The sequence below is a fragment of the Sinohyriopsis cumingii genome, unplaced genomic scaffold (genome assembly GCF_028554795.1).
Source record: "Sinohyriopsis cumingii isolate HCF-2022 unplaced genomic scaffold, ASM2855479v2 utg002183l, whole genome shotgun sequence".
In the NCBI taxonomy this organism is placed as follows: domain Eukaryota; kingdom Metazoa; phylum Mollusca; class Bivalvia; order Unionida; family Unionidae; genus Sinohyriopsis; species Sinohyriopsis cumingii.
Genome location: NW_028316148.1, coordinates 180,916 through 325,094, shown reverse-complemented (window position 1 = coordinate 325,094; position 144,179 = coordinate 180,916). Strand labels below are relative to the sequence as shown.

Genomic DNA, 144,179 nt, shown 5'->3' with positions numbered 1-144,179 from the left:
GAGGGGCTGGTGTCAATGCTGGTATGGTAAATATAACAAAACTCTCACTGTGGATGCCGGTATTAACTCCGTCGGTCACGGAAGAACCGCGATTACTCTCTTTTATGAATCAAGGTGGTAAATCATTGCTATCGTGGTTAACAGTAACCACAGACACTGTTCCAAGTTCCGTCAAAGATGCATTTACTTGGCATATAGCATCACAGCAGGACGTTTCTGCTCCACGACATATTTTTATTGCGCTGCAAGATAGTCGTCGATTGAGTAGTCAGGAACGTTCACATATAGTATTTGACAAATTCGACGTTACTGAGGTTTCGTGGAGAATAAACGGACAACAAGAACCGTCTGAGGATATATCATCATTAAGTTTTACACATAATCATGTGGCGCGCGCATACAATCGCTGGCTGAAGTTTCTGGCGCGTAATATAAATATAGATACTGGGACGCAAATATCACAGCTTGATTTTACAAATCTGTACCCCATTTATTACTTTCCGCTGAAGCATCTTGATTTATCCAAGCAGTGTGTCGTTGATATACACTTCCGAGCTCGTGTTGATACCCTACCATTTCTCGCGACTGGTCCGCCAGTTGTTTATGGTTCTTACAGAGCAATTGCGGTTATCCTCAGTGACAAAGCAATGTTACTTGAAGGCATTAGTGGCCGAATGAGAGTCGTTGATGTACCAGTGGAAAACATGTAGACAATTAGATCAATCGCGTTAAATGTCATACAATCACGTTAATGTCACTCTATCTCCCAGTCAGGTAAAAAAAGTACAATCGAAAAACGCGAGCGCGTGTGGGACAAAGATAACACTAAAGCGGGATTAAATTGCTAGTGGCGGCCCAAACAAATTATCGTTGACTAAAACCCAACTAAATCACCTCAACAAAGCAAAGAAAGCAAAAACTGCAGTTCAACTTAATTTTACTCCAAAAGCCATCAGCGACATGATTAAAACAGGTGGTATATTTCCACTTCTCGCAAAGTTACCAGCGATAATAACTGCTGCTGCCCCAGCTGTCGCAAAAGCAGCCGCGTTAGGTGCTCTTGGAACCGCTGCTGGAATGGCATTAAGAAAAGCAACCGGAAAATGATACAAAAAAAAGAAGCGGGGTTCAGACTTTCTGGAATTTATCTGGCAAAATACGCAAACGGATCCGGTTTCAGACTACCGGGGACTTATCTACGAAAACGCCAATGTCAAATTTTGATTTACTCGATGCCGCTAAACAATTAAAAATAAAAAATTTCAGAGGCGTCTTCATGCGAGATCAATTCCCGCAACAAGCAAATAATCCAGAAACAGGAATTATTAATCTCGATAACAGCGATGGTCCTGGAACTCACTGGGTTGTTTACGCGATCAATCCACGTAAAATTATCTATTTCGATTCGTACGGGTTAGCTCCGCCAGTTGAATTTCTAAAATACGTGCAACGAGTACAAATTCCAGTCTGGTATTCAACGCTACCAACACAAACACTAACTGATCCACCAATATGTGGTCGTGAGGCAATTAACGTGCTTGCAGCGATATCAGCGTCAACTAAATCGCCTCATAAGGCCGTGCACGAGTACACAACACGACAACATGAAATTAAAAGTAAACAAAAAGAATAATGGTTGATATTTTTGGAAGATCTCTCAGTGATATAAAAAATAAAAAAACGCGACGACGTGGATTTATCAAAATACGCAACTAAAGATGCCGTCGACAATCTTTTATCGTTGTCCGGGATAGACCCAGATGAGGTTGTTATTTTTCAAGACCGATACGGAAAACTAAAAACCAGCGATATCAAATGGCATGAAATAATTCGTCGGCTTATTGGAGCTACTACAAATAACATCCCTGTGTTCACTGACAGCTGAAAAATCAGAGACTCAAGTATGTCACTTGCCGGCATCAACGATCAAATCTCAGCAAGTGTTGCTAATCGCGTGAAAAATACCGGTGTTACAATGACAGACGAACACAGCATGAACGGAAACAAGATAACGGTGCTACGAAATCCAACATCAGACGAAGATGCCGCGACGAAAAAGTAAGTTGACCCTAACTATGGCACCGTTGACGGTTAATTATCCACGTTGCGGTCCGAGTATGACTTTCACGTAAACGCGTTTACAAACCTCCGTAGAAACTTTAGAAAAATTAATGAAACCGCAGAAGAATTCTTTGGTACTCCGCTCACCGTTGACGCAAAACTTTCTAATATCAAAACTAACATTGACACAATCAAGAAAACACAAGAAGATGTCGTAAATGGAATTTCTGAGATCGTTGACAAAATGGTGTTTTTAATATAATCGCGAAAAAGATATCAACGTGCACGAGCACAAAACTACAGGACGCTGTCACGCGGCTAAACACAGCAACAACAGCTTACTCAAAATTATCGTCGCTGATATCATCAAGCCTCAACTGCGAAACAATATCAGATTCCGAATTCAAGAACATGGCAAAGATATACGAAGACTACAAACAAGTCCGCCTTTTGAAAACAACGGAAATGAATAATGACAGAATTACTTCAGCAGATAGCCGCAAATACAGCTCCCGTAAAAATCACAATGATAACAGTAAGCTCAACCAAACATGAATTCAGTATTAATTTTCCAACTGCGATTTCGGTAAGTGAAATCGCACTGGCACAGTTGCGAGTATACTACAGTTGGCCTAATATCAGATCAAAATCATTCGGCGGTTTACCAGCAATAATTCGCTGGAATTCGCGTACAAAAATAAACGAGATGTTACACCCGACTGGACCCCCGTTGGGTTACCAACCGGGTCTTATCAAATCGAAGAAATTAATGATGAATTACATCGTCAAATAAAAAAATTCACCGGGAAAGAATCCAAAATAGTAATAACAGCCCATAAACCAACGCTGACATCTGCAATTGGGATAAACTCTCCTAACTACGCCGTGAATATATACCAATCTTCAAATAGAACAGTGTTAGGATGGCCTGAAATTCCACCCGAGGCGCCTCCATCGTTATCAGAACCGAAAAAGTCTCATTTTACCTCCGACGAAAGATCGTATCATGGTTATATTCCAAAATATGAAAATAATCCGTTATGGAAAGGTGTAAATATTAAACCGGATAATAGCAAATTTACTATCACATCGGGTAGCATTAAACCTTGGATGCGGTAGTATGGATCACCGCTGAGACCGTATATCGAGGAAGATATCAAAATTACTCTCGAATATATTAGTCGCGAGCATGAGACGCAACAAAAAAAATGCGTTAATTATTAACCGAGTATCTCCTTGACACGTCGTCGGCAAAAAATGAAATTATTAAGCAAATAGAAATATTAAATCAAATACAATTTGATATTGAATTTATTCATCAAAGACTTATAACAACAGCAATTCAATCAAACAAACCAAGCGTTCTCAATTATCACAAAATAACAGAAGCAGATCTACCAAATTTTAAATTTCCCGGGTATAAAGCAGACGAATTAAAAAAATCCACCAAGAAAATTATTGATGAGTTCTTCTATGACATACTTACACGGTATAAAAAACCACTGCCACCGGCAAATATCCTCCGACTCAATAATGACCCAGAAGGGCACGGACGACATGTCTCCGGACATCGTAAATATATCCTCGGTGATCGCGGTCAATCTCTTGCGTGATGTAATCGATGGCAGCTACAGCACGGACACAACATTATCAAATCAGGCACAACAGGGTATGTTTTATACTCATTCACTCCGCAAGTTCCACCTGGGGCTTTAATCACGCAAGAACCGATTAATCCGGTTTTTCTGCGGTGTCATAATAAATTTTGTCAATATTGTCAATATTGTCAAGAATAAATTTCAAACTAACGGATCAATCCGGGCATTTGTTAGATTTGCGAGGTGAAATCGCAAATATAAATTTACTTGTGCGATCCTAAGGATCTCAATCGTGAAACTGTTAACAGATTCAAGAAAACAGTAAAAAAAAAATAATTCTCCTAACAGTTAAGGTGGATATTTTCTTTACTGTCGTTCAGAATTATAAGAAATTTATTTTTTACTGAAAATCTGTCGACGCTCTCAATTCGGAAAGTATTTAGGTAGTCAAAATCGTGTAAATGGACAAATTTGTTAATTCTGAATGGTATTTAGCTGGTAAAAAACATGGAAATCGTCCGATTTGTTATTTCGGAAAGTATTTAGTTAGTAAAAGTCGTGTAAATCGTCGGATTTCACAAGCAATAATAATAATTTATCTTTTGTGCACGGGCAACAGTAAAATATTTTATTTATATATATTTTGTGTGCATCAACTGATTTGCGAATTTGGAAAGTATTTAGCTAGTCAAAATCGTGTGCATCGACTGATTTGCTAATTTGGAAAGGAAAACCCGCTGTGTTAAGTAAAGATTCCAAACCAGGAATGTTAACTGGGATTAACAGACCATATTACGCTCGATCGTATCCTGTGACCGCGCTTGTTTATGGAATTTATCAGTTAAATGATAAACCTAACATTAATGATCTTGCCCCGATCAGATTTTCGAAAACTGAATTGTGTAGCCGAGCGAGTAATGTAATATTTTACAAATGCGAAGCGTGGAAATGGTTTAACTGATCTGCGACGTGAAAAAATAGCGAAGTGGGCTGAATCGGTTAAGGATACAGGAGCGTCAATAAACGATGTCGCTGAGTTATCAAGTAAATTAAAATTTCCAATGGTAGCAAAAACATTAACGGGAGAGGTCTTATATGAATCAGCCAGTAAGTCAAAGGAAGCACCAAATGAAATTATTGATCATAATGCTCATGCTTGGACTAACGCAGTAACAATATTTCTACGAGATCGTTTTGTGAGATATTGCTCGTCAGAGAACCCTGGGAAAAATAACGGGAAAACATATTTGATGCTATCAACCGGATAAGTAAAAACGACCCCCTGTCAGTGTGGTTGTTTAAGAGCGTTGAAGATGGCGAGTATGACCAATTTGTAAGACCTAACGGTGAATTGTATCTTAAAGAATCTCTTCACGAAACGATGAGAAAACTTGCACAGAGATATTCAGAAAATACTGAGCAATTATTAACTAATTGTTTTACAGTTCCGTCAGTTGCTGCCCACGCCGCGAGAGAGAGAAATTCATGGAGACCAACACGCGCTGAGTTTCTCGAAGATGTCCAGGCGAGTTGTGTCGAGTATGGTCACGGAGGTTTATGGAACATTGAGTATGATATCAACGAGATGATTTCCGTGGAAATGACCGCGTGTTATCCAGGAATTTTTCTCGGGATGGACATCCTACAAACGAGATGACACGAGTGTCGATTAATGGATCGTTACCTGATTTCCGCCTGACAGGATTTACTCGTGTAGTGTCGTTTGAATTTGCTAAGAATCTTCATCCTTGCTGTTATGTTTGGTTTGGTAGACACTTCTCGAAGCGTCGCTGGGCAACAATAGTGTTATTGACATATATGATCGACAACCGCGTATTAATGTCGTTGACGGTCAGTGAAGCAATTATATCATATCGGAAGCAGACTTCGGTTTGGTTACCAACAACGGAGCGTATCAGTCTCGATGAAGTCATCGAAGAATATTCACGGGAATGCCCAAACGTTTCTGCTGATGTCATTGTTGTTGATGTTCCTAGTATTCTCAGGATTAAACTCAGCAACAGTGAAAAAACCACAAAGGATCTCGGTAGAAAAATAATCAGTAAATTTACTCAGGGTGGTGCATATGATCATAAACGGCATCACTCACGATTGATTATGGATGATGTTGAATTAGATTTTATAATTGCTGATGCCGCTGCGAGAAATATATTTTGTAATCGGGAAGATGCTTACTTGTCTGACGGAACACGGTTGGGCACAATTGTTAGTTACATTAATGGAGAATCTTCTCAGTATACACATTTAAGATCTTCGATGCTAGCTTATGTTTCTATAAATCTGCTATGGATGATAAATAGATTTCCTGACACTGCAGTTAGAGTTGCTACGGATTCATTTTATATCGATAAAAGATATTCAAAATTATTAGCTCGTTTCACAAGCGCTGATGAATCATGGAGTTCGTGGAGAATAAAAAAGGAAATGCTACATTGTTATTGTGAATCGGCAGATGTTGCGGTTAAAGATAGTTATCGCAAATCAGAATTATCAGAATTATCGTCAGAGCCATCCGTGTATGATCCAGTATCCAGACACAAAATGGTTTATTTGAACGGGCCGGGAGGTTCTGGTAAGACAACTCGGGTAATCGAATTATTTCGACGGATACGCGATGATATGATTGTGCTAACACCAACACACAGACTTGTCAGGGAGATGAAACAACGAGGAGTCAATTCTTGTACTTATCATAGTTTTTTCAAATACAGCGGCGGCACATGGACTCCAGATCGAATGGGAGAGAAATATATTCCAAAGATCATCATTTGGGATAAAGTGTGTACAGTGTCGTTGGAAATATTAAAAACATTTCTCGATTGGTTGTTATTGAAAAATACAGCTGTGATAATGTGTGGCGATCACGGTCAACCACCTCCGTTTGTTGGGCCATCTCCACACGATTGGTTGAAGAATTTTGTTGATTATTACTCGGAGATAACTGATGATCACAGATATATCGATGCAGAATTAAAGGAGTTTAAAAAATTAATCAGACTGCAACCGAACAAAATTCAATGTGAAATAGCGCGTAAAATAATTTCAGAAACTTCTATGAACGAATTTCTACAAACGTGGAGACCAAACGATTTAATAGTGGCAAGTAGAAAGATAGTCAGAGACACACTTCAACAGCGGTTGTTTCAGTTACAACGAGAGAAGTTTCCAACGCTGCCAGTGCCGCTGTGTGATCCGCGACGGCAGAATATTGACGTTGATATACCAGGACCGTGAAGGAGAAAGCAGAATCGCGTATTAAATGATATTGTCGCAGCTGATGTGAATGTTGTTGAAGATGCGCTGCGTGCTGATAATTTTCCGTGGACGCTATGATACGCGATGACAATTCACTCATCTCAAGGACTGACTATCGCTGACACAGTTGTTTGGATCGTTGATGATCGCATCGAATGGTCAAACTTAGTTTATCTTGCAGTGTCTCGAGTTAGAAAACATATCTCAACTGCGGAGAATCGTCATGGACTCGTCAGAAACCATTAATGATGATATTGACAACGATATAATAAGAAAACAATTCGCTGGTTATAAACAAAGTGACAAAAAAATAATCGCGACTTTGATCTTGACGCTGAATTTATTAACGCGCTGAAACAACAGCAGAATAATCACTGTGTACGTTGCAATTGTATAATGATGTGGCAGTACTAGAGTAATAATCCAAGACAATTCACCGTAGACAGAAAAGATAACAGTCGCGGTCATACACGAGAAAATGTGATGCTGACCTGTCTTGAATGTAATCGACGTACGGGCGCTAGTTAAGTGATTTGGGCGGTAATTGTGTGCCCTTGGGAATTACTTGTAATTGTTCACGTGTGAATCCGCGCTGAGGAGCAGTTGAATCCAGTCTGCAGATTGCGGGTCTACCAGTAGATCTAGCTATACTAGACATCTTGTGTGTAGTGATGCTCCAGATAGGATCAGTCGCTCTTTTTTTACCACCTTCAAGTTCACCGGGTTCATATAAATATCTCACAGTGTCATTGTCTAACATCGGTTGTGTTGAAAAATCACGTCGTTGTACGGGTATATTCTTTCTGGTAATTGCGTTAATGGGTTTCATGTTGGTTGTTCGAGTAATTGCAGTTATCACGCTTGGTAATCTTGCAACCCATTCACGAGATCTCTTGTCCTGAATGAATTCCTTCGCGTATTGATATCCAAATAACCGCTCAGCAAGTGTTCGATTAAATCGATCAACAATTGCCTGATCACGGTGAATTTCAGTATGTCCTCGTCTGATGGTGACGTTATGTTGTTTCATCCTCGATGATACTGCACCCTGAAATTCTTTCCCAGGATTAACTTGTTACGGCTGTGGCCATTGTAGAGGTCCTCGTTGATAAATTCGTTTAAACGCATCGGCTACTTCAGCAGCTGTCTTTGTTGAGAACGGTTCTGCTTCTTTATATCTACTTGCAACGTCAACTACAGTTAGAACATTCTTGTATGTTATTTGACGCCTTTTGATTTTAACGGTATCATGTTTTAAAAATAAAATATCAGCTTGATAAACTTCATTAGGAACACTAACAACAAAATGTGCAAAGTGAATTAGCTTAGGCTGTGGCAAATAAATTTGCCATATTGCCTGTTTGGATAACCACTTTTTAGCAGTAACACGCGTAACTTTTGCTGCTTCAGCGAGTTTACTAATCGCTGCGGTACCCTTCCAGTATCCTCTTGGGGAATAATAAATCGATTCCATTTATAAATTACCAGCACCTAGCGTTAATTTACCTTTCATTGCGGGTTTTATTAACCAACTAGCTAATTTTTCTTTGAGAGATTTATCAGTGATGAAATCTAGCGCATGAATTAATTTCACATCTGCGATATGTCTATCTTGTAGATCTTTACTTTATAAGCTACATCATGAGCATGACACGCTTTATCAATAGCGTTTATCGGATACTCACCTGGTTTTGGTTGGTCTTGGTTGTCAAGTCTGATATCAAGTCGGGTTCCAGGACCACAGTAATTATATCCTGGAAGATGTTTTTCTCCTGGGCATTTAGCCCACGGAATCCCTGGTAACTTTGTTAATTTTGCTGCAATATCACTTCCTTGTTTTTTTTAAAAACCCGACTGCACTGACTTGTCAGCGGGAATAAATTTAAATTTCTTTGTACCGCATCGTTCACACTTACCCGTAACCGCTGATCTGTTATTTTTTGTTGCAATGGTTATTAGATCACCTGCTGGGGTACGCGCCCTGCATTTCACACAATATAAATCCATATTCTTTATATATATATCATGAATGCAATTGATTTTTCTGCAACACGAAAACAAGAACCAGCCAAGCATCATGCAGCGCTACCAAATTCTGTCCGTATGATTATTATAGGACCATCTGGAAGTGGTAAAACACAACTGCTACTTAATTTGATAATGAGATGGCTCAGGTGGGATAAGTTGTATTTGTTAGCTCCGTCTGTAGATGACCAGCGGTGCTATGATGTACTAAAGGATTTTAATGAAAATGCAAAATCTTTAAATGAGAACGGAGACGATGTTGTTGAATTTATCACTGATATCGATGGAGCGCCAAGTATTAATGATATTGATGGGTTTATTAACAATTTAGTCGTGTATGATGATGTAATGCTGGATAGACATTCAAATCCTGCTAGAATATTTTCCACAGACAGACACAAAAACACATGTGATTTATGTAACCCAGCGGTATATACAGATACCAAAAGTGATCAGAGATAATTGTAATATTCTTGTTGTGTTTAATGGAGTTGATACTCACACGTTACGAAATATTCATCAGACCTGGTGTAGCCGTGATATGGACATAATTAAGTTTAGAAATTTATTTAGTCAGGCTCAGTCAACCCCGCATGGATTTATAACAATAAATTGACACTATCCTCGAGCACGATATCGAGTCGGTCTTGATACAATTTATGGATTATAGCAGCAGAGAGCGCGCGCCTCAAAATTGGCACTGACACGATCGCGATTTTTCTTCGATGTATCGCAAAAAAAAAAAAAAAAACCATCAGCGATAACCGGGTAAACCAATTTGTCATGGACGGAGTTGTTTTACGCTGGATATCGCGGTATTTGTTGTTTTGTTTGTTGCGATCTCCCAGGAAGGCGTATTTTGCTAAAATACGGGTGAAAAATTTAGAGGCTGTTCGCCCTCTCTGCTGCTGCTCCGTTCAAAGTCACTTTCGGAATTTCGGTACTTTGTTCCGTATATTATCTGAGAAGAAATTGCCCATCGTACCGCGAGTAATTGTGAACCATCACCTTGGCATGGTGATGACAATCTCCGTAATGTTCCATGTCCTCTTGGCTCCACGTCTCGTTGATATGGTCTAAGATCAATTGGGCGAAATCGGCTAGCGTGTTCGGTCCCCGAAAGATTTTTTCACGACCTCCAGGAATCTTGTTGCATTGAGGGCAATGACTAAAGATAGGCTCTTGGATCCACTTCTCGCACGCTTGGTGAGCCACACAGAAATTAGGAATGTGAATACCAGTCTCTTGCATGCATTCGAAATATTAAAAAAAACGTGAAATTGCATTTCTTCGGTTATCTTCCTCTTGATGTTTGGAATGGTACTTTTGAATGTAGCATTCGTGTTCGAAGTCCATGATTTGGTGACAAATGTGACATTATTTCTTCCCTGAACATACGTTAACATGGTATTATTGGTACGTATGCCTTGTTCACAAGTAGGGCACAATCTCAGGAGTTGACAAGCACTTTTCCGCTGTGAACCTTGCGACTTGAGATGTTGTTGGTAACAGGTATGGCTGACAAACGTGCGCTGACAAGTAGGGCAGTTCACTCGTTCTTGTTCTTTGCCAAGACGAGATTGAGAGGCCAAACATCCTGAGCATTCCGATCCACAATGCTTGTGTTGCTCTCGAATGTTATAGCCACAGGCACATTTCTCACAATAATAACCGTATCCCAGGAATGCAGTGATACTGGTAATGGCATCGAAATGTTCATTGTGATAATAAACGTGAATGTATTTGTAGCAGGGGCATATATTTTATAATTTTACATATTCATGTTTTAATTAGGCAGAAGTAGGTATTTTATCATTTTTTGTAGTTAATGTTTTTTAATGAGTGAAATAAATTCGTCAGTTGCGATTATTGTTATTCTCATTTTACACATGTATAGCCACTTAAGTAACCTTGAACCAGGATTACCTGTTGTGTTTTGTTCATTTAGCAATGCAGCTACCCTGATTTCTGTTCATGCTGGGTTGTTCTATTGTATGACGAGTGGTAAACAACTTTCTGATTGGTTAGTTTGCTACTTGTCTGTATAAACAACATAGCATGAAGAGCATATTAGTGGTGGTCAGTCCATTGGAGCTTCTGAAGCGTGCTGGTCATGGCATTGCATTAAAGTGCCTGATGATTCTTTTGCTTGCAAGAAAATGTGAATTGGCCTTTGTCCCATATGCTAAGGTAAATAGATTTATAATATAGTTAATGTAACATTTCATTTTATATGTACTCTCCATATTTCTCTGGAATGCATGCTGATGTATTTTAGTACATTTTAATAGGTTATCAACCTGCATATTATTTTATTAGCCTATCGTTCTCCATACACTTGTCTGTATGTCTGTCTGTTCTCTACTTTTGCTCTAGGTTTAGTTGATCCACTATCTCTATAGATGGATAATTAATAAATATATGGTGTTGTAAGTTATTCGTACTGAATGTACTGTAAATAGAATCAATGTAAACATGCAGAACAATAATGCACTGATGACGATATTATTTATTGTTGTAATAAATATTGTATTTGTAGAGTGTATGTAACAAAGCAGGAGAAATGTATCAATCTCCACTTATCAACCTCAGTGCACAATAAACCCAACAATGAACAAAATACTGGATTTGTATCGTCTATTCAGTGAGTTGAGGGCAAGTGCTGTAACATATTTTCCGTCTTTGAAATCTTTTGCCTCGAAACAACAGAGGTCCGTGCACTTTTTGAGGGTGTACTTTCAATGTGTAGCCTGGAACCAAGACGTCTTGCAATTTTTGCATTTCAGGAATGTCACAGGGTGTGTCTTTGCATATCCCTGCTTGCTGTAACAGGAGTTCTGCTTCTCTTTGTTGTTTGGTTCTGTCCCGTCGTTGAATCCAGGCTCTTTTCCATTCTACCGTGTCGTTCTTGTCGGCATACGTTCGTCCCACCACGATGGCACGGACCAAACACATCTGATCTTGAGGACTGTTAATTCGAACGAGGCTCTTTTTGGTGCTGCGAATGTCGTCAAGAAGAAACATCTATTTGCGTCCCGTCCCTTGGGAAAGAGAAACGTGGGCCATGAAATGTGTTGCTTTTCCATCGTTGATGTGAAACTTGTCGTTGGATTGTTGCACGTGTTGAATCTTGTCGATGACATTGGAAGGTGTTAATTCTGATGGGCTGCTAAACTCGATCGAAACGGAGGACTTCAATCTGTCTCAAGCGATCCTCTTCTTTGGCTTCACATTGTCGTTTCAGTGTGGTTAACAAAGAATCCCACACCTCGGTGATGATCTCTTCTGCTTTTTCCAACGGTACATTAGACTTGACATCTTTAAACTTTTCCGTGTACGTGTAAGCCGTAGTTCTAAATTTTCTAGAGGAGAGCTTTTCCGCCTCTCGAATGTGGTAGTACTTTTCAGGGTTTAGTAGTGGTGGTGGTGAACTTTGCATGGGTGTATACTCTCTGGGCCTGGATTCTGGCTCACTCATGTCATCTTCAAAATCGCTGGCATAAATTTGAACCAAGACTTCAGCTACTGAGCGAGGCTATAAATCATGTTTCTGTCTCTTATTTTTTTCTCCTTTTACCACGAAATGATGCGATCGTTTCATCTTGACTATAAAATGTCAAATGACTACATTTTAAACGCCATGGGTCCCTATATCCATGTCAGACCAGTGTCTTCCCTATATAGAGGGTCAGTGTCTTCCCTCTCAGTAATCATTTCACTCTCAATCCGACCAGAACGATGGAAGAGCCTACACAGATCGAACTTCTGATCAGTGCTTTGCGATGTGTCATAAGAAATTTTTCTTCAGACAAGCCGACGGACTATACCCCTTCCTTTCGAGATAAAAGTCGAGATACTTGCTATATCTGTAAGAAGAAAGGACATTAGACTACAGAGTGTCCAGACCGTCAAAAAAGCAAGACAGGTATCACAAGAGACAAAAGTCAAGATACCTGTTATCATTGTCAAGAGAAAGTATATCGGTCTTCAGAATGCCCTAAAATACAACATGAGCAAGAGGAAGAGAGGGGTTTAGAACAGGAAAAAGTGGTACCCTCTGAAAAGGAAGAACCCAGACACGAACAGAAGTGTTGTGTTGTGAACTGAATTGTAGAATTTGTACCAGAATAGACCAGACAGAAAACGTGTCTCCTGGTTTTGATTTTTAAGAATATGGACCCACACTCACGTACTCAATCACACACTTACATCATGGGCAAAAAAGGAATTTTGAGATTTAATTGATTTTGGCAAAATGAATGCTGTCTCTTTTCGAGAGAGGTGACTGGCCCTGAAAAGGATAGTTTGGTGTTTGTTTTAATAAAAGAACAAACTCAGGAACGGAAAGAAATCAGCTTTAACTGCCTTAAGTCTTTGCCGCAGCCAAGGCCTACTTCTGGACTTGCTCCTGTCAATGATTTGGTAGATATCACTAGGGCTGGTATCTCAGGTGTAGTAACAGGGTTGGGTTATTTTGGCTCGGTAAGGTCTTTTTCTCTTGGGTCGTATTAAAGAAGTCTGATTCATTTGTTTCAGACTCCTGAACTCTGCCATAATGTCTAAGAGTACCATCACTGTTTGACTTTGACTGTCCTCCTTCTCTCCTAGACCTTGTTTCTTCTCTGCTGCTGCTTTTCTTCTTGTCGTTTCCTTCTTCTTGCCTCTTGTTCTTGCTGTTGTTGTTGATGGAGAAAAGCTTGTTCTGCTTCTTCCTGTTGCTGTAAAATATTCTCCTATTCTTCTTTCTGTCTCTTTTTGAAACCCTTGATGTGTGGTAAAGAAGGAGAAGGTGGCGAAGGTGCTGATACATTAACCAATTCTTGCAAAGATGAGAGAAAATCCACTGAGTCCCAATTAAAATCACTCTCTTCTGGAAGTAGACCCGTGTTAACTTGGGTAGCCGCTGCTATGCCATCGCTTCTCGTCTCTATGGCCGGTGCACCCCAATTCATCGCCTTCTTAGTTTCCGTCATGTTTGAAAACTTTCTTCCATTCATTAACTATGCACAGACGCTAGAGCATCTATATAGGGAATGTGACAAGACAGGCAGCTCTCTTCGGATTGGAAGATAGACTCCGTACTGTGACTGAATTTTGTAACGCGTATTGCGATTGGTGAAAAAAAAGAAAACTCAATCCGTTTCGATCCGCTCTTCCACTATAAATAGCAACGGTTCACTTCATTCCCTTCATCTCTTCTCGTCACAAGATGTGGACTAACGTTGAATCATCTACCCTCGTATCGTCAATGCTGTTCCGTACCCTACCCATGTATTTCAGATCATCGTAAACAAACATCCGGATCACCAATACGAGGGTTTGGAAAATAATAATCTATGTGGAGAGACAAACCTGTATGAAGAGTCCTCACCTACGGTCCAGAAGTCAGAAGAAGTTTGAGGAAGAGAAGAAGAACTATGCGATAACGGAATGGTGTTAACACAAGACCAAAGGCCCTTTTTACGGCTCCACCATTGCCTCGAAAAGATTTTCTCTCATGCCGAAACTTTTTTAGTCCATTTTATAGTTTAGGTGTGATATATTAATGTTCATCAAGCTATGTATGTATGTAGTAATGTCTATTTCTCACCCATGCGACAGAGAAATCGAGCTGTTTTGCTAACCTTACTTTTCTTATCTCAGTCTAGTCATCTCAGACCAATTGGCTCAGTCAAGGTGTCCACGCACTCAGAACTACTTTTAAAAAAGAAACCCCGGTTGAATAAAAAATATACTACATTATTTAATGACAAATAATGCACTTACCAGCCAGAAGTAATCATTTATTCGTCAACACATTAATCCATAAGCAAATTTCTGCCTAATGTTGAGGGCAGCCAAAGCATGTCATAAGTGTGACACGGAAAGAGTGGTTACATGTCCATGGAAGAATATAAATCATTCCAAATAATGAATATTTAAGCTTTTAGATACTTGTCGTGCAGACTAATCATTGTCACAAAACCATTCTTTACTAGCCATATCAACTTCTCTTGATCTGAGTAATTTAACGCTCTAAGAAATTCAAATTCATCAACTTTCGTTTTTGACAGAAGAGTCAGCTTGCTCGGCAGGCCCTGCACCAGAACACTAAGAACAAGAACCGTGTGATCACTATGAATTGCAAGAGTTTGTTGACTGAAAAGACGACCACGGCCTTACATGACCTGATAGAAACACACTAACATACTGTTGAAGTGGGCAATGAACTGCATCTGACAGTAGCAACACCAGCATTCCCTGAGAACTTAACATTCAATATTCAGAAAGGATGAAAAGCTTAGGGAAGGCGGCGTATTTCCATATAGTATGTAGCTAATCCCTTTTAATAGGATGTCTCTACAGGCAGCCATCTAGTAATGAAATAACTAGAGACGTCTTTATACGCTACAGCAAACAATAACAATCTATACCATAATACAATATTTAGTGGAGATTTTAATTGGCCAGAAATAGATTAGAACATCAAAATGGCTAGACCTTATTCACAATATGGAATGCAATTGAATGAAAGACTCATATTGTGTTAACAGAAAGGATCTAAAACAAATAATATGCAAACTAACTATAGAAGTCAACTTGCAAGATTTTGTATTCACCACCAACCTAGATCTAGTTGAACAACATGAGGTACCCCCAGAAATGAGTGACAATGAAATAGTAATTACTGATATTAAGCTAATACCTAAACTTACTAATAAACAACCTATGAAGAACATGAAAGCAAATGTGAAAACAATAAAACAAATATGAAGAAAACGAATTTACTAACTTCCTCAACAACTGCTCCGACAAATGCTCAGTTGAAGACAACTTGGGATTTTTCAAAATTAAAATAAAAACTAAAATTGAAGAATATGTTTCCAAGTAGACTACTGAGAAAATCAATATACCCCGTGGAGTTCCAATGGTATTTAAAGATTAATTGGACGCAGACAAAGACGATGCAATAAGGCAAACAAATCCGACAAAAAGAGATGCAGACAACTACGGTATCTTGTCAGAATCATCATGACATAAGTCCAGAATACCTACATCTAGGACCCTGTGAATGACACAGCGTACACTGCAGAGACAAGCAAACCATCCTAAGAAGTTCTGGATTACATCAAATCTAGGATGTATGATATAAAATGTGCCTCACGGTTGAAGTCACATGAGAGGAGAATATATGACAGCAATGGTAAAGCAGAATAGTATTGTTGTCTTTACCAGTGAAGTCCTCATAGTAGCGTTGTCATTATCAATGAAGTCCTAATAGTAGCGTTGTCATTATCAATAAAGTCTTCATAGTAGCGTTGTCTTTACCAATGAAGTCCTCAGTACAGTGCCAGAATTAAGAGAAACCACTGCGACCCCATATATGAATTTTACAGTTCCTAAGCTACGGAGTTAGACAACTTTTGAAGAAACTTAATGCATCAAAGTAATAAGAGCAACACCTAGGTCACCTATGGAACAACATCGCAAGTGGCGCCCACTTTGTCTTTCAACATTGATTGCTAACATTAGTACCAGAAGTTTAGAGGCAGGCAAATATCACAACTTTTAAGATGCCTGCGACAAAACAGTTATCTGTAGACTAGTATCCTTACTTGTATATGTTGCAACATTTTGGAACATATTATATTTCACAAAGGAATTCAACACCCATAAGAATATCAATGATTGGCATACCGTCGTCATGACAGACATTGATCTTGAAAAAATGCAATTGATCTGAGGAATGGACAAGAAAGAATAAGTATACATGGCCATCTTCGGTTTTGGTCTGAGACAGCCCTACATCAACACCTACTGCCAAAGCTAAGCATGGGATGGAAAGCAAATATGCACAAATGAATCAAAACCTGGTAGGTACAGCACTACCACAGATTATGTGTAAACATTACATAACAGCAGTAATACTCCTGTAAGGTTTTGACAACTAAAAGGAATCTTCTTATAACCACTGTTCTCTACCTACACATCATCTATAAAGGAACACCATTACCATCTACACTAAGACATTTATTTGACTGCTGACTTATTTTAATACAGTAAAATGAGGTCTCACTAAGAAAACAAACACCTATCATGAACATCTCCATTGTTCAATAGTAGCGTGCCTAGCAATTAACGTTCTGTCCCGCAAAGTGTTAAATCCTGCGAGTATAATTTTCTGAAGACCTTAGCTGGAAAAATCACATGAACGAACTATGATCAAAGCTAATGAAGCACGTAATGAATCAGAAACTGTAATTAAACTATCTAGTCCCTTGGATGACCAGCACTACGAACCAGACAACTTGAAGCTAGGATCATCCTTTTATACATTGCCTTACAACAAAATACAGAAATCACCATTCCTGACTGCGCATGACCTCCAGTCTGGTTCCTCTAGGCCAAGCATCAACGTATGCCTACCAACACCACTGCATTCCGAAAAACAAGCCACGACTGGAATAGCCTCACATAAAACATCGTACAAGTAGCTACCATAGAGTACTTTTCAGGCCGTGAGGTAACATTTAATTTAAGCTACTACATGACTGCTTTTAACCTGTTTTCTATATAAATTGGCTTAGAAAGTAATATTTAACTTAATAAACCTGGTTGACGCAAGTGCATCCACACATCCGGATTGTATTCACCGGTACAAATCAGATATTTACAGGTAGAAGACTTACGTGGAATCTACTTGAACAGGAAGCAGAAGAAATAATATAGTTTGTGTAATTTGTTCACAGAAACATATATATATTTTTTTCTTGCAAAAGAATACAAACAGCGCCTTCAACTATATTTATTTAATAGAATTTCGGCCATCTTCTTGATTTAAACCCTCAGTTTCACGCTTCTCGTGAATCCAGTGACGCCTCAGTACGTTTTGCAATCCTCTAATTGAACATTCCTTATATCACAGCGTCTAGACACAACAATATCAACATATTTTAAGATCGATCAGATAAGAGATACACCTATTATTTCAAGCATCGTCTCGAAACAAATAACGTGACTTTACACACATTCTCTAACTCATTATTACATCTGTTTGCAAGGACATCGCAGCTATTTCCTAAATTCGCTGGCATAACCATCATCTGCAGCGTCCATTTCTTTTCTTAATCAATAATTACATCTATTTTTAAGGCTATCTACCGCGTGGTTTAATTCACCTCTAACCTGTTGTTACATCTGGTTCTAATGTCATCTACGCTATCATTTCATTTCCGTTGCTCTTTTTTAGATCTAACTTTAAGGTTACTTTCATTTGTCACACGAATAACCTCTTACATCTCGTTTTAATGTTTTCTGCTTTGTTAAATACTTTGTCCGTTTATTTTCCATGATGTTTATGCTGAGTACAGAAGCTGATAGGATTACCGTTAAAAGTCATACTGGGATAAATCTCAACAAATCGGTTTGTAAATAACGCAGTATAAATTTTCAACCTTAATAGAAACCAACACACTATTAAAGCAAAGAGGGGAATCAGAAATTTGTAAAATTTTAACATATAATCCATTTTCATACCTATATAGAAACAGAAGAAAGACAAAACTAAAATAGTGAGAATTTCGGTTGTTTTCTTAAAGGGATTCATTATTGATTCTAATTAATTCCATTAGCTCTCTCTCTCTCTCTCTCTCTCTCTCTCATTGTTTTAACTTATTAAATCATCAGCAATGATATGGCCACTATCTTATATTGACAAGCAAGCAAATTAATAAATGAAGAAGCTATTACCTTGCTAATTAGAAATTATCTGATCTTCTCGACTCGAAATAATTAACACTAATGTATGTGATCTTGACCTTTAAAATGGCCACTCGCCATCTCAACTTAAATCCTTTACATGAAAGCAAGATATCAACACATTCTTGTGCCAGTATGTGGTCTGTGATAAAAGTGCTTGATTATATTTGCATTGTTTGTTTCACTCGTTTCTTTTCTCTATCAAGGTACGTTGTCAAGAACAAAAGTTGTCAGGTGGAACCTATTCTCTCATTTGCGTCAATGTGACCTTGACATACGATACTTAACTCCATCCCAAATCAACGTTTGTATGATTTAAGTTCAAGCTATTTGCCAAATTTCTCAAGGTATGCGTCTAAAACTGAAGCCAATGAGCAGAAACTATATTCGCTTCTTTCGAAACACGTCATCATTAATTTTGACCTTTTTATCCAAAATCAATTGGTTTATTTTATCACTCCAAGTAAAAGCCTTCCATAATGTTTTGTACACGTGCGTGGATTAGATTTAAAGTTATCGTGTGGACACAAATTTTTTTAATGCAGATCGAGCGACCGATCGACGGACAGACACAATGCAAGACAATGTTTTAACACTAAATGCTCCGTTTTGCATCAGGCACACAACACAATGGGGAAATAAATGTATCTCATGATTTTACTAATACTAACAACGTAGCTTCCCTATATCTAAGAAGATAAATGTTATCCCTACTTTATTGTCAAGTACACTTAACAAATGAGTATCGTCTTTAGTTTAAGCGCATTGCAATAAATTGTTATCCCTACATTATTGTCAAATACACGTAAAAATATATAACAGGTTTAGTTTAAACACAGTATACCTAAGCGTTATCCCTACTTTATAAGCAAGTACACTTCAAAATAAATATCAGACTTAGTATAAACACAGTGTAACAAACGTTTAATTGGTTATCCATTTCCTGAATCAGCAGTTGCTTAATGTTTGTTAATTGACAACTGAGTTTAAAGTTTTGGTATGTTATGCAGAATTATCAATTTTGACACCTTGTAACATAACTCTTCCAGTAATGTTTTGAAGCCCTGTGACACACCTCTTCTAGTAATATTTTTTACGCCCTGTGACACACTTCTTACAGTGATATTTTGACGCCTTGTGACACACCTCTTTCAGCAATGACTCGTAACTATAATTACCCACATCTTTTTCGTCTAAAAGAAGATAGATACTGTAAATGATAACATGTTTTAGCTAAAATTACGCGATGAAAATATATGCATCATATAAACGCTAGCGTCTTATCGAGACAGAGAGGTCAACAAGTTTGTGACCAGGGTTAGATGCTCTTACGCAGAATTTCATTAGCGATAATGTATACAAAAGATGTTACAAGCTAGTAAACAGGCGACACGTTATTCCACAAATGTTACAAACAAGTTAACCGACGAGAAGTTATTCCTAAGATGTTAAGAAAACGAGTCATCAGACGAAATGTTATTCAAACGATGTTATAAATGAGTCAGCAGACGACATGTTATTCAAAAGATGTTACGAACCAATAAAGCGAGGACATGTTATTCAAAAGATGTTACGAACCAATAAAGCGAGGACATGTTATTCAAAGGATGCTACACACTAGTTGGCATATCAACTTGTCGGTATTACTTTAAGAATTTATTTTATTTGAATCATCTTTTATCTTTAATTTGTTTCAACATTATAATTTTGTAGCCATTTATTTTAAGTATCGTTGATATGGTTTAGCTTCTAAAAATGCGGATAACACATACCAACAATTTGTTTTTACCCATATGTCGTTAATATATTGCAATTAAGGATACACAAAAATCTAATGTGATTAAAAGTAACGTGATTCACAATAATTAAAATTAATAGAAACTGCCGCCCATTTCATAAGTCGTGTGCAAAAGAATGGTCGATAATGCTACATTGCTATTTACCGACAGCAAATCATTGAAATCTCTCTGTCTCTTTCCAACATACATTTTATTAATAGAATCTAAAATGTATTGAAAATAAACTCGTCAGTTTCACTAATAACGCAATGTAAGAGATTATTGAACTCAGAGTTCGCTCCCCCTAACTTGTAAGCATCTTGTTACTTCTTGAAATTTAAACTAACAAAAGAAAGACGGCTATCACATTTCATGCTTCTGCTCAAAATGTTTTATTTATCATTGCTCTTGAATATTTACCTGGTTGTAAAGTAACGAACATATTGTATTTGTTTAGTCTTTCACTGAAGATGCTAGTTTTGATGGTTGTTGGAAAGTAATGTTTGCTCGAAACTTTTGTTTACTTAACTATTCATTCTACTGACATAGTTTATGAAGATATATCATTTTCTTTGCATGATATTGCTATTGTTTGTTAAGAATGTGGCCAGTTGTATGGCTTTTTGTTTATTCATTCAGCTGAGGGAACAAAAACTATTTTACTTTTACTTTAATCTGACATTAATAGTGGGCTGCATGTTCCAACATTTTCTAGCATAGTTGATGGCTGCATCTTCCAACATTTTCTAGCATAGTTGATGGCTGCATCTTCCAACATTTTCTAGCATAGTTGATGGATGCATCTTCCAACATTTTCTAGCATAGTTGATGGCTGCATCTTCCAACATTTTCTAACATAGTTGATGGCTGCACGTTTCAACATTTTCAAACTTAGTTGATGGCTGCATCTTCCAACATTTTCTAACATAGTTGATGGCCGCATGTTCCAACGTGTTCTTAGATAATAGATAACAGTTTCCATAAATCATTTTGGACATAGTGGATTTACGAGATCGGTGATTAAGAGTGCAGAAGAAATTACAAATTACCTTCTGCCGTCAGAATACTATACAACTGGCAGAGTTCAATGACATCGATGATATTTAGGTCTTATTGCTTTTGCTTTGAAATGGCCCTTGGCAATATCTGGCTCTGTGTAAATCAATCATTTCTTTTCATGATTTACTTTTTGATTGTAGCCGTATAAAAAGCAATTTGTACCACCTCTAAAAGCGAAATTGCATTATGCATTATCTTGATTCCTGTCTCATTGTGAATCAAATGGCTTATAAACTATTACAGTGCTTTATTTAGACAGTTACAGTGTAAGATTAAATTCCTATCATTCGGAAAGCTTGTCAAAATGATGTGCAAATCTGAATCCGAATGTATCTAGTGCAGAGCCAGTTACGGCATACAATAAAATCAGAATAGACTGCTTGATATATCTCAGTCCTCATTCAGTTCGGAATTAGTATTACCACACTTAGAAAGAAATGCCGAGAATATTGTTTTACAGTTTTTCCGTTGAAATTCTGTTCTGTTAAGATCAGACGTATATGGCTTTGGTCCGTGTTATATCTATGGGCGTAGATTGTTCCAACTCTTTTGAAAATCTTTATTGGACATTACTTTAACTAAATCCTGAACTGTTTGCCTTTTAGCTCGTAACATACTTGGACCCCTGTGCCATTCTCCTGGGTCTTCCACCTCTAGTCCACCGTGGACAATAACATCGCAACTATTGAGATCCTAACCTAACAACATATACACTTACTTGTCATGGAAAAATAAATTAATATATGCAACTGACATTAGCCCAGGGATCCAGCCAGTATAATAACTTGAAAAGTATTTAGATGTACATCTTTTAAAAAACATACAGTGAACTTCAGAAAATCGAGTCTTCACAAAGCCGATCTTTTCCCAGTCCTGATCATTGTGCTGGTTCATAATTTGTGGTTCTCTAGTCTCGTAAAGTGTATTCGGTGTTGTTGCGTTTATCTACATTATGTGTATTTATTTTCATGATTATAAAATAGGTGGGTCATTTAGTAAATAGTATATTAATAATATGCGTTATATTTGTTGGTTTGTAATTTAATATGAGGTCATTTTAGTAAACACATTACATTGTTTCATGATAGAAGTCAACATGTTGATGATATGTGTTGAGGTCATGGGGTTCCTTCGAAATGCTTATTCGACCCTCATTCTGCTTCTGAAATTACGTCTTAGTTCTTTATTTAAGAGATGATTTACTGAAAATTTGTTGTTCCTAGCATTAAACATCAGTCTCGGTGGAGTCAAATAGTTGTGTTCAATTCAGTTGAAATGATTTAACTAATCAATTTTAATTAGTCATGGGAGTTACAAGGTGCTCAAATTTTATTTTGCTGTTTTGGAATTACTGTTTATTCATTTTGAAAGATTTTTGATTATATCATTGTTGTACATCAAGACTATTGGCACACCAGCACAATATATTGAACTTCATTCGGAATACCAATGGAGCTCATTTGGAATACTCGGTACTTTTGGACTTGTGATAGAACTATAGGACCATTTAGGATTTCATTCACCATACTGCAGGTTATTTTTAACTTTTCACTTTGTATTTTAGGGAAATAAATTATATTTTGAATTTTACCAAACTTCTTGGTTTTCGATCTTTTCTGTTTCTTAGCTTAAGGCCATATAGTCGTAACAGCGTATAGAGATCACTTATAAATAGTCATTTTCAGATCTCAATTTGCCGCCCGTTCAGTAAAAGTTCTACTCAGGTAAGAACGTACCGCCATTTTTATTTGCTCATATATCTTATGGAAAATGCCGGCCCAGGGACCAAGATCATGTATACTAATGACCCGTAACCATAATCATCCTCAGACTGATCATTATCGAATACGAAAATGAACTTTTCTGCCAATTTCATTCGTAAATCGCATTTATTTTCATTTGTTTCTGGCACACTAAATGTCATTGTTAACATTTTATTCGTCAGTGATAACAAAGTGTTCGTTGTATGCAACTTTCTATTCGTTTCTGGTAGTTTTCAATTAATCATAACTGGAAACTTTAACAAAAAAGAAAAGAAGAAACCAAAATTAGAAGAAAAAAAAATGTGACCTGATCGTAAAGATGTGATTCTAATTGAGGTGGCCGTCACACCGTCCTATAGCGATCTATGAGTACACGTAATTCCATCCATTTATTTCTGATGACGTTAGTGTAGTGGGAAATGTGGGACACATTAGACTGAAGCTAAGCTTGCATAGGAATATCGTAAAATATATAAATATGTTGTTAGCAAATGTCTGGGTATCAGACCGTTAGGCTGACAAATGCATTGAATCGTACATTATACTTTCCGTTTTGACAGGAAATGGACTCCATTTTCACTTGGGTACGCTAATGATGACATTAACACGTTCTCCTAATGTCAAATCGACGGATGTCGGCTTCAAGAAGGGAATTTAGTAGACTAGTGCGTTCGTGATAAGCAATACGCATCGAAAGTACTGGAAAACATTTTATATTTCTTTCCGAAATGGAATTTACATTGTATGCTGCCACAATAAGACGCTTCTTAGAATAATCTATCAAAGTTATACACCGTAGTTATTCGTTTAAACATCTTCCAACAAGTCCAACTGTATACAGCAAAGATCGTGATCTGCTGTCACATAATGCACCGACAGATCATGGTATATGTTGTTTGTTATACCGATTAAACAATTGCATAGACCCAGACCTACAGATGCACTTTGTGACGGCAAACCCAGGTCTTTGCTGTTTGCAAATGACTTGTCGTATAGGCGAATAATACGGTGTCTATAAAATTGCTTATAGAAGAAAGACAATCTTCCCTGTATTACCTGAGTGCATTACTTAAGCGCCTAACTTCATTGAACAAAACTGCTGGTTGTCTTCCTTGACTATCCATTAGCTTAAATTGGCCGTACCGCGGATTAGGAAAACTGACGAAGTCAAACTTTGAAAACAAATTAATCTCTCTCTCTCCCCCCCCCCCGTAGTGATAGATTTCACTTCAACGGTCATACAGAACTCTTAAAAATACGAAATTCTATGTTTTTACCGGTTATTTCTCTTTCTTTACCACATAACAAAATGCCATGACATGTTATTCTGAATAATACGTTCAGCATTTGGAAGTCAAAGCTGAACACAAACTGGAACATGTTCCCTAACTTTTCAAATTGCAAATGCGGCGCCTGAACGTAATCCACGTAGATATCCCCGTGGACATCTAGTGGATTAACTTGTCGTTATTTTTGCAAAACAATCTATATGGCTTCTTCAAACTGGAAATGTAGCAGGCGCGTTTCTTCTTATGAGCTGTCAAAGTTGTCTGATTCCTGTGCAAGGTTTAGACAAATTTAATAAACCTTTCATCACAAGAATCTGAAACAAGAGATTTTCAAATTCCCCAATCCAAAGTCTTCAGGGTTAAGTTCGGGAAGGATTGCACATGGTTGCTATAAGGGAAACCGTGAACTTTAAGAAGCAGTATCTGGGGTATAAATAATCAACAATAACAAACCAGTCAGGTCTCATTTACTATGGTACCTAAATTTAGTTTAGAGAGGAGATTTGTGTAAGGTACATGTTAATATGTGGCTTTCCACATACATTAAACGGAAATGACGTAGTATATATACTAAGCCAATTACTACTTTTATTACAAATATAGAATTTGACCACATTTGGCCTACCAGTTTAAGAGATATCAAACTTTAATTTCTTCATTTTACCAATGCTAAACGTTCGACACTTTCTAGTTCAGTGCCTGTACTAGCGCTGTTAGGTCTCTTAAATTCAACACATGTGTGTCTGTGTCTATCTGTGTGTGTGAGAGAGACAGAGAACATGCAGGTGTGCATATATGTGTTTACTTCTGTAACTCGGCACATGATATCGTGTGTGTGTGTGTATGTGTGTGAGAGAGAGAGAGAGAGAGAGAGAGAGAGAGAGAGAGAGAGCAGGTGATAATGATAATTACAGCATATGCCAAATAAACACCTTTTGAATGCCCGTTTCCTTTGTCCCTTTATATCTACCTTTGAAACTAGTATGTTTGGTGTATACAGTGTTGCGTGAAAGCATACTCGGCTATTCATTTATGGGGGGGCGGGGGCAAAATTTACGGTTGTAATGTTTTGGAAAATTAATTATTTCTTATTACCGCCCTTTTTCTTTTTAGAATTTCTCAGCATTTCTACTTTTTGTCTTTGAAGGAACAATATCAGTCGTATTTCAACAAATTTGGTAGGACAGAATTACATATCAGTCGTATTTCTACAAGTTTGGTAGGACAGAATTACATATCAGTCGTATTTCTACAAGTTTGGTAGGACAGAATTACATATCAGTCGTATTTCTACAAGTTTGGTAGGACAGAATTACATATCAGTCGTATTTCTACAAGTTTGGTAGGACAGAATTACATATCAGTCGTATTTCTACAAGTTTGGTAATTATATGTCATTCGTATTTCAAGTATTATTTCAATATGTTTGCTATGACCGAATTGCATGTCAGTCGTATTTCTACAAGTTTGGTAGGACAGAATTACATATCAGTCGTATTTCTACAAGTTTGGTAGGACAGAATTACATATCAGTCGTATTTCTACAAGTTTGGTAATTAAATGTCATTCGTATTTCAAGTATTATTTCAATATGTTTGCTATGACCGAATTACATGTCAGTCGTATTTCTACAAGTTTGGTAGGACAGAATTACATATCAGTCGTATTTCTACAAGTTTGGTAGGACAGAATTACATATCAGTCGTATTTCTACAAGTTTGGTAGGACAGAATTACATATCAGTCGTATTTCTACAAGTTTGGTAATTATATGTCATTCGTATTTCAAGTATTATTTCAATATGTTTGCTATGACCGAATTACATGTCAGTCGTATTTCAACAAGTTTGCTATGACCGAATTACATGTCAGTCGTATTTCTACAAGTTTGGTAGGACAGAATTACATATCAGTCGTATTTCTACAAGTTTGGTAGGACAGAATTACATATCAGTCCTATTTCTACAAGTTTGGTAGGACAGAATTACATATCAGTCGTATTTCTACAAGTTTGGTAATTATATGTCATTCGTATTTCAAGTATTATTTCAATATGTTTGCTATGACCGAATTACATGTCAGTCGTATTTCAACAAGTTTGCTATGACCGAATTACATGTCAGTCGTATTTCTACAAGTTTGGTAGGACAGAATTACATGTCAGTCGTATTTCTACAAGTTTGGTAGGACCGAATTACATGTCAGTCGTATTTCTACAAGTTTGGTATGACCGAATTACATGTCAGTCGTATTTCTACAAGTTTGGTAATTATATGTCATTCGTATTTCAAGTATTATTTCAATATGTTTGCTATGACCGAATTACATGTCAGTCGTATTTCAACAAGTTTGCTATGACCGAATTGCATGTCAGTCGTATTTCTACAAGTTTGCTATGACCGAATTACATGTCAGTCGTATTTCTACAAGTTTGGTAGGACAGAATTACATATCAGTCGTATTTCTACAAGTTTGGTAGGACAGAATTACATGTCAGTCGTATTTCTACAAGTTTGGTAATTATATGTCACTCGTATTTCAAGTATTATTTCAATATGTTTGCTATGACCGAATTACATGTCAGTCGTATTTCAACAAGTTTGGTGTGACAGAATTAGATGTCAGTCGTATTTGAATAAGTTTGGTGGGACAGAATTACATGTATGAGACAATAAATGCAATTCATTTCGCTTACATTTTTTAAAAAGTAAATAGTAAATATTTGCTGTGTGCTAATGATATAATAGAGACAAGTCCACCGATCAGGAAGCTTCAACCATATATTACCCAATTTACTCGTATCATCCTACACAAAACGAATAATGACTCGTGACAATGGTTCATAATTTCTTAACCGCTGTTTCTATTTAGCTAAGTTCATTTCCTACTACGTCCATTAGCACTAATGACAGTAAATTGGACTATAAATCTGAAAACGAAATTCGATAACCATAAATCGAACTTCATTGGGATTCTTGTTCTAGTATTTATCTTTGCAACACGATCAATTTAATCCGTTTACAAACATACAGTTTTGCAGATTTAAAACGTACGAAAAGTTCATTGAGAGGACTCGTGTTCAAGTATACAAAAATTAAGGTCACAAACATTTGTAAAAACTACAAAGACATTCTAATCATACAGATTTTTGTCAGTCAATCAATCTAAATCATTTTGAATTTAATTGTCTCAAGAAAAGCAGCCTCAGATTTGAAGACAATAAGTCAGTAATAAATCATAAATGGCTCTGTTATGAAGAATCCAATGAAAACGAGAAAGACGTTCTAGGATTTGTAAGTAGTATAGAGAGTTCTGACTTAATGTTATATTTCATTTAAATGATAGAAGATTTGCATGTAACAATAATTCTGCGAATCGATTTTTTAAAAATTCATCAAAAGAAAAGAAAAACAGTTGGCTAGAAATTCCCACAGTTTATACTACACAAAATATATACTGCATAACAATGACTCACCTGAATGATCAAACACCTGTGATCGTCTCAAAAACTGATTTCTAAATAGATACAGCAAATTTTAATCAGTTTAATGGGATTTGTTGAAAAAGTGTAAATCAATACTGTACTAAAATAGCCAAATATTGTAAACAAATAGATATATATGCGCCTAATTGAAAATCACCAACTGTATTTAATATATAGAATTCACAAGACAATGTTCATTATCTCCACAAATTTGAACAGATTTTAATTGTTTCACGTGATAGCAACATCCTGCGTAATAATAATTTGCGTGGTATCTGCATGATTACAATTATTATAGATCTTCTCAAAGCATATACAACGTCGAAAATAATCTGACAAAGCAAGCAAAAGGAAAAGAGCAAAATCCAGGAGATTAGATGTTCCGGACCTATTCCACAACATATTACTGTGTGTATTTAGATAATTGTATGAGTTCAGCTACAGCGACTGGTAAAGGTAGTTTCAGAATCTCCTCAATAGACACGTTTGACGGTGGACCTAATTTGTAATTTGACACGCAGCATGCTATTAGTAACAATCCTGCTTTTACCAATTGATTTTTATGTTCTGTGGTTCGGACATGATTTCTTAGCACAAAATGTTGACAGAGATATTCTTATACTATGTGATTTGTCGATTCTTGTCTTTGTCTTAACAGATTTTGACTTTTCCCACGTTTACTGATGTTCTTTGTGCGGATTTAGTTTTGGGATCTATTGCTTTTAACATTTTAATTTCTAGTTTTATGCCCCCATCTTCTGTCAAGTTTGAACTACTTTTATTTTCAGAAACTGGATATTGTTTTGATGGTGGCATGAAGGGCTGTCTTGGAGTTTACTCCGCTGTATGAGCATCATTTGATATCCAATTTACTTAAGTTTCATGATCCCAATAATTTCGTCATCTTCCATATCCTCAGGTTACCCTGCACAATTGGGTTATTATAAGGACCTTGGACCTCTAGGTCAGTGTTATGTTACCAATACCAACAAATATTTATAGTTTTACACATCCATGAATCCAAATATCGATCGGTGCACATGAAAATTGGGATTCCGGGTAACCACTATACATATTTATGATAAATCCTGTCATCCTGGTACAGACGAAGACAATTTCCAAAAAAGTGTGTGGATTTGGATTTGGATTTTTAACGTAGCTTTTAAAGAAATTCAGTCATATCGCTTCGTTGTCTGCAGTGTGGCAGTTTATAGTGATGTCAAGCACTCGGGCATCATGCACAAACATGCAGCTTTTATGTCCCACCTAGTCACAGCGAGGCAGTTGTTAGTACCATTTTTGTAAGTCTTTGGTATGACTCAGCCGGGGATCGTGCCCATGACCTCCCGCATCCGAGGCCGACGCTCTAACCACTAGGCCACCGTGTGTGTGTGTGTGTGAATCATCATAAATTCTGCACATCAAACATATCAAATATATAATTTGTTTATCTTATCCAATCTGCGACACCTATTCTAGATGACACTAACCAATCTGCCTTGTGACTGTAGACCATAATATCGCTGTCAGCTGGATCACCTTTATGTGTTTCTCCTTTTTAAACTTAAGTTCTAATAGTATCCAATGGCATTTATGACTTCCAATGGCCTCCAATCAAATTACTATTTTAAAATCTATTGCCTCCTAAAGTCATATGTATTCACTTTAAAAATAATTTCTAAATTATCTTAAGTACCAAACTCTGATGAGCGCCTTCTGTTTTTACGTTCGTATAAGTAACGATCGTCATGTAACCGATCAACCCAGGTCGAAACGTTGATTGCAGTGTAATCACAATCACAGTGTAATCACAATGGGGTGGGGTGGGGGGGGCTGAGAAAATTTTCGACTTCAATATCCACATTTTCTCCTTTGATATGAAACGTGCCATTTCCAATATTCCGACAGTTTTCAAATCAGTTGTTTACTATGTGAACTGTCAAATTCAATTTTTATTAAGCATTTCAATACCTTTCAGGCAACTCAAACCCTTCTTGTCCAGTTTATCAAGGAAGATAATTTTAGAATCAAGCAAGAATTATATGTATGCACCAGCACACTTGTCAAAAATGGATTCAAGGCCACAATTTACATCAGAAAAGGCCACTAAGAGTTGTGGCGTGTTTGTCACGAAAATTTGATTATAACTTAGTAATCAATTTCTTCCTTGCATTTCGTTTTATGTCGTCAATCCAGGGATTCCTGCTTGTCAAACCCATTGTCTAAATCATTTCCAGATTCTTCATTGTCTAATTCCACAGTGTACATCCATGTACGAACACCACTAAAATGGTATAGAAAATGCAAATAATATGAACAGATTATTTTAGTGCTAATACAGAATATCAAGTTGCTATCTTAGTTCCCAGTGATCCCATGTATTAGTCACAGTGGTCATCCCATGTTTTAGACACATTGGTCATCCCATATTTTAGTCACAGTGGTCATCCCATGTTTTAGTCACATTGGTCATCCCGTTTTTAGTCACGGTGGTCATCCCGTTTTTTAGTCATGGTGGTCATCCCATGTTTTAGTCACATGATTTAGTCACAGCGGTCATCTCATGTTTTGTAATTAAGATTTAGCTGGCTTGATTCATTGCAGGTTGTTATTTACCTTCTTCGGTTTTCTACTTTTTAATCTTACTGTTTCACATACATGGTCTTAATATCTGTGTGTGTGTTTGTGTGTGTGTGTGTATGTGAAACAGAGAGAGAGAGAGAGAGATAGAGAGCGTAAGTACGTTTAATCTGTTTTACTGTAATATAATTTGAAGGCTGCTTTGAGTTGAAGGCCATTAAAGAGTGTAGTATCTACTGACTTGTTATCTTAAAATAAAATCTTTTTATCTTCGATGTCTCTTTATTATTATTATTATTATTATTGATGTTGTTGTTATTATTATTATTAGGTGAAACACGTGGTATTGTCAGGTTTATTGTAACTGTTTAAATTGTAAATGTATAACTCAATGCTTTAGTATAATTACATTATACTGTTTCCTTTTCTTTCATTCTCAATGTTAGATGATATTATTCTGAGTCGACATGATAATCTTGTATCGTTATAATTGTTTGATCCTTTCTCTATTTAGTTACATCTACGTCCGACTCATCTCTATCAAAGCGACCTACTTTCATATAGAGCTTACACCTCGTGTACTGCACCATCGCCTCCTAGTAAACGGCTATGCTATCCGGCAATTCATTATACAGTTTTGGATATTGTCCCTATGCCGACCAGCTAGGCGGACACATATGTACATGCATGTTCTGAATCTAGCAAAAGCGTTCCACACACTCGACATCTTTACTTTGTTTTGTTGTAATGGCTAGCTACGTCAGTCTAAAATATGTATTGAGATTAATTGGAACTAAGTAAAATTCTTCCAAATAATGTGTGTTTCTAAAATGTAAAATTGTACATGGTCATTGGTGCACTTCCATTCGCAGACTCTTCGGTTTTTGAGATTAGTTCTTGCATGCAGTAATCAATCTAATTATGCCTAATAATGCCTAAATGGAAATGATCGGTTATACCTTTACATAACTTTATAAGTTCTGGGTCATCTATACCGCTGGCTGTAGCTAGATTGCTTAAAGGTACCGTTGGATTTGTAGACTGGTTTCGGTTTCAGCTGCCCATGATGTTGAACACAACGTATTAATAAAGGAAACCAACAGTTTTACTGTAATTGTACTCATGAAAACTATTTCCGACAAGAGTGACCCCTAAGAGCTCGGTAACGTAAACTTTGGATGCTGTAAACGATGGGTATATATATATATATATATATATATATATATATATATATATATATATATATATATATACATGTGTGTGTGTCTGTCTGTCTGTGTAAATTTAAAATATGAGTTTTCAAAATGCCATCAAAAACACACCCAGCATGTCATTTATTGCATAACATTTTACTGATAAGTTAATAATGAAAATAATACTAATATTTATACTCTCTGAGTTATCTAATTATGAAAGAATACTGGAAATATATTCAGACATTGCCATTTGTTATATTTGGTAAACCCATTGCGTGTTTGTCCAGCGGATCTAATTTGATTGATTCTCCACAATATCAATTCGCTAAAAGCTCCATGCAAATCAAGTCAGATACAAAGCGGGGGAAAACTTCAGGAGTTAATAAAAAGATAAGGATAAATACCCTAAGTTAACTCGTTATGGACGCGTTGGTATTTGAAATTTCGTTCCTATGTCTCATTCTTCAGCTATAAAGGCTTTCAAATCAAAGCGCTGACCGCTGAGAACCGTCAAATTTTATGAACCGTTTTTTATGAGTTCAAGTGAAAGTTCTTCATTGAACAATGCAGGTTAGTACATGCACACACCATTAAGGTGCTGCCTACAGGTCCTAATTGCATATGTGCACGACACGAAAAAATCTGAATAACATCCGTGACATTTGCCAACACTTATCGATTTCCCTTATTACGTTATTTCCTCCGAAAGCGTTCTAACTTGCAATCCCAAACAGTTACATTGGAATACAGATAAAAGAAACAATGGCAAATTAAACTTGATGGAGCTTCACTAAACTACATTGTACAAGGGCGGCTCGAACCTTTCAAACTGTCTGTGGCAATACGTCACTGTATTGAAACGGTTTAAAAGATGGAGATACGGTTCAAAGTGTCGTTCCAACGCCATGGCAACGTGCTACCGATTATCAGATAAAACAAAAACGTTTACCGCAAATCGATGGCAGATAAGATATATTTAGGGATCATTCCGCTTGCAGTAAAAAAGACCCTCTTTTTCTCTCTTTCTCTCCCTCCCTCTCGCTCTCATAACATTTGTCTCAACATATGTATATGTAAAAATGTAATTTGTTGAACAATCTGTAAGTAGATTACACATATGAGCTGAAATATACAACAACACTAGGTTAGTGGGAAATTGAATTTAGTAACATGGAAATTCCATTCTGCTATACCCAAATATTTTGAAATTTCATCCTTATCTTTAATTCCTTCCTTATAATATATATATATATATATATATATATATATATATATATATATATATATATATATATATATATATATATATATATATATATATATATATATATATATATATATATATATATAATTGCGAATTGAATCCCAGAATTACTAACAACACAAGTCATAATGATTGAAGTTCTGAATAAAACTTAGTGGCATTCCAAAATATATCCAACTCTGGTAGTGTTGATGTGCCTGTGATAGCCTGTGACCTAGTGATGTGCAAACAGTATGTTGTTGAATCACAATCATACAATCCAAGAATACATTCTTATTTGAATTTCATTCTAAGTTCCAGTTAATATCTCTTTCCAAAAATATAATTTTAGATAATGAGCGCGTTGTATTTCCAGAGACCAAATAATTTAAACAAATAAATTATTGTCCAAATTAAACACTGGGCACAACAATAATATTGCTAAATTTGCTCAGACCTTACAGGAAGAAAGAAAATGTATTGATAAACAAGGTTATATAGCCATGTAGTTGACCACAGGTCCCCATTAACGTTTTCTATTAAAAAATATAAACCAATATTACCTAATATCAAAGGTTCCAAAGTTTTGCAAGATAAAAAATATTACTAAACTTATAAAAAGAACATGATAAACATAATGTCCTCGACTCAGGCAAGGACAATAATCCTAATTTAACCCATATCCACAGAAAATAAGTTAGCTATGTGATTGTTGTTTAATGAATTAAAAAATATCAAGTATGTTGGTCAGGTAGAAGCTAAACTTGATTTTGGACATGGTCAAGCCCAAAACACAATTATCCATATCATATAATGAATAAAAAGCTAACAAACAATGCAAATTATATATATATATATATATATATATATATATATATATATATATATATATATATATATATATATATATATATATATATATATATATATATATATATATAAACGAACTGGGACTACATTCATCAATACCTAATTGTAAACAGAAGCGAAAAAAGAAACGTTGTTTCAAAGCTGGCCGCCGTAGAACAGGAATAAGAATCCCAGTTACCTTCCTTATTTCAGCTCAACAATTTAAAAGAATTTTGACCGTTAACTTAGATAACCTAATTCAAATCCCGATTAATTCGTCAACCTTTGTGTCAACTATCCAATAAATACCTCTACGCATTGCATTATTCAATGCCCAGTCAGTAGGACCAGCGGAAAAGCGCACATAAATAGTTAATTTTATCAACGACCAAAATGTTGACATATTTTTCCTGACAGAAACATGGATAAAAACATCAGGCGATGAACCCATGTGTGCGGATCTAACACCCACTGGTTACTCCATCAAGTCGTTCCCCCGTAATTCTCGCGAAGGTGGAATTGCTGTCATCACAAAGGACTCCATGATAAAACTTCTTAACTTCACTTCAACATTCAATTTTGACCGCACAGCGTTTGAACTAGTCCAAATCACACCCACACTGGAGCAAAGGTCAGTCCATTTTTTCTGCCTATAACGCCCTCCTCCTAGTAGAAAAAACAAGCTGGCTGACTCTCTCCTTTTGGAGCAGTTTCCGAATCTCCTGGACTATGGAAATTCGATAGGTGGCAACCTGATTATTCTTGGAGATTTCAACTTTCACTTTGACTGTCCCGGAAACTCAAATGCATCAAAACTCATAGATTCCATTAATGTTTTCAACCTCAAACAGTCAGTTAACAACCCCCCCTCAAACTTGGTCACATTTTAGACTGGATTCTTCATAGACCTGATGATAACATTCTACGGTCCTCCCTGGTATCCCATGACCTCGCATCAGATCACCTCTGCATTATATGCCATCTTGACGTATCAGTCCCTAACCCTCTACCTTTATCTGCTACTAAGAGAAATCTCCGTATGATAAATAGAATCAAACTAATGCACGACATTCAAGCTAACCTAACAACTTGCTTACCTCCTACCGCATAACAACTCGATAACTGTCTGCGTTCATTGCTTGACAAACATGCCCCAGCTACCAAGTGCAGAGTATCAATTCAAAAGAGTTCTCCATGGTAAAGCAGTGTTAGGGACCAGCTTCGCACTGCTACAAGAGACCGCCGTAAAGCTGAGAGGCTCTGACTTTATACCAGACTCACTATTCCTAAGCATATTTATGAAGTCGCTAACAATAATGTCACAACTATAGTCCATGCAGCGACATCAGCCCACTACACTACTAAGATCATGAAAAGTTCCAGCTGCAAAGAGCTCTTCGAGATTACTAACAAGCTAATGTCAAGGAACAAATCAACACCACTTCCAACTACTTTCTCTCCAGTCGACCTTCCGGACATGTCTGCAAATTTCTTCCGTGACAAAGTACAAACCATTAGAGATAAGCTTGACACCACAATTTCAATTGACTCGTCGTCACCATACAGTTGGGATACAGAATTTGAGCGGCAACCATTAGCAGCATTAGAACCTGTCTCAATGGATTTCGTACGTACAATCCTAATGAAGAGTGCAACAAAATCATGTGAACCTGGTCCAATTGAAACATCACTGCTGCTTGAGTGCTTAGGTCCAGTGGTGCCTTCACTAACCGATGCTATTAATACCTCTCTCTCATCAGGTGAATTCCCATTATTTTTCAAACCTGCCATTGTAAAGCCTCTGCTGAAGTTACCAACACTAGACCATAACGATTTAAAGAACTACCGCCCAGTTTATAATCTCCCATTCATATAAAAAATCTTAGAAAAGGTTGTTCTATCCCAGCTTGTATGTCATCTGATTTCAAACAGTCGTTTTAGCAATGTACAATCTGCATATCGCCCTTGCCACAGTACTGAAACTACTCTTCTAAAAGTAGTTAATGTCATTGTCTCTGCTTTGGATAGCGGAAATATTACAGTCCTCATCCTCCTTGATTTGTCTGCAGCATTTGACACAATAGACCATGATATATTACTTCACCGTCTCCAGCATGTATTTGGCATTCATGATACAGCCTTGCTGTGGTTCAAGTCCTACTTGGTCAACGGGACACAAATTGTGTCTGCAAATGGAATACCCTCCAGCCCAGTTGATCTATGTTGTGGTGTTCCGCAGGGGTCTGTTATTGGACCTGTTCTTTTCATTCTATGCACTTAGCCGCTCTCAAGTGTCGTAGATCATTCAGTGTCTCACCAATTGTTCGCTGATGACACCCAAATATACAAATCTAGCCACAAAACTGAAGTGGATGCTACCATCCAAGGTGTAGAGACGTGCATTTCTGATGTGAAATCATGGATGACATGTAACAAGCTGCAGATGAGTGATGATAAAACTGAGGCCATTCTGATCACAACACAAAGACTTTCTCATTCACATCCTTTACCTCAATCAATAGATATCAGCAACGCCAACATTAAATTCACACAATCAGTACGAAACCTAGGTGTTACTCTGGACAGTACTCTCACATTGCACCAACATGTCATGAACATATCCAAGGCTGCATATCTTGAGCTGAGACGCATCAGCTCAATTCGCAAATATCTTTCAGTTGATGCCACTAAAACACTTGAGGGTTTATTAGTACTTTCAAGACTGGACTATTGAAACTCAATTCTGTCTGGTGCATCTCAATATCTGCTCCAGACACTTCACAAAGTTCAAAACACAGCTGCTCGGATCATACTTAGAGTACCACGATTAGAGCACACCTCCCCGCTGCTCTGTATCTTACACTGGCTATCCATTCGATCCAGAATCAAACACAAAATTTGTTCTCTGTGCTACGTTTCACGGTCGGACTCTAGTCTAGCATACCTATCCGATCTCATCCATGTGTATGCACCAGCAAGATACTTACGCTCCTCTTCTGACAATCGTATACTCATTATTCCCACTATGAAAACAAAGTCATATGGACAGCGTTCTTTTGCATACCAAGGCCCAGCAACGTGGAATGAATTGCCCACTGAACTTAGACACAAACACAGTGACCACATTCAAGAAGGCTCTCAAAACTCACTTATTTCAACTGCAAGAACAAACTGAAAGATCTAATGTTTCCTAACTGAAATATTCTCAGCATGGTTTTTTATTTATTTATTTTTTAATGTTTTTTCCCCTTCTAATTTCATGGTGTTTGTTATTCTAATATTAATATTATTATATGTTTTTTATCTTATAAATGTTGTCTAATGTTGTAAAGCGCTTCGAGCTTCTAAAGATTAACTGACAACGACAGTGCGAAACTAGTATCTAACTAGCCTGAGCGATTTCGACTCTTTAATGAGTCTTTTTCAAAGACAAATACAAAATATAGACAATACAAAGAAATTAAACAGAGAAATGGTTATGTTTGCAAAACTTTACACGGATGTTTCTACATTAATTCAACCTTTTAACTCTATTATGTGTCAACTAGTATATTTCAACTTGTTGCTGATACTGTAAAATATTTGTATTGACCTAGAAATTTATGAGCCATAACGGCATCAGTTATTTTATAAAATTTATGTAAGCGCAGATATTTCATTGATTTCATAGTCATATGCTTCTTTGCTATAAATATATTGGGCATTCGGATATCATGACCCATTTCTTCTATGCTATAATATCTATTATTACATACCCATTTAATCTTACATACTTTTCATCGATACAGCTGTCCACTTTGTATATCTGTATCTCTGACATATTCCTACGCCATATCAAATTTGTTATTTCCGCCCACTCACAATAAAACATTTATGCAGTTTGGTGTATATATTGGGCATGCGGATATCAGGGCCTATTTCTTCTGGGCTATAAAATATAATATTAGGCACTCGAATCTGAAAACACATTTCATCTATGCTAAAAGATATATTATTAGGTATTCGAATCTCGATTTTCAATATCCAAATATCTGCATATTTGACATTCTAATCTTTAATATCTCAAATCTCCGCATACTAATATTAACATGTCTCCTATCCTCAATCTCAGTATGTTTACACACTTGACATTCGAATCTCCAATATTAAAATATTTGCAAATATTACATTAGAATTAATGGAAACAATTTTCCAATATCCAAATATTTGAACACATGTACTTCGTCATTCACACCTTTCGGTTCTTACATCATAGGGGCTTAAAATTACGCAACAAGAAAAGATAAAACCCAACAAGCATTCTATAATCCAGAATATAAATTTGTTTCCCAGAAATATAAGCTCAAACAAAGTGAAAAATAAAAAATAACTTACAGTGTTGCATCAATTCATATACATTCTAAATTTCACAGTAATCCGGAAACTATCCAAAAGTATTCTGAATGAAAGTTCTAATATGCTTATGTGCTAGTTCTACAGAGAAATACTGTTCTAATATCAAAACGTTTTACTTTAAGGTAAATCCAATGAAACGTGATTCTCACTAATGTCCTTGAAAATTTCACGGTAACCCAGCAAAATTAAATAAATATCCAACTCTGAATAATTTGACAATAATCCAGTAAGGCGTCTGTTTAAAATAAATGTTTTCTGCGCTACAATTTCAACAAACAATAAATAAATAAATCTAAGTCCTCTCTCAGATCTTACAAAGCTGAAATATAATTGAAGAACGAAACGTTTCATATTTAATTCCTTTATATAACCACTATATACCCCTCAGATCAACAACTACATATCACTAGAATAAAATCCCATTTATGTAATGAGAAATATCTTTAACAACCAGAACTTAACTTATTGTTTAATATTAAGCCAATCAGCAGCAAGGGTGGTTATGACATATCTAGAGTACGGATGTTCTACTAGGATCAGGTGATGTCTTCTGGACCTCCATTAAACTATATAGTGGCCTAATTTTACCGAATTAGTTGTTGACATGAATCTGACAAATTGAACTTGATTTATGAATGAAGAAAGTACAAACACGTACTATTCCCAGAATTAAAATTCAAAAATATGTCTTTAACCCAAATGCCATAAATAAATAAAAAAAATATATATATTTATATATATTTATGTATATTTGATTTAATTATATCTGACTTAATATATATTTACTTTAATTGTTTGTCAGTTTAAAAAAATCTTTTTCATGACATGCTATTGTAATGTAAATTTATTGAATGGAGATGATACTTGTTCCAGAAAATAATTTGACCTTGACTGTTTTAGTTACCACCACGTGTTGATCTAGATCCTGACCTTGAATTAAAATTACTAGCAACCACGTAAATAATTTATTTTAAAATGATTGGTTGTAGTCGAGGTCATGATGGGAGTACGTGTTTAAGATGTAAACAATTTTATTTAAAATTTTTTATTTCTTAGAGTAAAATGATTGGTTTTCGTCAGGGCCACACTGGGTGACTGGTTGTACGTGATCTTTAACTAGTGCATCATTTCGACGAGGTCCTGGAACATGATCACCTGATCCCCTTTTAGCGTTTTGGAATACGATGTAACCTTTGTTTTGGAGAGATATTCTCAGTGTTAGTTGGGGGTCCCCAGTGGTCGAGTGGTCTAAAGCGCTCTCCGTTACGGATCACTGCCATCTCACCTCTGACTGCGTGGGTTCGAGTCTCGGGCTCGGCCAATGTGGATATGTGAGAAAGCTTGCCTGTAGCTTCTCGTGGGTCGGTGGTTCTTTCCGGGGTTTTCTCGGCCTCTTCCTCTATCATTAATACTGACCGCCATGTATAGCCTATCTTGTGCTGAAAAATGGCGTTAAACCATATAACAACAACAACAACAACTTAGTCTTAGTTGGGCTGTTACAGTGGAAGTTGCATGTTGTACTGTTTGGAGTTGTATCAGGTTACGTGGATTTAAAAGGATTTATTCAGTTTTCATGGAAAATACTTGTACTCATATGAAATTCCTGAACAAAGATAGCTCTTATACAAATTTATTCAGATTTCCAAAAACCAGAGTGATATTTCTTGTTTCTAGCTTTATTAGGACTAGTAAATTTTATTCGTGGATTATTCTTGAATTATTTTTGGATTTGATTCTATAAAACCATAACTTTATCTATTTTCATTTTTACAGAAATTTTCCAGGGAAATAAATTATTGTATTTGTCAAAGCTTGTTGTTTTCACTCTTTCTTGCGTTACTGTTTATTCGAGCCTAAGCACGTAACATAAGAATATATATATATATATATATATATATATATATATATATATATATATATATATATATATATATATATATGTACCACATTCATTAAAATAAGATGGCATTTGAAGTGTTGGTATAAAGCACATATTACATTTAAAAAGGAGAAAATAACAAGAAAATGATTTTCATGTAAAATATTTTTTTTATAGAAACTAACATTTTTATACCAAAAGAAAAACAACAAACAACCATACTCAATCCAGGAAATAAATATTATTGAGCTCCACCCTGTGTCGTCTGATGTCATCTTTGTCAACACTGCTGTCTCTCTCTCTCTCTCTCTCTCTGGCACAAATCAAACACTGCAACTCTGTGGAAGAAAGAAAACAATGACATCAGATAAGGAGCAAGATGATGAAGCAACATTTCATCTACTAAACTGTGAGTTAATTGGAGAATTTGATAGAGTGATGGCTGAGACATTTGTTAATGAAAATGATCATTCTGCGTCCAAATGTGAGCTTGTTACAGAAGACAAATTTGTACACCATGAGCCGGATGATATACTGAAATTTATAGAAAGTAAACAGAATGCAAAAAATTTAATAAAGACACTTTTTGATGTAAGGCTAGTGACAGAATTCTTGCAGTCAAAAAATGAATTCAGAAATTTACACGAGATACACCCAGCTGAACTGGATCAGCACGTGGCTGGTTTTATACTCAACGTTAGGAGAAAAGATGGATCTGAGTTTGAACCGAACAGCTTAAGAACTATCATCAGCTCCATTGATCGCCACCTTAAAATCAAGAAATATGCAGGTACAATCATGAGAGGAACAGAAAAAAATCTTACATTAGCTAGGGAAGCTCTTCGGACTAAGCAAAAATATTTAAAATCTAAAGGAAAAGGAAATAAACCCAATCAGAGTCAACCAATTACAGATGAAGAAATAAATGCCTTGTATACCAAAAAACTATTGGGGATGGAAACACCTGAAGCCATTGTTAACACACTATGGTTTAACAACTCTCTGCATTTTGGTTTGAGGGGAGTCACTGAACATTACAATCTGAAATGGGGATGTAAGAGTCTAAAGAAGATGTGAATGGCCTCAAGTATCCTGAACTCAATGAAAAGCAGACAAAAACAAGAACAGGAGACAATGTCAATGACATCAGGGATATTAATCCCAAGATTTATGAAAACAAAATCTACAGAGAGAGAGATCCACTTGCTACACTTCATGCTGAGCTAAGACCAGCAGATTTTTGTCAACGTGAAGATCCTTTCTATATTGCGCCCAACTCTATGCCAGTCTCAGCGACAAACCCAAGATGATTTAGGAAACAAGTCGTTGGAATTAACAAACTTGAATGCATCATGAAAAAATGAAAGAAAACGCAAATATTACAGAAAGAAATTAACAAACACTAGTAGCCAAAATTACCTAATTCAGAAGAGACAAAACATTCCCCCAACTGATATCATGCAAATTTGAAGCCACAAAAATGTACAGTCTATAAACAGCTACTCAGACATTAGTGAACACACAACAACAGACGTACTCCAATTACCTGAGCAACACAGGCCACCCAAGTAATAATGATGTGAATCCCCACCCCTACAACAAAGAAATTTCAAACTGCACATAATCAGATTTTATTATATCAAGTTCCCAAACGTGTAATGTTCAACAGAATCAGATTAGCAGCAACCCATTCTATGGATCAAACCTCCCCCGTACAAAATATGTTTGTTATGAACCTCCTGCATAACATGAACGAGATCCCTAACTTGATCAACTTCTTTCAACAGGTGAATTCTCGAACAGTGCCCACACAGCGGAAACGTAGGAGAATTATTGAAAGTGACACTGATAGTCAGTAGGAATAACGAAATATGGACAGAAACTATATCAGTCAAATGTAGTTAGGGTTACATTGTTTAATTACCTCTTGTTCCTTCATTATTTTGATGTTCCTAGCTCGAATCGTAGTGTTGCTATGGATGCAAATGGCCGCCATGCTACTGTTCATGACAACGAACGCTGCAAATTCACTGTTTCATGCACAATATTATTTAAAAAAATTGGATGTTAACTATCAGTCTTGTGTTTTCATTTCGTTTAACATTGCTAAAGGAAACATATAGCAATTAATATGAATGAAGTGTACAGGAAATTATGAATCACTACAGAACTTCTTGTTTGAGCGTCCATTCATGCGATGGGTTGTGAAGAGTTCACTCCCTTAAAGTGCACTGCTTATGGCCGTCAGTTTTATCTCCCATATAAAATTAAAACTTGTATGTGGTATACATTTTTCATTGAAAGAGACTCGGGCAAGCCTCGTTTTCTTTTAATTAAAAATTATATATATATATATATATATATATATATATATATATATATATATATATATATATATATATATATATATATATATATATATATGCGTGTGTGTGTGTGTGTTTGTGCGAAACTTCTGGAATGTCACGATTGTCAGAATTGTTCATTAGGCCAACACTGAATGGAAACAGTAGTGGATAAACAGGTATTTAGCCAAAGGATTTTTCTTTATAGTCGACCACACGTGAACTACTACAGATAGGTTATCACTAGTCATACAAATCAGGGATAAAAATGGATCATTTCACTGTAAATTAGTACTCAAGGGTCTAAATGGAGTATACCTGTATTAAACCTTTGTAGTGTAAGACAAGAATGTTTGGTTTGGTTCCCTTTTAACAGAAAAACAAGTGTTTGGTGTCAATTGTGACATAAATTGATATGAATTAACTGGGATATAACTTATGGTTGATACTAGCAGCCAAAGATCTCAAGTGGGAGCAGAAATTAATTCACATGTGGATGTAACTGTTAACACAAACGAATCTGTTAAATACAAGTCCATAACTAATGGAATTTTTTTTTTGGTTTCAGGCGTGATTGCATTACAGTTATTTCAATGTTCAGATATATAATGTTAGTCAAATCTAAATATTTTGCGTTGTATCTACATGCACTATTTATATGTTCCACAGCGACAGTGACATAGGCCTGCAGTATTACATTTGTCCGTCTGTTTATCACATCTTGGTTACGTTTTGCGTTTAGGTCACTTTGGAGTACAGTGGTTGGTCATCAGTGTGCCGTGAATACACTTATATTGGAATAAAGAGCAAACAAATTTAAAGATTTGGTTCTACCAAAAGTGGTGGACTTGTAGTGACTTTGATATCGACAATACTCCTTATTTTGGAATGTTTTCTTAACTTGAATTTTATTATATCATTCCCGATTAAAATATCTGTGTTTTATGTAGTTATAATGGATATTTGAAACTTAATTAGTAATTTATTTATCTCAAGAAAGGAGGGAGGCTATGAAGCTACGTTTCCCATCCAATTGTCTTCTCGGAAAAGTTCATATAAATAAGATGGATCAAGAGCAAGCTGTCTTATGTACCAATATAAAATAATACAAAATTCATCCTCCAAACAAACATGAGGTCCCCCAACCCCCCACAAAAAATTATCCATAACGGGGGTGACATGAAAAATCCAATCGACGAACTCATTTGACTACTACAGGCATAACAAAAGCCATACGTTTCATCCGTCGACAGACTTTGAAGTATTAGAGAATAAGGAACGTTTATTAAAACTCGTTACTTGTCATCAATTTGGAGTGATCAGCATTGAAAACATCTATATTATGTTCTCAAACACGCAGTATAACTATTTATCACTGAAATATTTCCTTTAAATGACTGTTCCGAAGACCGGGGAAATGAATCTGAAGTCCTCTCGTGACCATGTTCTAAGTTAGAAGATTACGTTTTGAAGCTTTGGCGCCTTATAAAGATCTTGTCGTTTGTACTGAGGTTCATGGTGTCATAACATATTGTGGTTCTGGACTTTTCCCCTCATAATTTAATTAATGGCATCAAACGTACAACCACGAGATTCCCCGTGTAAGCTATCATACATTTTCATTACGTTCTCGGTACACATAATTATGGGGATCAAATCTTTCTAAACTCTTAACTTTGCTCTGAGTAAAGAAATGCAATATTTTCATTATAAATAAAGCTCGACTCGCCAGATTATTTAGCTCCTCAACATATTAAAACCGCGAAAAACGTCAAATAAACAAGGCGTTAAGGGCAATGGTGTCTTCAGCATGTTGCATGTGCAAGTACGACCTATAATGCCAAATGAACTCTCTTTCAAAGTGTACACATATTTATGTTTATTCCTTCAATATACATTTGAAGGGAATACATTACACACACACACACACACACACACACATATATATATGAAATGTGTATCATCTATTAAGAAATATATAATTAAACATCATGGTTGATTTTTACACATGCGAATAAAAACAAGAATGGTTAGCTTTTATGCTTTAAATAAATAAGAACAGTCTTAACAATAAAATTGCTGACGAATTATTTTCTAGAGTCGTAGTAATAATGCCGTAAGTAAGAAGAGAAATGGTTCATGCAATTTAAGTTTTGCTTTTCTTAACTAAATAAAAGACTAATTTCTAGCCGAGCTTTAATGGAAACTACGTTGTTGCATCTCGTGGGTCGGTGGTTCTTTCCGGAGTTTTCTCGGGTTTTCCTCCATAATTAATACTGGCCGCCATGTATAGCCTACCGTGTGCTGAAAAATGGCGTTAATCCCTACAACAACAACAACAACAACGTCGTTGCAACAAAAGCCTTTTGGACACAAATTAGAGATATGAAGGGTATTTACAAATATCTGAATATCAGTGGGCTGTACAAAAGAATCATTTTTACTTATACTATTGTATCTCCTCCTAAATGTAGTTCACACCTTTTACACACTCTGAATGTCGGATTAAACAATATTTAGATGCCATCTTTTTATTTACTTGCTTGGTATGTTGTTTTTACACTGTAAAACTGCACTTCAACGCATTGGAAACTATAAAATAGGCTACCCCTCAGCGAATCTTTTGACGTTACATCATTGTGCGCGTGAACCTAAGTAAAAGCAGCCTGATAATGGAAGAATCATACGTAATGCTAAAGGATCAAACATAGTTTAAATTATAATGGAACTTAAATGTGAGGTCTTGTCTTCATTTTAAATTAATACTTAGCATTGATTTTCGGGCGAAATGAAAAGCAAGGAACAGCTAAACAGAGGATGATTATATATTTTAAATTTAGTAACAGACTTTCTAATAATAACGAAGATTTTGTTTGATAAGCATTAAGAACTTTCTAGAAGGTTATTTTCCATTAGGTAATGTTGTTTTAGAAAATGTTATTTGTCACCTGAGGTCATGTAAAGGGCTGTGTAATCTTGGCACTAAAAAGATTATTCGTTCGTGCTTAAGATCTAGCAGAATCAATTTGTATGATTGTTGTGACCAGTACTTTATCTGGGCTGGAACTTATTTCTTTAAATTGTTGAATTCAAGTTATTTTCTCTGGAAATACAGAGTGCTTATTAAAAATAATATTCTTGGACACAGACATTCATTTGGATTTATAGTGAATTCCAACGGTAGTTGTATTACTGTTCGTTTTCATTTTCAATTTGTATATTTGGGAAATAAATTATATGTTGAATTTTAGAAGAACTTTCACTCTTTTCTGTTTCATCTTTTAAGTTAACATAGTCGTAACGCGTTAGAGCAAATTTACCAATGTGCCCTGCGAAAGTACAATAATGATTCTAATACATCGTAAAAATAAATCCCATTCGAACGAATGAAACTATCAAAGGGAAGTAACTCTCTCAGTACGTGTGATATGTTCATTTTGCTTTTTCTATATACTTCCTTTGTAAAATGGTATACAATTGTATTGATGGGTGTCGGGTCGAAAGGGTATGACATGAACTCGGTGCCAACAATATTATAATCAGTTTACAGTGAATATGAAACTGTGGTGTACCTTATTTCAATAGACAATTTTAAGACACCGTATTCTCCGAGACAGTTCAGATAAATCCTGACTAATTAGATGTAACTAAGTTAAGGTGACTCATCCCCACCCCATACACCTTAACAAAAAGCTATTACTAGTGTCTGCGAAGGCGACCTTATGTACCAAAAGTTCCATATATGGATGAAATCAGGGACCGGCAGACCTGATAGAGCAGATGGGCTTTGATATACATTATAAGAATATGTCAACGATTAAGCGTTACGATATTTATCGCAAATATTATCATCCAAGTATAAAGCTTATGTATGACATCTAGTGTACTAATAACTTGTTTGGACTGTATTGAGTATTTTGTGCTTTAGTTTGTTTAGTGTTCTTTTCTCTGCTCCCACCTCCCAACTATCCTGTGTTTGTAAATGTCGGTCTTAACTAATGCTTATCTATACAGTGTAGATGTAGTTTTAGAATTTACGTGCAAGGTTTCCAGCGTTTTGCATGTAACTTATCGAACACATGCCAGTTTATAACTAACGATGTTAATTCCGATATAATCGTGAAACAGATCCTTGGGGAAATACATTTATAAGACATTGTCAATAGTTTTAAACAGTACTGTTGTTTGCTAGCTACTGGGTACAAGTGGCAGTAGCTATCATTGGTAGTCTGGGCAACACAAACATATTATCTTTAGATGAGGTTTTTCAATCGACTATTTGACTAATTTTACTTTATTTTAGAATGTTCGCGTTGTCAGAAACGAACAATGACTTGCTGTACATTGCAAGACTAGAAACCACTAATTTTTGGAACTAAAGATGGATGATGGATCTGTGAAGTTCATCAATAGAACTCCCTTATATATATATATATATATATATATATATATATATATATATATATATATATATATATATATATATATATATATATATATATATATATATATATATATATATATATTTATGGAGTTCTATTAACTTAGCATACCCATGAATCTATTATTACTGGATCTTATTTTCAGAGTTCATGTGTATGCGACCCTCTCTCCCTCACTCCCTCTCCCACAGAGAGAGAGAGAGAGAGAGTACATGTTTAGCATCGAGAATTATTACTTACCCGATTATCGAAAGCTACATGAAAGGACATCTTCATGTAGATATGAAGATGTATTTAACAATACCTGAATGTAACATATGTCATACTTTGTCGTAATGCTGACAATCATTCTTGACCATTTTAGCAAACGTTAAGTCGACTGTAGCTGCTCAATAAGTGTTCTCCAAAAGGTTTCTTACTAAAGGTTAATTTCTACAGTAATTTAATATAAGGGACCTCCAAAAGTAGACTGCTTAATAAATATTCATTTCTCAAGTACCATAACGTAGTGGACCGCCAAATGGCATCTAGTCAATAAATTTGGCTTTCTGTCTAAATTAATAACGTAAAAAGCCACTAAAGTAGATTGTTTAAGACAACAGTTTGTTGAATAAGGTGACCTCTAAGGCAACTTTGAATGTAAAGTCTTCCTTAATATTTTTGTTCAAATACCTTAGATATATTTCGTCCACTGATATTATATCCATATCTTTCGTAATTTGCCCTTCGTTATTGTCCTCGCTTGGAGTATTTGCATCCGTAGAACCCGTACTAGTTGTTAGATACGACGATTTTAATATTGAAATGCAAATTTGTTTTGTAAAGACAGTGATGAAAAGAAGAATGACAGGTGCGAGATGATAAAACGAGATGGATTAAAATGAATAAAATCAATCAAGGAATACCTCATTGCAAGCCTCATGTGGGATGTTATCGATGCTCATTTACTATGTCCAACAGTTGACATGAGTACCTGTGTAATATACAGATCTATTTGTCATCTGAAAGCAATATTTTCTAAGATGAAATATCTTGTTCTGAACAATTTGTTTCGTCTCAATGGTCCTTTTGCTTTCATCGTACACGGTAAGACCAGGTCATGTCGACCTCCTCAGTGTTCTGTTGGTTTAGGCAATTGGCTCCCGGTGCTAAGCCGGATGTGTACGTATGTATTGTAACCAAGCTCTGCATGGGAACCGTTGGCACAGCCTTAGGCTTCAGCTTTTTAAATTGGAACTTTGTTTCAAAGCTTTGAGTGGTCTTTCTCTTTCTATTTTCTTTCCTTCCTTGATTTTGCTTTCGTTGCTGTTTTTGATCTTTGTGTTGTTCAGTGCTGGCCCGTTTGCATTATTGTATCTTTTGTATGTTTGCATTTTTGTGTGACTTGTATGTTTGTCTTTTTGTATATCTTGTATCTGTTAGATTTGTTAATGGTCCAAATACGTAACTTATGAATGACTTCATCGCCAATGATCGCTTTGCATATCGCAGCACCGACACTGAAACAGCTACCTCTGCCTGAGATCATTATTATTATTATTCAACGAATTCGTAGTAATTGTATTTTACAATACTATCACTGTCTGTCGCTTTTGTAATAATACCTGCAATGACAGAGTAAAGCAATTATGTCCATACATTTTCTTGCTAAGCCCAATCAAGCTGCAGAAACACGTACATCATCTGACTCAGCTTACACCCATTTTAAAGCTTTGCATCTATTACACCGATTTTGTTTTTCATCTTCTGACTAGATCATTTGTAATATGGACATATCCGATTCGATCGATTACATGCCAGATAACACTTACGAATCGATCACATAACAGAGATTCGCAAGAATCGATCATATACCAGAGATTCGCAAGACGCGGATGCATTTTGTTCTGTGTCAAGTTTATCATATATCGTACCGATGTAACCAGACCAGGTAGCAGGAAGATACACCATTGGATATTTGGACACCTGACTCCAAATTCGACCGTGCTACGTATGCATGCTGCGGCATTACTGATGCATGTTCAGTTTCCTCTACCAGATTCTGAGTTGTGGTCCAGGTTGGAGGGTACAATATTGATAATGTCTACAAACCGCCCAGTGCCCACTGGGACAACAATATGCTTCCAAATCTCGAACACCCAGCCGTCTATATTGGTGACTTCAACAGTCATCACGCTGACTGAGGCTATTCACACTCCGATGAAGACAGGGAACACTTCGTAGAGTGGGAAATGAACAATGACCTCCTTCTGATGCACGACTCCGAGCAACGTGGGACCTTTCATTCTGCTAGATCGCAAAAGGACTACTCACTGGACCTCTGCTTGGTCAGCTCCTTTGGTGACTATCTCCAGCCAGTAAGCCAAACTATTCTAGTCAAATTTCCACACAGTCAGCACAGACCAACACGTATCCATATTTTACTTTTGCTGCCGGCTATACACAGCTCTTCACACCAACGTTGGAACTTCCGCAAAGCAGACTGGACGAAGTACACTGACATCATGAAGTGTAGCATAGTCACTATACCATCTCGCTGAATCCCAATCAAGGAATCCTACCACCGCTTCCAAAGAGCTATATTCAAGGCAGCCACTCAGCTTGTCTCTCGTGGTCGTGTCAAGTCCATACACTCTGTTTGATGAAGAATATCTGGCTCTTCTCAAGGAATATGAAGCGTCTGGAGGCCCAGACATAGCAGATCACGTGATCGATTCCCTGGACACTGCCAGGTGCACTCGCTGTGAGGAAACTACAGGATCACTCAACTTTACGCGCTCCACCCAGAAATACTGGAGCTTGATTCGATGACTTGGTACCGCTCAACAACCACCAGTTCAAGCTTCCCCTGTTGTCAAGCCAAATTATGTGGCTGGCCACATATTACAAGTGGCAAAAGCACCCTTAGAGAAACAGCACCGACGTCAAGTACAAGATAAGTGCCGAAAATACTGCCGTCAGAAGTCAGATGAACTAGATCAAAATACTCTAGAGGCATTTGCAACAACATAACTTAAAATGGTGCTATGCAGCATCAAATCAGGCAAAGCAACATGATATGACAACATCCTTCCTGCGTTCCTGATGCATCTTGGCCCGAAGGCAAATTAATGGCTTGCCGCTTTTTACACCCGGATTGTTAGGGAAACGTGCATGCCGACTCTGTGGCGAAAGTCAAAGATTATTACAGTTCCAAAGCCTGACAAAGATCGCCACAATGAGGCGAGTTATCGGCCGATCTGCTTGCTTTCAGTCTGTTTTAAGATACTGGAGCGCCTGATTCTCCAAAGAATTGGTCCTGACTTGGTGACAATCATAACTGTTGAGCAGGTAGTCTTCAGGCATGGCCGTAGCACTTGTGATCAAGTCCTTGCCCTGACTACATTTGCTGAAAACGGAATTCAGAGTAACCTTAAAACTAGAGTTGTTTTTTTCTGGATTTAACAGCGGCATATGACACGGTCTGGCTTGCAGGACTGCTGTTGAAAATTTAGACAGTATTGCCGTGCTAGATAGTTGAGATTATTAAATTATTCCTTTGCAACAGGCGCTTCAGAATGTACATCAGAGAGAGAGAGCTGCAGCTGGTGGATGCGTCAGACTAATGGACTCCCAAAAGGGTCTGTTCTTTCACCAAATTTGTTCAATGTCTATATCAATGACTTACCTGTAACACAGTTGCGCAAGATCATGTATGCAGATGACATTGCTCTCCGGACCCAAATTTGCTTATTTACTGAGTTTGAGGGGTTACTGAAGAAGGACCTGGATGACATGACGAGCTTCTTCAAGAAGAAGCGTCGACAGCCAAGCGCAACAAAGACAGTCTTCCACCTTAACAATGGAAATGCAAACCGTGAGCTTTGCATCCTCCTCAATGGGCAGTAAATAAAACACACCCAACATCAACATACCTTGGTGTGACTCTGGACAGATCAATGACATTCTACAACCACCTGAAGAAAATTGCATCAAAACTTTGCACTCGAAACAAACTACTGGCTCAACCTGGGGCGCTAGCTTCTCAGACACTCAAGACATCAGTACTGGCCCTCTGTTATTCGACATCCGAGTATTGCGCTCCTGTCTGGACTCGATCATCTTACACTAAGTTAATTAATGTCCAGCTCAGCACAACAATGCGCATAACCTCTGGAACACTACGTCCTACTCCTTTACATGGGCTGCTGGTAATCAGTAACATCCCTCCTCCACATCTGCGTCGCCAGGAAGCAACTCACACAAATGTTGGCTATGGTCTATGCCACTGAGAAACTTCCACTGTATATGGACACAACCTTGCATCCAGAAGTCCGCTTGATTACGAGACGCCCAATCTGGATAGGTTCGATGCCGGAGGATATGAGCGCTATTTCTGCATGGAGTCTCGAGTGGTCTTCAACAGATGTTGTAAACCACTCCTTCGTAGTTGAGCAACCTATCTGCCCTCCTGGCTTTAACCTTCCACGTCAACTGTGAACCACACTGAACCACTTTCGGACAGGACAGGGTAGTTGTGCAGTCAACCTCGTCCGATGTGGCAAAGCCACTAACTCTTCCTGTTCCTGTGGAGTTCTTTAGACGATGTCACACATTGTGAACAACTGGACACTGACAACGTTCCCCGGTGGAATGCAGGCTCAGCACCTTGCTGTTGATGATGTTGTTAAATGGTTGAGCACGCACTGCACACGATGATGATGATGATAATAATAATAACAACAACAACAACAACAACAACAATAATAATAATAATAATAATTGGACATTTGCAAATATTTTATATGAGCTGCATACAAATATACACGTATTCTTGAGGTTTAAGCTAGTGTTAGTTATAAATGTAAGTGTACGATCTCTCTCCTCTGTTTGTGTCAGTGTTCAAAGGAAAACCATTACGATCATAACACACATACCTTCTCTGAAAAACATTGAAATTATATTACTTTTTCATCTTCGTCTTTGACGATGACATTCAGTCAGTTAATTGCATACCTTCTGAACGGTCTGTGATAACCATTCACATTTACAAGCAGAATAGTTTAGAATTTGCACGGTCTTCTATGCTACCATTGATAGAATTTTTGGTTGATTTGGTCAGAGGAAATATAAATTTGGGGGTTTCAGAATTTTGTAGTCTTGATGGATCAGAATCGACAGGCACCTGTATCAATGCCTTGTAACAGAACTCTAGAAATAGATCGTAGTGGTGATATACACCTTGTTATTGTTACCCTCCGTGACATTAACATGTCTATCCCTTCCTCATAGCCCTTCTTGCCAGTTATTCCTTTTACAATCTTGTTCATGTACATACATTTATAGGTCGAACAAAATGCACAGCCAAAAAGTATATAAGTTAAGGTTTCTCTGTTTAATTTCTAACTGCATTCTGCACACGTACAGACCGATCCAACTGTCGAAAGACATACACTGACTGATACTCTTTCCATTCCTGCCTGAACCAGAACGCCAATGACATTTTCCTAGTTCAAAAATTAGCAGTAGACGTAGATAACCTTGAGATGAGAATCAATCATTCCCAATATACTTGGGATTTATGTTATTATCTGCTGATGAGTTAATTGTTTGTAGTAGTATGAAAAACATATTAAGGCCACATCCATTCTAGCCTTAACGCGTCAATTCAAATCCAGTTGTGCAAGCCATAGCGTGATTGACTGGTTCCTCGATGAAACTCACTGAACTCTTTTTTCAGACCAATCAAAGAAGTTCTTTCTAAACATCCAACCTTTCTTTAGTACCATATAATCCAGGGAGCAATAAGCCTTCGCACTATCAACATATAATCAATATAAACGGAAAACTGCTCAGTATGGCAATGGTGATCTGCTTCACATGTTATTGATATGAAATAGGTTTCTCGAAAGAATCTTAATTATGAAACCTAGACGTTTAGGCGAATATCCTTATCTTTTTGTCACCAATCAAAGAAGTTCTTTCTAAACATCCAACCTTTCTTTAGTACCATATAATCCAGGGAGCAATAAGCCTTCGCACTATCAACATATAATCAATATAAACGGAAAACTGCTCAGTATGGCAATGGTGATCTGCTTCACATGTTATTGATATGAAATAGGTTTCTCGAAAGAATCTTAATTATGAAACCTAGACGTTTAGGCGAATATCCTTATCTTTTTGTCACCTTTGCATGAAATGTTATTGTGCCCGCCTGTACCCGAGAAGAGTTGTACATGTTATTCGCGTTTATAACTGTTTCTTTCTTCCATCCATGCGTTCTTTGGATCATCGCTCTGCCCTTTGCACTTTACGCTCTGTAGCTGTAACTGAGTTCGAGATAAATTAATGAAACTTATTATTCCTTATTAACATTACTGATGGGAACACTACGTAACACAGTTTGCTTTATGGTAAAGGCTAAGATTGAACTGTTTCTGTCCTGGCTTTCTACCTTATTGCTCTTATAACTGTTCTAGGTAAAGGGATGTAGGTACGTATCACGAAGTATTGTTATAGACGATACGTTGAAAATTACAGGATAATATGTTAAAAGTCAAAGTCACAGAGATCAAAACAGTGATTATCTTTTGTTTTAGCTCGACGATTGCCAAGTAGTAAAGGAAGAGCTATAATAATGGAGACAACTCTTAACCGTCATATTGTAATTTCTACATTTCATTTTGTACGCCACAGAGCCACACTACAAACCTGATCAGGTAAGTTGTTGTTGTTGTGTGGTGTATCGCAATTTTTCAGCAGACAATATGCTATACATGGCGGCCAGTGTTAATGGTGGAGGAAGAACCGGGAAAACACCGGAAAGAACCACCGATCTACGGAACGCTACTGGCAAACTTTCTCACGTACCCACATTGGCCGAATCCGAGACTCGAACCCACGCAGACAGAGGTGAGATGGTAATGATCCGTAACGAAGACTGATCACGTAAGAGTACATGCTTAAATACACACACACACACACACACACACACACATATATATATATATATATATATATATATATATATATATATATATATATATATATATATATATATATATATATATATATATATATATATATCACATAGTCGGTACTGCAGACAACCGGTCACACATACATTACAGTAAATATGTGTATTTCTGTATTCAGTGACATTCTTTTCTTAAAAATACCGCAACAATGTAATGTTTATTTGTGAAGTTAAATATCTAAGTAAACGCTTGCAGTGCGTTGTGTAGGCCAACTCAGACTTGTGCTGTGCATCGTATCAAACAATGTGACATCTCATGCACTGGACATTTTGTGTTGAAAATTGATTTTTGGGGGTGTAAAATGTTCTGTTTATTTGATACATAAGTTTACAAAAATTTATAATCTGCCTTTACTATTTCAAATTTGATTATGACTATGTTTTACTCATGACAAACGAAAGAAGGTACCCATTACCCATTTGAGATCATATATATATATATATATACTGTGTGTGGGTGTTGGTGGGTCGAGGTGGGGTGAGGGCGTGCGACATAAACTAGTGCAGTTATTAGGTTGAGTACATTTTGATCATATGTCTTTGAAAAATTCAAGTAAACTCACGTAAGAATAAATTCTGACGCTCAACATTTTTGTTTTAAACAAAACGTTTATTTGTATCACAGAGCAGTCCATTACGCATTTTAAGCTTGAGCTTATCAGGCGGAAACAGTAAGAAAGATACAAATATCGTCCAAATATATAACAAAATTAAATAACTTAATGTACACAAGGCATTTATATTAACAATTAGAAACAATAATTAAAGCAAACCCACTCTATATTGTGTTTCATGCCAAATGCAGATAAATGTATTTCAATTTTACACATTCCGATGATCATGACAGTGATCCCGCTGACACACATAAATTACAAATCTATGAATTAGAAGGTAACTTAAAAAAAATTCAGGAAGTGTCTTATCGAGAATTAAAAATTAAATATACAACAGACAATTTATCTCGTCTTTTACATTAAATATTAAGGATGGTTAATTATTTCACTCATAACTAGGAGTTTTTGTGTATATAAACGTTTAAACTTGTAAGCTTTGCAAAATGGTTTTATTCCCCTGATACGTCAGATAAAGTGATGTATTAGGAGCAAAGAATAATAAGATCCGAGGCATAGGAAAAATATTTTCTTATTGGTTGAAAAATAAACAATGGTCTTATAGATATTTCGAAAGGTGAAGCGGCTTATGATAATTTTACATTTAATACTGTGATCAATATTTAAAAATAGAAGGAAAGATTTAAAAGAAAATGTTGACAATAGTTTAGAACAATTACAAAAGCGTTATGAATACAAATGTATTTGTACAATCTCTAACCCCACGATAGGTATACTTGTTTCTCTAATTTTGATATTATACAATTCGGTGGGGAAAATATGTTTATCAGATAAACAAATTTAGGATAAATCTAGACAATAACTCTCTGAGAATAAATAAACCGCTTTCATTTGAGATTATAACTTTAGAACTAACGGTGGAATATCATCTTCTTACAAAAATAATATTTAATCGTGTTGTGCTTGAATTAAAATGAGAAAAGTGCTTACGGAAGATGATGCCCCCTACCCTAACCTTTCTTCCCCGACATTGTTCGAAACATAAGATCTGTAAGTTGTTGCCCTCATCTGCTTCTAATTTTGATTCATTTTGTCGTTGTTATCATTATTATCACGGGATACTACAGGTATGTCATTACGCTTTTAACATAATAGTTGGGCATTTCTTTCCGACGTGTGACAAAGCAAGCCCAGATCAGTACATAAAATGCAGTGTGGGCAATTCTTTACTAATGTTGCTTTCCTAATTGCGGGACTTCGGTGGGAAGAAGTCACAGAGGAGGATCGGGTTTGCATGTGACACGTTTTGTTCAATCATAGCTATACACAGTTTGGTTTTGAAGAATTTCTCTATGTAAGACTTTACATTGTTTCTACCATACTATAGGTAAATTCCTCTTGTAAGCATCTGAGTACATTGATTCTACAAATTTCACCATTCACACATTAGTAGGTACATGGTTTCACCAAGAAATGTCCTATGTCCTACTGACACATTTCACTTTCGCGAATATTTTGAGTTGATATGAGTTGATATTTTGCATAGGTATGGGTGACTCAAGTACGTTCTGAATACTTATAAGGCGTAAAGTCTCGTAATGATCCTTCCCATGTCTATTCCCTTATTTACTAGTAATTTGCTAGTTGGCTTAGTCAAGAGCAAGATGTGATATATCATTAGTCATCAGGAAGAAATGTCCAATAAAACCACTGAATGTTTTTCTTATTCAAACTTTAACAAAACTCAAGATATTGGCTACAGTGCCCTAATTATAAAATCATTTATTTACAGAGTTTAAATGCGGTCGAAGGCTGAAAAGTTAAGGTGGTTTAAGGTGTCTAATTTCTGTAAGTAATCATCTATCGGAAAAAAGCAATGCTGAGAGATCGTATCATTGGTATTTACATAAACACGAGAAATTTCAATAGTCAATTTGTTTACACACAAACATTGCGAGGACTTATCATGCGACATGTTTACACACCAACGTTGACAGGACTGCAAAAATCAGGTGTGTATTCTCTTATTTTTAAAGCAATTTATATGAATCTTAGAAAATTAATAAATACATATTTTTTGCAACTATGGATATCTTTAGCAAGGCTTTCCAGTGACAATTGGTACACATTTCAATCAGGTCCTCCCAAGGTATGTCAGATAACATAAGGAAATATTGTTTTTCACACTTTCGTTACCTGTTATCATATCCATCCAAGATTTCGGTCCAACCAATATGACCAAAATGCATTACAATATAACTTCAAAAATTACACACAAATTCCAATATTCAAGTTCTTTCTCATGTTGCTCCACATACATTAGGAGGAAGCATTAGGATGATATCCTCCTAATGTCGGTGGTCCTCATAATGTTGGTGTGTAAACATGGGGTTTTCCTCCTAATGCAGGCAATGTGTACACACACACACACATGTATTTGTTTGTGTGTGTGTGTGTGCGTGAATGCATACATACATACATGCATGCAGATATGCATACCTACCTACATATGCAAGCTAACAATATATAGTTCAACACAGTGCCTATACGCTTTCGTCTTTAGTTAAGTCCTTGACTAGAGCAATTACAAAACAGTGACTACGTAATTTTGTCTTTCATTATGTAATTGGCAAGAGCAATTACAACAGAGTTTCAAGGCGCTTCTTTCTTTCGTCACGTCTTTGGCAATGGAGCTTTTTCTTTCATTAAATCTTTGTGAAGGGCAATTACAAAACAGAGACATGAAATATACTAAGCATAAAAGAAAGTGCTGAAATTTCAGACGCTTACAATGCGCAATGGAAGCAATGTTTGAAAATGTTCAATTTTGTTCCTTTATTGGTTTGGGTTCTGATGATAACATGCAACCTAAATGGTTGAGATTTACAAAACGAGGAACAATAAGATCAAAAAGAATCCAACAATGATACCCACAAATTATTTGAAAATAAACTTCTTTAATTGTCACCTTGTTCTGCCGTTACGGATCTGTAATTTCAAAGATAAGACATCGTCGAGCCTGGTGGAACATTGGGTATTGCAGTTATAGTGTTTAGAGGATCAACACTTGGAATCTCCAGTTGTTTAGTCTTAATACTCCCATTCTCTCCAACCCTGCAGTGAAAATAAAGCTCTCTCAATATATGCAACCAAACTGCGAAAAGCACATATGTCTCTTTCTTTCTGAAAGTTAATATTTGTTCCAGTCATCCTATATGAAAATTTCTGGATACAAGAAGAGAGCTCCAAGTTACCTTCTTTTCGAGAAAAGTTCAGAAACTATCATAAAATCATTTGTTAGAAATGTTCATAAACAGGTACAATAGTTTTTTAATCCTGACCTTTTGACATAAAAGTTTTATTCATCAATATGTTACCTTTATGTCAGGGTTTTCCTGCAAATAACACAACACCGTGATAAGCATTGCCGCGTTTTAAATGGCATAGCGTCAAATTTGATGACATACTCTAATCTTTTATTTAATTGTTATAAGACTCAAGTTTGTTTGCGATAAGATTCCATATTTTGTGTTTATGAAGCAGATTTTATGCACCTAGTTTACGCTATGCCTCATGTGCATCTAGTATGATATTTATTTAAATGGCTTTTGATGATAGTTAGCTGAAACACCTGGGCTCCAAAGACGATAATAATTTTATAAACGTCGAACACATCTGATAAACTTGGTCAAAAGTACACTAATCAAATCATATAACTTTTCAAAGTAAACATACAGAAATACGTACAATTAAATAAATCACTAGTCTTTAATCAATTAAGACAGAGAGAGAATACGATTTCACTCATTACAACAACTATTTCATGTATTTCATACGTTTAGTGTTTACAAATTTAAAATGTACAAATAAAAGCACCGATTCTTAGTATACATATATCTGAACATTTAAAAATATTGTATACATTGTTTAGATCTTAAATTGGACCTTCCACTTTCAGTACGAAATCTCGCGCATGATAAGGAGTGAGCTGAAAGAAAGAACTAACAAGCTGGAAACTTAAAGTATATAATATTGTTTGATAGAAACTAGCAGTGTTTACGACCTTCGTTATCGTGATTGTCAGTACACATAAAAGAGTTAACTAAAGGTAGGAACTGAGCGGGATACACATGAAATGTAGCCAGTATTTTATTAAGATGGCGTATGGTAATGGTTTAATATGGTGATGACCTGAGAGTTGGATTAGATAAATACCCTTAAAATAGATACATTGGTAGTAGGAGAGAGAGAGAGAGAGAGAGAGCGAGAGAGAGAGAGAGAGAGAGAGAGCACTATTTGTCGATGAAAGCGAAGATGTCTTGAAAGTATTATGAATAGGGATTTTGTCGATAATTAGCTATTTAATTGATCACTTGTTCTGAGTTACGTTATTAAATATAATCGCATACATTATGCATCTTATATTTTCCTTTGTTACTCAAGAATACCTAGAACAATACGTATGTAAACTTGTATCTCTTTCGTACAGCTTCCATTGTATTTTATTTAGTATTCATGTTCCTAACCCGTGCGTATCCTAACTCATTCAAACGAAACTTATTTGCTCGTGCATGGATACTATAACAGAACATCTGAACAAATAATAATTCGTTCGCAAACCTATTTTGACTCCGTTTGAAGCACAACAATTTTTTTTTTGTAGAGAATGACAACTGACACCACAGTGGCTATAAGGACGACAGGTATGATCACAGAAACTGCAACTGAAAATAAATGAATTTTATTTTCATTAACATTAATAAATAATAGTATCCAGATAGTGATGTTAATTCAGTTATACAAAATATTTATTGGTTAGTATACAGGTCAGGATTTTAATTTCTTTGACACAAATGGGTTGCTTATAAAGAACGTTTACAGTGATTTGCATATGTATGTGTCCAGAGCTCTGTAAAGTTGTATAAAGTATTTTTAAAAAAAATATAAACTGTGACACACGTTTGGACATTTTCAAAAGTGGAGGTGGTCTTGTCATAATGTTCTATAACAAGTTCCTATTGAAAGGACGCCTTGTTCGGGATTCCTTACGACATAAAGTATTACTTCCTGGAAAATGTCATGTAAGTGCAAATTGTGCTCAACTCTGTCAAACGTTCAAGGGCAAATTTGCATTTTCATTACAAATACCGGGTGTTTTTTTTTCTGAAATATTTTGAACCAGAAAGACTATAAATAAACTATGTAACAACGACTTCTGTACTCAACATTGACCTATATTGAGTTGGGCTAGTTACATTTTAACGACAGCCGATCTCGAGTGGTTAAAATATTTAAAGTGGTAAATTTTCATATGAAACAATTTCTTGATATAACTCTGATTTCGTTCGTTTCGCTAAAATGTCGCTATGGCTGAAAATGCGCGCTGTATGGTATCTACAGTAGGTATCTATCTTAGAATCAATAAGATTCAACGCCATTCTGTATTAGCCACTTTTAATTAACCTTAATTTGTTAAACGGTCACACATGCGTTGAAAAAGCAATATCCCATGTTTATCTTTATATAAAACACACACATTTGCCTATCTGTTTGTCCTGGCTGCCAAACAAGAGGTTGCGATTTCGAAACTCGCGAAGGCATCCCAAAACTTTCTTTTTATTTATTATGTTGTATTGTTATGCTCAATGTTTCCTCTAAATTCGCCCATCATAGTGTTTTATTTTATTTTATATTTTTTATGTTAGACCTTTCTTGTATCACTCCTGTCCTAGGAGAGACAAATGACCATTCACGAAAGAAAAAGGAATGTATCATTAAAAAATCGCAAGCATTAATCTTCCATTTTTTGGCAATCGCAATCGGCAGTGCAAAGATTGAGTTCCATCCGTGTTTAATGGTTACTGAGAATAACTGAATTAATTTAGGTTATAATAGGCGTGAGGTCATTGCAATTTTCCTCATCTCTGAACTATGACAGATGATCCTTATTAAAAGTCTCAAGAAATTTTGAAAATGTGCATACATCTGGATCGATATTTATTTTGTCGAATGAAAGTTCATTCCATTTGCTTTTCCCGAAGGAATCTCTTCATTACATGTTGTACATATTTGACCTTCTTTTTGGTTTATCACAATCAAAGCAGTGTCATCTTTTGAACAACATTTAAAGAGACCAAGTAGCGTGATACAGCCTTAAAAAGTCTTTTTTTTTCTCACACGCTAGGTAGATAACATGACATAAAATATAATCAACTGTAACAAAGTACACTGTAAATGTTTTATTTATGTTTATGGTTTTCTCAAAACATTGTAGAAGGAATAATATATTCTCGATGCCAATACTTAGGTTTCCTTGGTTAAAGGCTTCATACTTTTCTAGCATGAAGGTATTTGTACAATCTAATTTTTTTCGATCAGCATTGTCAATATTATTTGACGAAGAGTTTGTATACTTTATTAACTTAACTGTAACGCAGTTCACTGCTTTTTCTAATACGTCATAAATATAATGTGATGTAACTATACCATCATATTAAAATATGCTTAATAACGATGAATCTTGGGAAATTAACCCTGATAGGAACGCAGAGGGCTAATAACCTCTTTATTCCTTCATTTTAGGCGTTACCAGGACATGCTTTCCACAATCAAGCTGTAAAAGCGAAGAATAAACTTTCTGGCTGCTTTGCGCTCGTTTCTTTTTTATTTCTGTGGGAAGCAGGCGGTTCTGACCCACACTTCCTAGATCCTACTGTACTATACTATACTATACTATACTATACTGCACCGCACCGCACCGCACCGCCCTACACTACACTATACTACGCTACGCTACACTACACTACACTGCAATACACTGTATTTAGTATATTTGCAATCTCTCTGATAACATGGTCGTAGATAACGACTGTGACTATTACTAAGGTGGTATTGGTATACATACTTAGAGTAGATGTTTTTTCGCCACTGGAAGTTGACTTAACCGGGGTTGTAATATATAATGTCACCGATCCACTTTTGATATTTGTTGATTTTGCTGATGTTATTGTTACCATGGTGGTTGTTCTTCGCATTGTTGTTGTTCTCTGCGTCATCGTTGTCACTGATGTTGTAGAGATGGTAGTTGTAGATTCTGAAATAGCCTTGCACTAATTATGATTATAGAAGTTTGGTAACTCATGATTCATTCTCATCAAAATACGTGTTTAAATCCACGAAAATAACTGAAATGTGTCAAAGCAATAAAAGTCGATAATCATATAATGATGATACAAACCCACTGTTGCAAGTGAAACATAGTGTTCGCAAATTTTGGTTTCTTAATTATGCCAAAGGTGTGGTTGAATGATGACGGAGGACATTGTTGAGCCTTCTATCCTGAACAGTAATGTACCATGCCACCAATAAGGAACTGATGTTTTTTCTTCTACTTTTTACCAAGGGGTACTAATAGGAGGAAGGAATTAATGACGCGTAACTCACTGAAAAAAATAATTTTGTACGTTTCACCTCTGACGCAATGGGAATTTCAGCCTAACTTATTTTGAACAGATATAGCTATAAACAGACGGACAGATGGAACTGGTCAAAATATTATAAACTTTTAAGTGATAGAATAATCATGTTTGAATTAAGAATCTTAACCTTTCATCTAGGATTTCTGTCTTATTTGAATCGTTATTAAGACAAACATATTTGTTTGTTGCAAACGCAAATAAATCTTTTTATAATATACTTAAATAGTTCTTGGCGAAATAATTTTCATTTTTTCATTCCTACATTTTCACATGTGAAAATATAATATCTTTAATATCACATTTATGCCATGAGACGATTTACTTTGTGTGCGTCTACAAAAAGTGTACATGCAGCAACAAAACCGAGTACTTTGTAAGCTAGAACAAATAAAAGAAACTGCGTTACAACTCGTCATGGAAGTTAATCTTTGATAAAGAAATTTGTCCACATGCCGATCATTACTCTCTGAAGTTATTTCCCTTTATTTCCTTCACAGCAACGCTAAACTCACTGTGATGCATTGCTGAAACTGATGTGCATTGTCTTCAGATAGGGTCAAATAGTAACAAAATGGCAAAACTGTAATTTATTGCAACAGATTAGGTCAAAAAATCCAATCGCTGTTTTAAGTCACGTATAATTTTATGATCATGCTATGAAAGATGTGAAATTAGGAAAAAGGGAGGTGGGAAGAGGGTGTTTTGCTGAAGAGTGAGTTGCATCTTGTAAACTTCGATCCTTGAGTAAATCTGGTATATAATACAAAGAAAAGTTTTTTTTCCCGCGTTAATACCGAACATATCTCATCTTATGCTATCACACTCTATATATTTTAACTCATAGCTTCGTCATTCGTTAAAGTATCAAATATTTGGTATCATATAATGAAAAATATACGGTTTTAAAGTAGGAAAAGAAAATGTCCTCTCTACCCATCTCATCCATGAATGAAAGTATTTATTACTTGGCAAATAAATTATAACATCCGTATTTGTCACACATTTATCAACAATTAATTATTTGGCAATGATGTTAGCTTGAGGAAAAATAGTTTAGTTTACTCTGCTTTAAAATTGCATGATAAAGTCTTTGTCCACAGTTTCACTCTTTTCCAATCTTTAATACATCCTTTGTCAGATCTGATTCTTTTCCATTGTTTTAATATATAAATTGCATCTTCACGTTCAGAATTGTTGGGCAAGCCAAACATATTCCAACAGCAGGCTATTGTTCATTGTGAATGTATATTCATTGATCTATTATTTCGATCAATTGACTTTCCTTGTAATTTTCTTATTTACTTTTGAGGAAAATCAGTCGATGAGGGTTTGTGCATTGCAGTCCAGACTGACTGCTCTATAATGCAAATGAAAACTGCCGATAAAACAACACAATATTCGAAGCAATTTAATTTGTCATATTTTCCATGAGAACACTAAAGCTCTGAAGTTAAGAAGAGGAACACCAAACATGATAGCTGTGGCAAAATTATTGGAGAATTCAAACAGATGTATCATTTTAAAATGTGGACAAATCAGGCTATGTGGAACGTTGTACAGTTACAACAATTAAAGTTGATTTCTCACTGATTTCTGAAACATATATATTAAACTCCTTGCTATCTCGAAAAGGTATAAACTTCAACGTGTTGTACTTTATTTTATTATCTCCACCTTTAACCATATGACTATGTCAGATGTTTCAAGTATTTCTAAGAAAGGAGTTCTCCATGGTGATGCAATTCACATTACTGGAAAAGATAAAGGAGATATAATAAAATACATTCTTCCAATAATGAAGTTCAGTTTCAGTCAAGTCAAAAATTCACTAGAAATTGAAAAAGGTTACCTTGGTCACAGTACAACAGACATATGGATAGGTAGATTTATTGATATACCTGGCTTAAACCAACTCATCCCTATCCAGAAGTATCCATCTAGTAACCCCGTTGTGCATATTGTTTCATTAGTAGCAATACGGTATGGGACAAGGCCTTTATTATGCTGAAGACATTCAGTCTTTGCCTCATTCCAAGTCATTTCAACTCCAACCGACCTGAAGTCGCATTTACTGGGTTCTAATTAACGATAAAAAATGATTAATGTGTATTGTTTAGTTTTCCGGCTTTGCGGTATTGTTTCATATTGAATAAAACATCACGCTTAGCGAGATGGTAGGATGATTACCAAATTACAAAAAACGGAATCTCATCGATGAAAACTTTGCTGACATTAATCTACGACATATGCTTAATGAATTATTATGAGCCTTACGTAAACCATTGTACTTACCAATTTTGTTTTATTTGTCTGATATTTCAAAAGCAAACAAGCACGGTTAACATGAAACTGGAATGATTACAAAATTAAAAGAAGTGGAGTTTGTCCTATGAAAACTTTGCTAATATTAGTCTTCGATTGAAATTATAATGACTGGCTAAAATTTTACAGCTGGCATGTTGACATAAAAAAAACCTTAAACATAACAGTAAAGCTACATGAAATCCTAATACATAAGTAGCAATCATAGACAGCACGAGTATTTTTAACTTCCTAGTACAAAAATTCTTACCGTCATAGCATATGTAGTGACGTTTTTCTGTGATATCGTTTGTTCCTTTGATCTCATATTTATAGTGCACGTCACCGATGGCCTTAAATACGTGAAGATATACAAATCCAAACTCTCCCGATACGTTGATATTTGTCTGCGCTGAATGGAATAAAAGAAAGTAGAAGCTTTACTTTATCATTTGTAAGTACCGATAGCTAAAGATAAAAGGTTAATTATTAAGCAAAGATAGTTCATTGCAGTTCAGTTTCACTACTTATATTGATAAATCAAAGTAGTGTTCCTTTCTATGCATAAATGCAGGTTCCTGTACTGTCTTAACTGTTTAAGATGGCATGAACTCCTTTGCCCCCAGTTTGCTTCGAATTATGAAAATGTCCCATTTAAAAATATTAGGGCTATATTTCTAAAGAGCACTGACACCAGTCGTTTTTTGTCGCAATTTGTAACGTGCAAGTTAAGTAAATTATTTCACGATTAAGCCAATGTTTGAATCACTTACAGAATACAAAACGTACTTATGACTTAGTCAATATATTTATGTAAGTAACGTCTTCATAGAGTACCAAGAAAGGGACAAGGGGGATTGTTTATTATTGTAAGCCTGTATAAAACCTTTGAATACTTGACTGACGAATTGAACATATCACGCAATATGTTTTTAGACTATTTTCACTTTCTGAAATGCACAAGAAAATGAAATAGATCACCCAGTCCTTCAAAAATAATGATTACTAATTGTCTTTTCCAAAACCGAGATAGCTACCAATGTCTATTATACTTAATAAAGTTGCTGATAATCTCTCTCTCTCTCTCTCTCTCTCTCTCTCTCTCTCTCTCAGCAACAGTGCAATATAGCGACGTTAAAATTAGTGATTCAGACGTGACATGAAACGGATTAATCACTTAGGAAGTTACTAGTCATTATAAATTACATGGTCATGTCTATTTCATTTTTATGAATGATTTTGCAATTATCGTGCAATACAAGGCTCTCGAGTATCGTCTTCCATCTTAAAACGTCTTCTAATTGAGAAATTTAGTAGATCCCCTTAGTTAAGTGGAGTGAGGAACATTTAAACCTGAGTAATAAACTGTTCTTATTAACCAAGGTACGCACATTAACAGTTTATCGCGGTCAAACAATTTCCTTGTCAACAAAAATCATCGGTGACTGAATATTTTTCTTGCCGATCTACTCGTTGTTGTCTTTTTCTTTTTCGTAATTAAACCGGAAGAGTATATATGCCTTTTGAGTAAAACACTACAATTTGTTGCTTATGAATAGGAATGATGTGACTGAGTAGATGAAAAACACAATTGTAACATAATAAAATAAAAATTCTAAATAAATGCAATAATTTACGTTATACAAAATGTCTGTGATATGAAACTCTTAGCTTAACATATACTAAACAAATCGGAGTTTACTCCCTTGAGAAAATAAAAACTCGATCGCATGCACATTCTATATGAAGAACGAGATTGTCTAGCACACCTGCATTTAATGGAAATTTATATATTTCATTATACGTAGTGATTGATTACAAAACTCTTTCTTACATCAATATATTTCTTTTATGAACATAGTTTATCATAAATGTTTCCGCAATTAAAACAAAAATGCGTCTTGGTGTAAGTTGTCACTTAGGTTCAATAAAGAGACTCGCAGAGGAAGAACCTGGAAAGCCCCAGGAAGAACCTCTGACCCACGAGAAGTTACTGGCAAGCTTTCTCACGTACCCACGTTAGCTAAGCATAAGACTCGAATCCACGCAGACAGATTTGAGATGGCAGTGATCAGGAACAATGAGTGCTTTCGACCACTGGACTACTCGGAGCCCCTCAATAAAGTGAAACCTAGGAGTATTATAACTGATTTTCAGGAATGACCGCAGGTCCTTTCTAGTCAATGGCATGTTTTAGTAACACTTTTACTATTCTTCTTTTATGAGGTACAATAATTCAAAATAATTTGTATTATCACGGGAATGGGCATTCAGTTTGTTGATAGTATATTATAACTACTACTACTACTACTGCTGTTTCTACTACTATTTCACCGAGGCTAACTAAGTTAGGTGCATATTAAAACTTATGTATTCTGAGTCCATAACTTGTGCAAGGTTTATGAATTACTCATCCAATAAATAAGCTATAAGCTGAGGGTTATATACGCTAAATTATATATATATATATATATATATATATATATATATATATATATATATATATATATATATATATATACATATACATATATATATATATATATATATATATATATATATATATATATATATATATATATATATATATATATATATATCATATCCACTAGTTAAAGTGTGGCGGTCAGATTGTTGTGGTCAGGTAAGGTAAACATTCGTGTAAAATGTTAGATTTATTTTGTCTCATAAATTTGTATTTTGATCGCACTGGAATATTTTAAACGGTAGCACCATATCGGCAACGTTTAAACTCAACACAACCTTTACATGTCTAAAACTTATTCCTTCCAGCAAGGGATCGCACCTGTCAGGAATTGGTTAAGTAAAAAGGAAAACAACATATGAGGAGGAATACTGACAAACTAGCTTTCAAAAAGCCTAAGTTGTTTCGATTCTCGTGGACTGTTTGTCTTAAGGAATTGCACAACAGATGCAAACAAGATTGAAGATAGCACTGCAATTAGAACAAAAGGACGCAACGTCTAAAGTTTCAAATAGCACATTTAAGAATACAGATCATGTAAGGGATAAAAAATTCAGTACGTTGCTTTGTGTCTCTTCTTTGTTGCTTTCGTGTCTGGTTTGTAAGTAGAATGAAAAGTAATATTTCTTAAAATAGTACGCGATAGCTTATACAGTAATTAATATATCAACTAAATTGGTTTAATTCTAAGGAAGGGACATAAGTATATTTGGTAAATATAAATTGTGGCACAAAGTGTGTCATACGAACCTCAAATGAAAGTGGATCCTCTCTCCACGCACACCATATATCAATCTGCACTATTATATATTTTAAAAATATATTATTAAGCATATTGTATTTTGAGACTGAATTGAAAAACATTTATAAGAGGGTTTAGTTCCGTTGTGTCAATGAAGCACAATAAATCCATTACAAATAACCTTTTCAACACTGTTATACTTATGCTCAGAATAGTATATTTAGAACAATTGTGAGATATTTTGAATTGGTACTGGACATTTCTACAATTTCCAGACCAATAGCAAGCCCAATGCATTCACATTTGTGTTGGCAGAACATTGTTATCTATATACTTATTGTAATTGTTTTACAAATATAATGTAAGAAGGAGAGTCGGATGCTTTGAATTATATCATAATGGTTTATTATCAATATTTAATATGTATTACCTGTATAATAATACACATATATTGTATTGTCAGAGCCACACGAAACATTCCTGTCTCCCGGACATGAAAAACTGCAACCTCTCTCTGTGGCGTAAGCACCCCGTGTTGCATTACAGAAACAATCTTGTTTCTACATATAGAGAAAAATATATAATACAAAAAGATATCCAAAGGAAAACTCTTATCTGTGTTCATCTAGCTGATATAGATTCTAATCGTTGGTGTCATTTAGGCCACTATCTTAACCTATGGCATAGAGTATGACAGTTACTCTGGATTTCGAGTTAAATATGTTCAGATAAAACGCATCATTTCAGAGAAACACATATAAAGAAGGCAAAATCAAGTTTTTGTTACATGGTCATTTAACCATACATATTTCGTCTAGAGTTCGATCCTGATGTTTAATCTGCTGATGCGTAACACACACCACTATTGGAACTACTTAAACGTCTTCTTTGAATTTCGCAGGCCAACGCTATTAAATACAGTGAATGGAACATTTATAAATTCCATTTTATGTTGCAGTTCATCCATAGGTAAAGCTAAATATATTTCAAAAGCGTAAAGTGGAGGTATGCAATAAATACATATCTCGTTCGTGGTTTATTCCAAATTAGAAGAAATAACTGATTTGATCTTGTTCATGAATACGTCTACGCCAGATGCCTCAACCTGTCCCTACGCATGATCAAACTCGTTCTTTCCGTCGGCTAAGAAGAAAACATGTATGTAGCTTCTTCTGTACAGAAATGTCTTCTGTATATAAATCACTCATCGTTCCTTGAAATGTCTCTAATTTGTATGATATATGTGGTTTTTATATGTGGCTATTATGGTTAAAGATTCACAAAAATTAGGTTATATATCAAACTCAGAAAGGAAATTATAATCATATGATATATTTGACTGTGCTATAACATTGTTCTTACTTGCAATCCTATGTATTCAGTGTTGTTACACGCATCAAAACAATGCCTTGGGTCATTTTTGTCTGACAGATTATGACGAATCGTATAATGTGATAAATTCTTGAAGCAACCTAGGGAAAACAAAAATATACGATTACCCATGGCAAATCAGCGTAATAAGTGCTTACAAAAATTATCGGAAGTACAGATACATTTTAAAGTCATTTTTATTTCGGAGAAAGTTATGAATATGATATCCCTAGTATATACATATACAATGTAATTGCTGCTTTAATCGACATACTAAAAGGACTTGCAGCTTAATCTTGAATAACGAAAGCAGTATTCCGTTATAAGGAATTCTAACGTAGATAGCAAATGCCGTTCATTTTGACTTATAAACGTCAATTTAATATAAACGTCAATTTAATATAAACGTCAATTTAATATGTCCTTTTTTTTACACATTGACCAACAACACTTAATTTGCCAATGTATGATTTTCAGGTGATAAAACTCGTAAAGTTTGCTAAGCCCCAGCTATAATGTCATGTATAAGCTATAATCTACTGTCTTATAATTATCACTGCGGCCATGTGTTTGATGTCTAAAAGATTGTCGCAGTGTAGTGTTGAACTCTTACGCAACGTAACCAGCCAGAAGACCGGAATCTTGAGGAAAAACACATTACATTGCTCGCATGTAAACAAAAGGCTTGCAGTTACCACACCTAGGTGTTACAGCTTTGTCCCAATACCACAGGGAAGACCGCGGAGTGAACGAGGCGTGTTCTCATCCTAACCCCTGCTGAAAGACAGCAAGAGGGACCTTGTACGCTAAGTTTGATTGGATCGGTCCACAGCGATGTCCAATCAAAATTTGAAATACACGAAATACATCGGATTTCAGCGGTGACGCTGCAGCCTGTTGACATCTGCAAGTGTGGTTCTCTTCTGCCATTGAATGTTTGAAATCGTAATATGGGAAACATAACTCTTTCAATCACAATTATTAGAAAGTTGCTATGGAATATAATATTTATTTCATTTTGAGTGCAGTAAGGTGGATGTAATTGCACTTGGAATATAGTCGAAAATACAGTACAGTTTTGAAATGTGCAATCAAGCTCGAGAACCCATAGAATGGTTCATGTAATTCTGATTTGCAGAATTAAGAAAGTACATTTTGAGGAAATTCAGGATGTGAAACTGTAAGTATATTGTTTGCTATTTTATTACCAGCTAAAGAAGACGTTTATACTTTGTCACTTGTTATTTGTAGGGACCCAGCAATTGTATGAAATCTAGCGTCTATCGCCCTCCTAAATCCGAAAAATTGTTTCAAAGAAGTTAGCGTCGAATGTAGAAAAAGCAGCTAGCATGTGGTAGTCCACAAACATCTGCTTTATTTCAATGAGAAAACAAATGTAAACAACCAAAACATAAATCGCCTACTACGTGTTTGATTACAATAAAAAGTAGTTCCTTTCTGAGTGCAATATGAAGTGACGGCGTAAAATACTGAATGATTCTGACAATGGAAAGTTAACGGAGAGAAACGTGCTGATATGATAAGGAGAATTACCTTTGTAGTGTTTCATTAACATGCTAATATGAGAAATGGGCTTGATTAATATGCAGATAAATATGTAGATCATTAGCTTGTAGTTAGAATTTATTTTGTAATTCGTCATTATGTTACTTCGTAGTAAACTAGTGCATTTATGAATGCGTTATGTTAGAATTTACACATGCTTAGGAAAAGGGTGAAGCATGTATGATTAGTTACTATGGATGTATTCATAAATCAGAGCATATATATTTGAATATTTGTGCACTTCGTATGAGTGTAAGGTTAAGAAATACGTCTGATTATTGTGGTATTGTTTAGTATAACATGATTAGGAATATGTATTGATGTGACAGAATATATTGGAGTATGTATAAGAAGTAATTTATACCGTGCTGTATTATGACGTAGTTTTACCATACAAGAATGTATAAGAACGTAAGGGTATCTCGATGCGAATGAATATGTTACCGAAGAAATTGAATAGCCGTCATCTGATGATAGATAGGCTCTGTCTATTGTGAGTTGAGAGGGCTAAGGAAACATATTGTACCGTCCTTGTGTTTGCACAGGAAACTTTTTAGAGGACACAGTGTGTTTCATCCTCATCATTATCATCATCATCAGTTGTACTAATAATATACGTAGAAATTTCATTTTTCGGTTCCATAGATACGTGCAGTCGTTATGAAAAGCCAACTACAAATGCATGGTTGTATCCATGTATTAGCTTTTATAAAACGTCAAATAAACGTTCTGGTTTCATCTTGAGTGAACTCCGTGCACGTTCTAATCCAATGTTCTATTAACCCTATGCAGTATACAGAATGAATTATTGGAGTACATTGTAATACGGAATTTTTCATTTCCTCAACACATATTAAACGTTACTGTTGTTAAATACTTTTTGTTTTCTCTCATCAAACTGTAACTTATCAGGCTTTTTCATTTTGAAGATTTGTCTGAAATGATCATGCATCTGATCCTCTACATTGTACAAGGTCAGCCCAAGAGTAGACATATAAATCTCAAGGTTTATTAATCTAAAATCTAACTAATTATTATAAGTATTAATACAGCCATTGATCATCAACCTAACTACCAAGAACTTTCTGTATGGAAATTATTTTTTCTCTTGCTTGTGTAGTGTTTCAACATACTTGTTTCAGTCAACCATTTTCTTAATTCAACTTATTTTAGTTTTAGCCCTATTAAATTTCGTTCCACAGCTGATGGAAATTTGAGCAATCAACTGTTCTTTCTGGGTAGTAGTAAAGACACCTTTATTATTGTTGTTTCCGCCATATCTAATGGTAAAAGACTAACAAGATAATATAATACACTTGACAGAATGTCTAAAATCAAATTCGAAAGCGAAATGGATATTAATTTTGCAACATCTCATTAATGTTTGCAAAGATATGAATGATTCAAAATTTATGCTAAATTTTGCCATTTCTTTCCAAACAGCCAGTTTATATGCTGAGTCACCATGTGCTATTGTAATTATTTTGTTGAAGTAGTTTATTTCTTCTGCATATCATATTCCTGTGGCGATCGATGATGCTTGTCTTGGTGTTATAATTATTAAATGTAATATGTAAATCTGTATCCATTGTATAGTATTGCATTGTAACTTTTGTGAAGTCTAAATTCGACCAAGGGACATTTTTGTTGACTGTTTTATGTATAACAACAATCTTTGACCACACATTTGTACTATCTAAACTTTTACATAAATGCATGTATGCCTTCATGCCGTGACAATTGGTTTAATTCTACATTTATTACAATTTCCAAGAGCACTCTAAAAAGTGTGAAATCTGTCACAGTCTGATTTTGTGATATTATTTATGTTGCGACAAGCATTTGAAATTAATTCCGTTCAGCACAATGTTCATTAAATTCATGGAAGATTCTGAGTTCTGTAGGGACTTAGTGTTATTATAAAATAATTAAAAAAGGTGTTTGTATTTAGATGTCTGGATTTGACCATTTAGGATGCTAAATGTTCTAATGACATTCTTGATAGTCTTTAAAGCGGTTTCAACATAATTGCTGTTTTAGAGATACATTGGTGATCTGGACATTGTGTTGTATAGGATTGCGAGGAAGTTTAAAACAGTTTTCATCAGTGGACTATCTCAGAACTGTCCACATCTGTATACTGATAACGTCACGTAATTCACTTTTGGTATCATAGAATAAACCTAGACCAAACGATGTTATGATAATCGTTTATTATGCAATCTTTTTCTTCTAATGTTATTATCAATTTATAATATATTCCAAATTAGTGGTCATTGAACATCACGTATACGAAAGTCCGATAATGTGTGCCGTAAATACTAGATTATACTCTTGTAAGCGTGTAATTTATTTTACATTCCGATTCAATACAAAAGCATGTGTTCTGAATGCAGTTTGTGCAGATACACTTAAAATTGCACCAATTAAACGTTTAGGAAAACAGAAGTATTAAAATCAGAAGCCAGGATTAATTGTTAGTCAATCACAGCACCACCATGCAAAAGGTCTTTATATGCCTCTAAACAATCACCATGTAGTTTATTTTTATATTTAGTATGTAGAGAATGCAATTGCTGAAGTGTACCTGTCAATCCGTAAAAAAGTTCAGCGGAGCATGTTTAAACAGAGCTACACATATTGGTATGTGAATCAATACAGAAGGATTAGAATAAAGGAAAGCTCGCAACATCACAGTTAGTAAAGGTTTGAGACACCATAAAAAGGATTTTCACACATACATTTCCAATTCGCTAAGGTATAAAAATATACGATAAATGCATACGCAAAACAGTTGTGAAACTAAAATGAAACACAAACTCGTTCTTGTTTGAGGCTGGAATCTCAAATTCTCACTTCAGCGGAAGCTGTTTAATAAATTACGGCATCATTGACCAACGATCGGGTCAATAAGAATACCAATTGTAAGCTTGCTAATATCATGGTCGGACATATCTGCTGAAAAATAAATAAAATTTTGGCAAGATATAATGATTTTAATGTTCAAATTTAACTCATAGTAATTGATCTAACTGATAAAAAAATCACGATTTTAAAAAAATGTTTCCTTGCGTACGTACCCTCTAATGAAATCCCCGTCACCGTCGCATCTGTTGAACCTTTAAAAATAATAATAAAACTTGATAAAGAAATCGTCATTCAATATTTTTGGTTAGTATAATTCTTAAACGGACTTATAAAAAAGATAGTAGCAATGTTTGCAAATATGATTACTGTGGCAGGTCAATAATTATTATGCTAGATTGTATCCGAATACGCGTTTGCACATTTGTCTCTGTCACGGAATTGGGTAGGAGTCATATCAATATGTATATGTTATCAAAAATGTACTCGGGTTTCGTTGCCGCGTACAGCGTCACCCGAGGGTGGTATATTTTTTCGGCTTAGTTATTTCGAAATCCTAAGCGAAACTCAGACCATGCTACACGAACAAATGGCTTACAGCGGGAGAAACTAAGTACGTAGCTGCGCATATGTCACAACTAGTGTACATACATATAGTGCAAATTCTCGATAAACAAATCACATTACGCCAAGTCTTGTCAGGACGCTCACCCCTTTACAGGAGCAAATCTCCAGCTGTAGAGCTGCCTAAATGCCATGCCGTGTACATCGTTTGATGTGGAGTCACCAGCTGTAGAGGTGCTTTATACATGCCTGCCATGCCTTGTACATCGTTTGATGTGGAGTCACAGAACTATGTGGGGGTTACTGTGACGTATGCGCTGTGTTTGGTGACGTTGGATCGGAAGAGGGGGCTGGTTTTCTCGGTGCGAGGGACCAGGTCTTAGCGACCAACGGGTCTGTGATGTGAGGGATCCTTCAGCAGACCGAGAGGAGCGGACCATGCGTGGGTGCTTCTCTGACCATTTACTAGAGCGCGTGGAACCGGTGTTAACATCTTGGTCGTCAAATGGGCGCCAAGATAGTTGTAGTGTTCCATGTTATTTCCACAATTGCATTTATGTCATTCATCCCTATTGCTATGTCAGTTATATGAACGATCGATAGGTTCATGTCATTCATTCCTATTGTTATGTCGTTATATGAACGATCGATAGGTTCATAATGTCATTCATCCCTATTCCTATGTCGTTATCTGAAAGATCGATAGGTTCATCAATCCATTCATTACTATCGTTGTGTGAACGATCGATAGGTTCATACTGTCATTCATTCCTATTGTTATGTCGTTATATGAACGATCGATAGGTTCATAATGTCATTCATCCCTATTGTTATGTCGTTATATGAACGATCGATAGGTTCATCAATCCATTCATTACTATCGTTATATGAACGATCGATAGGTTCCTAATGTCATTCATCCCAATTGCTATGTCGTTATATGAACAGTCGATAGGTTCATGTCATTCATCCCTATTAAATTGTTATATGAAAGATCGGTACGTTCATAATTACACATATTGTTATATCGTTATATGAACGATCGATAGGCGAATAATTTTATTCATTCATATCGTTATATGAAAATATCGTTATATGAACAATCGATAAGTTTATAATGTTGTTAATTCCTATTGCAATGCCGTTGTGTGAACGATCGATAGGTTTATAATGTTGTTTATTCCTATTTCAATATCGGTTTACGATCGATAGGTTTATAATGTTATTAATTCCAATTGCAGTGCAGTTGGGTGAACGATCGATAGGTTTATAATGTTGTTCATTCCTATTGCAATGCCGTTGTGTGAACGATCGATATGTTTATAATGTTATTCTTTCCTATTGCAATGCCGTTGTGTGAACGATCGATGGGTTTATAATGTCATTCATTCCTATTGCAATGCCGTTGTGTGAACGATTGATAGGTTCATCATTTCATTCAGTCCTATTTCAATATCTGGTTACGATCGATAGGTTCGTAATTTGCACTGCTTTTCAATATCGTTTTATGAACGACAGGTTAGTAATTTACACTGCTTTTCTAAATCGTTATTTGAACGATACATGATTAAATTCTTTTCTAAATCGTTATTTGAACGATACATAATTACATTCTTGTCTTAATCGTTATTTGAACGATACATAATTACATTCTTTTCTAAATCGTTATTTGAACGACACATAATTACATTCTTTTCTAAATCGTTATTTGAATGATACATAATTACATTCTTTTCTAAATCGTTATTTGAATGATACATAATTACATTCTTTTCTAAATCGTTATTTGAATGATACATAATTACATTCTTTTCTAAATCGTTATTTGAACGATACATAATTACATTCTTTTCTAAATCGTTATTTGAACGATACATAATTACATTCTTTTCTAAATCGTTATTTGAACGATACATAATTACATTCTTTTCTAAATCGTTATTTGAATGATACATAATTACATTCTTTTCTAAATCGTTATTTGAATGATACATAATTACATTCTTTTCTAAATCGTTATTTGAACGATACATGATTACATTCTTTTCTAAATCGTTATTTGAATGATACATAATTACATTCTTTTCTAAATCGTTATTTGAACGATACATGATTACATTCTTTTCTAAATCGTTATTTGAACGATACATTCAAGACTTTTTATGTTGAGGTGTAGGCCACTTTTATTTTGATGGGCGGTGATAGGAATTCACGTTTGTTTTGAAATTACATTCGTTAAATTAATGTTGAGTTTTTCTCTCGTTGAGTTATTTGTTGATGATAGTTCCATGTTAGGAACTTTATAATTTTCCTTATCTTTTTTACTATATTGGTGTCAGATTTGTTATATTTAAATTGCGTTTATAAATAAACATCTTGTAAACGCAGTTGCTTTTGGTGTCTTCCCTAATCCAGTCCCAACCCGGCTTCATCCTGTGACAGTCTCGTCGATAGCGTGTATATTAATATTCGGATAAAAAATTGCATTTGTAAGAGATTGGAGTACTAGTACAAACATTTCGAACAGCCTGATAGTATATCTCTTAGACTTACCTAGCCGTTCAGGCATCAGTTTTGATTCTTGTTGATATTTTCTTCGAAACAAAATCTAAGCCCTCAACACTAACACAACCTACGCGCATTATTAAAAATTACAGGTTGCTCATAATTAATCTTCACATCCTTCCATCTGACTGTTTTATTTTGGGTGATCTTCATCAACAAAGGCTGTATTTTAAACATATTGACTTGCAAATTTCTGTAATCATACTATATTACCTTGTTTAACTGTAGCCATTATTCTTCAGATCATATTCCTAAGGCGATCGATGATGCTTATCTTGGTGGTATAACGATTAGCTGTAGAAATTCTCAATGAATATTAAACAGCGTTTGATTTTCAAGCGGGTAAAGCATCTCCTCGTGCTTTTACTGTTACGATACATTTGTCACATGTAGTCTTATCGCAAGTAATCAAGTCCTAAAGAAATGACACAATTTATTTTAATTTACATGACATAGGTGCTGGGTGTGGGTTAAATCTACATGAGGATGTGCAAATATGTTGTCTGAATAATTGCGACGTAGAAAATACGATGAAATCGTTTGGCGGTTGTCGTCCAGAACAAACTTCAATTCTCTGTGGACAAGCATCTCGCCCAATCCCACCTCTAAATACACACAAAAAATAAAAAGAAGCAATTTTTTATCCAGATCATCTGCATTGAGTATTTTGACGAAGAAGAGTAAAACGCAGATGCATCTTTGGATTAAATCATCCAATTATTCCTATGCAGGAGTATCGGGAATAAATTCAAGAATAAATCAGCTTTCGGACTTAGATTGGTTTAGATTACCTCCTATAAAAATATTTGACATACTCCATTTTTAGTAGAAATTCCTCATATATTTAAGACCAATCTTTAACATGAATATGTGAGTTTAATGTTTTCAAGTCAAGATGAAGAATCAATTTATCCGCTTGTAAGAAGATAGAAAATCCCATTAAATTAAACTTCGGTCTATTATGACTTTTGGTTGATATCATCCTTCTGGTGTTGTGTATAGATGTCATAAGAAAAGAAGAAAAAAAAAAAAGAACACTAAGGCATACTGTTAAGTACTGTATGCTTGGGTTGCTACAGGTCTATTTCAGATAATGTTTAAATAATTTACTATTTGCACACTAGCTTATCTTTTAGGACGAAACCGATTTGAGTATTATTACACTTAAAGCAATGTAATAATCTAGGATTTAATGGCAGGTTACTTTAATGATAGATTTTATTGACACGTTATTTTAATGACAGATTTATTGACAGGTTGTTTTAAAAACAGTCAATCCTACATATACATGACAGTTTATAAGAGTGTATATATAACATGAAAAGTAGGAAAATAAAAAGAAATCTGAAGCATACCGTTTAGAAGAGACAGAATCCAATATATAAGGACAGCGATAATAACGTTGGAAAGGTGCATTTCTCTTTCAGGTAAATACACAACATATAGTTAGTTCCTTCGAAATCAACTTCATTGGTCTGAAAATAAAAATTGCATATCAATTGCAAAAGGGAAGAAATATACCTGCTTTTCGAAATTTCTATAATATAATTGATGGTAGATGTAGTTACTGTTTTCCGACAAAAGATGACGTTTAATACAAGGAAGCATATTATGCAAGAAAAGGTGATTATAATCCACAAACTTAAAAATTATCAAAAATAAATGGAATAGTTTTTAAGAACATCTCTATGTTTTTGTCAAAAGAACAAAATGCAAAACATATGAAACACTTATTGAAATGGAATTATAAATGTAATGGTAAGGCGTGGCTTGTTGGAAATAATAGACTTTGAATTCATTGTGGTTTTGATAATTTTACGCTTTTGGATTATTATACGGACACACATTAAGGATGATGATGGGCATCTATGCTAAAGACATAACAATAATAACGAATACGAGTATTGCATACATTTACAAGTTTTTATTTTATAACGCTTGCTTGCTGAAAGACATGGGTCTTCGTCTAAGTTCTTAAACGTTGCCAAATGATTAGAACTTCCGCTTTGCGTCTCCATGGTTGTTATCTTAATGTCAACAGTTATGTTACGAGAATGCAGTCTGGTAGTGAATATTAGGATTTTCTCGCACATGAATTTGATCTACGCAGATTTAATATAAAACTTAATCATAATGTTTGTCTTCAAGGAGTGACACCAAGATTACGATATAGAAGTCGAATCCTTTCTTCTTATTCCGAATGTCATTAGAAAAAGTTAAAAAAAATACCCATCAATGTCTGTATAAATCTTTGAGCGAATTAGCTTATATATATATATATATATATATATATATATATATATATATATATATATATATATATATATATATATATATAAATAATACTATCATACAGGCTAGAAGTTTTTTTTAATTCGAACCCCGCTGAGATTTGAACCCAGGTGTGCGAGTAAACGGCACCCATCGCCTTGCCTGTACACACAAGCCCATATTCCCTCACGACTAAGCACGCATTGCCAAAAAATGATGTTACACAATCGGTGTTATATGCACTCGTGTGTAGCAGACTCAATCGCATTCTTCTATAGGAATCCACATGAATTTGATCTACTTTCCGTTCTGTCTGGTGTATATTTATAATTATCTATTATTAATTTTATATACATTGATTTCTTTCATAGGAATCCGGAATGACTGTGTAGATACATGAAAAATAATTACTAGGTCGTCATGCGAGGGTGTCTGCTACACACGAGTGCATGTAACATATAACACTGAGTAACATCATATGCTTATGTTACGTGTTTAGGCTCGAATAAACAGTAACAAAAGAAAGAGTGAAAGCAACAAGCTTTAAAATAATATAATAATTTATTTCCCTAGAAAATTTCTGTAACACTGAAAAATATGAACTTACGGTTTTAAAAATCCAACCCAAAATAATCCAAGACTAATCCATGAATAAAATTTTTGTAATCATAATAACAAACTATTCTAATGAATTCAACTTCGAGTCCCAACGAAGAATCCAAGCTTAACGACGATTACGTCTGCTGTAATCTGTAGTTTTGAAGTCTACTGTTCCTTGCAGAAACAAGAAATATCACTCCAATTTTGGAAATATGAATACATTTTTTAAGAGCTGCCTTTGCTCAGGAATTTGATATGAACAAACGTATTTTCCAGGAAAAAAAAGAAAAAATCCATTTGAATCCAAGTACTTTGAAATAACTCCAAACAGCACAACACAATTTCCAGTGTAACAACCCAACTAATACACTAAGAATATTTCTCCAAAACAAAGGTTATATCGTATTCTAAAACGCAAAAAGGAGGTCACGTGATCATGTTCCAGAACCTCATAGAAATTATGTACTTGTTAAAGATCACGTACACCCGGTGTGGCCCTGACAAAAACCAATCATTTTTCTCAAGAAATACAATTTTAAAAAATTGTTTACATTTGAAACACGTAGTCCCATCATGACCTCTACAACAACCAATCATTTTAAAATAAAAATAGAACTTATTTACGTGGTTGTTACTAATTTGGAATCAAGGTCAGGATTTAGATCAACAACATGTGTTTACTAAAACAGTTAAGGTCAAACTATTTTCTGGAAATCATCTCCAGTGAATAACTTTACATTACGATAGCATGCAATGAAATATAATTAAAAAAACAAACAACTGATAAACAAAGAATTAAATTGATATATATCTATCTATCTATCTATCTATCTATATATATATATATATATATATATATATATATATATATATATATATATATATATATATATAAAGCACCAAATATTTTGATTGGAACATGTAAGAGACAGTTCAAGATGCGTAGAAGATGAAAATAAAAGTCTTTCAGGAATTGAGTTCGACAAGTATCGAATGCAGATCGATGAAAAAATACAAAAGCCAATGTGAAATGAGAGCAAATGGCTTTGAAATCGCTTAGAAACGTTATAAAATCATGTTAATGTATATGGTGAAATACAGTTTTTTTGCCACTCAAAACGACTCCATGGTAATGGTGATTTCTAAGTATTCATGAATTCTATTTCTTCCAACCTGACTAGTACTCTAAATAAATATTAACAATTTACGTTTAGCCACAAAGGTATCAAACTAGGATCAAGTGGACAATCTCAGCAAGGAAATTTACTTACTTAAATCTTTCATTGTCTCCTCTTACCCTCCTTTAGAATGTCACGCATGTCACTGTTTCAAGCTCAGTCGTCGATATCTGTATTCCAGCCCTGCAAGTAGTAATAGAGATCGAGTGTGACATGTTACAGTTTAATATATAATGTGTATTGTATGCACTAGATTACTAACGTACCATGGCCAAAGATTACAGTTATACGAGCTGGGTCAAGGGTCTACAACACGGAACGCAATTGAATATCTCACAGCATTGGGGTCAACCATTTTAGATTTTAAAAAAGTTGGGATGGGTTTACTAGTAGGTAAAAGAAAGCATATTCGTCTGATTAGAGAGATCAAATTCATTCCAAAGCTTGCTGCTATTTTAATTTGTATTGCTGAATATGATTTTAAAATTAACTATGCAAGTAACGTTTGAGAGGTTAAGCGTACTACAAGGAAACGTTTAAACTAAATTAGAAATTAAATAAACTCATTTTTCCGATCATTGATAATATATATTTAGATATAATCCGACACATGCCTTTTATGAATCTCTCCGCCATCAAATTTATCCAACGTAATAATTGTGAATCCGCTAATAGACGTTGTTTTTTGAAAAAGCGATTGCTTTTATATATATATATATATATATATATATATATATATATATATATATATATATATATATATATATATATTGAACAATCTCTCATTTTGAATTATAATATTACATGTGCTGGTAAAACGTTGTTTCTCGCATAATTGATAGAAGCAGTGATTATTCGTGTTCAGGACATTACATGTGAATTTGTACCTGGATTATTACCAAAAATTGATATACGAATCAAAGCCTGAGATCAAAATCAAAAGGATACAGAAGACTACAATTGCATAAATAGAAAGTATAACATTAAGCTGGAGAAATATTGTTGCAACAGTATCAAACCCACTGTAACCAGTGGAAGAAATGATATTGATCTCAAAGTCGATACCAAATTGTAGGACATCTGTTTACGTACAACACAACTATTTTACACGCGTTTGTGTACCTTGATTTTTCAAGAAGCAGCATCGGTTTCCATTTGGAGTAAGATATTTAGTTTGGAACTGAACTTAGCCACTGGACATTGATACGCTTGCGTTTCAACTCCCCATACTGTGTGGATTTGGATCATATAATAATGAACGATCGAATATGCACAAAAGAGAGACTGAAATAATATGGCAAAATTGATAATGACTTATGTTCTGTGTGCCATTAGGACACAGAGGATTTATTACACAAGTTTTTTTTTAATGTCCTGAATTAAGTCATTTTAAGAATTATGGTTGGTTGAGATTCTTTTTAAAAATTGTAGAGTTGGCGTTCTTCATAGCACTTCCTTTGAACAAATTCTCAGGATATGATATAACAAAGAAACAAATACATTCAATAGTTATTTTTTGAACTACTTTCTAAGCATTCATTGTGTATTTACAAAAGACGAAACACCTTTAAGTTGTCATTATTGGGCAAAAAAAACAAAAACAAACAAACATCGAAGGATTGTTTCAATATTTGACTAGGAAATACATATTATATCAACATTACAAAGACAAAAGTCAGGCCTTGAATACAAAATAACAGATAATCCGTTAATGAAAATAGAAGAGGAGAAATTGTTTATCACTTTGTAGATTTAATGTTTTGTAATACAGCACCACAAATAGTATTTACATACTGACTGTATACTTTTACCTTACAAATTGTATAGAATGGTGTTTAAATAAAGAAAGATAGAAAAGAGCGTCCGCCTCGGATTCGGGATTTCGCGGGTTCGAACAGCGGCCGATTAAAAAATTACCATAAAGCACACATCGTAGCGATATGACTGAATATTTTTAAAGCTACGTGAAAGATCTCTCTCTCTCTCTCTCGTACACACACACACACACACACACACACACACACACACACACACACTTATTATTATGTCATTAGTTGGTTTCATATTTCCTCAAGGTTTGATAGACTACACTGGTTTAGAATTTTTCCAATTGTTTAATTTGTGTTTGTTATTTTTATAGAATGTTTGTTTAGAGCGACAGAAATATCCTAGTTAACCATTATGTGACCTTGCAAACTCACCTTTCTATAACAACATTTACAACTTTAATGGGTTTCTTAAGCTATTGTATGATGAGTTACAAAGCAAAATAGAACTGTTTTTCATTGCAAGTTTTCTGTTGTGTTTATGTATGTTCTTTTGCTATCTTGTGACTTCTGAACATGTAAGTTCTAACACAATATAATACGCATACTGTATGAAATGTGTCGGGCAAACAATATGTATGCATGTACATGAGTACAGGAATTAACGGCACATGAATGTAATATTTACCAAATAGTACTGAATCAAAGTTAGGTAATAAGTAATAAAAAATCAATATAGATTAAAATTGGAAAGAAAAAGAGAGCCAAGTTTGAAATAGAAGACATTCGGCACACAGGTAATTATGTTGTCCTACGGAACAGAATATGAAAGGCAAATATGTTAGCAATCTTTTAATAATACATGGGTAAAATAGACATTAAAAAGTCGTTTGAATATACAGTCAACATTTTTAAAATAAAAGAACCTTTTAAAAATGTCGCACTTTCTTTGGGTGGTATACGATCAATTTGCAATTTTCAAGACTTCATAAATTTCCAATGCTATTACACGGGTTGTGAGCTAAGTATGCACTTTTAAGTATATAAATCACGAACGAAAAGAAATAGGACTGATTAAAAAAATTAATATTTTCCAAGTCATTAAATCGTCCCCAATTTTGTTTCTTCTCTCTCTCTCTCTCTCTCTCTCTCTCTCTCTCTCTCAAAATCAAACAATCATTCAACCCTAACAGTTCATAACGAGGTAAGCATACCTTTATAATACATAAGTCTTTATCAGCTTATATACACAACGAGCAATAATGTCATTATTTACTATTGCAAACATATTGCTCTCTCTCTCTTTATAGGGGCCCCGAGTGGCCGAGTGGTCTAAAGCGCTTTCCGTCACGGATCACTGCCATCTCACCTCTGTCTGCGTGGGTTCGAGCCTCGGGCTCGGTCAGTGTGGATATGTGAGAAAGATTGCCGGTAGCTTCTCTTGGGTCGGTGGTTCTTTCCGGGGTTTTCCCGGGTTCTTCCTCCACCATTAATACTGGCCGCCATGTATAGCCTATCTTGTGCTGAAAAATGGCGTTAAACCCTACAACAACTTTCTCTTTCTACGAAATCTTTACCCCAACTGCGTTTCGTTATATGCCATGACAACTTCCGCATAGTTTCCCCAGTTTAGATATCATTGGGAAGGTTACCTGTCTATAGGTACTGTTCAAATGCAGATCGAAAGATCGATATGGTTTTGAATAGTTATGTAGTTATGCTGGCTAGACTATTAAAGACAGAAACAATTTACTGTAGTAGTCATGGAGCTGAATTTAATACTTTCTTCCTTGTGTCAGAGCTGGTTAAATCAACCTTAGTATGAAGCTGAAATATTATGGCTCGGATCAGTTTTAAGGAATGAGTACGTAGTTATATAACTAACTAGCTTTCGAGATAAATAAATAAACATTACATAAATATGTAAATGTAAGACATCAATCTCTGATGTATGTATGTATGTATGTATGTATTTATGCATGTATGTAGGTATGGAGAGAGGGAGAGAGGGAGGGACTGACAGACGTACGTACGTTCGTACGTATGTATGTATGTATGTATGTATGTATCTACGGATGGATGGATGGATGGATGGATAGATAGGATTCTGCAAGAGAACAATCTATGAACATGATCTGTTCTTAACTGCTTAGGATCATTGATCTGTTTCATTGAACAGTTTGATAAACATTCTTCTGATCACTAATAATCAAGACTTTAAATACAGTTATTTCTTCTCTATTTTGACAAGTTTTCCTTCAGAGCTGATAGATACACTAAATAGGTCAAGTGAAGAATGTTTGAAATAAACTATAAATAAATATGACTGATTGAATGTGACTGCTTCGGGGTTGGGGTGGTTTTAGCATGAGGATGAGAGTGGTTCGAAACAATCATTGTTAGAATGATTCAAAGGACTAATTTCAGGTTATGCATTTCAACACAACAAGCAATTGTCACTGGTATTAGCCTGATGGTGAACATTAAATAAAACAACGTTTACATAAAGCTAGATAGATAAATTCACCAGTGCATTCCAAAACATTATGAAAAGATGAATGCAATTAAACTGAATTTCACTCTGCACTTGATAATATGACAAACTTTAGAAAAACCTAAATACAACCAGTTTACCGTAATGAGCATGTTTGCTTTAACCCTTATCAAATCTTGGACCACTTTTAGAAGTTTGATACCGCCACAACGTGCATTAGGTGAGTTTGATAATGAGGAAACATACAATGAGAGTGGTGAAGAATTAAAGGTGCACATATTTAATGAGTCTATCTATCTATCTATCTATCTATCTATCTATCTATCTATATATATATATATATATATATATATATATATATATATATATATATATATATATATATATATATATATATATATATATATAATGATGTATGCATGCATGTATGTATGTATGTATGTACGTATGTACGTACGTTCATATGTACGTACGCATGCACGCACGCACGTATGTACGTAAATACGTACGTGTATGTTTGTATGTATGGATGTATGCATGCATGTATGTATGTATGCATGTATGTGCGTACGTATGTATGTATGTACATACATATGTATGTACGTACCCATGCCCGCACAAACGCACGTATTTACGTAATTACGTAGGTGTATGTATGTATGTATGTAATGTATGTATGTATGTACGTTCGTATGTACGTACGCATGCACGCACGCACGTATGTACGTAAGTACGTACGTGTATGTATGTATGTATGTACGTACGCATGTATGCACGTTCGCACGTATGCACGTACATGTATGTATGTATGTAATTATGTATGTATGTATGTATGTATGTAATTATGTAATTATGTATGTATGTATGGATCGATGGATGGATGTATGGATGTATTTGCGTGTGTATGATGTATACGATTAAATAATACCATCATACAAGTTAGATTAGTTTCGTTATTTCTCTCTACGTATATTCGAGCCCGCGACCCCTGGTAAATGGTACCCATCACATTGCATGTAAGCACCAGCCCCTATATCATCGCAATCATGTTTGATGTAATAAAAAGGCTGCCATATCAAACCTTACATTCTGCCTTTCTTACAGTTAGCATCTAATATCCTCTAGCACCTCAGTGACCATTGTGCATCTCAAGGAATGACACTTCCGTAAGATTGGGGTTAAAACTCTTTGTCGATCTTAGAGTTGTCCCACCAAGAAATTGAGAAAGGTGAAACGAAAACTACCATAACACTTGGTGGTGATGAAACATTATCATAAATGGGGATTAGTTTTAAACTGATGACATTTATTGCATGCTATATTCACCTGGCGGTAATCCATATTGATTAGAAAGAGACACCAAACATTATGGTCTCATACTCGACCCTGCCTCGTCATGCCGTAAGAAGTTTTATCCCAGTATGCACTCAGTCAAAGCAGATTTTTGTTGTTGCTTTTGTTTGTTTTATCATTCTAGAAGTTGTTTAGATATTTGTCTACTTCAAGCACAAAGGCTACAGCTTTTGGTAGATAAGCATATTTTGGAGAAAAAAAGTAAACGGTCCTTCGTCTAGGATGTTTTGTGCCACGTTGGTCCAATTCTATTCAGTCATTTTATTTTCAGAAGTCTTGTCAAGGATTTATATTTTCCTCATATTTCAGTTTGACATCACGTGTAGAAACTAGAACGCTTGTTTTAGTGTCAGTGTGTCTGTGCTAAGTAAATGTTTGCCAAGTTGTTTTAATGTTTTTTGGGGCACAATTTTAATATTTGTATATTCTTATTATTTTAATTTAATGTTTGACATATTTAATGGCGGGTTGGTATCATTTGCGTCAAGTTGAAAGTACAACACGACAGGGTTCTTTCGTTTGTGTTGGAGAATTCTGCTGAGCTGTTCTGACAAGATTGCCATTTAGATGCGTCAGAAATTAAGTAATGATAGGTCGCTATTCTTCGTACAGACTTCAGCGTCTAATGATACTGTAATAAATTATGTCAAATTTGGATAAATTGCGATGAGATGTTTTCAGCTAAAATTGCCGCACATATTATTCATTTATTTTTATTTGTTTTTAGAAACACTGTCATTTATTGCCGACGGATGAAAATATGACCGAGGTCTCTGGAACACTTTTCAAGGTTAACCATTTCAAGTTTTTGAAATTATTTTATTAGTTTTTTTAGACATTCCTTTTGACTAATTTGATGGTTTGTATGTTTCTAAAGACCATATGTGTTTTTGGATCAGTTTCATTTGTGCAAGCATAAACGTTCTGGTGTAGTTTCTATTACGTTTGGCGACATTTTGCGCTAATGCTATATACATCAGTGTGATCTCTGATAAATGGTTGAAGTTAATGTAAGGGTGCTTGAGTAAAGTTGAAGAAACTAAAAAGTGGCCGACGTAGTACGACACACATCGCACAATACAGGACGGGTGCGAGACGATGCGTGGCTCACTTATTTGGCCTTTCGATGGGGAGAGGTGAATGGTAAAATAGTACGGATCAATATTTACTCAGGTAAGTGTATATAAATGTGCGTATCTCTATGTGTGTTTGTGTATATGTATGAGAGTTAAAACCTAACATGATGCATCTTATTACTCTATCTAACATATATATTTAAACCTGGACGGCGTGTTTCCACATTATCTCACCATGAAAAGTATTTCATTGTTGGGCTTAATACATTACGTCCGGGTATGTATAACAAGGATAACAAAGCAATACCTGTTAGCTGTTGTTGTTGTTGTTGTTCTAGGGTTTAACGCCATTTTCAGCACAAGATAGGCTATACATGGCTGCCAGTATAACTGGTGGAGGAAGAACCCTGGAAAACCCAGGGAAGAACCACCGACCCACGAGAAGCTACTGGCAGGCTTTCCCACGTACCCACGCTAGCCGAGCCTTGGACTCGAACCCACGCAGGCAGAAGTGAGATGGCAGTGATCCGTAACGGTGAGCGCTTTAGACCAGTCGGCCAATCGGGGCCCCCAGTTAGTCGATGCTGTAATGATAACGAAACTTGGACAACAATTTATCGTTTAGATCATACCAACGTTTGATGAATACATCAAGTATTATTTTCATCTTAAAATATTTTTCTGTGTCCTTGCCTTCGTCTGAGCACTATTTCGCGTAAGAACAATTCACACATATCAAAGGGAGAAGATTAATTCTGCTTGTTTAAGCTGTAGACATCAATGGTTTGCAACTAATCACTTAAACCTATCCTGTATAGTATCGATCCTTCATAAAAGGACGATGGCTTAAGCAAATATAGATAACACAATAATGCGTCTTTCACCTTTAACAGGGTATACCTCTCGCTTAAATGTTTTATAGTGAGTAGTGGGACGGTCATCATTTATCTTTCAATTAAACGTCCATGGTGTGGCAGCTTCACACACACACACACACACACACACACACAAGCATTTTGATTGCTTCATTTTACAATAGGGACGTGTATATGATCTACGTTATAAATGTGGTACATGCACATCGTGCTCACACCACTATAATCCAACTTATCAATCAAATTTACATTACGAATCTATAGTTTTAAACAATGAACAGAAAGAAGAGAAACTAACAAGTTTAGTAAAATTAGTAAATAATTTAACTCTCTTAAATACAAGGTGAAAATGTAAAGGACACATACATCATTAAGAATTAAATCCAGAAATAATCCCACATTTTCTATCACAAGTGCAAAAGCATGGAACGTTCAGAATGAATTACACTATTTTGATTGGCATTATGTGCGAATAGGTTTAGACTTGCTGATGTACCAATAGTCCTGCTGGTCAAAATGACATAACCAAAATGTCTTTTAATGACTTTATAATAGTCCCAAAGTAGTGTTGAAGTCCAAATTTGAATTAACACCATGCGATTCCAATGAATACTTTAAATAAGTGACGATCTCAAAATTATATCTGAACATAACAATAAATTATTCCACGACCTGAATATAAAATATGACGGAAAAATTGTGTTTACCAAGCGTCCTTTATATGCAATGATTAAACTGACATGTTGTGCAAAATAATTTTCTGTTATTGAGGACTTGGAAATGGAAAGTTTCATCAAATTCGTGCCATAATGACAAGTCTCAGCAATGACAGTTCTCCGGTAGGGTAAACAATATATTCAATCAGGGACAAAGGTAAATCACACTATATAAACATATGCATAACGATTTGGTGATAAAAACATATTTAAGCAACAAAACTTTATTTTATATATTCGTCAAAGATACATATGAAACTATACTAATTAAAATACATCGAAAGATGTATAATGAATGACACGTAATATACACAATAAGGCAATATCATACTTCCATATAAGTACAAGTGCATCCATAATTATATTATATATTACTTTGATGTGCCTAATGTCAATGTTTTATTCCTGGAACATCACACTCAACCTCATCAATATATGTTACTTGTTTACATTTTCTTGATGACAGTAGAGAATCTTATTCGTTTCCACTATCAAAACAATATAGCCGAATCATATTCTTTAATGTTTAATGAGATCTTTTTAAAGCCCAGTGACTTCGAGGATGATAGCCAGTAGACTTAAACTCTTGCATGCTTAAGTAAAGAAAAACTTGTTGGAAAAATTCAACGATAATATTGGACCCTTGATCAGTCTGGAATGATTTGGGAACGCAAACAGTGTAAACATTTTATCTAAACGTTTAATATGTTTCAAGTGTCACTATTTGTCACAAGAATTGCCTCTGGAAATCTTGTGGACGCAAACATTATGGTCAACAAATGTTTGTTTGTATGACTCGATCTTAGGTAAGGGATTTATACAGACTATCATTATTCTATTAAATTGGTCGTCAAATGCAGGACCCTATTGTAAATAAGGTATGTTTTGGTTGGGTTTTCTTTCTCCCATTGGACAAGTATGACAAGATATACAGCATTTAGAAACATCTCTTTTAATTTTCCTGCAATACAAATGTTTCAAGATCTTCATATAGGTATTATTAGCTTCTAAATGTCCAGCCAAGGCAGTTTCATGGGTTTTACTAACAAATTGCTGTGATGTGAATTTTGAATGTCAATTTGATATCCTATTGAACACTTATATACATCGGGTACTTCACGTGGTCATGATTTTCTCATAAGGATCCGAACTAACAAACTTGGACTAGTATGGCTTCAGCTTCTTTAAGAACCCTCTGAAATAAACATCTGTTCTCAGTATATTGTTCCTTTTCGACAATGAGTGATAGTCTGTTGTCGTCACCCTGATTAGAATAGAGAGAACGAGTACTAAATCATGGTCATTGTAATAAATATACTTTGATTTATCAATGCTAGAAACAAACGGGACTTCCCATAAAGACTGACCAAACACGTGTCAGCTGAAAGGATAATATCCTGATTAACATCATTCGCAAGAGATCATTCTGCCATATCTCTGGTACCTTGACAACCAGGATACAAATCAGGGACTTCATAATCAAAAGTATACGCTATTTGATCCAGACGTGATTCGTTAGTTATAAGCTGATTAACCGCAAGCTTATCTGCAGCTAGGTTATTGCCTAGTAATAAATCAATGAACTGAATAGGTAAAGAAAACACTGCTCCTGCTGTCAAGGGTTCTAAGACGAAGTCTGTCACAAAATTGATACGGTGTACAGGAACTTTAGCAAAGCTACGCTCTACTTCCTGATTAAAAGCTTTCAATTTGAGAACACTTCTCAGACAAAGGCAAAGTATCTGAAGCTGAAATTTTGTTAATTTTACTGTATTGTCTGTCTGTCTGTCTGTCTGTATGTATGTATGCATGCATGTATGTATGTATTTATGTATGTATGAAATCAAATAAGAAACGATTACGATTCGGATGTATGTTGGCCTTTTTGTCATGCTGTCGTGGGCAACCTATAACTGCTTACGACAAGCTGATACCACACTGGACATCAACACGTGTGTTTAGAGAAACATTAATTGGAAACATTCCTAACATATTAACTATGGACGATGCTTTATTCATATGAAATCGTGACGATACTTTAATTCTATATGAGGTTTACAAGGAAATCAGCACACACAGCACAGCAAATATGAATATACTATTTAATTAAATGACCATTGATGACATATCTTGCTGGAAATTTTGAAAATACATAATAGCTATGATTTAATGTTGGGTTCTTCTGAAGTTTGAACAAAAACGGGTTTAACAACAATACAATATTGAAAAGCAAAATATACACACCGCTACACAAAACAGCATAACGTAACCTAATATAACATAATACATGAAAGAGACAGGATAATGCAAGTATGTTATTATCCATAGAGATAACAAATATTGTCTTTGATTTTATTTAGATGGTAAATTACAGACACGCATACGCCTGTACATATATGGTAGGAACTATTGACATTACCTTTTCTAGAGTTTTACATTCATGACAACTATATGACTGAGATATTCTCTAATATGTAAATGTTCAGTATTCCTCTATTTGAACATCACACACTAAACATGAGAAAAAATGCGCAGTTGGTTACGTTGTCGTTTGTATATAGGCATAACGTTGTTAATATTCCGAAACAATGAACCAATTCAAATTGCATGATTTTCATCAATAATGTACCGTAAACATTCTAAAGCTGTACGAATCTTCCATGTAGCTACAAGAAGTTAATAGCGCCTTGTATATCGACTGTACATGAGTAGAATTTACGTGACTGTAATACAGTATAGCGTTGTGTTGTACCATATACATTATTCTAGAAACCCAAATACAATAAGTACAAAAATGATAAGTATGTGATTGTACTACAGTATTGATTTGTGTTGTACAACATATAGCATTCTAGAAACCCAAATATAATCAGTACAAAACAAACGTTTTAGCAGCAATAAATTTGATATCTTAGAAACATTATCTTTTACTTCATAGTTTGTATTACGATTAGAATCTACATGTCATATGAGTGGATGATTGGATGATGCATTCAACTTCAGAACTTCGAACTTGTTCGGTAAAAAAGGTTTGATAATAGCATTATGCTGTGTTAGGTTTTCGGTGATAATTTCTTTGTTCTTCTAATTTGTTTGTTTGTTCCTTTTTTAACTTCGGACTTAGCTAGTATTTAATTGGATGATTGATAAAACGAATATACAGTGCTTACGGGTACTACTAGCCATACAAAAATTCTTCTACAGCAATAGGAATTACGAACACTGTACAGAGACAATATTAAGAAGGTAAGTAAATATTGATCAGTTGTATAATCTGCCTCTGATGTTTTCAAAATATAGTAATCCACATGTCCATCCATCAAACAGGCCTTCCGGCACTAGTAAATTAAACTATTCCCACAGTTTTCGATAGATTGACTTGAAATTGCTAATTGTTATGGTCATCACCTGACATGAAGCTGGTAATTGTTATGGTCATCAACTGACATGAAGTTGGTAATTGTTATGGTCATCACCTGACATGAAATTGGTAATTGTTATGGTCATTACCAGAGAATGCACATACCGAGAAATCACTTCGCTGTTACATTTTGTTTTAACAAATTGAGTCGCTGCAGCTGTTGTCTTTTAGAGGAATGTATTGTACGACAAAATCTTATTTGCTCAACTTGTTCCAACATTACTAACGATCATTGGAAAACTCAACACATATTATATTCATTTTCCAAAATTACACATATTGTCGAATCTTTGTATACGTGTCATTTGTTTGTAAATAGCAAGTCTCTTTTCGACTTACAGCTGTATGCAGTGTAGGTATACTTTCATGAAAACATTCGTCCTTTACACCTGATTCCTTTAAAACTTAATACATAGTTTGCTTATACTTCAGTTAATAAGTTACTAGTACATTGTGACATAGTTTGGTTCTTGATTGGCTTTGTTGGAATTATGTGGTCTTAAACTAAATAACAGAAAAGAGATAACACGAACAAGTTTTGTAAATTCAACAAATCATTGATTTCCTAAGAATACAAAATAACTTACAGCATTGTAAATTCAAACTCAAATGGTCCTAAAGATCTATCACAAGTTCAAATGAATGATGCTCCAACTGAATTCCAGCGGGATTACAAATATATTCCAAGATTGAAAGTGTTGATGTGCATGAGATAATTTGCCAAGGACGTGGTGTGATGCTGTTCTAAATGTATTCTGATATATCACAATAATATAATCCAAAAATGCTCTTGTCTGAATTCACTATAATTCCATTTTCAAGTCTCTGTTCAAGAATATTATTGATTTTTAATTCCAGTGAATAATAACATGAAAGGTCTGAACACAACAATACGATAGATTCTGCTTCAACATGTTAAGGCAAAAAATGACTAATGTTTAGATAAACACGATTAAAATCCCCTCTACTTAAGTTTTAAAATCTTAGTGAAATCGGCAAACGTTTTCGAAAATGTCAGAAAATGTGGAAAACTTTCTTTCAAATCCTACCCACGAACAATTAGATCTTTTAGAAAAGGATGAATTGATTCAACTTGCCAGAAAATAGGATCTTTCTGAGCTAAAGGCTTCCTTAACGAAACAGGAAATAAGAAATGTTTTGGTTCAGTATTTGGTAGAAAAGAATGTTTTGGTTAAAGAGCTTTGGTTTCGATTAATATGTCTGTATCAGACTCTTACATAAAAAGAAAAAAATAGAATTAAATTAAAATACAAAATGCAATTGGAAAAAGAAAAAGAACAGATGAAATTTGAAAAAGAACAAGAGCAAATGTTATTACAATGTGTACTCACTGGTAAGGCTAGTAATATTTACAATTCACTGTCAGTTCACCTAAGTGGTAACTATGATGTGGTTAAATAATGCATCCTAAGGAGTTATGAGTTAGTCCCTGAAATTTATAAAAAAATTCATAAACTATCGAAAAAACTCATGTCAAATTTGCAACAGAAAAAGAACAGTTGTTTGATAGATGGTGCTTAGCCAAGAAAGATTAACGATATTGTGAAAGTATCAAACAAGTTGTATTACTTGAAGATTTCAAAAACTGTGTCCATAGTGACATTAAATCTTACCTTGACGAGCATCATATTGAAACCTTGGAAATGCTGCTCGAGCTGCAGATAAATAGTCTTTAACTCATAAAGTTCCTTTTGTTAAAAAAGACTTCTACTCAACAGTCTTCTGGCAGAAAAGTATTTCAGCCTAAACCATTTGTTGGGTCTAATAAACTCCAGTCTGATTTTATGATGGAGAATTACGAACCATTCATATCGAAGGGTTCTATATCACTCTTGGGTGATTCGTCCAATCCTATCCCTATTGAAATTATAAGGGACACAGGAGTTTCTCAGAGTCTTTTATTGTCAGGTATTTTGTCTTTTTCTGAGAAGTCTTCTTCTAATGAGAGTATTCTTATTCAGGGAGTAGAGTGCGGCTTTGTTAGTGTTCCTCTCCATTGTGTAAATTTGCTATCATACTTAGTCTCAGGACCCGTTATAGTAGGAACAGTCTCTGTCTTACCCGTTGAGGGCATTTATTTGTTACTAGTCAACAACCTAGCTGAAGATAAGGTTGTAGTCAATCCACTTGTAACTGACAAACCTTGCTTGGATCAGAAAGTCGATCCAATTGAAAAAGAATTACGTGATTTATTTCCAGCTTGTGCAGTTACTAGACCTTTGGCAAAGAAAGCCCTTGAGAATGATGTAGATACGGAAAGTAATCCTTTGGCTGAAACATTTATTGGTCAGACTTTTGATGAGGCCACTTTCACTCATTGTTAGGGTCAATCAGAAGGTATTGGTCACATTGATCCTCTTTTAACTATTCATTCTTTTATTTCAGTCAGGATGATAAACGACAATCACTTGTCGTCAAACAGGAAAAAGATCATGATATCTCTTGTTTGTTTCAAAGGAACATTAGTGAAACTAAATCTTCTGAATTTCCTGGAATTATTGTGAGAAAATGGAGACCTCCTGAGGTACATGCTGATGACGAGTGGTCAGTAAACTATCAACTTGTAGTTCCGAAACCTTACAGACAGGAGGTAATTAGACTGGCCCATGAAACTTCATTGGCTGGTCATTTAGGGATCAATTAAATGTATCACAAGCTCTTGAATCACGTCTATTATTCAAAATCAAAAGTGATGGTGTAGATCTTGTCATACCTGTCAAATGTTAGGAAAACCAAATCAGATAATTCCCAAGGCTCATCTACAACCTATTCCTGCCTTTGATGAACCATTTAGTAGAATTATGGCAGATTGTGTTGGTCCCTTACCTAAGACCAAGTCAGGCAACCAATACCTGTTGACCATTAATGTGTGCATCAGCAATGTTTCCAGAGGCAATTCCCTTGAGGAATATAAAATCTAAAAGAATAGAAAAAGCTTTGATAAAGTTTTTTTTTTTTTTAAAAAAAATCTCAATTTGGCCTTCCCAATTCAATAGTCTGATCAAGGCTCAAATTGTATGTCCGGAATTTTTCAGCAAGCTATGTACGAATCAGGCCATCAAAAAATTAAATTTTCTGCCTAGCACCCTGAGAACCAATTGGCATTAGAAAGATTCCATTAAACTTTAACAAATAGGATTCAATCATATTGTTTTGATACGGGTAATGAGGTTGATGAAGGCATTCATTTACTAGTGTTTGCTGTTAGGCAATCAGTTCAAGAATCTTTCGGTTTCAGTCCCTTTGAACTGGGTTTTGGACACTGTGTGTGGACCATTCAAGCTATTGAAAGAGAAACTTCTTTCTAATGAATGTTCTGAAATTAATCTTCTTGATTATGTTTCTAATTGTAAGTATAAGTTGTCAAAGGTTTGTGAGGTTGCAAGAGCAAATCTGCACTCAATCCAAAACGAAGTCAAGCTATGATAAAAACTCGAAGAAGAGGACTTTTCAACCTGGCGATAGAGTCCTGGCTCTCTTGCCCATACCACAAAATCCTTTTCAAGCCAAATTATTATGGTCCTTACAGAGTTGCAAGGAAAATAAATAATGTAATTTACATCAAAAAGACTCATGGAAGGCGTCAATAAAAACAAATCTGTCACATAAACATGCTTAAAGAGTATATTGAAAGAGATAGCAAGATTAAGCATGCAATTAATTTGGTTGTATCTGTCCCACTCCGTGAAGATTTAAGTGATTCTTCTCATATTGGAGTGCCAAATCGTCAGAATTCAGAAATTATGAAAGATCTGGACCAGACACTTTCACATTTGCAATAGCAAGAACGAAATGAATATCAACAGTTATTATTTGAATATGAGCACTTATTTCCAGATGTTCCTATAAGAACCAACACAAACCAACACAAATGTCCATAAAGTTGAAATTGTAAATTCCAAACCTGTGAAAAAACACCCGTAATGATGAACCCTCTCAAACAGGAATACCTGAAAAAAGAGATTCAATATTTGCTGGAGAATGATTTTATAGAGTCCAGTAAAAGCGACTGGAGTTCACCATGCATACTTGTTCCAAAATCAGTTAAAACTTTCCATATGTGTACTGATTATAGGAAGGTGAATAGTGTGACAAAGATTTATTCGTATTACGACGAATCGATGACTGTAGTGATAATATCGGGAATGCCAAGTATGTCACCAAATTTGACGTTCTGAAAGGATTTTGGCAAATTCCACTAACGGAAAGAGCAAAGGCAATTTCGGCATTCGTGACTCCAGATGGACTTTACCAATATAAAGTAATGCCGTTTGGGATGAAAGGGTCTTGAAGTACATTTTAACGTCTCACAAATATGATTACCTCTGGTCCAGACAATTGTGATGCTGACATCGAATATATCATCATCTACAAAGACTCCTGGACATAAGATTTAGCAACAATTCGGAAATTCTTTGACAGACTCATACATGTATGTTTGACAATTAATTTATCTAAAAGTGAGTTTTGTCGTGCTAGTGTAACATTTCTAGGACATATCGCGGAACATGGACAAGTTAAACCTATAAATTCTAAGGTCAAGGCTATCTCTGAATTTCCCGTGCCTGTTAATAAAAAGCAACAACTGATGAGATTTTTGGGTATGGCCAGATACAATCGAATTTTTTTTCATCCAATTTGTCTATAATTGCTGAACCCCTGACAAATTTATTGAGTAAGAAAAACAAGTTTCTTTGGAATGAAACATATCTGGAGACTTTTGACAAGTTGAAAGCCATACATAAAAGCACGCCAGTTCTTACAGCGACAAATTTCAGCCAATCATTTAAACTATCTATTGATGCAAGTGATGTTGGGGTTGGAGCAGTTTTGATTTAAAAAGATGGTATTGATCATTGAGTGTGCTATTTTAAAAGAAATTAAATAAGCACCAAAGAAATTATTCAATAATCGAGAGGGAATGTTTTGCTTTGATATTGACAATATAACATTTTGAAGTTTACCTTAGTTCTGCTCCTTCTTCGATTATTGTATTTAGTGACCACAACGCCTTTACTTTCATCGGCAAGATGAAAATTAAAAAAAAAAAGACTATTAAGGAGAAGTTTGCTGTTACAGGAATATAATCTAGACATCAGGCACATCAAAGGAAAATATATATATATATATATATATATATATATATATATATATATATATATATATATATATCGTTCACAGGGCATAGTGTTTAATAGGCTAAATCTGGTACACACTTCACATTTTCGTGGTGCACAAACTTATTCTTTTGCTCGCTCTAAACGACTTTGCATTTTCACCCTTATGTTAGAATTACCAAAAAATTCAAATTTGTCCTGATTAAAAATGGTAAATGGCATGCTGAATACTTCAAAACAATAAATAGTAATTCCAATGCATTCAATATCCGTTCTGAATTGACATTTTTAATAGTAGATATGTAATGACGTGACACATTCCTGCATATTGAGAATATCAATATAATATCTGAACATGGTCAATATAAATTTGTCATACCAAAACTACAATTTGAAATATTACCTTTATTTAGTGTGTTGTCTTTTCCCTTATTGCTCATTATATGTTTATATCTGCCATATTACAGAATATCAAGACAATACATTTATATAATTTCGGAACATTCGAAACAGTGAAATCCTTCTTAACTTTATGAATTTCGATAAACACATACGAAATCAAAAGCTAAAGTGGTTAGATAACTTTTACAATGTCGGTTGGTTGTGAGATACTTGTCAAATAAAAATGGTTGTGTTACTGTCTCCTGTTGGCAATATATTACTTTTCATAAACGAACAATCCTTGTTACTCATTACTGAATTAACATCTTGAATAAATATATCTTATCCCCGTTTTTCATTGTATTTTTTGGAATTCCTGCCCAGGCCGTCTTTGACTGGCTGTATCGGTGAATCACTGGGAATATATTCATCTCCCATTTCGCAGGAATGACATAACCACCGATGCGTTAAACGTGCTCTTAAAACCAACTAAAAGTTTGTAAATCTTCGTCATACCAATAGGTGCTAATCAACGTCGTCGGTGGACATTCATCAGGCACTGGTCAATCTACTCGGTATTGTTAAAGTAGCAACCTCGAATTTAAACTACAAACTGGGTCAATGAAATAATGTAACGAACAATGCAGCAATGTTTTATATGTAGGCGGCCACAGTTGAACAATTAGGTTTTTAATTCGGCTGCTAAACATGAGATTCCATTGTACATGGAAACTCTCCTAACAGTTATTGATATCAACATTTCTGAGTTAAGGACTGCATTGAAAAGGCAGATAGTGTAATCACTAATTCATTTGAACCAGAAAATGTGGCCAGTACAGTATGCATGCGTGTGTTTCTGATGTTCTCATCTGCAAAATCTTGCCTATGTGTAGCCACGTATGAATAGTCGTCCTACAATGGCTTGCAAAACAAAGACAACGATTGAATACTAGACTAAATTGGTTATATAATCACACCATGTTCACAGGTCCAAGGACTTGACAACTGGATTATCATTATGAGACATATCCCAAGTCAAAACGTGCTCCTCTAGTAGCCGCGTCTTGCGTCATTCAGGAGAGCCTTTAATGGAGTATGCGACCAGTGTGCAGAAGATGCAGAGTTAAATAGGGACAGTAAAAGGAAGTTTAACTGTGCTTTACATGTCCGTCTCGATTAGTCACGTCTTACAAAATACTGGAAGGCTCACCTAGCCTATTCTACGTCATCGAGCCTTCCGGGAAGTATGGAACCAGTCTGCAAATGTTGGAAGGGTTATAGGGAGGCCAGTTCCAAAAAATAAAACAACACTTTAAAAATCTATCTTATTAGTCGCCTTTTTCGATATGCGGGAGGGTGTGGCGCATTGGTATATTGACCAGTTTAGGGAAGGTTAAGTACACTTTACATACCATCGTATGGTATGTATGCGCTTGAGGGACATTAATGCAAGAAGGTCAAAAGGTCGATATAGTTAAAGTACCATAAACAGCGACATTACTAAATATTGCTGAAATGTATAGCTGCAGTTATATACCGAAACAAATATTAAAAGCATTATGTTGTATAGCATGGGTTATAACAGCTGTGTAATGGCCAAGGAGTTCGGGAAATGTAAAGTTTTAACAAACTGTCATTCGTATAATCAATATGCTAAGTAAGTATGGAACTTTGTAATGGCTAGTCACCTTCGCTCTCACTATTTATGTTTCATCCTCTCTCTGTCTCTCTGTCTGTTTATATGTCTGTCTGTCTGTCTGTATTTATCTTTCTCTAGTAATATATCCACCCAGGCCAGATCGGGTCGGGTGCATAGTTAAGGTCCTTAATTTATTATTTCCTAAGCGTGTGTGTGAGTGTGCGTTTGTGATTGTGATTTTTAACGTAGCTTTACCAATTTTTCAGTCGTATCGATACGATGTCTGCAGTGTGGTAGTTTATAGTGATGTCCAGCACTGGGACATCATGCTACAGACATGTAGCATGATGTCACACCCAGTCACATTATCATGACACCAGGTCGACTAGTCCTAACACTAATGCAGCTGTTAGTACCATTTTTGTAAATCTTTGGTATGACTCGGCCGTGGATCGAACCCACAACCTAAGCATGATACGGCCAATATGTTATACGTACCATTACAATCCACATCCCCACTTCTCTTTCGCTCTTTCTTCAATGTTTCGTTAAGAAAATTCTACGCCAGTAATGTTTTATGCATACGACACGTCACATCTATTCTCATGGAACGATATCGCTTGAAAAGGATTTCGTATCTATAAACTGATGCATTGATCCAGACATATCGGTTGAATGGTATCATAGCAAAACTAACTAAAATATTAAATACATAGCTGAAAAATATTCAGCTCTAGAAATTGTGAATATTAAATGCAGCAAGTAGGCATTTCAATTAATCAGTTAACATTAACTGCACGAAACGTCAGTCATATTCACTCATGATGGTGATGATGAGTAGACTCCATGGAAACTGTTTCAATTCCCTCGACACTACTATCGGAGGCGCCCGTGTTATCTCGGCGAATTCCCGTTGGAATTGATTTGCATTTATATAAAAAAATTATCAGTATAATTTGGATTTTGTCTTTGCTTTGTTTTAGCATTGTATCTCAGTCAAAAGGTTTGTTCTGTAAGGCTGTGATGGCATAAATACCTGGCTACATGTAACTAGGATTGTGTTGATGTGCCGTTAAGCCTTATAAATGCATGCATACACACGTTACATTTTCTGGTTTAAACAAATCCTGCATAATGCTCTTTAAAGTTAGCTTTGCGTTCCGTACATCAGCCAGAAATCCTGGCACCATTTGGCCCGATTTAAGAGAGGTTCAATATGTTATGAAATGTTTTTGTTTTGCAGCCGAATTAAAAATCTACTTTACAAACTCATGGTATAAACGTTTAGTTGTCTTCGGCCCTATGTACTGTTGATGCGGCAAATAACATTTTATACTTTGATAAAGAACGAAAAGTAAAATATAAGAAACGTTAACCTCTTATAACAACATATTTTGTTAATTTATATATTTTTCCCTTTGCAATTATTTTATTAGCTGGTATATGGGGGGATCATGTAATATATAATCAATAATTTAGGTAATATTAAGGTAATGACGGGTCAGCGTTCATTGCATACAGAAATTAGTATTGCTCGGCCGAATAACATCTTCGCTATATTAACCAATTATTAAATTTTATTTATGCGGAGGCAACTATAAATTTTAATAAAATACAAATTAAACAACTAATGTGTGCTAAAGAAAGTGTAATGTTTTAAACGTATTCTTTGTCATACTATCTTGTTACTAATTCCAAAAATGATATGATATCAGGAAATGTTGGAATAAAATATCATACTGAGAAGACGCGTCATTACGGTTGCCTTCCATGTATATCTACATTCCATCAATCAGATTTATGTGTTTTTCTGTCAGATAACGTAAACATTATTTGTGATTACCTGACTGAGTAATTACAGAACTAGGCATATATTACATGCTTCTTGCGTATTGGAACACTTTGTTGTTGTTTAGTCTTGAATATATTTTTTATAACGACTGCTAGTTAATCGATTTCACTCGTTGCGTTTGCATAGCAACTATCACAGTGTAAACATTTGTATGAACGATAAGAATAACGTAAGAATTAGGCCTAGGCAACCGTATAGGTGGCAGTAATGTATACACAATGTATGCACGTGTTTTACATCATCACAATAAGAGACAAACTTAATCATATCATATTCTGCAAAGAACAGAAATCTAATGCTTGTAAGTATTACATATATCTACAAATCTACGAGAAACAAAATAATTGCAAAAATTATTCCTAAAAGGTGATCTGCATTGAAATTACTATATATGCTATTTAGCAAATATTCGGCAATTCGTAAAGAAATCGTCTTGAAACTAAGTCTTCAAATGACTTGAAAGTACCACATAAAAGTCAATGAATAAATAAATACTCAATTATTCAGTACAATTATATTTGGTAATGGTTTAAACGTTGAGAAAAACATACCGTTATATTTTATCAACAATTTATTTACCTTTAAAAATTATTTCATTGGAACGGTGTAGAATAAGCAATATTTATTGTATGTTGCATCTTTCTACTATTCTAGCAGTTATTTTAATTTTAATATAAATCATTTACGTTAGCCATCCATAAAGCGAATACTATCAGACTTCACAGATGTCTAATAGAATGAAATACATATGTCTTTACATATTTTACCTTTGTTTCCTTAGGCACCCGTCAGAATGTTGCACAACCCATCCGTTAAAGGATTATACTCCCACATCCGGAATACAAGTCTTTAAAATATAACTTATGAACAGAGGATCCTGTATTACTCTCTCATGTTTAAAGCAGTACAAAATGTGATTGATTAACTACTTCCCTTGACAGAAGTTTAAGATTTATCAAACCTAGCTATTAGTCCACTTTATCATCCGGGTCTACACAGTAAAAATCCATACAATAATCCACTACATCATAGCTTCGGTCAACAGAAAAAAATAAAAAGCACTGTGGCTTTCTTATCGGCGACAATACAGTGTGTTGGTTTATTTTATGACGTCAAAACACCCGTTTCAATAAATGTGTGTGTGATTAAATTTTATCGTAGTTTTAAAACATTTCCAGGAATATCTCTATGATATCTGCATTGTGGCAGTGTATAAGTACATCTGAAAGTGAGGAATCATGCAGCAGGCATTTAGCATCATGTCCCACCGTGCCACATTATCCTGACATCAGGCCGACCTTTCCTAACATTACCATATTGATGCCGAGCAGTGATAGCTGCTAGTTTCATTTTTTATAAGTCTTTGACTTGGCCGGGATTCAAACCCGTGACCTTCTGTATCCGAGGCGGATACTCTAACCACTTAGGTCACCGGAGCAGTCTTTAAGTAAAATGTAATTAATTAGAAAACAATGCGCGCCCTTTATCTTTGCGGGATCAAATAAAGATACAATTGGCATTATTTCGATTAGGTATCGAACCAAAAACCACTTGTACTTACAATTATGAAGCCGGCTACATAATTTAAATTCGTTTTTAATGCATGATTTCTTCTAATTTAGTACAATTAAATACTTAATTAACAATTATTTTTATTGCAGGTACGAAGTGAAAATTTATGAGGAGTTTACAGTGTTTTAAATAAAATCCCAAGCAATCATAAATCTTAACAAAGTCAAAATTTATACAATGTCTAGGATGAAATCAAATGATTTTGAAAGTACTGATGCACCAATAGTTCTCATGTATCACAGTGATATAATCCAGAACGTCTTTTACTGATTCCTCAATAATCCCAATGATTTAAAAAGAATCTAACAATCAATGACAAATTTGCAATTGCAATAAAATATTTTAATAAATGACTTCTCTCAAATCATATCGAAATACAACAGTAAATAATTTCAAGCCTCATCTTAAAGTAGGAATAAAGACTTTGTTGAGAAAACCTCTTTCATATACATCAACACTTGACCTATGTCGTAATGGCATTTTCGGATACAAAGAATCACCTTAATGGAATCATACAACAACCCGTAACAAGTTCCTTTCCAGAACCTTCTAATGGCGAATGGCTATGTCGACGTGTTTAGAAACTACCAGGATCTTAAATTACAATCCACAACCATGGACAAAAGCAAGTTATCTATCCAAATGTACTTTGCATCTGACTATCAGCTTAAAATACAACCTTGATTTCTATAATAATGTATACAAGTTATTAACAATATATATATATATATATATATATATATATATATATATATATATATATATATATATATATATATATATATATATATATATATATATATATATATATATATATATATATATATTTGTGAACATATACAAAGAATACATATATCCTATGTTTGCTTGTTTCTCCTGACCAAGGTCGTAACATCGTAGCATTTGGAGACAATAACACAACCGATGCCTTCTTCAAAATTACCTTCATAAGTTGTAGCCAATTATCGAAGTCACATGCGTCTGTAAATGTGCATGTTACGAATATTGTATCACAATTTCTTGTTACAAGTCATGGGTGTTTACTTGACCGAGCGGTGTCAAACCCTGTCAAGATTCCTGTTAGAAGTCATACGTTTACCCCAAATTTCCAAAGACTTCCATACAACTTCATTTGTAAATTACAAGGCCTGACGTGTCCATTCTATACATAATAAAAATAAATCACTTTCAACCCAATCATATAACTATTCATATATCTCACTGCTTGTCACCGTATTAGCAATATCTTGGGAAAACTATTTACATAGAACGTGTTTTGAAAACATAATGACCTTGCTGTGCTTTATCTTTCATAAAATGATGTATATTGCGTCATTCAGAGCCATTTACCTTGGGTATCTTACATTTTAACTTTATATCGCATTTGCATGGGACTAATTGTCATGTGGGTCTTTAGATTAGAAAATGTCTTTTTCATTCTTTATATACTGAGACAATTTTATCCATGAACAGTTTACAAATATGGTCACATGCGTTACTGTTCCATCCACACCGCTTTTAATGTTGTTCTAGCTTCAGCTAGTACCACTGTAGCAGGGAAACGTTGCACAGTTCTCTCAGTTAGTCCTTACCTCTGTGAAGCTCACTGCCGGACAAAAAACAAATTAACTTGCCCACAAACCAATTTATATTTTGAATGTCCAACAAGGTGGAATTCTCCGTATGATATATTGGAATGCCTCCTTCAACTGCACTTAGTCGTTTGCGCCGTTCTAAACGATATAAAGGATTTAAAAAATGCAGTTGTTTCTTTCCAAGATATATCAGTTGAGCAGAGATAGGAAATGCAATCCATGGTGCCGGCGTTCAAAGCCTTTATAGGAATACATGGGGCACGTGTACGCGTCCTATACTGACATGGGCATACCCAATACGATCTTGAAATTTTTAATGAATCATGCACATTTAGCTCAGTTGTTGCTGCTTTAAAAAAGTCATATTTTTCATGACGTCTAGTCCATATACAAGCTTAAGATTTACTACTGACAGCTGTGTATTGACCGAGTAAATGAACTCATCACATCTCCGAGTGTGTCCGCTACAAAATGTAGTGATATGCCTTTTGTGGCTATTCACAAGCACCTCTGCATATTAGTAAGTTGATTGTCCTCTTATTTTAGTTTCTATTTTTTTCACATTGATTAAATCAATATAATACACACTTATGATTTTAAAATGAAATCTAGTTTTAATGATGAAAGTAGAGCACTACAAGCACTTGCTTAGCTACGCCATTCACATGATCACTTAGCCATTTATGTACGACGCATGGAAATTAATGTGGAATAGAAAGTAAGCAAAATGACGAACCAATAAGAGGTAATTAAAATATTTCAATCTATGTACAGTTGATCTAAGTTAGTATTTTGCTTTAGTAACACCACCACAGACAACTCTCTCTCTCCCTCTCTCTCTCTCTCTCTCTCTCGGTTTGACTTTAACTCTCTCCCTCCCTCTCTCCCTTTCTCTTTCTCTCTCTTCTATTTTCATCCTTTAGTCAGTTTTACTTTACTTCTACCATCATTTGAAAAACCAGAGACACCGTGGGGTGACACAAACGGAAATACTCTACGCTCGTCATTTCATAGAGTTTATCCCGTATCTTATTACGATGGTCGATCAATCGATCGATCGAGAGAGAGAGAGAGAGGGGGGGGGGCTTTTCGACATTTTCATATTTATTTAATATCCAATTTTAGAGCATTATAATATATTTAAGAAACAACAAATAAAACAACAAAACATTAAAGACATCACAGCATGTGTATCACGTAACCGAGAAATGTACGGTAAATTGTCGATATGTTTTGCAACTTTGTATCATTGATGAACACTGTAGATAAATCTCCCAAACAGTGCACACATACCGTCACGACAAACCATATTCTTTTAGGTTACTTGTTGTAGCTTCTATTTCATGGTTTTAATCCAACCCAAATTCAATTTCTCTCTCTCACTCCACATTTCTGCGTAGTTTGTCGTTATGAATGAAAGGGGAGGTGCGGCAGAAGACAGAATGTGTACCATATTAAATTCATTTAGAAAACGGGGATTATTAATACTTTTTATCGTTATTTCTATACGTAACTAATGTCTGATGTGGGGAGATTGATCATTGATCTAGAATCAACTGCACACCGTCGCGGGAATGTTTATATATTCGTATTATTGCGCCATGGAGGATCACAATTTGATATATATGCATACATTTTTCTTCTTCAAGTGTCACTTTTCTTCACTCCATGTATAAGTTGCCCTCTTTATAGTGGACGAAAAAAGCGATTCGTACGAAACACCTTCCTATCTACAGGCAAACATATAATTGTTATACAAAGCAATAACACACACACACACACACACACACACACACACACACACACCAACAAACATGGACAGTGTGACAAACGTAATTAAAACTACTGACAGTAATAAGACTAACTGGATATGATGTACATTTCATTGTTCAAGAGGAAAACTAAATCAGGATTACAGGAGTCTGATTACCTGAACTATCTTGAGGGAGACGAATATTATGTCAGCCGACGGAAGCATATTACATCTATTTTCTAATTTACCCAGATTGTAGAATTTTAAGTGGAAATCTACAAATTCTACATTCGTTTGGACTATTTTATTTGATTTCACTTTAACATTTGTCGCTCCGCCTGTGACCACATCTGTATTATTCAGGCTTTAGCTCAGCATAATACATCCAAAAGAAAAGTTCGAATGTATTGTGTTTCGTAGAGTTTTAGAAAGCTTTTGATAAAGTACAGCATGATATATTATGGTTGTCAATAATACATAAGGGTATTAATGGTAAAATAATACAAATGTTAATAGAAATGTATATAAATATACAGAGCTGTGTTCAACAATCACAGGATTAAGTACCTATTTCGAATGTACATTAGGTACAAGGCAAGGTTATGTTTTAAGACTTATCATGTTTTCCCGTGTATTAATGATTTAATTACACAGCTGAAGTTCGAATGCAACAAAAGTGTACTTATCTCCCTAGATATTGAAGATGTCTTTGCAATACTTTAAGCTGTTGATCTTGCTAATTTTGCAGATACACAATAATGGTCAATCCCAATAAAAGTAAAATCATTGTTTTCTCAAGTAAAAGATGGTATGGTTTTTCAAAGAAAGTCGTATTGAATGTGTGCCTTATTACAAGTGCATGGGTTTACTTTCACCCCAAGGCTGGTTTGGACGAAAGCAAAGTTGATACTAGCAGCTTAAGCAAAGAAAGCAACTTAAAAGATTGGAATTATCAAAAACGATTAGGCTGCTTTAGTGTAGAGGATGCATTTAAAAATTTTGATTCGGTAATAAAACAATGGCTTGCTATTGGTCAGAAATTTGTGGATTTGAATTTGGTTCAGATATTGAAATTGCGAAAACTCATTTTTGCAAGCAGTATTTAGGTGTTCCTAAATCTGCCAATAATATGATTGTGTTAGGGGAGTGTGAATGATACCCGCTTTGTTTACGTTGCATTACATAATGTTCGAAGGTAGTAGGAATGCTTTCAACTCGATACCAACACCAATGTAATTTATTGTTGAGAAGATTACATGAAATTAACCGTGTCGCCTGGGCTACAAAAGTTAAAGACATGTTATTTCGTTTCGGTTTTGAGTATGTTTAGCTAAATCAAGACGTTCGAGACGAAAAACAATTGTTCGTACTATTTTTGCAAAGAGTCAAGAATCCAACACTACCAAACAGTCAAAGTGGTATTCATAATTGACTTAAATGTGGATATTATAGCATGTATAAAACTGAATTAGGACCGGGAAAATACCTCTCATGTGGACGATCGTAAATTCTAAGGAAATTACTTCCTAAATTTAGATGCTTAGCAAATACGCTGAAAATAGAGACAGGTAGGCACAGCGCGATTGAGAATAATAACAAGTATTGTGAATTATGCAGGAAAAATAATGTTTATTTGGTAGAAAATGAATTCCATTTTGTTTGTGTTTATCCAGCTTACGACTATATAAGAAAGAAATGCTTCAGTGAAGTTTAATATATCTTACCATCTGCAGAAATGTTTGTATCCCTAATGAGTCAAATGTTTGTATCCCTAATGGTGAATAATATCCTTAGATGTGGCAACATCTTTATAAAATAATGCACCGCTTTTCTCATGATGAACACCATAATTAACTTTTTTTAAACCATGACGAACATTATATTTATCTGTGTTATATTTGTAATATGGGCCTGTTGACTAACTTACTGAATAAAGTATTATTATTATTACATCACAAATATCTTAGATAGAAATTAAACTTAACAGAATGATCCAGTCAGGTTTATTTATTTCATCCATACTATTTAGTATTATACATGTCATGGGAATTGCATTAAATCGAATATTTGATACAAAATCAGGCTCGTTTTTTATACAAATTATACCTCGTATGAAGTCAAACAAACAGTGTCACGTTCTTAAATCAGCGTTTAATTGGAATCTGCTTTAAAATACACACACTCGCACGCACGCACGCACATTCACACACAAACACATGCACATATACATACACACATACATACACACACAGACAGAGAGACAGACAGACACTCACATTTATATGCATACAGGTATACATGCACACTTTTCGGCCTATTAGCAATTATAAAGCCTAAAGTGCAACATACATACATATATACATACATACATACATACATACAAGACAATTAGGATTAATATTTCTCTTTTCTAGAGATATGGTAGGCCCTGGAGTTGTTAGCTACTTATTCGTAACATTAAGCGGCATTCGTCACCAGTCTTCTTCTCCATAAACGTCGTCGCAGAGCGAATCAGTACTGCAAGACCCGTTTCAGGCACCGTTGCATCTCCGCATTAATTGTTCTCGTCCATTTGGCTGGATTATTTTTTCTTGTAATAGTGCATATACATGGTACAGTCTAAGTTACACTGCATACACGAGATCATCGTTGATGAATCTACATTAGTATTGTCTTGAGAACTGGTGAATGAATGGGACATTAAACTTGTATATATACCTTAGGACTAAATCGAAGCTGATGGAAATATTACACTAATTCAAATTCGCATTACAAAGTCCTTTCAGACCGCTTGATTCCTCTTGAAACCAGAAGAACAGGGGCACCAGCGTTCGTACCCTTCATCACTGCGGAACAGTGTAAGTAACATTGCAGGAACAACGGAAAAATGTAATGAGGAGCGTCTACTATGGATACAGTGCATACTCGGAGTGACAGTAGTACGATTACTAATGTAGCTGTAAGCCGCGTCAGAAAGAAGCAGAATAATTATTTATTCAATAACAGCAAAAGGAAGAAATAAGGAAACGGAATGAAGAAGAAGAAGAAGATTGAAGTGTAAAGGAAGTAAGGAATGGAATGAAAATACAATACTTTGTTTGTATCAAGACATTTTGAAAAAGCTAAAGGATCCACGACAAATCGATCAGAATTTTTACACGACATCACGAGAAAGAGGGTTTCAAGTGAGCAGATTTCTAAGCCTTTTATCACTGCAACTGAGATTCCAGCAGCAGCAGTATCCACTACTACCACTACCAAAGCAGCAACAAGAGGAACATGATTACAGCTTGGCTGTGGAAAGGAATTGAGAGAATTAAAGCTGATTATATCAAGTCTATGAGTTTTCTACAAAAAACACCCAACGGTCCTCTTCATAGCCACCGATATTTCTTAAAAGAGACATACTACTCATTGAGTGCCAAATCAAACAAAACTTGAGTCCCTCTTCCCACGATTCGATCGAGAAGTCATATATTCAATTTTTCCATAGTAAAAATAAGACAGTGACATTGACGTTTTCTTTGTTGTATTCTCTTTTCTGAATCACAATGACAATTTCCTAACACTTCAAAGTGCCCACTGTCTGTCTCTTTTTCGAATTTCGTCACGGACATGACTTCCTTATCTTCACTGTCTATTAGTTGAATTGACTTTCATGACGGGTATGAGGTCTTCTTCTTTTAGAAAAAAAACATCTCATCCTCTCGCTTATTGTCCTGTTTGCTCTCATTTTATTATGACACTACGAGGACCAATCCACTTTTCCTGTCAATGGTAACACACACACACACACACACACACACACACACACACATATATATTATATATGTCCACCATTTATCTTCTGAGTTTTATTTGCGTTGAAATTGGGGACATTCTGGAGCCTAATGCCCCTTCTCTCATTCTCTCAATATATATAATTGGTATCTTGACCTTTAACTCGCGAGGAATAGACAATAGTTGTATATCACGTGTTATTTCGAATACGTTCGGTGAAATGTAAGAAGTTCCAGTTTGAAATCCCAGCAGAGAAGCAGCATATTTAACAAGATATTTGTGGGATTCCTTGCTAGAGATACTGACGCAACAGGGAATAGCTAAAGAGGGCAGTAGTTTGACACTCTTTATCCATCCCGACAGTTTGAAGTTCAATGTCTGGACTGAGTTTATTACGCCGGCAAAGTTAACAATGTTCAAAGTAATCGACAAAATTGAACACGTTCAATACTCAAAAGACGCGTTTAACATGACAGATGAAAAAATATTATTGGTGGATGATATTCTCAGCATCAAAAATAAAGTATCATCCAATTTGACAAATCACAAAACCAGATATGCTTAACAGGGTCATTTAGTGTCATACCTCGAAATCAATAATTTATCTTTCATTTCAAAACTAGCTACTTAATCACGAGGGTTTAGTTGACACATTATGAAATTATATATAAATATCAAATAAAAACTAGATAACTCACTAAATGAATAAATAAAACATTCCATTGTATTAATTACAGGGACCGAACTTAGCATTAGTCTTAGTTACAGTTCTTCATCCATAATATATTAATGAGCTCGCTATAGTAAATTCGAAATCCACTTGAGACTTGGAAATGTATTTAGGTGCATGACACTCGCTAGAACAGGTCAAGGCTGACAATATGCTAATTTGAAGTATTTTTACCATTAAAGAGCCAGCTTTTAAAAGCCCCATTGCCGCCGTTTCTCATACATTTCACCATTCTTCCAATCTAAATAAAGTTTGGAGAAAAGAAAACGATTTGCTGAGCAAACTATCTGACATTAACCATTTTATAAAGTAGTCAACGTGTTAGGTTTCAACGACGTTCAAATATTGAAAATTAACAGACAAACAAAGAGAGATAGGCCAGAATTTTAAAGCTGGTATGGGAAGAAAAGGATTAGATAGAAATAAGATTCATATGAATATTGGTATCAGCTGGGTCGCTGAAATATTTTGAAGGTCGAACATGGGTATATTATGTTCATTAAAATTTAATGACTCACGAGCTCCCAGTCAGTAGCTCCTACTCTCTAAATACATATAACAACTCAAATATACGAATGTAAGAATTTCAGGACATACATCTTCAGCTCAATATTATAATACAATAATGGCCGGGTTGACCAAATGCCCTTTACTCTTTACTTTGTCGTATAGAAATTACTGTCTTATTGTGAGAGAGTCTCTGTTCAGTGAGTTTTCCCAAGTACTCATTTAATTTCTCTTCTTTCCTGATTCCTTCCTCTTCCTCCTTCTATACACTGTGCCTCTTGTGTACACAATGGAAGTTTCCACGGCTCCCTTTTGATTTTGTCAACGTCGTCACTTCTTACACCCTGGAATATATGAGCACCGACTCTCACGACACACCGGTAGCTTCATTTGAGAAGCTTGATTACCCAGTTCAATTCCCTTCTTTTTACGAGTGGCTTTTAGCTAAAAATTCCATCCTCAACATAAGCTTTTTGCTTTACTAGACAACGGATCTGTGCGCGTTTACAACTAAGAATGAAACATTTTCCCGCCTAAAGTATCGGCCACTCCCAGCCCAAGTTCTAGCCTATCTCATCCCTAATTAGTTGACACCCCTACCGTTTGATATTCTTTCCGTCTGGGTCCAGGTTTCTTCACACCATCTTGGCGCGTTACGGGGAATCGGGCCCGAATATGCCATTCGGTAGAAGCCCCGCTTGCACAATGATCAAATACCTTTGAAGCCAATTTCGAGATCCAAAATTATGTAACTCCTGGTAAGAGGTCCGGTTAACATGCTCTGCATCTGCAAAATTCTGCCTTCGGTTCGTTACTATATATATATATATATATATATATATATATATATATATATATATATATATATATATATATATATATATATATATATATATGTTCAATTGTTGCATATATTGAGAATTTTCTGACGTAAACTATGTATGGTAACCTTTCAGTATTGTGTTTTTTATTTGTTGTTGCAATTACTTGTCACATAGTCTTGCCTTATAGAAAGAAATGGCACATTATATAACATAGCGAAGAATGATAAATGCATAAGAACACGTTCTTTTTTTTTTACATTACATGTTCAGAATATAGCATAGAAGTTATTAAAGCTGACCATAGTAGCCATTGTTCCCTTATCCCTTTAGTAAAATTATAATATTTTCAGAGGTTGGTTTTAATTGACTAACACATTAATGTTGGGATTACGAACATTAGTTACTTGATTTGTATTCTAAGAGTAATTTAATTTTGTCCCTTATTATTGGGGTAAGTTACCAAAAATAAGCCTCATAAGAGATTTATTATTTGTTTCTAAGAATATTTATTGTATTTGTATTTCCTAGTCAGTACATATTATCCTCTAAGCTGATAAACACAACAATGGAATTAAGCTAATATTTCGCATGAAATATGCATAATTTGAAGATCTAATTTATAAACCTTCAGTCGAGAAGCCGTTTGTATGTAAAATGCTTCCTAGTATATTGTACATTTGTTCCTGTGTATTTTATTATTTTCCTTTTCTGTTCCTATATCTATATTTCGTTTTTATATATAAAGTGCACGTGGCTTGGGTTATGATACTACTACTACTACTAAAACTACTTCAGATATTAATAATGATAACATTATACAGTTGTCTTGTTCAGACCTAAACTGATGATGTTGATGATGATGATAATGATGGTGAATATTATTATTAATATTATTATTATTATTAATTTTAATTTTATGAAATATATGGATGATGAGTGTCAGGTATAATTAGCGTTACCCATATTATATAGAATCAGCCATGGCAATTTGGAAATAAGTGCTTTCTGTTCACTTCACTATAGCGCTTGAATTAATTTTCCCTACATGTATATAATGTAAACGACCCTTTTCAAGGACCTGTCCACTTACTAGAATACATTTGAGCCTTAGAGCTATGTAAATGTGCATAACTTTATTTCTTGTTATCCGATCTTGAATGATGAAATTATTTATATATGAAATATTTCGACACTTTTTCTAAATTTCCCAAGATATCAGACATTGTCATATAAAGCCCTGCTATCGGGTAGAAAATAGTCTGTTTATATAAAATAGTTTTGCAGCGGGACTGAAAAATTGAATGCAGTTATATGTTGTGCGCATTAAACTATGAAAAATGTTCAATATTTCTATATACCAGTGCCATTATTGGTGTTGCAGATTCATGTGCTAACGCTGTCATTCTATTAATGATCTAGCACTGCCGGTGTAAAGAAAGAGTGTGTAATGAAGTCAGTCCATATGTACGCATACGCCATGTACTTCAATGCATTCGCACATAACCAAATTTTAATTGTGTAATTTTGTTTCTGTTATGGAGAGTTGTTCAACTCGGTTCTTTTTATTATTTTGCCTTAAAATTGGTTATTGGTAACCTATACACGTGCACACTGTAACGGTTTATAAGGTTATTTAAGTTTTGAACTGAAATAATCAAGTTGCATAATAATGAGAGTAGTACGACATAACTTGACACATTAAAGTCAAATGACAGCTTATTTCATTGTTAGTGAAGTTTTAATGCATCCAGAGAGCGAGAACATTAAGAGTATAATCTCGGAGTACCATGTTGATATCGACAGGCAGCCTTGGAGACAATTCATGAACATTAATGAATCTTATTGATTAATCACATACTTACTTTCGTATATTCGTTACAAGTACGACGCTATCTTAGTATCAAATTTAAGAGCCGATATTGATTCAAATAATTAGTTATAGTAACTTGTATAAATCAATATTGTGAATTCATTTAGAGACCTGAATATATTTTGGTGAAATATTATACTGTTAGTATATGAAAACTATACCTGTCTATGACTTTTTCTTGTACATATTTGCTATATTATCCGCTTTAACCTACAAAACAACTTTGTGTTTAGACGACATGAAGAAAACCCCTAAAAATATACCCAACACCTATTCGAAATACTCTGTTGTGTTGCCTGAACTTGCTTCCTTTTTAAGATAGTGTGCTTTTAACATTTCGTGATGTGCATTGCTGGTTTTTCGACGCCGTGGTGTCTTCTTGACCTTACCTTAAACAATCTGCTTTCTCGTTATGAAATTCACGTCAAACATCTCAGAATGCTTTGCTAAATTCACATCTACGTGGATCATTGGTTTTTAATTTTTATGAAGAAATCGTTCATAGTCGTTTGCTAAACTTAGTTTTTATCATATTTTTTTTTTGAAACTTCAATTTCATTCCTACTGGCATTTGTATATTTTGTCGACACTATTTTAATGTGTCATAACGATTAGATGAAATATACTTCACGAGTTAAGTCAAATTTAAAATTGTTCTGGGTTAATACAAAATCCAGAGTTTAAAGAGGGTTTCAGCTACAAATAGACAAAGGAAACATTTAACAGTTACATAACTTGTAGTTATAATGAACCATATCAAATTAAATGCTGTAAATAGCAAATGAAATGGAGAGACAAACGCTGAATATTCTCTGATTTATATTAAACATTTACAACGGACAAATTTAACACAATGACGAAAATGGTATATGATGTATAACAGCAGTTGTACTTAAGAAACATATCCTAAAATATAAAATTTAAAATTAAGAAGAGCTTGAACATACCCTAAAATATAACACTTAATATTAAGAAACGACTGAATATACCCTAAAATATAACACTTAACATTAAGAAATACTTGAACATACCCTAAAATATAACACTTAACATTCAACAACATTTTCCAGAGATCAAAACAAAGTGGCTGACATCGATCATTAATGGCAAGCTGATTTCTCTCATTTTGAAGCATACAATCGTGATTAAAATATTTGACTTGTCAAAGTCAGCATTGTTAGTTCCTTACAAACGTTCGATGTTAGTAGGAGTGTTACTACGGTTTTTTAAAACAAATGAAAGTATTCGCTATCTTCTACGATGGCAAACAAAGACACTACATTTTTAACCAGGCTTTTCAAAAAGAATTGAAAAAGACATATTCATTTTTAACTTTGCAAAGAAAGTATGAACTACTATTTTACACGTCAACGTGCTCTCAAGTATATCGACGTGTTACCATGACCCTTCCATGTTTACAATCAATCGTGGATCCGAAGAAGTGGCCTCTAAAAAAGAAGTGACGGTGTTTGATCAATTATTTTTACCGTCACATACCGCCCGAAAGAAAGACGTGGTGTTAAAGACTGGAGATTGCTTCTGTATTGGAGATACCAAAAATACCATTGACAAAGGCTACTTGTCTAACTGGACAACCGAATTCTTTCTTGTCACTGGATAAGTACCTAAATGCGATCCTTATGTCGATAAATTGGAAGACATGAATGGATACGTATTAAAAAAACAGTTTATATGCCTTAGCAAAAGGAGTTACCAGAACTGAAGACGACGTGTATGATATCGATGTCATTCTCGACCAACGAAGAATGCAAACGCAGACTTAAAGAGGTGAAAGTGCCTTGGAAAGGATTCCCTCCTAGTTTGATTCTTGGATTGAGCTTCAGACGTTCGTCTCTTCAAAAACTACTAAAGTAACCTGTTTGGCAGAGATGGACATTATCATTCGAGGAAGAATGACTAATTTAGAATGTGTTAGACTATCAGCGGGGTCGTTGCAAAAGCCTCTATTGCTGTTTCATCAAGAACAAAATGTACATGTCGCGCAACCAGTTTTTGAAACGACAGAAACGAGGGCAACACTACGGTTATTTAATCCCACTAACGATGTAGTAAATTTGCAGCCTGGTGTTTTTTACACTAAGTACAGTGCGGCTATATCCATCCAATATGGAATGTTACACCCTGTATTCAAACGTCAAACTACATTCACATTTGAATGAGTTGTTTAAGAGATTAGACAGCTATTTGTCTACTGCAATTGTAGCAAGCAACAGACCTCACGTGACAAATAACACTGCTCATTTTGCATCACCTGACCAATCCCAACCAATGGAAAGTTACAGAATTATTCTAGAAATGTCGAAACTCCATCGGCCGCTTAGAAATTATGCCCATAGCGCCATTTAAGTCTTATTATTAATGCTATAGCTTGATATGGCATGGCAAAGCATTATTTTCAGCGTCTCCTCTAAAATATATACTTGCGGAGAAAATGAGTATATCATTGTGCTATACAACCAGTGCCAATTATTATAAACGGGCAACAATACTTCGTCGATATTGTGCCATCAGATCAAAACAAAGACTCGACCCGAGCATTTCATTTGATATTATTATGAATGCTCAATTTGATTTTTATAAGGAATAACATTATATTACTAGCCATTCTAAGTTAGTGATTTCAAAAAGATAAAGAAAATAACACAGTTTGTGTCTTAACTAATTTTCAAACGCTTTTGATTACGTAGAAATGATACGCATAGTGCAAAAAGACGTAAAATGTAGAGCAATTGGAAACATATTAGTGATACTAAGGTCTAGGTATGGCTTAGTAATATCATGTATAAAACACTTAAACCTACATCTAGATTATATCGATTGATTACACTGGCTTCTTCAAGCCAATAGCCTCAAAGTACTGCTATATTCCACTTATGGAAATTATAAAAACAAAAATATATAGTTCAGTTTGTTGATAATACGTTGATAGTTGTAACGACAGTATATGGAATACAATCATGCTCAGATTGGTTACATGTATAATAGAGGTAAGATACATTTTTATCTAACAAACGTTATGATGTTAGCAAAATTGCTAGACAACTAGATATTTTTCACATTACCACACATATTATCTGAACATTGTGGATAATTGTAATGGTTCTGTCCTTACCAACCATTGATCTTTTCTATACATATCTCTAGCAAATGTGCAATATATATATATATATATATATATATATATATATATGTATATAGTCTAGAATAATGATAATAATCTACAATATCCAGTTAATACAAAATCTTATATGTTTAATTCTTCTCCAGATTTGTCTTTTTGCTAATCAATCTTCTATTCAAAATAAATACTATGACTGACTAATTTCAAAATAAACATTTCCGTCACTTTTGTGTCGAAAGTTAAAATCTAGAGACGTTGATGTATTAAACCGCTATTGTTCCATTTTTTTCCGTATGAATGCTACTTAAGACTTTCTTGTACAGTATAACCTAATCTCTTTTCTTTTTTTCTCTCTTTTATTTCTTCCTTCCTTATCTCCGATCTTGTCTTCTTATTCTACACCAGTAGCTGGCGTTGCGGGAGATTCTTGCATTGTATCAATCGTATTGTCTAGTCTTTCGTGTGAAAAATATCTTTGCCTTTTCCGCTTCTTTTTTTTCTTCTCTTGGTGTATACTTTCATTGTCTTGAGTATTCTTGTTGCAATCCTCTGATGTGTTTACATTATTAACCGCGCCATCTTGAATTAGCTCAGACAACGTAACTTCTGGGGCTGGAGTAACATTGCGCTTGTGACCTACATCAGTAGCTAGAGTTGCAGGAGATACATACATTTTATCAACCGTATTTTCTAGTATTTTGTGTGTTAAATCTGTTTTACTTTTCCGCTTCTTGGTTTTCTTCTCTTGGTGTATAATTTCATTGTCTTGAGTACTCTTGTTCCAATCCTCTGATGTGTTTACTTTACCAGCCGTGCCATCTTGAATTAGCTCAGACAATGTAACTTCGGGGGCTGGAGTAACATTGCGCTTGTGACCTACATCAGTAGCTGGAGTTGCGGGAGATACATACATTTTATCAACCGTATTTTCTAGTCTTTCTTGTGGTAAATCTCTTTGCCTTTTCCGCTTCTTTTTTTTCTTCTCTTGGTGTATAATTTCATTGTCTTGAGTACTCTTGTTCCAATCCTCTGATGTGTTTAAATTGCTAGCCGTGCCATCTTGAATTAGGTCAGACACGGTAACTTCGGGGGCTGAAGTAACATTGCGTTTGTGACCTACATCAGTAGCTGGTGTTGCGGGAGATACATAGATTTTATCAACCGTATTTTCTAGCCTTTCTTGTGTTAAATCTCTTTCCCTTTTCCGCTTCTTCTTTTTCTTCTCTTGGTGTATAATTTCATTGTCTTGAGTACTCTTGTTACAATCTTCTGATGTGTTTACATTACTAGTCGTACCATCTTGAATTAGCTCAGGCAACGTAACTTCGGGGGCTGGAGTAACATTGCGCTTGTGACCTACATCAGTAGCTGGAGTTGCGGGAGATACATACATTTTTACAACCGTATTTTCTAGTCTTTCGTGTGCTAAATCTCTTTCCCCTTTCCGCTTCTTCTTTTTCTTCTCTTGGTGTATAATTTCATTGTCTTGAGTACCCTTGTTCCAATCTTCTGATGTGTTTACATTACTAGCCGTGCCATCTTGAATTAGGTCAGACATGGTAACTTCGGGGGCTGAAGTAACATTGCGTTTGTGACCTACATCAGTAGCTGGAGTTGCGGGAGATACATACATTTTATCAACCGTATTTTCTAGCCTTTCTTGTGTTAAATCTCTTTCCCTTTTCCGCTTCTTGTTTTTCTTCTCTTGGTGTATAATTTCATTGTCTTGAGTACTCTTGTTACAATCTTCTGATGTGTTTACATTACTAGTCGTACCATCTTGAATTAGCTCAGGCAACGTAACTTCGGGGGCTGAAGTAACATTGCTCTTGTGACCTAATGAAATTTCGCTTTCACCAAACTGAGAATGTGGAACAACAGTTTTGCCAGATACAGCTGAATTGTGATCTGGCCCTTCATTATTCTTTATCCTTTCTTTATTCTTTTTCTTTTTCTTCTTTTTATCGTGGTGCCTTTTATTATCGCTAGCATCGGGATGTAAGGATCCTATATCTTTTGTTAAAGTAATTTTTTCAGTTTCATCAGCTGGACGAACTCTATGTCGGCCCTTCTTATGCTTTTTCCTTTTCTTCTTCCTTCCGCTATGTTCACCATTCTCTCTATCTTGATTCGTTACGTTATGTTCAACAGGTTGATCGTCGTGGACATTCGTTTGTCGTGATGATGAAGGTCTGTCTATTTCAAAATAAGTCGAATCCGGTGGAATACAAGGTGGGAAAGACGGAGGAGTGGGGGTATGAGAAATGGGAATGGTTGCTTGGGAAGTCCGACCGTTCTCGCCTGTTTCTAGTCTGTGGAAGAAACATGGATACATAGCGCATAAGAAGTATAAGAAAAACAAATTTAATTAGGTACGTAAGCTTGTATATGAGTAAATACGTATTTAAGTTACTAATTAATCAAATAAATTAATCTCATACACGTGACAATAATAAATTAGCTCATCCACAAGTAAAATGTTTAGTAAAACAAGAAAGCCAGATTGGAACCTTACCGCGGAGGATTGGTGTGTGTGTGCCAACATAATTATCTTAGTTATCTATCCAATATACACATAAAATGATGCAAATTGGATCAATAAGAATTACTTTGTGTTTAATTATTTAACAAGCAAATGAATCATCTCTGACCAGAATCCAAACATAAATGGGTTTCAGTATTTGCAGAAAGAGGACCGCCGCATAATACATGAAGTCTGATTCTCAGAAACTTTGTCTCTAAAAAGAAATTTAAAAAAATAAGAAATCATTATTCACACAACACGCTTTACGTAACAAACCTTTTGAGAACACAAGTTACATAACCTGCGTTTCGAAGACAATTACCTGCAGAGTGTAAAACCTGAGTTCTCTTCTAACACTTGAAAGAAACACAATACATAATAGGATGTTTTATTCGTACATTGGATTGTATGAAGGCGAACGTTGTCTTACTATTTTATTCAGCATTCATTTTAAATTTTCCTGTAAATATATTTTGTTATTATAGAGAAAGGTATAAATGCCATTCCAATGAAAATATAACAACGACCATTTTTAAAAAAAATGTTTATCATGATGTGATCTCCTACAAAATTAATGGTATCGATTCGTATTTCTGTAACTGTAATGGGCAACGTTCCCTCTCAAGACTGTTAGTGAATGTCATTTATGTGCATTTACTTTAACGCTAGTGCCCTGGCACCAGTACACGAAGGTGTGGACAAAACTAGCCTGTTTAACCAGTAGGATATAAATGATTAAAATGAAGCAAATCAAGTAAACAAACCGCACCTGTCTTGGTCATCGTCATTTCTTCGGGCACCTTCTTGATTTCTGAAACATAGACACTTGTAGCATCATTTTCTTATATTTTAATTCATGATGGCGATAATGATGGTGATAATGATACCGTCATATATCATAGTGTTTATATGCAAACAAAGTTTTTCTACGTTGTCAGATGAATTTGTAGAAGATAATGTTTAGTTTATCCCATATTTGAATGATAAACCCATTCTGAAGCAAACCTCATACAAGATTTGTCTCATATTATAAATAGCACTTTATCTTTCAAGCACAGATATAGTTCTGTTACAAAGTTTACATTTGGTTTGCAATTCGTTTCCTTTTGTGCTAGTTTGTCTATTGTTTCATATACAACTTCATTTTCTTGTGCTTATTTTGTTTTTAATAAACTTTCTCTAAAATTACTTTTTGTCGAATGTGTATGTTTTGTTGTACCACCTCTCATCGCGTTTTTGACTTACCCAGTTCATGTTTACCTGCACGCCTACATTGTTGCAGTAGAATGTTTATGAAAAAGATATGAAAATCACAGACCCTGAACTTATCCTGTCCCCATATAATTCATTTCAGGTGCATTTTATAATGTTATTATTATATGTTCATTTTTGTCCCCGTTAACTTTGCATTGACAGAATCGTTCAATATTCCCCGATACTGAACGCGCGCGACAATACACATATAGCATTCACGTGAATACTACTTTCTTTTGTAAATAAACAATGGACTCAGACGCCAGCACTTTTGATTTGTAAACAAATGATGTACACTCGCGTAAGAGGCTCTTTATGTTGTGGTTGTTTATTTGTTTCTGAATGAACTAAAACATGTTTCGTGGACTGCAGAAAACCCCTGCTGTCTTGACATTTTGCGTTGATGCAATGTTACGGATTTTGGCTAGCTACCTTGTATAAATGACGGATTAGGTCCTTACAAATAACAAGGCATATACTGTTTTCTTTAGCTGGTGATAAGAATGGCAAAATAAAATATACTTACAGTTTTACATTCTGAATTTCCTCAAAATGTTTTTTCTTAATTCTGCAAATCCGAATTACATGAGCCATGTCATAGGTTTTCAATCTGGATCACACATTTCGAAAGTGTGCTGTAAATTCGATGATAAGTGCAATTGCATCCTCCTTACTGCACTCAAAATGAAATACACATTAAATTCCATAGCGTCTTTTTGAAAATTGCAATTGAAAGACTTCATATTTTTCCCATGTTATGATTTCAAACATTCAGTGACAGAAACAGAAACACATTTGCAGACGTAAACACACTTCTCCCGCGCTACTTAAATCCGATGTATTTCATGAATAATTTGCACAGATGAATCCAGTCCAAAATCACAAACTTTCGTCGAATCGAAACAATACACCAAAATATATTCACTCCAGATCAAATGGAAAAGTCGTTGCAATGCCGTCATTCACAATATGACTGGAAATTTCAATTTTCACTAGACACGCCATTTTCTTTCGAAAGTTATGTCGACCGCGCGACTAAGTTCAAATTTATCTGGGCGGAGCTATGTGCGCATTAATAATGATGTCATTTTGTAATGTCAAATCTGCGCTTGTGTATTTAGTTTGGAATACGGCATTCATTCATTTACATTGTTTCATGTTGTGTATTTTGTTTATATAATTAAACCTTAGGCTGAATAAAAAATGAGCATATAATAAAAAGGTTACTGCATTTGTATGGGAAAATATGAACTCGTTTTGTCGGAAGGATATACTGCACTCACAAGTTCGTGCAGTATTCATTCCGAAAACTCGTTCCTATTTTCCCATACAAATGCAGTAACCTATACATATAATGTACGACCAGAACTGAATAGTTAATTGTGCCTCGCGATGAGACAATCTTTATAACTAGGCCTAAAGACGTATTTCCTAGTTTTTAAATGAAAGTGGGGTCTAACGAATAAATTAGTTGTACTTTTTGATAGTTATGAATTCAGCATATTAATCTATAAAAACAGTGAAGCTGCCTTTGACTGGGATTGAAAATGGGTTGGGTTGGAGGGAGCTGAAACTAAAAGCTAATTTACTGATCTTTTTATGGGATGTTTATCTCAGTGAACCATATCATGGATAAAACCTGATAAGGCAATGATACAAATATAACCGGGTGATTCGAAGCGTTTAGCCATAGACCAGATGTTCCAAAAGGTCGATATGCTGTGCTTGTGTGCAGCCTTGCAATATCAGATTCTCTCTCCTTCATCTCTTTCTCCTCACACAAAAATTTGGCTTTGCACATTTTCAAAGATTCAGCTGAATGACCCTGCCCGTCAAAGTTAATTGTCAAATTACAAAATTGATAGGGGGAGATATTATCAAATAGATTGCCATAACTAAAATATTGATTTTTAACAGCATATTTTTTAGTGATGCATGAAAGGCGAAGGTAGTAAGCTTGAATGTTATCAATATTATGATTATTCTACAAAGCTGGAAAAACGAAGCACTTAAGATAAAATATCTGAGTGTACATTTTGGTTATTTGAAAGCAAATATATTGACCAGAGCAAGGTGCTTTACCACTCAGGACTTTTTAGAAGGATGCAAGTTTTCTTTGTCTCCTGCTTCATATTCTGGATACATTGGGTGCGGCCGAGAATTGCTTTTTTTCTTAGCCATGTTATTATTATAGCTATAACTGATGGGATTGATCTTTGGTACAATCACCAAGTTATTGTTTTAACGTATAGAAGCATTGGACATAAAAGCACAACTATATATGATTTCTAAGGTGATATATTAACTTGGAATTAAACACTTCTAAGGATACTTAAGCTGTTTGTTGCTAATATTAATATTACCCCCTTCTTATAATCTACAACCTGTAATTTATATTAGCAACACACACATAAACACTCCGATAAACACACACACACACAGATAATTTTAAAGTGTGTACTACCTTGTACAAATATTAAATGAAATCATGTGCCACCTGAATGCGACATAAAACAAAGCATTTAATTTCTTTGCTTTTCGGGGGAAAATAAAGTTACAGGCAATATATCTTTCATTTTGTCATTATGACAAAACAAATATCATTGAGAGTGGGAATGAATGATAGCAATATATAAACTGTACCTATCGTGGTCTTGTTTTCCGTTTCTCCAGACAACGTACTCTTTTCGGAAACACAAAAGCTTTTATAGTTTCATTATATTCAGATATTTGCATTGATGATGATGATGAGAGTTCAGATGATTCAGAGTCTTTGGACGCAAATATAACATTGATTACGATGTTGGTTTAAATTAAATCTAAAGACGAGAAAGTGAAGTCTAAACCGGATTGGAATCGTGTTCAATTACTGACTAATTTCACAGAAACGACCCTTGATAAAGGAATATATATCAACCAGCTTCATCATCATCATCATCTTTATTTCCTTCCATATAAGATTACATGATATAAGAAGAAATCATCTGAATGCAATCAATAAACAAGTAAAACAGCAACAACAACAATAATAATAATAATAATAATAAAATATTAAAATGCGAATTCTTACAGTATATAAATCAACAAAGTGTTCGTCAACTGCATAAGTCGCAAGTTTCAGTACCTTATTTGCCAAAGACAGCTGTAAAATGCGCGACAAAATATGCTGCATGCAAGACGAAAACTTGGACTTTTCTTTGTCGATTTGAGATGTTGGTAACCTTTTACCTAGAATATACTGTAGTTGCAGCTTATCTTCTGCATTAAATAACGTAATGTACAGGCTCAGTGGAAATTTATCAATAAGTAAGTTCCAGAAAGAGTTTCTGAAATTCGACATATAAGGACAAGTAACACAACAAAGAAGTATCAAGTCTGAATAAATATTCCCACATATAATACACATATCAAGCTGTGTTTGAGGAATAGCAGCTCATACTTAAGCTATGTATGTAAATACCTTAGTGTGCTGTCTGGTTTTAGTCGACTGCCACACTGAGGCAGGTCGTATGTATTCGTGTATCGAAGAGAATCTGTGTAAAAAACAATCTGTGTAAATACAAAAATTTTCTTCTGATTAGACATACATACTCTCCGGAGGCTATTTTCAAAACCAGAAATGTTTGAACTTACAATTTCTTTCCAATTTTGTTTATGTGGAATTTCGGAATGATGCAAATAATCAGTTAGATACCCGAGTAAGTCAAACTTTTTTAACGTTTAATATAAATTTGAAATTAATCCGTAGCTTGACATGCATCCGCTCGTAATGAAGTGAAATAACGCAACGTTAAACTCACATTTAGTATGTACGTTATTAGTCATGAAAAAAAAACAGTCTGTGTAAAAACATCAATTTTCTTCTGCCAATTTCGGACTGGACTGGTGTCCATCCGCTAATTTTGTATGTGTTGGGAAGCCTTGTAAATGTTTGGCAAAATACCTCAGAGTTTTATCCATTGAAGAGAGGTCACATTTTGAAATGTTACACTATAATAAGCTTCCATAAACATTGAACAAAAGTTTAACTTTTTGACTACATTTGCAGCAACCAAAAGATGTAAACCATTCCGTTTAATGCCTATAACAAACATGCTGTGAACAGATTTTAACCTTTCTTGCATCCATCGAGTACTGCATCATGCGACCTCAGCTTTGAGCTAATTCGGTGACACAGGTGTGTTGCCGAATCAGTAAGCGGCAAACATGACGGGCCAAGATACCATTTCATACTGACATAATTCTTGTATTGGGGACCGAAACTAATAATGTAAGACTTTGTGACACTAAGCTCGAATCAGCACCTATTACTGTAGTTGTATGCTATATCTAACACCTTTTGTATATTGCTAAGATATATAGCCAAAAGTGAATTGACATCAACTAGGATTGGATTTCCCACAGCTAAGGATGCAATCTTTGCTCCAAATCCACTATGTTCTAACTGTAGTGCAAGTCATTTATAAATATTGTGTACATGAAGGTTGACAAAACACTCCCTTGTCTCACTCCTTGGCCAACTGAGAACCAATCCGAAAATTAGGGCACATTGACAAGAACTTTACTCTGTAAATTTGTATATATGTTAAAAAATATCAAAAGGGATTTACCCGTAATTCTCAACATGAATAATTTAAAAAGTAATCCCTTGTGCCGTTGTTGTATCAAGAAAAGCAGCAGAAACCCGTGCACCCATGTTTACATCACACTGTACTGATTGCAACAGCAACAAACTCACTTTTGTGCAGCCAAACTTTTTTTGGTAACCATGTTGTTGTGAAATGGGTATATTAGAATTAGTATCTCTGAGACAAGTTACCAAACGTTCATGAATAATTTTCTCAAAAGTTTTGTAGATAACAGGCAGTAAAGTAAGAGGCTTGTAACTTCGAGGGAGTTCTTTGATTTACGGTTACCTTTGTACAGTGGTATTACTAACCCTATCTTGCAATATACAGGTATGTAAGATGGATCAATCATATGAGTAAAAACAATTGTCATACATACGATGAGGTAGTCGCTGCCATAGATCAAATGTTCATTGCAAATTTGATCATCGTCCGATGCTTTTGATTTCTTTAGACTTTTAATGATTTCCCTTACTTCGTTTACACTGATACTAGTCTATACGGCCTCAATATGGCTTACTCCATCCTGTAGACCCCGATTTAATTCTCTTTCTATAAATTCATAAATGTTTCCGTCAAAATTATGGCTAAAATTTGGCGTGTGAATGTCTTCATAGTATCTGGCAAAGCCATTTGCGATGGAATCATGGACACAAACTCCATCAGTTGATAGTTCCTGACAAATATTTATATTGTTCCCTCTCTTAGCATTGATCATTTTCCAAAAGTGTCTTACATCGCATTCAAGTGCTTTCAATTTCGTCATACACCTCAACCATATATTTTTCCACAGCCAGTTTCTGAACGTTTCTAAGGTCTCTCTTCTTATCGTTATTTTCTCTGTAAGAATTAAACAAACTATCCCTAGGTCTTCCCTTATTTATCCAAGTATACATAACTTGTCTTTGCAGTTTATGTGATTTTTGAATTCATTTGACAAGTATTGTTTTGAATGATAATTGAATTTAGACTTTGGAAGTGCGATGGCGCTTGACTGCTGTATTGCACTAACAATATGCCGTTACAATCTATCAACATTGTCCGAAATAGTATCTATATCAAAAGTTTTCAGACCATGGTCCAGCTCATTTCGATATTTTTTCAAGATATCAGCGTCTAATGTATTCCAAGTTATGCTATTTCTCTTCACAGTCTATCTGAAGTCTCTCCCACAGGTCACTGTATGAAGGGAAGTATGGATAGGGAGGTGGTCAGATATCACGTGCTCTTCGTGATCTGAAACAATGTGCACACTGCGTAATCTACCTACGCATTGATCCGACAGTACAAAATGTTAAATCATCGTTGTTGCTGGGGTGAATGTATAACTGGAATCAGTGCACATTATTAAATGTCCAGCACTCACTAGATTATTATATCAAAAAAGCTCATGAAATACCCTATCTGTAATCTCTGAAAATGTCTGATTCAGCTTCATAATAATCAATGCCATACAGTAGTATTGTCATATATACACAACAAATATATATATATATATGTATGTATGTATGTATGTATCTGGAAATTTGAATTATATGCCAACAGCTCTGTCACTATTAACGTCATCTCATGAAAGAAGTTTTGCAGAAGATTGCAACTCCTCCTTTACCACATTTACCTATCTTGGTCTTGATTTCCGCTTCTCCAGACACCGCACTGTTTTCTGAAACACAGAAGGTTTTTATAGCTTCATTATATTCACATATTTGCATTGATGATGATGATGAGAGTTCAGAGGATTCAGAGTCTTTGGACGCTAATATAGCTTTCACTTCGTTGTTGGTCACAATTTATAGTCGAGAATGCGAAGTTTAAACAAGATTGGAATCGTGTTCAATTACTGACTAATTTGACAGAAACTAAAGGAATATATATCAACCAGCTTGACATAATGTTTTGTTTTCGTTCGGAATGGTGGCATTTTGGAGACGAAAATGTCAATTGGTTTGGCTGACTTTTACATATCCAAGCTGCCTTAATTTTCAAAGAAGTGTTTTATTGCTAGGAAATAGTTCTAATGGTTCTTTGTTAACTTTCGTTTTGACTGGTTTCATTAGTCTATCCAACTTAGGGGATGGTTCCAAAATGAATTGAAGCAGTCGTTAAAAATTAATAGTAAATTAAAATTTTAAAATGACTTAAGGACATAGCTACCTCTCAAGAATTAACTTTCCATAAAAATAAAAGCTTGATTTGCTGTGTCAAAATCACATTAATGGTATATTGGGAAACTTAAAGAAAATAAGTGGACTTTATTACATCGATCAGCTAACTTAAATCTGATCTTACTCGACATGTTCGAACATCTTTTATAAAGTATACTGTTTTTATGTAAATTGCCATGCTTGGAACATCTTGAAACGCCATCCAGCATGGGTGTGTTTTGATCAACGTCTGCTGAACGTATTTTAAAGGTCCTCATACCATACTGCTTTAAGTTTGGTTGAATTCCAATTAGCTGTGTGGGAAAAGCTGGTTTTAAGTCTTTCAAATATGAATAAATGTTGCCATTTTAGGTGGACGATCGGCGTCACTTGCAGAACGTAGATAGGAAGGTATGCATCGAAGCTTGTTTGTCAAATTTGAACAATTTCTGTGTGGATTTTGAGATATAGTTGTTAAAGGTTTTTATGTTAGGCTATGTTAGGCAATGACGGTCGTATTTGATGGTCAATCAGAGTTATAGTTACAGATTATTTTATGTCAGAACTGTTTCTGCCAAATTTGGGAACAATCCTTTGACGTTTGTAAGAAAATGTATTTAAAAGTTTTGGTTTGGTTATTTTCTTTACGTCACAGCAAAACAAGTAGGTTATTTAGTGCTGAGGCATTCGGAGTAAAATGCCTTGCCCACGACACACCATGATAGCTGGCCTAATCTTTCTTGAATCTAAGGACATAACCGCGGTAGGAAGGCAAAGGGTTACTACTCCATTTATTCCTGCCTGTTAGGCATTACAGGATATGCTTTCAATAATCAAGCTGTAAAAACGAACAATAAACTTTCTGGTTGCTTCGCGCTCATTTCTTTTTTACTTCTTTGGGAAGCGGTCGGTTCTGACTCACAATTCCTGGATCCTACGATACTATTAGATACTATACTATACTATACTATACTATACTATACTATACTATACTATACTATACTGCGCTGTGCTGTGCTATGCTATGCTATGCCATGCCACAACACACCATACCACACCACACCACTCCATACTATACTATACTATACTATACTATATTATACTATACTATGCTATGCTATGCTATGCTATGCTAAACTATACTATACTATACTATACTATACTATACTATACTATACTATACTATACTATACTATACTATACTATACTATACTATACTATAGTATACTATACTATACTATACTATACTATACTATACTATACTATACTATACTATACTATACTATACTATACTATACTATACTATGCTATGCTATGCTATGCTATACTATACTATACTATGCTATGCTATACTATACTATATTATACTATACTATACTATACTATACTATACTATACTATACAATACTACACTATAATGTATTCATTATATTTGCAATCTCTCTGCTGCCATTGTCTTGGAGAACGACTGTGCGTATTACTAAGATTGTATACATACTCAGAGTAGTTGTTTTATCGCCGCTGGAGGGGCCAGGAGTGGCCGAGTGGTCTAAAGCCTTCACCGTTCCGGATCATTGCCATCTCACCTCTGCTGGGGTTCGAGTCCAAGGCTCGACTAGCGTGGGCACGTTGGAAAGCCTGCCAGTAGCTTCTCGTGGGTCGGTGGTTCTTCCCTGAGTTTTCCAGGGTTCTTCCTCCACCATTTATACTGGCCGCCATGTATAGCCTATCTTGTGCTTAAAAATGGCGTTAAACCCTATAACAACAACAACACCAAATCGCCGCTGGAAGTTGGCTTAACGGGGTTTGTAATATATAATGTCACCCATTCACTTTTGATATTGGTCGATGTTGTTGATGTTAGCGTTGCCATGGCGGTTGTTCTTTGCATTGTTTTTGTTCTCTGCGTCATCGTTATCACTGATGTTGTAGAGATGGTAGTTGTAGATGCTGAACTAATCTTGCACTAATTAGGTTATAGAAATCTGGAACTCATGATTCATTCTTGTCAAAATACGTGTTTAAATCCACGAATATAACTGAAATGTATCAAAGCAGTAAAGGTCGATAGTCATTAAATGATGATACAAACCCACTGTTGCAAGTGAAATATAGTGTTCACAAAGTTTGTTGTCTTAATTTGGCCAGAGGTGTGGTGGCACGATGACGGAGTACAGTGTTGAGCCTACTATCCTTCAGAATAATGTACCATGTCACCAATATGGTCAAATGAATTTTATAGACGGGAATGGAGAAGGATAGAAAAGGCATTATTTGGTGCCGGACCTTTATCAATCTAAAGGATTTTTTTTTCTTCTCATATGAATTAAATATGTCTGACTAGGTTATCAATGCTTATACAATTGAAAATCTGCTTATTTTCTTAAATAGGTGGAAGTCTTAATATTAAAACGGCTCTTGTTTCAATGTCCATATGTAATCGTTATGATATTCATCCTATAAACTCCTATACTATATAATAGGTATTTCAGATTTACCTCTAACTCCGCAAATCGTATAAGCTCAAAAGGGCTCTGATGTTTTCTCTACTTTTCAAAGGGGGTACAAGTAAGAGGAAGGAATTAATGACGCATAACTCACTAAAATAATAATTTTGTACGTTTGACCTCTGACACAATGGGAATTTCAGCCTAACTTATTTTGAAGAGATATAGCTATAAGGAGACGGACAGATGGAACTGGTCACACTATTTTAGGATTTCTATCTTGCTTGAATCGTCATTAAGACTTTGGTATTTATTTGTTGCAAACGCAAATAAACCTTTTTCTTTTATACTAAGTATGAAATATAAATACTTCTTGGCGAAATAATTGTCATTTTTTCATTCCTACATTTTCACATGTATCCTGATATTTTCATTTGCGAGAAAATATATTTTTATGTTTTCACATGTGAAGATATAATATCGTTAATATGCCATTTTCACATGTGTAAATATCATATTTCCCATTATGTCATGCGACGATTTACAATGTGCGCTTACAAAATTTGTACCGGTAGCAACAAAACCGAGTAATTTGTAAGCTAGAACAAATAAATAGAAACTGCTTTACAATTCATCATGGAAGTTAATCCTTGATAAAGAAATTTGTCCACATGCCCTTCACTACTCTCTCAAGTTATTTCCCCTTTTTTCCTTCACAGCAACGCTGAACTCGCTGTGATGTATTGCTGAAACTGATTTGCATTGTCTTCAGATAGGGTCAAATAGATTTGAGAAATGGCGAAACTGTAATTTATTGCAACAGACAGGGTCAAAAAATCCAATCGCTGTTTTAAGTCACACATAATTTTATGATCATGCTATGAAAGATGTGAAATTACGAAAAAGGGGTGGGGAGATGGTGTTTTGCAGAAGAGTGAGTTGAATCTTGTAAACTGCGATCCTTGAATAAATCTGTTATATAATAAAACTAAAATTTCTTCTCCTGCGTTAATACCGAACATATCTAATATTGTGCTACCACACTATATATTGTTTAATTCATATCTTCGTCATTCGTTAAAGGATTAAATACTTGGCATCATATGATGAAAAATATACGGTATTAACATAGGAAAATACAATGTCCTCTTTACCCATCTCATCCATGAATGAACGTTTGTATTACATGCCATATAAATTATAACATCTCTTGTTATTAATATTTATTCGGCTTGTGGAATATATTTTAGTTTGCTCTGCTGTAAAATTGCATGATAAGGTCTTTTCCCACAATTTCATTCTTTTTCCAATCTTTAATACATCCTTCATCAGATCTGATTTTTTTCATTGCTTTAATATATAAATTGCACATTAATGTTCAGAATTGGTGGGCAAGCAAAACATATTCCAGCAGAAGGCTCATATGTATGTATATTCATTGATCTGTTAATTCGATCAATTGATGTATTTTCCTTTGATTTTCTTATTTATTTTTGAGGGTAATCAGTCCATGAGGTTTTGTACATTGCAACCAAGACCGATTGTTCTGTAATGCAACTCAAAACTGCCGATGAAACAACACAATATTCCAAGCAATTTAATTTGTCATATTTTCCATGAGGACACTAAAGCTCTGACGTTAAGAAGAAGAACACCAAACATTATGTAAAATGTGTTTTAGCTGTGGCAGAAATTGCGCTTTTAGGTGTGGCAAAATTACTGGAGAATTTAAACAGATGTAACATTTAAAATGTGAACAAATAAGGCTTTGTGGAACGTTATACAGTTAAAACAATTAAAGTTGATTTCTAACTGATTTCTGAAACGTATATATTAAACTCCTTGCTATCGCGAGAAAGTATAAACTTCAACGTGGTGTACTATATTTTCTTATCTCCATCTTTAACGATATGAACATGTCAGATGTTTCAAGTATTTCTAAAAAGGTTTCTGTATGGTGATACAAGTCACAATACCACTCCAGAGTTAAACTCGGTAAAGATAAAGAAGATGAACATGTCAGATGTTTCAAGTATTTCAAACAAAGGAGTTCTGCATGGTGATACAATTCACATAACTTCTACCGAGTTCAACTCGGAAAAGATAAAGGAGATATAATATAATATAATACATTCTTCCAATAATTAAGTTCAATTTCTGTCAAGTCAAAATGTCACTAGAAATTGAAAAAGGTTACCCTGGTCACACTACAACAGACAGATGGATAGGTAGATTTACCTGGCTTAAACCACCTCATCCCTATCCAGAAGTATCCATCTAGCAACCCCGTCATACATTTGTTTTCATCAGTAGCAATACGGTATGGGACAAGGTCTTTATTCTGCTTCAGACATTTAGTTTTTGCCTCAGGCCAAGTCACTTCAGATTCAGCCGACTTGAAGACGCATTTATTCTGTTCTAAAGAACGATACAAATTGATTCACTATGAAACTAAAGCATATTGTTTAATTTTCCGGCTTTGCGGTATTGACTCATATTAAATAAAACAACACGCTTAGCTAGATGGTAGGTTGATTACAAAATTACAAGAAAATGAATCTCATCGATGAAAACTTTGCTGAGATTATGCTACGATATATGCTTATTGAATTGTTATGAGCCTTAAGTAAAACATTGTTCTTGGCCGGTTGGTGACGTTGTCTCATATTTCAAAAGTAAAAATAAACACGATTAACATGAAACTGGAATGATTACAAAACTAAAAGATGCGGAGTTTATACCATGATAACTTTAATAATATTAATCTTCGATTGATATGTTAATGACTGGCGACAATTTTACAGCTGACACGTTGACAGAAGAAGAATATTAAACATAACTGCAAAGCTAACTGCAAGTCTGATACATAAGTGACAATCATAGACAGCATAATTCTTTTTAAGTTTCTTGTACAAATTCGTACCGTCATAGCATATGTAGTGATGTTTTACTGTGATATCGTTTGTTCCATAGCTCTCATATTTATAGTGCAAGTCACCGATGGCCTTAAATAGGCGAATATATACAAATCCAAACTCTCCAGATACGTTGATATTTGTCTGCACTGAATGGAATAAAAGAAAGTAGAAGTTTTGCATTATCATTTGTAAGTACCGATAGCTAAAGATATCAGATTAATTATTAAGCAAAGATGGTTGATTACAATTCAGTTTCCCGACTTACATGGATAAATCAAGGTAATCTTCCTTTCTATGTGTCAATGCGGGTTCATTCACTGTCGTCCCTCTTTAAGACGGCGTGAACTCCTTTGCCCACAATTTGCTTCGAATTATGACAATGTCCTATTTAATAATGTTAGGGCTATATTTCTAAAGAGCACTGACACCAATCGCTTTTTGTCGCAATTTGTAACGTACAAGGTAACTAAAATTTTTTTACGATTAAACCAATGTTTGAATCACTTACATAATACAAAACCTACTTATGACAGTCAGTATATTTATGTTAGTAACATCCTCATAGAGTACCAGCCAAGTGACAACTGGGATTTTTTTTATTACATCTGTATACAACTTGATTAGTTGATTGATGAATTGAACATATCTCGCACTATATTTGTAGACTATTTTCACTTTATGAAATGCACAAGAAAATAAAATAGACCACCCGGCCCTTCTAAAATAATGATTACCAATAGTTTTTCCCCCTCAAAAAACAAGAATGCTACCATTGTCTATTATAATTAATAGATTTCCTGATAATCTCTCTCTCTCTCTCTCTCTCTCTCTCTCAGCCACCTTGCAAAATAGTGAAACTATTAGTGATTTAGATGTGACATGAAACGGATTAATCACTTGGGAAGTTACTGGCCATTATAAATTAAATGGTCATGACTATTTGATTTTTATGAATGTTCTTGCAATTATCGTGCCAAATGAGGCTCTCGATTATTGCATTCCAACTTCTTCTAATTGAGAAATATAATATAAATATAATAAATATAATACATCTCCTTAGTTAAGTGGAGTATCGAAAATTTAAATCTTAGTAATAAACTGTTCGTATTGACCAAGGTATGCACTTTAACAGTTTATCATAGTCAGACAATTTCCTTGTCTACACCAATCATCGGTGACTGAATATTTTTCTTCCCGATCTACTCGTGGTCTTTTTCTCTTTCGTAATTTAACCTGAAGAATATATGACTTTGGAGTAAAACACTACAATGTGTTGCTTTTAAATAGGAATGATCAGATGTGACTGAATAGGTCAAAAACAACATTGTAACATAATAAAATACATATTCTATATAAATGCAGCAAAATACTTTGTACAAAGTCTGTGATATGAAACTCTTAGCTTAATATATACTAAAGAAATCGGAGTTAACTCCCTTGAGAAAGTAAAAACGCGATTACATGCACATCCTATATGAAGGTCGAGATTGTATAGCACACATGCATGTAATGGAAATTTATATATTTTCATTATACGAAGTGATTGATTACAAAACTCTTTGTTACATCAATATATTTCTTTTATGAACATAGTTTATGCGAAATGTTCCCGCAATTGAAACAAAAATGCGTCTTGGCCTAATTTGTTAGTTAGATTCAATAAAGAGACTCGCGGAGGAATAACCCTGGAAAGCCCCAGGAAGAAAAACTGGCCCACGAAAAGTTACTGGCAAGCTTTCTCACGTTCCCACGTTAGCTAAGCATAAAACTCGAACGCTGACATATTTGAGATGGCAGTGATCAGGAAGATTCTTTCTAGTCAATGGCATGTTGTAGTAACACTTTTACTGTTCTTCTTTTATGAGGTACAATAATTTAATTTCTTTTTATTATCACGGGAATGGACATTCAGTTAATTGATAGAATATTATAACTACTACTACTACTACTAAGCTGAGGGTTATAGACGCTAAATAATCTATCTATCTATCTATCTATCTATCTATCTATATATATATATATATATATATATATATATATATATATATATATATATATATATATATCCACTAGTTAATGTGTGGTAGTCAGATCTTGTGGTCAAAGTGCATGGATTTCAGGTAAGGTAACAATTCGTGTAATATCTTAGATTTATTTTGTCTCATAAATTTGTATTTTAACCTCTCTATAATATTTTAAACAGTAGCATCATATCGGCTACTTGTAAACTCAACACAAGCTATTCACGTTTAAAACTTAATCCATCCAGCAAGGGATCGCACCTCTCAGGAATTGATTAAGTAAGAAAAGAAAAACAAAATATGAGGACGATTACTTCCAAACTAGCTGTCGAACAACCTAAGTGGTTTCGATTCTCGTCGATTGTTTATCTTAACCAATTGCACAACAGATGCAAAGAAGATTGAAGATAGCACTGCAATTAGAACAATTTAACGGAACATCAAAAGCTTCAAATAGCACATTTAAAAATACAGATCATGTAAGGGATAATAAATTCATAATAATTTGTAAGTAAAATAAAAAGTTATATTTCTTAAAATATTACGCGATTTGCTTTTACAATATTTTATATATCAATACAATTGATTTAAATATATGGAAGCGACATAGGTATTTTGCGGTAAATATAAATTGTGGCACAAAATGTATCATACAAACCTCAAATGAAAGTTGATCCTCTCTCCAGACACACCATATATCAGTCTGAATAATTGTATATCTTAAAAAATATATTCTTATGCATATTATATTTTGAGACTGAATTGAAAGACATTTTTGTAAGAGGGTTTATTGTCAAGTTATGAATGTGCAGTGCCTGCACACAGTTCATAAAATCGTCCTAAACAGACTTATGCGTCTCTTTGTGTTGGTATTGATCAGCTTAAGCTGATATTATCTATGAAGTTACATATTGTCAATGAAGCACAAGAAATCCATTACAAGTAACCTTTTCAACTGTTATACTTATGCGCAGAATATTATATTTAGAATAATTGTGAGAAATTCTGAATTGGTACTGGCCATTTCTACAATTTCCAGACCAATAGCAAGCCCGATGCATTCACATTGCCAACTGTACATAAGTAATGGCAGAACATTGTTATCTATATACTTATTGTAATTGTTTTACAAATAGAATGTAAGAAGGAGAGTCGGATGCTTTGAATTATATCATAATGGTTTATTATCAATCTTTAATATGTATTACCTGTATAATAATACACATATATTGTATTGTCAGAGCCACACGAAACAGCCATGTCACCGGGACATGAAAAATCGCATTTTCCTGCTATGGAGTTAGCACCCAGTGTTGCATTACAAAAACAATCTTGTTTCTATATAAAGAGAAAAATATATAATACAAAAAGATATACAAAGGAAAACTTATTTGTGTTCATCTAGGTGATATAGATTATAATCGTTGGTGCCACTTAGGCCACAACCTTAATCTATGGCAAGTTACATAGTAATTTATTCCAAATTAGAAGAAAAAACTTGTTTTGATTTTGTTTATGAATACGTCTAGGCCAAATGGCCTCAACATGTCCCTACGCAAGATCAACCTCGTTCTTTCCGTCGACTCAGAAGAAAACATGTAGGTAGCGTCTTCTGCACAGAAATGTCTTCTGTATATAAACCACTCATCGTTCTTTGAAATGTCGCTAATTTGTATGATATGTGTGCTTTGTATATGTGGCTATTATGGTTAATGATTCACAAAAAGTAGGTTATATATCAAATAGAAATGAAAATCAGATATGAATATGGTAATCGACAAACGCAAACGGACATTATAATCATATAATATATTTGAATGTGCTATAAAATTGTTCTTACTTGCAATCCTATGTATTCAGGGTTGTTACACACATCAAAACAATGCCTTGGGCTATTTTTGTCTGACAGATTATGACGAGTCGTATAATATGATAAATTGTTGAAGCAACCTACGAAAAACAAAAATATACGCATATCTATGGCTGATCAGCGTAATAAGTGCTCACAAAAATTGTCGGAAGTACAGATACATTTTAAAGTCATTTTTATTTCGGAGAAAGTTATGAATATCATATCCCTAGTATATACATATAAAATGTAATTGCTGCTTTAATCGACATACTAAAACTACTTGCATCTTAATCTTGAATAACGAAAGCAGCATTTCGTTATAAGGAATTCTAACGTAGATAGCAAATGCCGTTCATTTTGAGTTATAAACGTCAATTTGTAATGCCCTTTATTTCACACATTGACCAAGAATACTTAATTTTCCATTATATGATTTTCAGGTGATAAAACTCGTCAAGTTTGCTAAGCCCAAGCTATAGTGTCAGGTATTAGCTCTACTCTGCTGTCTTAGAATTATCACTGCGGCCATGTGTTCGATGTTTTAAAGATTGCTGCAGGGTAGTGTTGAACTCTTACGCAACGTTACTAGCCAGAAGACCGGAATCTTGAGAATAAAGGGATTACATTGCTTGCCTATAAAAAAGGCTTGCAGTTACCACACCTAGGTGTTACATCTTTGTCCCAACACCACAGGGAAGCCCGCGGAGTGAACGATGCGTGTTCTTGTCCTTACCCCCGCTGAAAGACAGCGAGAGGGACCTTGTCCGCTAAGTTTGATTGGATCGGACAGCGATGTCCAATCAAAATTTGAAATACATGAAGCACAGTGGATTACATCGGCGACGGAGCATCCTGTTGACACCTACAAGTGTGGTTCTCTTCGGTCATTGAATGTTTGAATTAGTAATATGGGAAACGTAAGTCTTTCAATCACAATTATCAGAAAGACGCTATTGAATATAATGTTTATTTCATTTTGAATCCAGGAAGGAGGATGTAATTGCACTTGGAATATAGCCAAAACTACATTACAATTTCGAAATGTGTAATCAAAGTCGCAAATCCATAGTATGGTTCATGTAATTTGCAGAACTACAGGATGTCAAAATGTAAGGAAAGTTTTTACTATTCTTATTACTAGCTAAAGAAGACAGTTTTTACCATGTCATTTGCATGTCATTTTATGAAATCTGGCGTCTATCGCCCGCCTAAATCAGAAACATTGCATCAAACAAGTTAACGTGGGATGTAGAAAAAGCAGCTGGCATGTGGTAGTCCACGAAATTTCATTTATAAAAACGTTTAATCAACCAAAACATAAAGCGAATACTACGTGTTTGATTACAATAAAAAGTAGTTCCTTTATGAGTGCATTATAAAGTGAGAGTGAGTGCAATATCGTAAAATGCTGAACAATTCTGACAATGAAAAGTTAACGTAGAAACACTTGAGTATATGATAAGTAGAATTACCTTTGTAGTGTTCCATTTACATGCGTATATCAGAAATGGGCTTGAGGAATATAAAGAGAAATATGTAGATGGTTAGCTTGTAGTCAGAATTAATTTTATATTTAGCCATTAGGTACTTCGTAGTAAACTAGTGCTTTTAATAATACGCTATGTTTGAATTTACACATGTTTGAATTGTGAATTTAGAAAAAGGGTGAAGCATGTAAGATTAGTTACTATGGATGTATTCGTAAATCAGAGCATAGATATTTTAATGTTTGTGTACTTCATATGAGTGTACGATAAAGAAACGCATCTGATTATTGTGATATTGTTCAGTATAACATGATTAAGGATATGTATGAATGTGACGTAATTTATTGATGTATGTATAAGAAGTAATTGATACTGTACTGTATTATGATGCTATTTTACCATACAAGAACGTTTACGAACGTAAGGGTAGCTCGATGCGAAATAATGTTTTACCGAAGAAATTAAATGCCGTTATCTGATGATAGGTTGTGTGTAGTGTGAGTTGAGAGGGCTAAGGAAACATATTGTACCGTCCTTATGTTTGTACAAGAAACGTTTTAGAGGACACTGTGAATCATCCTCATCATTATCATTATCATCGCTTGTACGAATAATATTCGTAGAAATTTCATTTTTCGGTTCCATAGATACGTGCAGTCGCTAGAAAAACCAACTACAAGTGCATTATTGTATCCATACATTAGCTTTGATAACACATCAAATCAACTTTCTGGCTTCATCTAAGTGAAATCCATGCACGTTCTAATCCAATGTTCTATTAACCCTTTGTAGTATACAGAAAGAATTGTTTGCGTACATTGCCATAGACGGGATATTTCATTTCCTTAACACATATTAAAGATTCCTGTTGTTATATACTTTTCTCTCATCAAACTGTACCTGTTCAGGCTTTTTCATTTTGAAGATTTTTCTGAATAAATCCTGCATCTGATCCTTTCAAATTGTATTAATTTATTGATGTATGTATAAGAAGTAATTAATACCGTACTGTATTATGATGTTATTTTACCATGTAAGAACCTATAATAACGTAAGGGTATCTCGATGCGAAAGAATGTTACTGAAGAAATTTAATAGCCGTCATCTGATGATAGGCTGTGTGTAGTGTGAGCTGAAAGGGCTAAGGAAACATATTGTACCGTCCTTATGTTTGCACCGGAAACGTTTTAGAGGACAAGGTGTATCATCCTCATCATTATCATAATCATCGGTTGTACAGATAATATTTGTAGAAATTTCATTTTTCGGTTGCATAGATACGTTCTTGTTTTATCTGAGTGAAATCCGTGCACGTTTTAATCCAATGTTCTGTTAACTCTTTGCAGTATACAGAATTAATTGTTTGAGTACATTGCAATACGGAATATTTCATTTCCTCAACACATATTAAACGTTACTGTTGTTAAATAATTTTTGTCTCATCAAATTGTAACTTATCAGGCTTTTTCATTTTGAAGATTTGTCTGAAACGATCGTGCATCTGATCCTTTACAATGTCAACAAAAGAGTAGACATATAAATGCCAAGGTTTATTAATCTATAGCTAACTAATTATTATATGTATTAATAAAAGCTGGTCTTGTTACCTTTGCATTTCACTAATGGCTTCGTGTCATTGATCATCAACCTAACTAACAATAACTTTCTGCATGGAAATCGTTTTTATTCTCTTGATTGTGCATTGTTTCAACTTGTTATAGTGATGTCTAGGACTGGGTCATCATGCCGCAGACATGTAGCATCATGTCCCACCCATTCAACCATTCTCCTATTTAGCTTACTTTATTTGTAGACCCAAAGTTCGTTCCATATCTGATGGAAATTTAAGCCATCAACTTTTCTTTCTGGGTAGTAGGAAAGAAACATTCATTATTGTTATTTGTTACCGCCATAGCTAATGGTATAAAACCAACAAGACAATATAATACACTTGACAGAATGTCTAAAATCAAAATCAATAGCGAAGTGGATATTAATTTTGTAGCATCTCGTTAATTTTTGCAAACATATGATTTATTCAAAATTTATGCTAAATTTTGCCATTGCTTTCTTTTATTTCCAAGCAGCCATTGTATATGCCGAGTCACCATGTGGTATTGTAATTCTTTTTTTGTAGTAGTATGTTATGCCTCCTTATTATATTCTTATGGTGATCGATGAAGCTTATCTTGGTGTTATAATGATTAAATGTGATATGTAAATCTGTATCTATTGTGTAATATTGCATTGTAACTTTTATGAAGTCTGAATTTGACCAAGGAACATTTTTCTTGGCTGTTTAATGTGTAACAACAATCTTTAACTACCCATTTGTAATATCTAACCTACTACATAATGCATGTATGCCTTCATACGCGATTATTACTTTAATTTTAAATGTATTAAAACTCCAAGAGCCCTCTAAAAAATGTGTGAAATCTGTCAGTCTGATTTTGTGCCATTATTTATGTTGCGACAAGCATTTGGAATGAATTCCATTCACAACAATGTTCATTAAGTTTATCGATGATTAAGAGTCTTGTAGGGACCTAATGGTTTTATAAAATAATTAAAATAAGGTGCTTGTATTTAGATGTCTGGAATTATACCTTTAAGATGCAAATTATTCTAAATACATTCTTGAAAATCTTTTAAACGGTTTTAACATGACTGCTGTTTTAGAGATACATTGGTGATCTGGACATTGTGTTGTACAGGGTTGCGAGGAAATTCAGATAGTTTTAATCAGTGAACTGTTTCAGAACTGTCCCCAACCGTATACTGATATGATTATGATTTGCTTAAGTATTTTAGCCATTTTAAGACGGCTGTTTCAACGTCAAGTAATACGCTTTAGGTGTCATAGAATAAACGTAGACTAAACAATGCTATGATAATCGTTTATTATGTATTCTTTTCCTTCTAATGTTATTGTCCATTTATAAATATTCTAAATAATTGGTCATTGAACTTCACGTATACGAAGGTTCGATAATGTGTTATATATTATACTCTTGTAAGTGTATAATTTATTTTACGTTCCGACTCAATACAAAAGCCCGTGTTCTGAATGTAGTTTTTGTAGATCACTTAAAATTGCACTAATCAAACGTTTAGCAAAACAAAAGTACTAAAATCAGACACCAGCATTAATTGTTAGTCAATCACAGCACCACATATAGAAAAGCTCTTTACATACATCTAACCAATCGCTATGTAGCTTAGTTTTATATTTAGTATATAGAGAATGCAATCCGTAAAGAATTATACTTCAGCGGAGCATGTTTAAAGAGAGCTACACATATTGGCATGTGAATCAATACAGAAGGATTAGAATAAAGGAAAGCTCGCAACAACACAGTTAGTAAAGGTTTGATACACAACGGAAACGATTTCCACACATACACTTCCAATTCGCTAAGGTATTAAAATATATGATAATTGCATGCGCAAAACAATTGTGAAACTAAAATGAAACACAAAACTTATTCTTGTTTGAGGTTGGAATAGGAAATTCTCATTTCAGCGGAAGCTGTTTAATAAGTTACGGATTCACATACCAATTGTAAGCTAAATTATATTCAAACTAATATCATGGTCGGATATGTCTACCCAAAAATAAATAAACATTTGGCAAGATATAAAGATTTGTAATGCTCAAATTTAACTCATAGTAATTGATCTAACTGGTTAAAAAAGCACGATTTTAAAAGAAGTGTTTCCTTGCGTACGTACCCTCTAATGAAATCCCAATCACCGTCGCATCTGTTGAACCTTCAAGAATAATAATAAAACTTGACACAATAAATTGTCATTCAATATTTTTGGTTAGTATAATTCTTAAAAGGTCTTATAATAACAAAAATAGTAGCAATGTTATCAAATATGAGTACTGTTGCAGGTCAATAATTGTTATACTAGATTGTGTCCGAATACGCGTTTGCACATGTGTTTCGTCGATAGCTTGTATATTAATATGCTGATACAAAATTGCATTTGGAAGAGATTGGACTACAAGTACAAACTTTTCGAACAGCCTGATATTATGTCTCTTAGACTTACATTGCGTCCAGGCCTCAGTTTTTTTTCCTTTTGATATTTTATTGGAAACAAAAACTAACATAACCTACGATTAAAGAATTCAGATTGCTCATAATTAATCTCCACATCCTTCCATCTGACTGTTTTCTTTAGGGTGATTTTCATGAAAAAGGTCTGGATTTGAAACTTATTGACTTGCACATTTCTGTAATGATACTATACTGTCTTGTTTAACTGAAGACATTATCCTTCATATCATATTCCTAAAGCGATCGATGATACTGATATTGGTGGTATAATGCTTAACTGTAGAAATTCTCAATGCATATTGAACAGCGTTTAATTTTCAAGCGGGTAAAGCATATCCTCGTGATTTTAATGTTACGGTAAATTTCTCACGTGTAATCTTATCGCAAGTAATCAAGTCATGAAGAAATGACACAATTTATTTTAATTCCTATGACGTAGGTGCTGGGGTTGGGTTAAGTCCCTATGAGAATGTGCAAATATATTGTCTGAATAATTGCGACGGAGAAAATACGATGAGATCGTTTGGCAGTTGCCGTCCTGAACAAGCTTAAATTCTCTGTGCACAAGCACATGGCCCAACCCCACCTCTAAATATACACAAAAGATAAAAAGAAGCAATTTTCATCGAGACTCATCTGCAAGGAGTATTTTAACAAAGGAGAGTACAATGCAGTTGTATCTTTGGATTAAATCAGCCAATTATTCCTCTGCAAGAATATTTGGAATCAGTGTCAAGAAGTGATCTTATTGGCGAGGAAAAGGTCTAAAATCAGCTTTCTGACTTGTGACAATATTTGAAATACTCAATATTTAACAGAAATTCCTCATTTATATACATAAGACCTCTGTTTAACATGAATACGTGCGTTTAATGTTTTCAAGTCCAGATGAAGAATGAAGGATCAATGTATCCTCTTGTAAAAAGATATAAAATGCCATTAAATTAACCTTGGGTCAATTATAGCTTTAGGTTGATATCACCCATCTAGAGGTGTGTATAAATGTCGTAAAAGTGAGAAGAAAACAAAGGAACCATAAGGCATACTGTTTAGTACGAGAAAGAGCCAATGTCAATCTTGGGTTGATGCATGTCTACTTCAGATAATATTTAAATAATTGACTATTTGCACACTAGCTTGTCTTTTAGTACAAATTCAATTTGAGTATTGTTATACTTAAAGCAATGTAATAATCTAGGATTTAATGGCAGGTTATTTTAATGACAGATTTTGTTGACACATTATTTTGATGACGTATTTCTTGGCATGTTGTTTTAATAGCAGACAGTCCTACATATACATGACAGTTTATAAGAGTTTATATATAATATGGAAGGTAGGAAAATAAAAATAAATCTGAAGCATACCATTTAGCAGAGACAGAAGCCAATAAATAAAGACAGCGATAATAACGTTGGAAAGGTACATTTCTCTTTCAGGTAAATACACCACATGTAGTTAGTTGATTCGAAATCAACTTCATTGGTCTGAAAATAAAAATTGCATATAAATTGCAAAAGGAAAAAAATAAACCTGCTTTCAGAAATTTCTATAATTTAATCGAAGGTAGATGTAGTTACTGTTTTCCCACGAAAGATGACATTTTATATAAGGAGGCATATTATGCAACAAAAGGTGATTATAATCCACAAACTTAAAAATTATCAAAAATAAATGGAATAGATTTTAAGAACATCTCTATGCCTTTGTCAAAAGAACAAAATGCAAAACATATGAAACACTTATTGAAATGGAATTATAAATGTAATGGT

General features: G+C 34.8%; 1 protein-coding gene across 3 annotated transcripts; it reads right to left on the bottom strand.

The window, feature by feature from the left end:
• Window positions 1-40,458: 40,458 nt before the first annotated feature.
• Window positions 40,459-102,253, bottom strand: LOC149770963 (uncharacterized). Of its 3 annotated transcripts, XR_016418426.1 has the most exons (12): window positions 102,057-102,251; window positions 80,672-80,761; window positions 77,885-78,004; window positions 73,616-73,654; window positions 68,961-69,070; window positions 68,029-68,158; window positions 64,643-64,783; window positions 63,969-64,148; window positions 61,497-61,685; window positions 59,213-59,316; window positions 57,561-57,706; window positions 40,459-40,553 (listed from the first exon to the last, which is right to left on the bottom strand). XR_016418426.1 is itself a non-coding variant. In XM_089948938.1 (11 exons), exons 3-10 carry the CDS (start codon window positions 77,943-77,945, stop codon window positions 59,213-59,215), a joined length of 954 nt encoding a protein of 317 aa, XP_089805064.1. In that variant the 5' UTR covers window positions 77,946-78,004; window positions 80,672-80,761; window positions 102,057-102,251; the 3' UTR covers window positions 54,610-57,706. The 3 variants fall into 3 exon arrangements, 2 of the variants coding, with proteins under 2 accessions (XP_089805064.1, XP_089805065.1); XM_089948938.1 differs by lacking the exon at window positions 40,459-40,553 and having other exon boundaries at window positions 54,610-57,706; XM_089948939.1 differs by lacking the exons at window positions 40,459-40,553; window positions 63,969-64,148 and having other exon boundaries at window positions 54,610-57,706; window positions 102,057-102,253.
• Window positions 102,254-144,179: the final 41,926 nt, after the last annotated feature.

Bases quoted from the DNA above. Each gene is read 5' to 3' on its own strand.
- LOC149770963 (XM_089948938.1), bottom strand. From the start codon at position 77,945: ATGCACCTTTCCAACGTTATTATCGCTGTCCTTATATATTGGATTCTG. The intron at 64,149-64,642 runs GTAAGAATTTTT...ATCGTTAATTAG, and splicing joins TCACTACATATGCTATGACG to AACCCAGTAAATGCGACTTC. The intron at 59,317-61,496 runs GTATGTATACCA...ATTTATTTTCAG, and splicing joins CGAAAAAACATCTACTCTAA to TTGCAGTTTCTGTGATCATA.